The 144,179-nt window shown below is 32.5% G+C and overlaps 2 protein-coding genes and 2 long non-coding RNA genes across 4 annotated transcripts in view; 3 read left to right on the forward strand and 1 right to left on the reverse strand.

Moving 5' to 3' along the window:
- The window catches only part of LOC127728147 (uncharacterized), a 6,402-nt gene extending 1,885 nt beyond the window's left edge, over positions 1-4,517 (reverse strand). Inside the window, exons 1-3 of the mRNA XM_052235391.1 lie at positions 4,381-4,517; positions 3,837-4,040; positions 920-984 (exon numbers count right to left, since the gene is read on the reverse strand). Of these exons, the coding sequence (XP_052091351.1) occupies positions 920-984; positions 3,837-4,040; positions 4,381-4,435 (324 nt within the window). The 5' untranslated portion in view covers positions 4,436-4,517. The remainder of the gene's footprint in view (positions 1-919; positions 985-3,836; positions 4,041-4,380) is intronic.
- Positions 4,518-24,353: 19,836 nt separating this feature from the next.
- Positions 24,354-85,769, forward strand: LOC127728026 (GTPase-activating protein and VPS9 domain-containing protein 1-like). The gene is made up of 20 exons (XM_052235175.1): positions 24,354-24,495; positions 39,220-40,374; positions 47,128-47,262; positions 51,645-51,849; positions 52,482-52,718; positions 57,285-57,602; positions 59,664-59,809; positions 62,028-62,132; positions 63,033-63,123; positions 63,891-64,978; positions 70,731-70,827; positions 71,571-71,612; positions 72,761-72,826; positions 74,518-74,941; positions 76,318-76,452; positions 77,432-77,555; positions 78,158-78,224; positions 79,057-79,171; positions 80,248-80,386; positions 81,650-85,769. Exons 2-20 carry the CDS (start codon positions 39,262-39,264, stop codon positions 81,920-81,922), a joined length of 4,920 nt encoding a protein of 1,639 aa, XP_052091135.1. The 5' UTR covers positions 24,354-24,495; positions 39,220-39,261; the 3' UTR covers positions 81,923-85,769.
- Positions 85,770-105,215: 19,446 nt separating this feature from the next.
- LOC127728194 (uncharacterized) lies at positions 105,216-106,151 on the forward strand. The gene is made up of 2 exons (XR_007994033.1): positions 105,216-105,359; positions 105,987-106,151. It is a non-coding gene; the product is annotated as an uncharacterized LOC127728194 (long non-coding RNA).
- An 11,502-nt stretch (positions 106,152-117,653) lies between these two features.
- LOC127728197 (uncharacterized) lies at positions 117,654-119,671 on the forward strand. Its single transcript, XR_007994038.1, has 3 exons — positions 117,654-117,725; positions 118,129-118,282; positions 118,920-119,671. It is a non-coding gene; the product is annotated as an uncharacterized LOC127728197 (long non-coding RNA).
- The last annotated feature ends 24,508 nt before the right edge of the window (positions 119,672-144,179 follow it).

Here is a 144,179-nt window from a genome sequence, read left to right on the forward strand (position 1 = left end):
ATATGTATTCGATTTGGACAAAATTGTTTCTTGAGGGGGGGGGGGGGGAGACTAGCTATTTTATTCCTTTGCTGTGTGGAGCAAAAAATGCAAATTTCATTTGTTTTCTTTAAAAATGAAAACAACACGTTCGTTACCAATTTCAGGCGTCAGAAGCGCTTTTCTGGATTTAACTTCATCAGGCCTGCCGAAAGCTGAATATTTGAAAGCCAAGGATGTATAACAACCGAAATGATTGAGCTATATGACCAAAAAGGACCTAACATGATAGCTATCTAACTTCTTTCGTATGACAGTATATCAAAATTTCTAGGAGGGAAATGTGATATAAGTGTGTCAACTGTGATAGTTGTTTACATCCTCATTATTTTGTCTCTGGGGGATTGCTGTCTCATTTGTAATTATACAACATCTACTTCTTTTTGTTATGATATGAATGCTTTATTGGTAAAAAGTGTATATAAAATTATGTTTTACTATTTATATGTACTATCAATTACATAAACTTTGTAGCCCTGTTTGAATTTTTAAGTCAGTCGTGTTTTTAATTTTTAAGTATGTCTGTGATGTATGTTTACACAGCTTTGGTTGCTGGGTCCCAAATATTGTCGTGTTAACCAGTTATGTCTATTTGGTTTGCTCATCCAATTTTGTTAATATAACGGAACTATAAACAACTGGCATACAAGTTGGAGGTTAAGCTAGTTATAAAACCAGGTTTAACAGACCATTCTCTTCAGAAAATGCCTATACAAAGTCCGAAATATTACAGTTGTTTTCCATTCTTTTCTTTGGTTGATGTAGTTGAGCGTAAAATTTTGCCAGGTTTTATGGACCTCCTTCGTTTTAAATGTAACATGGAGGTCGGTATTTTTGTTTATTCTTTTTGCAATGTATCTGCCTATTGCCAATACGTTACCTTAAAAGATATAACTATCCATGTAGGTTCTTCCGTTTGGTGAATGTGCGCCATAGAGGAAGGACCTGCAAACAATTAACGTTGTCAATCACTCAATAATACTTATTTCTCAAATTGCACGATAACATTTAAAACCTGAAACCAGAGGCTCTTGGGAACCTGTATTGCTAACCTTTCAAAACTTTAGCCCACGATAACAACAGTGATGTCACGATATCAAACGTAAATAATTTAATGCGCCTTGTTCGGATTTTGAAATTTTAATAATAAAAGTTCATTAGCAATAAACCGAAGATAAAATACAAAAGCCACACAAAACAAGGTCAGGAAAACACGTTGTACGAAAATGAATTTCCGCATTTTTTTAGAATCAGATAAAACACGTTTTCTTGTCGTTGTCCTGGTTTAAAATTTAAGTCATTTTGCTGTCTAATTTATTGGAAATATCTTTAACTAGTAATAACGACTTCGCTTTGAACCGTCAAAAGTAAAGTGGAGAGTTTGGAAAAATACCATGAAGTTTAGACGGGAATTGCCACGAAGTTTAAGGAGAAGAGGTCTGAAAGCATCTTTCTTAATGATAATTTGATTGCCCAAAATGAATGAAAATCAACATAAAGAGAAGTTTACCAGAAAAGTATGATATAACCATAACATAAAATAAAACTATCCTTTTAACTTGATCCTGTTCAAATTTCTATTTATTCTGCTTATTCAAAGAAAAAAAATACTGAGTTTTTTTCAAATATTTTTTGTTAATACATGTAGTTAAACAACTGCAATTTATGAAGTAAGTTTGGTCGTCAATAAATAGTTTTTTTGAAATAATGTGCTGCCATAGCTTTATAAATTAAGTATACAGGATTTGTTTTACCTAACAATCATTGTTTCTTGATACAGCATTAAACAATACCTTATACTTGTTGCTTTTTTATGTTGTGTTTTGTGTAACGTTGTTTGTCTTTTCGTCGTTATTCGTTGTTTTTTTGCCATGACATTGTCAGTTTGTTTTCGATTTTTATGAGTTTGAATATCTCTTTGGTATTTTTGCCTCTCTCTTATAATAATAGGAATATTGGTGAGCAAGTTCTTGTATTCAGATCTATTGTTAAACTTGCTTGTGATGTAAACGTATCGGATCACCGATGTTTCATTAGGTTTTACTTAAGGTGACTATATAAGAGTTTCACTTGCTATCCAAGGAGGACTTTCACTAGACTCTATGGGAACTGAAAAGTTGACAATTATTTACATGAATAAAAGCCATATTAACATATATTGATCTTCTGAAACTTAACTCTAAATGGAAATAAATGTATTGAAGTATCTTGATATTACGTTTTCAAGTGACCTGTTATTATTGGCAAGAGAAACAATATTTAATTTGATAACTTATGGGCACATAAAAAAAGTTAACTCTGCTAGCCTTTGCTGTCAAAGGTTATTCACATACGTTAAGCTTAGTTTTATTATTGCTTGAACTTTAGACTCCAGCTTTGCTGCCTGCATTTGAACAATGCTGTGTGAGACTTGTGAGTAGGCGAATTGTGTGAGACTTGTGAGTAGGCGAAATGTGTGATCCTATCCACATTTGCGATGGTAGTTATTAGTAACTGTGTTTGGCTTGAAATTAAAACATGTCGCGTAATTTTTATCGAGCCTGCGACTTTTGTCGCAGAAAGCTCGACATAGGGATAGTGATCCGGCGGCGGCGGCAGCTACGGCGGCGGTGGCGGCGTTAGCTAACTTCTTAAAAGCTTTATATTTTAGAAGCTAGAAGACCTGGATGCTTCATACTTTGTATATAGATGCCTTATGTTACGAAGTTTCCGTCTGTCATATGTCCATTGTCCTTGACCTCATTTTCATGGTTCAGTGACTACTTGAAAAAAAGTCAACATTTTTTGTAATGTTAATTTCTTTCTTATTATGAGTAATAGGATAACTATATTTGGTATGTGCGTACCTTGAAAGGTCCTCATGCCCGTCAGACAGTTTTCATTTGACCTCGACCTCATTTCATGGATCAGTGAACAAGGTTAAGTTTTCGTGGTCAAGTCCATATATCAGATACTATAAGCAGTAGGTCTACTATATTTGGTATATGGAATGATTGTAAGGTGTACATGTCCAACTGGTAGGTGTCATCTGACCTTGACCTCATTTTCATGGTTCAGTGGTCAAAGTTAAGTTTTTGAGTTTTGGTCTTTTTTTCTTATACTATATGCAATAGGTCAACTATAAATGGTGTATGGAAATATTTTATGATGTACATGCCAGTCTCACAGGTTTTATTTGACCTTGACGTCATTTTCACGGTTCATTTCTCAGTGTTAAGTATTTGTGTTTTGGTCTGTTTTTCTTCAACTATAAGCAATAGATCAACTATATTTGATGTATGGAAGGATTGTAAGGTGTATATGTCTGTCTGGCAGGTATCGTCTGACCTTGACCTCATTTTCATGGTTCATTGGTCAATGTTAAGTTTTCATGGTTAAGTTTGTTTCTTAGATACTATAAGCAATAGGTCAACTATATTTAATGCCTAAATTGATTGTTAGGTGTACATGTCTGTCTGGCATGGTTCATCTGACCTTGACCTCATTTTCATGGTTCAATGGTCAATGTTAAGTTTTTTTGTTTAAGACTGTTTCTTAGAAACAATAAGCAATAGGTCAACAATGTTTGGTTTATTGAATGATTGTAAGGTGTACATGTATTTCTCGTTTGGTTTATCTGACATTGACCTCATTTTCTTGGATCATGTTAAGTTTATGTGTTACTTGTAGTAAAGCTTTGTATTTAGGACTATCAACATAAAATCAATGGTTAGTAAAGAAGGCGAGACATTTCAGCGTGTGCACTCTTGTTTCATGATGACACTGCAGTCGAAGGATACTGGCAGTTTAAAGCTTACCAACAGCATTCTGTTTAAAGTCTTGCTTCTTTGCTTCTTTGCTTGTCAGGGCTTGTTTGTTCTGTATCTGTGAATTCTCGTCACTTTCATTCCTGTTTTCATCTGGTTCATTCCCGGTTTCATTTAGGTCATTACTGGATTCATCAAATAGTTGATTACCGATGTCATCTTGTCCGTTACTGGTTTCATCTTCCTTGACTTCATCTTAAATATGTGAAAAATTGATGAATAGAAATTATATTTATTTGCATAGGAAATATTAGCAGAAATCTGTATGCGTTGTTTTGAAATTTTTACATTATATTGTTAGATAAAATGAGTTTTCTAAATAAAAAAAAAATAATGGCTAAAGCAAAACACGGAGTTAACAAATGTGTTTACCAAGAGTGTCGTAACATCTAGTAGAGGTTTTGGACTGAACAGTGATCCTGATTACATGAGTTAAGTTTCAACTGTGTTTTATGGTTTCATTGACTATTGATCTCTTCTTTTTTAAAGTGAAATGCAATCCTTATTCACTTTCATACATATGATAGGCACAAACCTATATCTTCACGGAGAAAACATTCTTCCTCTGGATAGTGGTATTCTCCTCTCATATGTTCGATATCTTCCCAAAAATTTAACTCTGAAACTGACTTGGCCTCCTTTTTGAATTCGTCAAACAACTTCCTGGTTGCAGCCTCTATAATAAAACAGGCAGTTATATCATCAATTACTCAAAACGAACAAAAATCAATTATACTATTCAATACATCCCTATTAGTTACTTTATGAGTTAAGGGCATACGATACAGTAGCAGGGGCAGATAATAACGTTTTCAAAACTTTTCGTGTTGTTTTCGCGACGTTGTTAATCAGAACGTTGTAATTTCGCGATGTTTCTAATAAGAACGAATACATTTCGCGACGTCGCTTTAGATGTAGTCATATTTGCGGAAATCCACTGACGTCATAATCCCGATTGCGCGAATTTGAAAAAAAAATACCTGCAATGAAAATCGGCCAATTCACGAGAATTGTTATATTTATTCATTAATACAACAATATTAACTTCGAATGGGAAAAAAATCAAATCCACATGCTTAATTTTGTATGTCTGTTATTTCATATGGGAAATGAATAAGAGATATGAAAAACATAAGACGTCGATGAGAGAGAAACCCAACTACACAAAAAAAACATAAGTAATTAATATAGTAACTTCACCATTTGGATAACTCTAAATCGTAATGAGAATTGTACGGATAAATTTAACAGAGACTATCAACAAAATGACAAAAAAACGTAATAAATAATGACAGCGCATCTTATTGTTCCTGACTTTAAAAAGGAACATTAAAGAGATTAACGGCATTTTTAGAATTTAACCCGTGGAATATATAAGTGTACGAAGAAGAATTGTCAGTTAAAATTACTCAGTTATAAGCCCCGTATTATAGACCAAAAACAAAAACGCACCCGTTGATGTGCTAAGCATATCCCTATTTACATATTTAGAGAGAAAAATCGGCACACAGGAATTAGGTATTTGACAGACCAGAGTTGCAACTCATTGATGTTAAGTTACTGACCAAATACGAAGTCTTTTTGTAAAGTAGTTTCTCAGATAAGAAACAAAATATTTGTTGGACCGGACAAACAATGTGGTTGCACTCACTCCTAGATTGAAGGTATAATACAGACAAGTAATTCAATGATTATATGTACCGTAATAAAAAAAAATACTCTGAAGACAAGCTTAGGTAACTTATCTATTGATACAGAATCATTAAATTTCATGCTCTAATATCGACTGCTGTATGAAATGATATACTACACTGTAATTGACTAAGCTGACCCGATTTAATGTGGGTATGATTTTGTGTTCATGTTATGCCTATAGAGTAGGTCGTTAGTTTTCTTGTTTGAATTATTTCACATTTTCATGTTGGGGATTTTTAAAGCTTGACTATACGGTGTGGCTTTTTCTTTTTCTTATTTTTTTTTGTGTTGAAGGCCGTAGGGTGACCTTTAATAGCGTTTATCTTCGTCATTTGAACTATGGTTGACAGTTGTCTCTTTTGCAATCATACCAAATGTCCTTATTTTTATATCATCCCCCTTACTTTATAATTGTTGCACATTTTGTCATGTCGGGGCCTATTAATAATTAAAACTATGTTCAAGCTGTGTTGTCTACATGAATTGTATGACTAATGTCGGACAGAGATGCAAATTAATTTTTTTATTATATATCTGTTTTGTTTCCGAACATTTCTTTTCTAAAAGTAATTTACTAGAATACATTTTCTATCCAAGATTCGTAACAATTCATAAAGGTTTGGCAAATATGATGCTATTTTACGAGGAGCCAGCTTTATTAATTTTCATGATTAATATCATTGGTTTAAAAAAAAACACCTTGGCTCTACCACTGAAATTGACAACGTAGTATAGTGAACGGCGGGAAAGATTTCACGACGTTGTTGCGAATAAAACTTATTCCAACGTAGTTTGGCGCCTTATTGGCAAACGTCCCGTTTTCCAATAAAAATTAGGGTTTTTGCTTTTATTGAAAAAACAAGCACATGGACCCCCAGTTTTTTCTTTTGCAGTCGATCAAGTTCTGTTTTAAGAACGCTCCGCCAAAATTTTAAGAAAAAATCAACGATAGAATTTTTTCTGCACTTCTGTATAGACGCAAAAATATTTTCAACTTCTTTATTTCACTTGTATTAAAAGAATTGAGAATATAATTACTTATTTCAACCGTTAACTTGTTACAACATGCTGATGCCATGGATCAAGGGAACATTTTACAAAAACCCCGGTTAAATTATGACTGTTCCTTCAAAAGTATTGGTACTTTCCTTAAAAGTCCTTATTTATTAAATTTCAGGGTTTTTCCTTCAAATATGTAAATTTCGAACCAAATTATCTCAAAAAGTAAGTCATGAAGGTATATTTTTCTTTGCATATTTCAAAAGTACACATCAAAATTGACCTTTTACCAATATTTCAAGAAAAAATCAACGAGGGATCTCTACTGTATCGTATGCCCTTAAGTGTATAAAAAAGTTAAGTTTTTCACTAAAACATTGCTGCATAATCGGTATATATATGTAAGACTCAGATCGACGTTCGTTCCTCAAATCGACGTCCAAATCTGACGTCACAATAAAATAACATTCCAAAACGACGGCCAATTTTATGTTTCTCTTATTTTTGTGCTATTTTCACATTTCTTGACCGGTGTGAGAAAAATATTTCTCCTCACTAGTGAAAAATATGTTCTCGGCAAATGATTGGTCGAAATTTAATTATGACGTCAAATTTTCTTGGTTTCTTCTGAATTTTCCTATTGTGACGTCATGAAAAAAGGCGACCATGCCTGATGACGTCACATATAAAGAACACAACTTTCTACAAATCTTTGAAAAGGAAGGATAAGAATCATTAGAGAAACAGATTCCACCACTATAACTCGTGTATTACGATATTTCTCCACTCTCAACAGTTAAATTTAAAGTATTTAAAAAGCTCGGCAAGCCTCGCACTTTAAATATTAAAATTTAACTGTCTCGAGTGGAGAAATATCGTAACACACTTGTTGCAGTGGTGAAATCTATATTTCTCTAATCGACGTCCATTTTTTGGCTTCTCTAATCGACGTTCGTTTTATGGACTTGTCACAGTGAAATCACATCTTTATTAAAAAGTGGGTTGAACCTAAAACTCAAAAAGTTGTTGAAAATTATAAGACCAAATCATAATACTTATCAACAATTGGCCGTACGTTTTTATTCTTTCTATTCGGTTTGAGTCTGTATCCTGCCCTCTAGATGTCTTTCGATTAACTTTGTCTTTGGGTTGTTGTCTCATTGTCGTTCGAATGTATACCCACATTTATTTATTTCGAGAGCAACCATTTAACTTCAAGGGGGGTTTATGGTTTTTTGTCTGAGTCATTTTTATTTAGTTCTTCGACACTATCAATCAAATTATTTTTTTCAAAATTTAACACTATGAGGTATGGGGAAAATCTGGATTCAGAATATTTTTTTTGTCATCTGCTTGACCACAATTTTTTTTCATCAAATCAATGGGATCAGAATATTTTTTTTTAGGAAAAGAACATACCCCCCCCCCCCCCCCCCTTTTCCCCCCTTGAAGTTATATGGTCGTTCCCTTATATAAAAAAGGAAAACGACAGGTCGAGCATATGCACGTCTTTCACCAAAATATTAATATGCATGTACATGTAATAGCTATATGATGTAGGTGATTGTCTTATTGTCATATTCTAATGTTTGTCCTTTTTTTTTTAAACAATATAAGAAAACAGTTATAGTTTCTGTTAGCTACTTCACAAACAAGACAAAACGATACAGATAATATAAACAAATATCAATTGATAAATAACTGATTCAATGAAAATAGACATCGCGATGAAAGAAGATCGATCTATCGATCGGACGTCTATTTTGTGATTCATAACGTCATATTGGACGTCGATTAAAAAATATTGGACACTGATTTGAGAACGTGACGTCAGATTTGGACGTCGATTTGAGGAACGGACGTCGATTAGAGACCGGACGTCGATCTGAGTCTAACATATATAAAAGGAAATAAATTACACGTCAATGAACATATTTAGATCCATACACCATAAGTCAAAAAGTCAGCTTTGCTACAAGTACATGAATAAATGTACTCGCAAGTTTACCCTTATGAAAATTGTTCAAATTGCGTCAGTTTGGACATTTTTCATACAGCTTTACAAAATTCAGGATAGTTTCGGATTCAGTATTCTTATCCATGACAAGCAAAGTCAGAAGTCTATTTTTTGAAATTCTTTTGCAACGCTCTTTTTAGAGTAGCCGGCTATTATTAGTAATTAGGAATACTAACTTTTGTTTTCCCTCTTTTAACAAACCTGTTTATCTTAAATTACAAACCTGATCTCCTGTACAAATCTTCGTAATTTTGTTTGTAAAAGTCTTCATGGATTTTTTCTGTTTTCGTCCAGAATTCTATTTCGTCCTTAGTGATCGAATCCTTTTTAAGCTGAGAAATAAGCCTTTTCTTTTCGGATTCTAATATCTCATTAACATCATGAAAGTCAGCCATCTGAAATGAAAAATAAATTTCCTTCAAAAATATTAATCCTTGCATCATTTTCTCGTATTGTTTAAAAATATGAAAAATATCTGATGTAATTTTAAAACGTTTTAAGTTGCTAACCATCTCCGTGGTCAGTTCTGCGTAAAAGAAACCCTATTTTAATTACGATTAAAGATATCTACTTTCCTATTGACTGTCTATATAATGGAAAGGAATGAGTATGGTAGTCTGAACAAGTTCACTTTATGTATCTGGTCGTCTTTTGCAGCTTTTTTTTATTATTGTTACGTGTTTCTAGTCTGCTTATGTAGACTACAAAAAGCGGTTTTTATTTAGCAAATGCAATCTTGCTTTAACCACTGTCCTAGAAAGAGGATAATGATTAATATAAGTGGAATTTAAAGATTCCTTTCCTAGAAGATAATAGCTACAGTTTCGGTGGAGATCGTCCTAAACTGAATTAATGGATTGCTACAGAAATTATCACAATACTACAGGAATTTTCCTTGAATTGGTAATTCATGCATTGTTTCTGTATTTTTCAATTCTAAACAGTTTTAGCACTATTTTGACTTTTATCTAATTAAGCTTTTTGATTTTGGGTAAACATAAGGAACACATATCTGTTATGATGTTGATTCTAGTTGCATCGTCCTACAAGAAGCATGAAAAAAATACCTACTGAAAATCATGTTAAGTTGAGTAACCTACCTTCTTTACAATTATCTGTCCTATTCCCAATAAAGACGTCAGTAAAAAATTGTAAAACTGTTAAAGAAATATGCAACGATCCGTGTGTCGGATTCTTTACAACGACGTTTAAAGACGTTGCCATCGGTGTAACTGTGACGTTCTTTATATTGTTCTATATGTACTTCCGGTGAGCAGCTGAAACTGAGCAAAACAGGCTATATTCTTTATTATCATTGTCAGGTACTTCAATAAAAAACATGGACAATGAGAGGCAACAAACACAAACGCTGAGTTGAGTTGTAATATTATTGAATTCATAACAGCGTGGACGAGGCCATTTCTTGGCGCGGTGAGACACCACATTCACTTGGTCATATCAGGTATACGTTCGTCTGTAAAACCCACTTATCATATCGTATTTATAATAGACGTTTAAACTGTGGGGGTCGCCAAATGTTTATCAACGCATAAAACAAATAATTCGAAAAACTAGTACAGGAATAACCCATGTGTTTTGATTAACATTGAATACTTAGGCATTCTTTACTGGCGTATTTGTTAAGTTTCGATAAACATGTTTTATATATTCTTTATACCTATAAATAAATTTAACTAGCTTTAAAAGTAGCAATGCATGTGTTATTTGTTACCTTTTTTTGGACTCTAAAGAAATTTAATAAAAGCGTTTGTCTGATTTTTTTACTTATTTTAGTTTACAACGAGTGCCTGATAAAATTTTAATCGTTGTGCAGTTACAAAAAATATAATAAATATACTTTCGTACGCAAGATATAAGACAGTAAAATGCTATTTGAACCAAGCCTTATGCAATTTGCATTTACTTTATGAAATAGGTAAAATTCAATTCAACATTTAAAAATAATTATTTGTCACAGAAATTTATTTACAAATGAACAGGTCTTAACCGGATAGCTAGAAAAAAAGAATTATAGTATTGCCGACGTTCATCTGACTGACTTGGCAATCGGACTAGGTATTGAGAAAAATTATCTAAGATAGTACATTATAATAGTTTGATGTATGTAGGAAACTGGAACTTTTCTGATAACTACTATACCAGTGAAAAATCATTGGCATCAGAAACGTATTCATGAATTCATAATTATGCACCGACTATTCTTCCTTTTCGAAGCGTGTGTCGGATTTTTTTCTCATGCACAAACATGAACAATATGTTTTAATCTCAGTATTGTAATTTTAATCGTCCCTAATTTTAAATGTAAATTAATTAGCTTATTTGTCACTTTTTCTTAAGCAAAGTATTTTTTTTTTCCCTTTCCAAATCTTTTTGGAATCAAACAATTTATTTAAAAAAAAACGGCACCACTTACACACACACAATAATGGAAGGCGGCTAATATATAAACTTCGTTCATTTTAATAGCACAATTAAAAAATATACATATCTTTATAGGGATACTCGTCATTGTAAGATAAACTAATAAGGTTGAGGATTATTTTCGATTTCTGCTACTGTAATTATGATGATGCACTATCACTGGTAAACACTCATCAACGGATTAAAAACCGGAGTAACGCGAACGGAGTCACAAGTGGAGAAGGAACTGCTTGCCTTCTGAAGCACAGGAGTTTATCAATGGTTTACGTACATGTACATATAAGGTTCGTTTTGCTCACCTATCGGTTTTTTTCTGCGTAGTGGATTGGCACTAGTTCTTATATTCATTTTTTTCTTTTGTCAATGGGGTTGCCTATCTTTCTTTTAGTGATTGTTTTTTGTTTACCTCTTTAGCTTACTCGACAATAATTTGAAACCAAGACTTGCATTAGAAAAATTTCCAAATAAACCTTGATTTTGTATTTTCAAATATACATCTAAGCCAAAGATAAGGACCTAAATTCACCAGGTCATTAATTTCAATTTTAAAACGAAAAGTGTTTTGACCAAAGTTAAAGTACAGATCATTTGCCTGTTTCCATGCGGGTTCTGTGTTTTTTCTTTCGCTTTGTTCTTTATCCTCTCAGCTTTTAATACATTGCTGTATATCATATTTATTTTGTGTTTATTGTTTTGTACAGAAACGAGGCCGTTAAGTTTCTCGTGTTTGTCATGTCGAGACCTTTTATAACTTGCTATGGGGTATGGGTTTTGCTTTTTGTTGAAGGTCGTACGGTGACCTATGTTGCTAACTTTTACGTCTGTTGGTTCTTGGTGGGGAGTTGACTGATTGGCAATCATACCACATATTTTATATGCAGATATGTCTATATGACTAAAAGGCTTTACTACAAAATGCTTGTTTGGACTAATAGGAGTGACCGTTTGGTTGAATAATGAGCTGTCGGAATAGATCGAAGACCCCTTGGGCACGCGTACAAAATTTATTAATAAAATTGAGAATGGAAATGGGGAATGTGTCAAAGAGACAACAACCCGACCATAGAGCAGACAACAGCCGAAGGCCACCAATGGGTCTTCAATGCAGAGAGAAACTCCCGCACCTGGAGGCGTCCTTCAGCTGGCCCCTAAACAAATATGTATACTAGTTCAGTGATAATGGACGTCATATTAAACTCCAAATTATACACAAGAAACTAAAATTAAAAATGATACAAGACTAACAAAGGCCAGAGGCTCCTGACTTGGGACAGGCGCAAAAATGCGGCGGGGTTAAACTGTTTTTTGAGATCTCAACCCTCCCCCTATACCTCTAGCAAATGTAGAAAAAACAAACGCACAACAGTACGCACAGTAAAACTCAGTTTAAGAGAAGTCCGAGTCCGATGTCAGAATAGGAAACAAAAGAAAATAAACAAAATAACAATAATACATAAATAACAACATACTACTAGCAGTTACTGACATGCCAGCTCCAGACCTCAATTAAACTGATTGAAAGATTATGTCTTCATCATATGAATATCAGGCACAATCCCTCCTGTTAGGGGTTTAGTATTATACCATCATAAAATATATGAGAAGAACATAACCCGTGTCATGCCAACAACTGGTTTTAGAATAAATATGTTTAATTCCGATGCAAAGACCCTATAAGTGAATCAATATTAAAGCCAAAATATGCACTCTTTAATGACCTGACAACAGTATCGTAACTATATCCCTTCTTAATAAGTCTGTTTAAAGGTTTTGTTAGCTTTTGAGGTAAATACTGACATTTTTTGTGCTTTGTAAAGAATATTACCATAAAAGATTGGATGTGAAATACCCGAACGTATAAGATGTCTTATTATTGTTGAGTTATATTTACGAATGATGTCCTTATACCGATGATAAAATTTAGTAAATGTTTTGACTAGTTTATGATATCGAAAACCCTGGTGTAATAATTTTTCAGTAATACATAAATTTCTCTCGCTAAAATCTAATACTTTGTTACATACCCTAGCGAATCGTACAAGTTGAGATATATAAACACCATAAGATGCTGACAAGGGAACGTCACCATCTAAAAATGGATAATTAACGATAGGAAATGAAAAATCATCTCTTTTATCATAAATTTTTGTATTAAGCTTCCCGTTAATGATATAGATATCAAGATCGAGGAAAGGACAGTGGTCATTGTTAGTATTAGCTTTATTTAAAGTAAGTTCGACAGGATAAATTTCTTTAGTATACATACTGAAGTCGTCATTATTGAGAGCCAATATATCATCCAAATATCTAAAAGTATTGTTAAATTTTTGTATCAGATGTTGTTTCGATGGGTCTTTGCTGATTTTAGTCATAAATTGTAACTCATAACAATACAAAAACAGGTCCGCAATAAGTTGTGCACAGTTAGTCCCCATTGGAATTCCGATAAATTGACGATATACGGAATCTCCAAAGCGAACAAAAATGTTATCAAGTAAAAATTCAAGGGCAGATATAGTATCAAAGCATGTCCAATTGACATAGTTCTTTTGTTTGTTGCTACTGAAAAATGACCTAAAAGAGTTTGAACATATGTATTCGCATTCCGACTTTTTAAATGCCCATTTAATTAGGTGTGTGAATTTTTTCTTAATAAGAATATTAGGCGAAGTGGTAGATCTATGCATTTCTAACTGGTAAACCATAAGTGATAGAGACCTAGGGTCTTTTGTTTTGAGGTCCTTGGTCCAAAAAAACTAAAAAAATTGGTCAAGGTCAAAGGTCAAGGTCATATTATAAATTTTGATTTTGGCTTATTTTCACTTCTTTTTAAAAACCATATAAGATATCGACTACATATTTTTACTAAAATGTTAGTTGCGACATGTCGTTACACATACATTTTGGTTGAAAGGGTATGCTGACCTTAAATGGGAGTTTTCTTCCCTATTATATTTTAAATTACGCGTGTGATGATATAACTCATTAACCATATACAATAAAGACCTAGTGTCTTTTGATTTGAGGTCCTTGGTTTATGACCTTGAAATTGAGGTCAAGGTCATAGGTAAATTTGACGTTCTAGATTTTGACCTTTGCTTCAAATTCATATCAAGTTATACATCATAAAGCCATAGGACTTTGTGCATTAGGTTACAAGCCATATGACTTTAAAAAAGCAAACATAAGTGACCTTGTGTAAACCGGAAGTGGCTATTTTTTGTACTTATTTCATGTAAAAGTATATAGAACAATATATTTTTGAAAGCAGTTTCAAATAAACTATCAAATAATACCGAAAATGCCATTTTTCAGACCGGAAGTATCAAATTACCTCCGTTATTTCAAACAAAATAGTATAGAAACCATATATTTTTGGTATCAGCAAACAATAGGCTATTATTTGACACTGGTAATGACATTTTAAACCGAATTTTAATATTTTCATATCAAAATAAATCTTTAGAAGTGGAAAGACCTTAAATTGTTCTCTGAACAATTGGTTTTTATTAAGATTGATCACCTCTTAGTCTACCGTTTGCTTCAATTAGACCTGTATCGTAACATAATTGGAAAGTTAACAATATCACAAGAACAAACAATAAACAGGTAATTCAAAAAGTGTTTGGCTCATTAAATCGGTATTTAGCTCATAACTAAGAGACCAAAGAAATAAAGAGGACTCCCAATTACTGAAAACTAGTTTTAAGCCAAATTTCAACTAATGAATAATCGAAATTCTCCCAGTCTAAAACTTTTATTGTTACGTTTTACAGTGAGATATTCTGACGGACTCCCGAGTGGTTAGTATAGCTGTATATATGTATGGGCATCGGTTTCTACCATTTCTTCTTTTAATGTTTCCAAGGAATACTCAATCGGTGATTTGTATTGAAAAAGATCCAAATCAGCCATCGTTTCACTGGCGGTTTCACTATCATTACGGCTACTTTTTGTCGGGCAACGTTTCGTTTCTTCAGAAGAAAGTTGTTTTTGCAGAAATGGCGAAGACACGGATGTTAACAACTGGAAAATCACTAAATACAGGTAGCTCTTATTTTTTGCAAGAACCTTGTAGAATTAGTTGGCGTCAGATCGACAAAATCTCCTTCGTCATCTCTGTAATCAAATCTCATAACTGTCATCCTGTTAATATATTTTATTTTTTCGGATTACATCCTCCACACCTTGATATCCTCCTGCGGTGCGTTGCATAAATTCAGTGGATATGGCAATGCAACGCTCTTTCCCATAATATCCATATTTTATTTTTAGATCAATGTCACCAATGTTAGGGATGGTTTTCGAAAACGCCATAACGTATTCTCTTTATTTAAAAATAAGAAGATGTAAAATTCATGCAGCGGCCAAATAATGCAGGGAAATTTGGACCTTTTCGTTTGCTGTAAACAGGGGAAGGATAATTTATAAATGATTTGATATAAATATTTAACTGGTTCCTTAACTGCTATCAAAGAACATATCATTATTTTTTTGTAATAAAACATATAAAAATAGTGGAATCAACTATTTTTGGAGTGTAAAAAAATCTTTGGATGTTTAAGATTAATTAAGTGCTTTTGGTGGTCCTTTTGATTCTGTTGACAGTTTTCACTTTTCAACTCTCTACACTGCACTTCCACACAATCTTAGCAAACAAAAGTTTTATTAAATTAAATGGTCTTTTGAAATATCTGATTACAAATATATTTGCTGCAACTCATTTAAAGCCTTCTTCTCTAATGAAAAAGGTAAATATTCTGGATATACAAACTGAATGTGTGATGGGATGGTTGAGGCCAATAATTTTCTCCTTGGCAGCATTTATGTACATTTCGGCAATACAGTTTATCGACATGTTGTAGGTATTCCTATGGTCACCAATTGCGCCCTTTAATAGCAGACTTTCATCACAAATCTTCCTATTTTTATAATGAAAAGATGGACTGTGATACAAGTCTGATGATTGATCATGATTAACCGTGACAAAACAAATGATTGATTGATTGTTGCTTGCTTCATGTCCAGCTGGAATTATTAATTTCATGTATATTCAGGACGAGAACAAACAAATAATTAATACAATAAGTAGATTGTAGGTTCTGCAAGGTAGGGCGAACGGGTTGAAGGCAGCTGGATATCAGTTTGGGCCTAGTGCCACGGGAAAATGAGGTATGATGGTATGAATGAAAGGATTTTGCCTTGCAACAGACCACTGTGCGACCCGTCAGAGATATGTTAAACTGGTTGTCTAACGTGGACAGCGTGGCACTCTCTTTACACGAGGCATCGGATTTTAACATCCCCAGTTCGAGGGACGTGGCTGCGTATTTATACATCCCTCACAACCATACGGGTATTTATTTCTATTCCCAAGTCAGTCCTTGGAGTACACCAAATTATATATCTATACAATAGATAAAAGAGAAGGCAGATTATAAACATTTTAGAGAATCTATTTTGTTCAAGAATGTAATTTTCCCCATAAACATTGGCATAAATTATGCCAAATAAAAAATGAACGAACAAATATTTTTTTCTTTCTCGTGAATTGAATACAAGTTTACCTTCTACTTTCAGCATGCCTCCTCTTTAATGTTATTTACCATGTGTTATCTGCAGTAAACTTACAAAACCTGCTGAAAGGAGATATTTAAGTGGTAAAAAAATAATTAAGAAATCCGCAAAAATTATTCATTCGTCCACATGAAGTTATTGAAGGTGTAACATGTAATACATGTAGATTATTTTGTGGAAAAGAAATACAAAAGAAACAAGTTCAAAAAAGAAAAGCTGAGTATTAAGACAACGATCCAGATATTGCTCCAGTTGTAAGAACCTCTCGTATAAATGATGTTGAGTGTTGTTCACCCCCAAGTCTTCAGCTTTAATTACTATCTACAACCACCAGCCATGCATAATGTGTAGTCTGTAAACGGCAAGGGCAAAAACTTGTAACAGTACCAAATTCTGCTAGATATGACTTATTTTTACAAAGATTTTTTTTCCCACAAGTTACAAGGTGTTACCCTGGACATCTATCAGATGAATTGTTTTCAAGCTCTACATGTACAAAATGTTGAGAAAAAAATCATCCAGCGATTTAAATCGTATAGAAATTACCAATTTACTCAAACAAAGAAGGGATATATCGCTAAATATGGCAAAAAGCGTATCGACTTCTTCCATGAAGGATTCACACTGCCGTACAATTTGACAATGCATTGACATTTTTCTGACTAAACTTAAGTGTGGAATGTCCAATAGATTACTATCCACGTTATTCAACTTGGATCGTGCTGCTACTAGACGTGTTATTTCATCTGCCAGAAAATGTTTAGTTGAAACCTTTGTCCCTGAAAATCCTGACTTACAGCACATAACACGAAATGACGTTATAAATAATCACACTCGTCCTTTAGCGCAATCCCTATTCGGTGATACTACAAATCCCGCTATTCTTGTTGTAGATGGAACATATATCTATATACAAAAATGTAGCAATTTTAAAATTCCAACGTGGATCGTTTAGCATGCATAAACACAGGCAAAGCCAATGGTCTTTGTAACTACGTCTGGATATATAGTTAGTATGATTGGACCATACATGGGTGATGTAAAGTATAATGCAAACATTTTAAACCATATCATTTAAATAAATATAGAGAAAATAGCCGATTGGCTTTATGAAGATGACATATTAATTGTAGATCGTGGTTTTCGAGACTCTCTTGATTCATTAAACGATTTAGGTATCAAATCTGAAATGCCGTCTTTTCTTGGAAGAGGAGAAAAACAACTCTGTAGAAGAGAGAAATACAACACGCCTCGTAACCAAACTTCGTCGGATTGTTGAATCAATAAATGGTAGGATAGTTAGATGTTATTGCAGTTTAAAGCTTAACAACAGCATTATCTGCGAAGTCTTGCTTCTGCGTCTCTGTCACAGCTTCATTGTTCTTTATCTGTGGATTCTCGTCACTTTCATTCCTGTTTTCATCTAGTTCATTCCCGGTTTCATTTAGGTCATCAATGGATTCATCAAATAGTTGATTACCGATGTCATCTTGTCCGTAACTGTTTTATCTTCCTTGACTTCATCTTAAATATGTGAAAAATTGTTGAAAAGAAATTATGTTTATTTTCATAGTGTTTGTATTATGCACAGGAAATATAAGCAGAACTCTGAATGCGTTGTTTTTAAATTTTGACATCATAATGTTAGTTAAAATGAGTGCTGAATAAAAAAAATAATAGACAAAGATAAAACATAAAGTTAACAAATGTGTTTACCAAGAGTTTTGTAACTTCTAGCAGAGGTTCTGGGCTTAAACAATGATCCTGATTACCTGAGTTAAGTTTCGATTGCAAATTAGGGTTTCAATGTCTATCGATTTCTTTTTTTTTTTTTTTTTGTAAGCGTTGTGTTTTTTTGGGGATAAAACGTTTATGCATAATCAGTATGTATAAAAAAGGAATTACACGTCAATGAACATATTAAGATCCAGACACCGTAGTAAAAAGGTCAGCGTTGCTACAAGTACATGATAAAATGTACTCGCAAGTGTCTGAAAATTGTTTAAATTGTGTCATTTTGGACATATTTTCATACAGCTTCACAAAATTCAGTATTCTTATCCATGACAAGCAAAGTCGGAAGTCTTTTTTTTTAAAATTCTTTCATAATGCTCATTTTAGAGATGCCGCCTATTATTAGTAACTGGAAATACTATTTTTTGTTCTCCCCTTTTGATCAAACCTGTTTAACTTAAATTACAAACCTGATCTCCTGTACAAATCTTCGTAATTTTGTCTGTAAAAGTTATCTTGGATTTTTCCGTTTTCGTCCAGAATTCAAGTTCTTCTTTAGTGATTGAGTCCTTTTTAACCTGGGAAATAAGCCTTTTCTTTTCGGATTCTAAATTCTCATTAACATAGTGGAAGTCAGCCATCTAAAATGGAACCGGGAAAATAAGACCAAATTTCTTCAAAAATATTAATTTTGACATCATTTTCTCATATTGTATTACCAAAATTTAAAAAAATGTCTGAGGTAATTTTAAATCTTTTTAAGTTACTTTCCATCTCCGTGGTCAGTTCTGCGTAAAACAAAACCTTTTTTCATTTGATAACTATTAAAAAATATAAACTTTTCTTTTGTCTGTCTTTGTAATGGAAATGAATGATTATGGTAGTCTGAACAAGTTCACTGAAGGCCAAGTTGGGGTAAATTGGCTATGCCATTGATTTTTGTAAAATTTGGCATACAACTTTGGTTCGTTGAACTCTAACTGAAAATCGAAAAAATAATGCATTTATCTCTTTTATTATCTGAAATTTTACTGATTAAATTCTTTCAAAATAGGTGAACATTTGTATAGAAAGCACGTACATGTAAAATCGGCGAAAAACCTTCTTACATTAAATTTCTAATTTCTCTAATACATAGATTTTTCTTTAAGAACTATATGTTGTTGAACATGGGTGGAATTTAAAGACTCCGTTCCTTGAAGATAACAACAGTGTCGGTGGAGATTGTCCTAAACTTAATTAAAGTATTGCTACAGAAATTATTATAATACTGCAGGAATTTTCCTTTAATTATTAATTTATGTTATGTTTTTGTATTTTCTTATCTAAACAGTTTAAGCACTATTTTGACTTTTAACTAATCATAAGCTTTAATTTTGTGTAAACACGAGGAACACATGTCTGCTATGTTGTTGCTTCTGGTTGCATCGTTCTACATAAGCATGCAAAAAGTACCTGATAAAAATCGTCATAAGTTGATTAACCTAACTTCGTTGCAATTATCTCTCTGTCCTTTTTCACAATAAAGACGTCAGTAAAAATTTGTAAAAGTGTTAAAGAAATATGTACAACGATCCGTGTGTCAATCTGTGTCGATCCTTTACAATGACGTTAAAGACGTTGCCAGCGGTTTTACTGTGATTTTCTTTATATTATTGTATGCCTACTTCAGGAGAGTAACTGAAACTGCGCAAAACGCAATACATATAAAACAAATGATACGTCACATTTCAAATACCATTGAAAATCTTCATTATCATTGCCTGGTACTTCTATTAAGCCATTTGATATATAAATCAAGGACACTATGATGAGAGGCGAAAAGTACAAACACAAGCGCTGATCTGTAATATTATAATGAACTTTCAATTGTATATTTACGCAATTTGTTTTAGCTTGGTACCGTGTGTCCAATTTAATTAAATATGGAAAATACTTTGCCTTGATCGTTTGTGTTATTCGCCGTTTACCTTTCCAGTAAACATAAATATTGCAAATAAATACAGAAGTGACCACAGTGGATACCATATACATATAAAAAAAAAATTAACAATGAACAACGTATCTGCTATTGTCAATTGAGACCTGAATATCTCAAGACTTTGTTATTGCGATATCCGGAGGCAGTTTGTTCCAGTCCTTGGCACTGCCTGTTAACGAAGAAGGAACACTGTTTACAGTCCTTTGTAGCTGGTTGTAATAGGTATGTATGATTTCCTATGCGACTGGTTTTTGTAAGTATTTATTCTTGTCTATGGCTAGCACGTCATTTGTTATTTTTTTTAAATATATGATACTGAAGATGGATGATTATAGGGTAGTCGGAGCTACTGTTCGTTTCCTGTCTTAGTCCTAGATATCTATAAAAATAAAACAAATTTTTTTTCGAAGAATTCAAGTTAATGATTTTTTTTTAAAATGGGGTATCATTCTTTATTTGAATCGTACATTTCCTGTATCTTGATATAAAATACCATGTATTTTTAAATATACAATGGTGTGTTCATTCTATTGCATGCAAACAGTCAAAGGAACTGGATGTTTTAGATAAACTACGTGCTTTTGATGGTCCTTTTGATTCTGTTGACAGTTTTTAATTTTCAACTCCTTACACTACACTTCAACACAATCTTATCAAACAAAAGTTTTCCTATTTAATTAAATGGTCGTTTGGTAAATCTGAATGCAAATGTATTTGCTGCAACTCATTTAAAGCCTTCTTCTCTAATGAGAAAGGTAAATATGCTAGATATACTTACTGGAGGTGTGATGAGATGATTGAAGCTGTTAATTTTCTCCTCGATAACATTTATGAACGTTTCGGCAATAAAGTTTATCGACAGGTTGTAGGTATTCCTTTTGGCACCAATTGCGCACCATTAATAGCAGATTTGTTCTTGTACTGTTATGAATCACAGTTTATGACCAAACTCAGTAAAGTCCACTCTGCCTTCTTGAAGTGTTACTTTTAACCACGATAACTCAACTCCCACGTGACATATCAGTAAGAGGGAAGGATGAGAGATAGTTTTTTTAATTAGATTGATAGAAAAGGCACACATGTCCTTTTTGAAAAGCGCAAATGTCATAAAAATTAAAGCGCAAATGTCTATTCATAAAAGGAAAACGTCCCCCGCCGAATGGATCACTGATACCTGAAATCAACTTATTGATTAACTAGAGATCACTGCACTGCGGATTTTACAAGTAAAATAGACTTTTATTTAGACAGATTCTACTATAAATACATTGTATTAATCCATAAAAAATCTTCTTTGAGACATAGTTTACAAATTAATGTTATGTTCTGTAGACTGTTACAAGTAAAAAAGAAACTCCCGGACACTGAACAATAAATTTATTGTTTAAACCTTTACTGTAGTAGTCCCACAATATCCCTGTCAAAATATTATGTCAAAGCATAGACGATTTATTTAGTGAAGGCAGTTGCGTAGCTTGACCCTTATTTTCATTGACAGAGGTCAACGATTTGATATTGGGATTCAAAGTCTGACACAGTTCAAAGACCGCAATGTGGATTGGAAATGGACGGTTACGGCAAATCGACGTCACAAAACATGTGTAAAGTCGATTTTTATACAGGTTTGATTGTTATTTGCCTTACATCAAACGACAAATGTTTCATGCATATCCAAGACAAGAAAAAAATAACCATATTCAATAATATAGGTTCTGCAGAGGGTGTCGACCAGTATAGGAGCACGAATTTCGACTGCAACCGGAAAAAAAGGAGATCATGTTAGACAAATAGAGAAATTTTGTCTTCCAAAAGGCCCCCTATGGACCCCGGACAGATTTGTTTCATGGGTTCTTTAACGCGTAGATTTATATATCGATTTTCAGCAACTTAAGTTAGCGAGATGCGTGGGTTGATATAACTGATTGAACTATGAAGCCTGGCTCATACATGTGTTAATCAAGGAACATGTCGGTGGAAGGATAGAACAGTTGGTTCCCATGGGAATGCCAAGTGTCTGTTGAAAACCACATCTATTGAACGTAAATAAAAATCATCATATCAGTTTCACAGTTCTGACCTCTTGTTTGGACCACTTTTGTTACAAAGTTTACATTGTCCGTTTCTAAAACAAGAATTCTGTATCAACCTTGATCATTTCAGGAGATCTAATTAATTATTAGTTTTAAGTTGATTGAGGAATGCTCGTTTAAAGGATAGAGAAGTCAAATGTTTTGAACCATCTTCACTCTCAACTCTATACTTTTGAGTACACGTTACATATTTTATCTATCTCCATCTTCTCTATTTTTATTGATAAAGAATTTGGTGAGGCAGTTAACTCATTTCCTTAAGTGAAGCTACGCCTCTGTAATGTTTCATGCTCCAGAGTATGACCGTGAAGCTAGTATTTTTGAAATGCCCAATTTATTTTGGAGGGAAAGAGCTTGAACGTGCAAAGTTCTATAAATATCTTGGAATTAAATTTACATCTAGGGGTAAATTTAAGCTATGTTAAGATGAATTATATAAAAAAATCACTTAAAGCATGTTTTAAGTTACAGAGGTGTTTGTCTTCCTCTAATCCTAGTATTACAACTTTTATACATCTGTATGATCATATAATAAAACCAATTCTTTTATATGGTTGTGAAATTTGGGGAATGTTTATTACTGATTCAGCTACATGTAAGAAAAGAAATGAATATATGTTAGAAAAGGTTTTTTTCTCAGGATTCTACCGAAAGGTCACATAATAAATTTATGAAATACATTCTTGGTGTTAATAGAAAAGCAAGTAATATAACTGTGATGTCAGAACTTGGTAAATTTCCTATTTATTTTACAGTTATCTTATCAATGTTAAAATATTGTCATAGACTAGAAGGTTTGAAAGATGAATTATTATATGGTGCCTGTATGTGTATTAATAAACAGTTACAATGTAAGTTTGTTAAAAATAAATTGTGTGACAGCTTTCTTAAATATTGGAATCATCTTAAGTATCAAACAATGAACACTGAAAAAGGCAAACTTGACACTTATTTTTCATTTAAAGATTGTTTTCAAAAAAAAAATATTTAGATATCATTGATTTAAAAAAAAGGCAGTCTATATGTAAATTAAGAATGAGTGCTCACCCATTAAGAATTGAAACTGCCAGATATTCTATTCTATTCTATTCTATTCTATTCTATTCTATTCTATTCTATTCTATTCTATTCTATTCTATTCTATTCTATTCTATTCTATTCTATTCTATTCTATTCTATTCTATTCTATTCTATTCTATTCTATTCTATTCTATTCTATTCTATTCTATTCTATTCTATTCTATTCTATTCTATTCTATTCTATTCTATTCTATTCTATTCTATTCTATTCTATTCTATTCTATTCTATTCTATTCTATTCTATTCTATTCTATTCTATTCTATTCTATTCTATTCTATTCATTGCATTGCATTGCATTGCATTGCATTGCATTGCATTGCATTGTATTGTATTGTATTATTGTATTGTATTCCTTTTCAACATAAACATTTAATTGTAGCATTGTCCTCAGCTCTGAGGTTAGAAAGGCCAGGTGGCTAACATCAATTATACGGCCGTGACATAAACTTGATAATGCATTCATAACACAATTTTAAAGCACTTGTCAATGGAAACAAAATCCTATATACTTTAACATATAATAACACAAGGTACTTAACTCGCATTTTTTAAAAATGTCACCCGGTCGCTAACTTCCGTTATGTTTCGATTTCTCGGTTGTCTACCCCACTAAAACTTGTTATGCCGTAAATCTAAATTGCTTTTTTTTTCAGATACAAGTAAGTTTGCGACCGGGTGACATTTTTAAAAAATGCGAGTTAAGTACCTTATGTTATATTAAGGTATATAGGAGTTTTTCCGAGACAAGTGCCTGTGATTCATAAGGGTAACAAGACACTTCGGCACCAAGCCATTTCGGACTGGTTCATCTTTTTGTAGAAGCTAATGTTTTTCAAATTTGAAGCATGCAGTTATCTCCCCCCAATATCCTGTCATGCGTAATGAACTGTAAATAAGGTAAGGGTGACTTTTTCGGGGGAGGACTAAATCATATTTTGCTGCGTTATCGTGAGTGCAGATAAGTGACACAAGGTTGCTTCAGTACTTTAAATATTTATGTAGGATAGCAGATCTGAGAATATTGGTCTCATTACGTAGGTATCCTGGTTTGTCATGTACAACTCATCCGATTTTCAGTGGGAGGTGATTTTGCAGACTACACAACGAGTTGTTTCTAAACACAACACGGAAAACACTACTGAACTCTTTGGAAAAAGTAACACCGAACATTTCGCAGTCCTTACTCAGAAAAGATTTTGGTGTCCGGTGTTCGTAGATGGAAATGTTGTTGGTAATTTCATCCTTATCCTTCGGTCTTTTTTGAATAGTTGTCTTACTGGTCCTTATACCACATCTCCTTTAATTTAATATGATTTGTACATGTAATTTTATCGCATGCCTAATTTTATGCAGCAATTATACAGAAGTCCATTACAGAAAAGTGTGCAAAATCATCTCAGTGTTCAGGAGATCACAATGTCCCCAGTTAAGGTAGAGTTTATCTGTGTTTAACCGAATTATGAGGTCTTGAAAAGCTATTTTTTTTTATTGCGATGTCTTCCTTTGACAACATAACAGATACTATGAATTGAAAGTTCCATAAATTTTCATCTGTCATCTTTAGTGAGTTCAGATTTATTTCATACTCTGAACTTGCAAAGCGAAGGATCCTGGGCAAAATGTAGAAAAAATTGGGCCAACGTCATTACGGCTGGAATTGTAACTTATATCATCATTACCATGATTACCAGGGTTCTCACTAAGGATTTTTGAAGGCGAGTCCAGGGACTCATCATTTTTTTACCATGGCTAGTCCAACATTGGCATGACTGAGAAGAAGAAATTTATTGTTTTATAATTTATTATTTCAGTCTACATGAAAAATTAAAGCCTTATAATGACTTCAAATTTGATTATTTTAAAACTTTTGCTTTAAAATGCTGGTGTGTATGCTTAGTTGATACATTATTTTACAATCTTGATGCATCTTTGGACTTGCCAGTTTTTGAAAATGATTAGTCTAGACAGATTTTCATGAGTCATGGACTCACCTTAGTGAGAACCTGGATTAACTGAGCACAGAAAAGGTATAAAATACTATATGCAAATATTTCTACATGTAGCTGTCAGTGAAAATTTCATGGTAAGATTTGCTCTCAAAATTCAGCCTGAAAAATTTGCTTCAGCATTTGAAATATATATAGCTAAGTATGCTAAAAAGAGGCATCTACCAATACACTGTATCGCTATTTGGACACCATTACAGGACTTCACAGACATTCTCATAAACTTTTACATCATAAGTGAAAATGTTTGATGTCACAAAGCAAAAGTGGTTGTTGTACATGTAGTTAAAGTGTCCCAAAATCTCAGGGTCAAGTGTCACAGATTCTCAAATACTAAGCAGCAATAAGGTCTACATGTATGTGACACAGTAGGTATATTTGATCCTAGTTCAAGATTGCTCTAATATCTGACCTTTTTACAACTTTTAGGGTCTGTGGAACATCACAGCACTATCAATATAGAAAACATTGAAATTGTCGACCCAGACTTGGGGCAGCAAGTTTCTATCTCAAATCATAAAATTAAAAGATCCATTTTCCATTCAGACTTTGCTCTGAATGCCCCCACAACCCCAACAAGTCCTACAAAAAAGATCAGGGTTCTCGGTCATAAAGCTTTACTCAGTACTCGAAACACCAAATCCACCAATTTGATTGGTTGAGGTATGAGTCTGAGTATGATAATTGTACTCGAAATTTTTATAACCGCAAGGCCAAACATCAGAGCATTGATCTCAAATGAAATTTTTGGCATGGAACGTTCATTTTAGTGAAAGTGAAGTGGAAGCAGCTGTAATTGCTGTTTCTAGTGACAGAAATTTGTTTGATCTTTAAAATAGAAATTTCATTTAAGACCTGGGTTCTCACTAGGAAATTTGTAGGGTGAGTCCTAGGACTCTTCATTTTTTGTAATGGTGAGTCTCAGCTGATTTTGAAGAGTCTATAGTATACTGTAATACAATATACTGCAGCTGTGCTATTTGCACAGTCAAATTGCATTGACTGTGTATCACCTTGTTTATGAAGTTGACTATGCGTTTCCATAGAGGTTTATTTATGACGTCATTAAAAGTACAGGTTCCATAATTTTTACGTCGTTCTCTCCAAATTCAAAAATGATGGTTTTTACCCTAAATATTTCATTTGAAACCGTTGTAGGAGTTACAGTATATAAAGAATAACCATACATTGTCTCGAAACATAAATTTTATTTGTACTCGGCTCAAAACAGGATAGAAATGCTCGGAAAAGTCTCGCTTTCTACCTGTTCCTGAGCCTTGTTCAAATAAAGTTTATATTTTGCGACAATGTATTCTATATTTGTAACTCAAATATAAATGTAGTTCTTATCTTACATGTCTAATTTGGCTACCTAGATTTTTTTTTTTAAGTATGGGTTTTCTCATTGTCGAAGACCAAACTTGACCTGTGCTTGTTTAAATCCTTTTCCTTCGGTCATATCTCCTTATATTTATACAGCTGTATTTAGTATTTTTTCGATTCTGCAAAATTTATGTCGCGAAAGCAAGACATAGCGATCCTAGATTCTGTCATTGGTGACCCGTCAGCAGTGTCAACATTTAGGTTCAGTCTGTGGTTCAAGTTTTTTAGACATTAATAACTTTGTCAAACCTTCATGGAATTTAATTAAATTTGGACAGAAGCTTGTTTCTGACCAAATGACAGTATCCAGAGCAAAATTTGAAAATATTTTTTTTCCTTTTTCCGTATTTTACTGATATACATGTATGGACTTATTTTGTTTACAGTTGTCATTTAGATTTAGTCTAAGGTTAAAGTTTTTCAGTCATCAATATCTTTGTCAAACCTTCATGGAATTTTATGAAACTTGGGCAGAGGCTTGTTTATGACTAAAAGACAGTATCCAGACAAAATTTTGATAATATTCATTTTCATTTTTCCATATTTTACTGATATATGGACTTTGTTTTTTTTACAGTTAACATTCAGGCTCAGTCTAAGGTTAAAGTTTTTCAGTCGTCCATAACTTTGTCAAACCTTCATGGAATTTTATTTATTTTACAATACTGATAAATGGACTCACTTTTTAAATCAACATTACAATTATACACTGACAGCAGCAATCGTAGGCTAGACACAGGGTTCTGCGAAACCCTTTATGAATTTTTGTTCTTAAGTGCAAATGTTGAAAAACATATTGAGTTTTATCACAAATAAATTTTCTAAGAATGCAAGCAATGGAAATGTACAAGTAATCAAGTTTTGAATAAATTCATAATAGAAGCATAAATTTCATATATATTTTATTCCAAGTTTCACTTTGTTTTCAACATTTTTTTTTTTTTTTTGAAATTTCTTTTAACATGTGTAATATCTTTAGGGTTTTCTTCACTCCTAATGTAAAATAACATTTACAATGTTTGTTGGCATTTAAATTTACATAAGAATTTGTAATGTTGAAATGCAAAGTACAATCTACATTCAGTACATGTACATTGTACATGTAGAACAAAGGTTAACATGTACAGGAGATGCAATTTTTAGCTTACCTGGCCCAAAGGGCCAAGTGAGCTTTTCTCATCTGATACTTGGTGTCCGTCGTCCTTCGTCGTCCGTTAACTTTTACAAAAATCTTCTACTCTGAAACCACTGGACCAAATTTTACCAAACTTAGCCACAATCATCATTGGGGTATCTAGTTTAAAAAATGTGTCCGGTGAACCGGCCAACCAACCAAGATGGCCACCATGGCTAAAAATAGAACATAGGGGTAAAATGTAGATTTTGGCTTATACCTCTGAAACCAAAGCATTTAGAGCATATCTGACATAGGATAATATTGATTTCTTTTGATCAAGATCTATCTGCCCTGAAATTTTCAGATGAATGGGACAACTTGTTATTGGGTTGCTGCCCCTGAATTGGTAATTTTAAGGAAATTTTGCCGTCTTTGGTTATTATCTGGTTATTATTATAGATAGAGATAAACTGTAAACAGCAATAATGTTCAGCAAAGTAAGATCTACAAATAAGTCATCATGACCAAAATTGTCAGTCGACCCCTTTAGGAGTTATTGCCCTTTATAGTCAATTTTTAACAATTTTTCGTAAATTTTTGTAATCTTTTACAAAAATCTTCTTCTCTCAAACTACTGAGACAAATTTAACCATACTTGGCCATAATCATTATTAGGGTATCTAGTTTAAAAAATTTGTCCGATGACCCCGCCTTCCAACCATCATGGCCTACATGGTTAAAAATAGAACATAGGGGTAAAATGCAGTTTTTGGTTTATATCTCTGAAACTAAAGCATTCAGAGCAAATCTGACAGGTGGCAAAAATGTTCATCAGATTTAGATTTATCTGCCTTGAAATTTTCAGACGATTGTGAAAACCCGTTGTTGGGTTGCTGCCCCTGAGTTAGTAATTTTACAGAAATTTTGCAGTTTTTATACGACCGCAAAAAAATTTTGTGGTCGTATATTGGTATGACGTTGGCGTCGTCGTCGTCCGGCGTCGTCGTCCGAAGACACATTGGTTTTCGCACTCTAACTTTAGTTTAAGTGAATGGATCTTTTTGAAATTTGACCATAAGGTTAAATACCACAAAAGGAAGGTTGGGATTGATTTTGGGGGTTATGGTACCAACAGTTAAGGAATTAGGGGCCAAAAAGGGGCCAAAAATAAGCATTTTCTAGTTTCCAGACAATAACTGTGGAACGGTGTATGGATCTCTCTGAAATTATACTACAAGTTTCCATACCACAAAGGGATGGTTAGGATTTGCTTTGGGGGTTATGGCTCAAACCGTTTAGGAATTAGGGGCAAAAAAGGGGGAAAAACAAGGTTGTCCTGGTTAATGGACAAATACTTTAGTACAAAACATAATTTAAAGCAGTGTAAGGGAGATAAATCAAATACATCATTGAAATTATCTCCCTTACACTGCTTTTAAATTATGTATAAAGTAATGGTTAATGAACAATAAAGATAATTTAAAACAGTGTAAGGGAGTTAATCCAAATACAACGTTTTGGTTACTTCCCTTACACTGCTTTTAAATTATGTTTAAAGAAATGCATATTTATAAAGGAAGACCAGTAAAAATATCTGCAAATGTTGCATCTTTTTTTTTTACAAAAAAATCCATATGAAAGATTTGACACTATATTTTTAATTCTATTATAAAATAGATTAAGTTAGCACTATGGTAAATTTAAATGGGTAATTATGGTTGCCAACTCCATTGGAAATTTGAATTGAGATTATGACCATATCTTGAGGGAAAGAATTTTTTGGGAGGAAAAAGGAGGGGGGGATAAAAAGAAATTGTGGGGGGTCAATTTTTTCTCAATTCAGATTTCAGAAATTAAAAAGAATTATTCTTCAAATATTTTTTTTTTTTCAAATTTCAAATATTGAAAAATTTCAAGAAGTAATCTTTAATTGCACAGTATGGCGCATTAGATTTGTAAAATCTTTGATCACATTTATTTATTTGTTATGAATCCAACAGTGTATTTAGATTTTTAATTTTGGGTCCAGTTTTCAAATTGGTCTACATTAAGGTCCAAAGGGTCCAAAATTAAACTTTGTTTGATTTTAGCAAAAATTGAATATATGAGGTTCTTTGATATGCTGAATCTAAACATGTATTTAGATTTTTGATTTTTGGCCCAGTTTTCAAGTTGGTCCAAATTGGGGTCCAAAATTTAACTTTGTTTGATTTCAACAAAAATTGAGTATATGGGGTTCTTTGATATGCTGAATCTAACCATGTATTTAGATTTTTTATTTGTGGACCCCGTTATCAAATTGGTTCATATTGAGGTCAAAAGGGTCCAAAATTAAACTTTGTTTGATTTCATCAAAAATTGAATTATTGGGGTTCTTTGATATTCCAAATCTAACTGTGTATTTAGATTTTTAATTTTGGGTCCTGTTTTTTAAATTGGTCTACATTAAGGTCCAAAGGGTCCAAAATTAAACTTAGTTTGATTTTAACAAAAATTGAATTCTTGGGGTTCTTTGATATGCTGAATCTAAACATGTGTTTAGATTTTTGATTATGGGCCCAGTTTTCAAGTTGGTCCAAGTTGGGGTCCAAAATTAAACTTTGTTTGATTTCAACAAAAATTGAATATATGGGGTTCTTTGATATGCTGAATCTAAACATGTATTTAGATTTTTGATTATGGGCCCAGTTTTCAAGTTGGTCCAAATTGGGGTCCAAAATTAAACTTTGTTTGATTTCAACAAAAATTGAATATATGAGGTTCTTTGATATGCTGAATCTAACCATGTATTTAGATTTTTTATTTGTGGGCCCGGCTATCAAATTGGTTCATATTGAGGTCAAAAGGGTCCAAAATTAAACTTTGTTTGATTTCATCAAAAATTGAATTATTGGGGTTCTTTGATATGCCAAATCTAACCATGTTTTTGTCGAGCCTGCGACTTTTGTCGCAGAAAGCTCGACATAGGGATAGTGATCCGGCGGCGGCGGCGGCGTTAGCTAACTTCTTTAAAGCTTTATATTTTAGAAGGTGGAAGGTCTGGATACTTCATACTTTGTATATGGATGCCTCATGATACGAAGTTTCCGTCAGTCACATGTCCAATGTCCTTGACCTCATTTTCATGATTCAGTGACTACTTGAAAAAAAAGTTAAGATTTTTTGTAATGTTAGATTCTCTCTTATTATAAGTATTAGGATAACTATATTTGGTATGTGCGTACCTTGCAAGGTCCTCATGCCCGTCAGACAGTTTTCACTTGACCTCGACCTCATTTCATGGATCAGTGAACAAGGTTAAGTTTTGGTGGTCAAGTCCATATCTCAGATACTATAAGCAATAGGTCTAGTATATTCGGTGTATGGAAGGACTGTAAGGTGTACATGTCCAACTGGCAGGTGTCATCTGACTTTGACCTCATTTTCATGGTTCAGTGGTTATAGTTAAGTTTTTGCGTTTTGGTCTGTTTTTCTTATACTGTATGCCATAGGTCTACTATATTTGGTGTATGCAATGATTGTAAGGTGTACATGTTTAGCGGGCAGGTGTCATCTGACCTTGACCTCATTTTCATGGTTCAGTGGTCAAAGTTAAGTTTTTGAGTTTTGGTCTTTTTTTCTAATACTATATGCAATAGTTCAACTATATTTGGTATGTGCGTACCTTGCAAGGTCCTCATGCCCGTCAGACAGTTTTCACTTGACCTCGACTTCATTTCATGGATCAGTGAACAAGGTTAAGTTTTGGTGGTCAAGTCCATATATCAGATACTATAAGCAATAGGTCTAGTATATTCGGTGTATGGAAGGACTGTAAGGTGTACATGTCCAACTGGCAGGTGTCATCTGACCTTGACCTCATTTTCATGGTTCAGTGGTTATAGTTAAGTTTTTGTGTTTTGGTCTGTTTTTCCTATACTGTATGCCATAGGTCTACTTTATTTGGTGTATGGAATGATTGTAAGGTGTACATGTCTAGCTGGCAGGTGTCATCTGACCTTGACCTCATTTTCATGGTTCAGTGGTCAAAGTTTAGTTTTTTTGAGTTTTGGTCTTTTTTTCTAATACTATATATGCAATAGTTCAACTATATTTGGTGTATGGAAATATTTTATGATTTATTTGGCAGTCACGCAGGTTTTATTTGACCTTGACCTCATTTTTCAAGGTTCATTGCTCAGTGTTAAGTTTTTGTGTTTTGGTCTGTTTTTCTTAAACTATAAGCAATAGGTCAACTATATTTGTTGTATGGAAGAATTTTTAGCTGTACATGCCTGCCTAGCATGGTTCATCTGACCTTGACCTCATTTTCATGGTTCATTGGTCAATGTTTAGTTTACTTGGTTAATGTTAAGTTTATGTGACAGTTGTAATAAAGCTTTATATTTAGGACAATCAACATAATATCAATGATTAGTAAAGAAGGCGAGACATTTCAGCGTGTGCACTCTTGTTAGATTTTTAATTTGGGTCCCGTTTTTTAAATTGGTCTTCATTGAGGTCCAAAGGGTCCAAAATTAAACTTAGTTTGATTTTAACAAAAATTGAATTCTTGGGGTTCTTTGATATGCTGAATCTAAACATGTGTTTAGATTTTTTATTATGGGCCCAGTTTTCAAGTTGGTCAAAGTTGGGGTCCAAAATTAAACTTTTTTTGATTTCAACAAAAATTGAATATATGGGGTTCTTTGATATGCTGAATCTAACCATGAATTTAGATTTTTTATTTGTGGGCCCCGCTATCAAATTGGTTCATATTGAGGTCAAAAGGGTCCAAAATTAAACTTTGTTTGATTTCATCAAAAATTGAATTATTGGGGTTCTTTGATATTCCAAATCTAACCGTGTATTTAGATTTTTAATTTTAAGTCCTGTTTTTTAAATTGGTCTACATTAAGGTCCAAAGGGTCCAAAATTAAACTTAGTTTGATTTTAGCAAAAATTGAATTATTGGGGTTCTTTGATATGCTGAATCTAAACATGTGTTTAGATTTTTGATTATGGGCCCAGTTTTCAAGTTTGTCCAAGTTGGGGTCCAAAATTAAACTTTGTTTGATTTTAACAAAAATTGAATATATGGGGTTCTTTGATATGCTGAATCTAACCATGTATTTTGATTTTGGACATTGGACCATAATAGGTAAATTAAAAAAATTCAAGTTCTTAGACCACATTCTTTCTGTGTCAGAAACCTATGCTGTGTCAAATATTTAATAACAATCCAAATTCAGAGCTGTATCAAGCTTGAATGTTGTGTCCATACTTGCCCCAACTGTTCAGGGTTCGACCTCTGCGGTCGTATCAAGCTGCGCCCCAGCGAAGCATTTTATTCGTTATTATCTTAGATATCATTACAATATCTAATATCTAATACTACAAAAATCTTCTTCTCTGAAACTACTGAAACAAATTTAACCATACTTGGCCATAATCATTATTAGGGTATCTTGTTTAAAAAGTTTGTCTGATGACCCCGCCTTCCAACCATCATGGCCTACATGGTTAAAAATAGAACATAGGGGTAAAATGCAGTTTTTGGTTTATATCTCTGAAACTAAAGCATTCAGAGCAAATCTGACAGGTGGCAAAAATGTTCATCAGATTTAGATTTATCTGCCTTGAAATTTTCAGACGATTGTGAAAACCCGTTGTTGGGTTGCTGCCCCTGAGTTAGTAATTTTACAGAAATTTTGCAGTTTTTTGCTATTATCTTAGATATCATTATAATATCTAATATCTACATGTAATACTATTAATTATGATTTTAACCTTATTTTACATGATTTCCAAAGCATCAGTAAATACAGGTGAGCGACACAGGCTCTTGAGAGCCTCTCGTTATTTTCTCCATACGATGACAGAGAATTTAGTGAAGCCTCAAGGTTACTGCTCCCATGGGAAACACAATTGTGGTCTACTTACCGAATTATGCTATTAGAATTAGGAAAACAACACTTGCAAACTTTATGTGCTGGTTTCAGTAACATGGATTAAACTTATGTTTGCATCAAAACCTTTAGCTTTTTCTTTCAAAATCTTAGAAAAATATCCAGAAAGGCGCTGCAGATAAATGAAATTTATTCAGTTTTTTTTTTAATATTTTTTAAATTCTTAAGTGTCAGTGATGAGCATACTTTTATCTAGAAGACTAGATGTTTTATCTAAAAATGATTTGTTTATAAATTCACAGTAAAACTTCACAAGGTGAAAAAGGTTTGTACAATGTTGTATGTGATCTGGGTTTTGCTCATTGTTGAAGGTTGTTCAGTGAACTATAGTTGTTAACTTCTATGTCATTTGGTCTCAGGTGGAGAGTTGTCTCATTGGCAATCATACCACATCTGATTTTTATAGTACATGTAAGTTTGTGTGGGATGTTCAGTAACAATTAATTGTTAAAAACATATACATGTACATGACAAAAACAGCATTTCATTTCTTGTCCATAGATGAACAAAACTGACTAAGATCCAAGGGGCCAAGGTTTTTTGGTGAAAGGCTGAGTATACAAATCATTAACCACCATACAAATAACCTTCAATTTATTAATATATAATATACATAAAATTATCTCTAGTTTAAAAAAAATCATCAACACTTGCAAATATGGGACAGATTAATCTACATGTAATTAAAAGACTGCACAGTTTAATATGTTAAAAAGTATTTTATTTCTGAAGAGCCAGAAGATGTACATATACAGATTACATCAGGAAGTACCTGAAATTATATTGACATGTACAGGATTGAAAAGATGTTTGTTTGCTTGTATCATGAATATGAATATATATATAAAAAAGAACACATGTTCTGAATTTCTGACTGTTGACCACAACTTGGACTAAAAATTTCTGCCCAATCTGCAACATGACATGAATTTAAGAATCTTCTGAAATGAGGAAAAAATCTTTTTGAAACTTCAATTTTTTTAAGAAATGGGAGACATAGATGTAGTCTTATGCAAGTCTGAATTTCCATGTCTTATTTTTAAAGGAAAAAACTATTTTTTGTCTCGCCTTGACTGGGTTAAAAAGCAAGACATAGTCATAGGTATGCTGTTTCCGGTGGCGGCGTCAACAGTGTATTAGTTTGTGATTAGGTCTAGTTTATGGCGAACCACTAGTGGGACATGTAGGTCAATGATATTTGGTATGCAGTTGTATAAGCATTGGCACATCTCTTTAACATGGAGATTATTTGACCCTGCCCCCTCAGTCATGGTCTATTGACTTTGAGTTTGAAACTTTGCTTTGTTTACATGTATTAGTTTGTGATTAGGTCAGTTTATGGGGAACCACTAGTGGTAGCTAGGTCAATGATATTTGGAATGCAGTCTAAAGCATTGGCATATCTCATTTCCATGGAGATTATTTGGCCCCACCCCTCATTCATGGTCTATTGACTTTGTAACTTTTGCTTAGTTTTCATGTATTAGTTTGTGATTAGGTCAGTTTAAGGGGAACTGTTAGTGGCAGGTCAATGATAATTGGTATGCAGTTGTATAAGCATTAGCACATCTCATTTCCATGGAGAATATTTGATCCTTGCCCCTCAGTCATAGTCTGTGATTAGGTCAGTTTAAGATGAACCACTGATGTTAAGTCAATGTTATTTGGTATGCAAATGTATTGGCAATTGCAAGTTTCATTTCCATGGAGATTATATAACCCCACCCCTCATTATGGTTCATTGACTTTGAAACTTTAACATAATTTACAAGTTAATGTTTGTGTTTAGGTTTGTTTAAAGGGAACGACTTATGAAAAGTTCATGGTATTTCGTATGCAGTTGTATTAGCATTGGCATATCTCAATTCCATGGAGATTGTTTAGCCCTGTACCTTCAGTCATGGTTCATTGACTTTAGATATTTGCATAACTTACATGTTAACAGTCAGGGGACTTATTCAAATAATTGATTTTTAAATCACTTATTTAAGTAGCAAATTCGAAGTTTTGTCACAAATTGTGATTTTGTAGTTTTACCAAAATTTTAAACACATAGGTTTAGATAATATCTTTTCATTAGTAAAATTGAAAAAAATGAACTTTCTGCTTCTTTTAAGCAGCAAGGTTTATGCCTTTGATGCAATCATTTAGCTGCAAATTCTATTTTAGTTGAAAAAATGCTATAAAAATGGCGTTACATAATGAACTGATACTTTCTTAACAGATTTTTCCCAGCAGTGGGAGTATTTTTCCTGTAAAATTCAAGGTTTCATCTTATAGATTATGTAATAAAATTCTACTGTTCGCCATCACAATTTCACTGTTCAGGGGTGTTGAAATTAGTGGGGGTTATTAAAATAATGATACTTAAAGAAGTGATTTTTTTTAAGAAAATTGAGGTATGATACTTAAACAAGTGATTTTTATGTCATTATCCTAGATTTAGTACAAGGTCATCACCTGACATGACCCGGTCATCCTATCAACACAGATGTTGGTTCTGATAATTTTAGCAAAATAATTAGTCCCTGGATCATTAGTATTCTATATTTAAAGCTACAATAAAATTAAATCACTTAGTCTAGTGATTAATTTGTACTACTTAAATAGGTAAATATTAAAGAAAGACAACTCTTACTTCTAACTTTAATGGACATAATGTTACTTGAATCAGTGATTTAGAAAATTACTGATTTAAGTAAGTCCCTGACTGGTTAAAGTATTGCTATTTTAATTTCAACATTTGCAATATCAAATTTAAAATAACAAATAAGCGAGACATATCTCTGTGTTAAGTTTATTTTATGTTCTCTGTACTTTTAAGTAAAGGAAATGAAACAAAATGTCTTGTCATTATATCTCATTATACCCCCACTCTAGGAATATATTGCTTTCACCTTGTCCATACATCTATTAGTCCATCCGTGACAGAAGTGACATTTTGGCCTTAAATTTACACCATCTACTGTAACATTGTTATTGTACATGCAAAAAAGCTCAAAGATATCCAATTTTGTTTATTGGCCTATCATGCCTATTGTTAGCTTACCCTGGTTATCCAAGTTCTTCTATTAGCCTGATATTAGATTACCATGGTTATTCAATTTCTTCTAATTGGCCCATTGTTAGATAACCCTGGTTGTCTAAGGTTCTTCTATTGGCCTAATACAAGATTACCCTGGTTATCCAAGACCAAGTTTTTCTGTTGGCCTATCTATTTTTAGATTACCCTGTCCCTGGTTATCCAAGTTCTTATATTGCCCTATTGTTTATTTATCCTGGTTATCCAAGGGTCTCCTATGGGCCTAGTGTTAGATTACCCTGGTTATCAAAGTTCTATTGGCCTATAATAAGATAAATAAAGGCAACAGTAGTATACCGCTGTTCGAAACTCATAAATCGATAGAGATAAAAACAAATCCGGGTTACAAACTAAAACTGAGGGAAACGCATCAAATATAAGAGGAGAACAACGACACAACAAAAACACAACATTAAAATGTAACACACACAGAAACGAACTATAATATAACCCTGGTTATCCAATGTTCTTCTATGGACCTATTGTTAGAATAGCCTTGTTATCCAATGTTCTTCTATGGTCATATATTGTTAGAATACTCTGGTTATCCAATGTTCTATGGGCCTAGTGTTAGAATACCCTTGTTATCCAATGTTCTTCTATGGGCCTAGTGTTAGATTAACCTTGTTATCAAAGTTCTATTGGCCTATTGTTAGAATACGCTGGTTATCCAATGTTCTTCTATTGGCCTATTTTTAGATTACCCTGGTTATCCAATGTTCTATGGGCCTAGTGTTAGAATACCCTTGTTATCCAATGTTCTTCTATGGGCCTAGTGTTAGAATACCCTGGTTATCCAATGTTCTTCTATGGGCATAATGCTAAATTATCCTGGTTATCCAAGGGTCTTCTATGGGCCTAGTGTAAGTTTAACCTTGTCATCAAAGTTCTATTGGCCTATTGTTAGAATACCCTGGTTATCCAATGTTCTTCTATTGACCTATTGTTAAATTATCCTGGCTATCCAAGGGTCTTCTTTGGGTCTAGTGTTAGATTATCCTGGTTATCAAAGTTCTATTGGCCTATAATAAGATAACCCTGGTTATCCAATGTTCTTCTAGTGTTAGATTACCCTGGTTATCCAATGATGTTCTATGGGCCTAGTGTTAAACTATCCTGGCTATCCAAGGGTCTTCTATGGATCTAGTGCTAGATTATCCTGGTTATCAAAGTTCTATCGGACTATTGGAAGAATACCCTGGATATCCAATGTTCTTCTATGGGCATATATATTGTTAGAAAACCCCATGGGTAATCTAAGTTCTATTGACCTTAGTATTCAATTTCAAAACTTCAATTGGAATTGTGTTTATATCAAACATTAGACTAAGCATGCTAAGTATGTTATTTTAATAATAGAAACAATAGATCAATAAGTTCACATAATTTTAAGTGGATTGAAATTTTATGCATAGAATATAAATGCATCAAGTAAAAAACACTTCAGGGTTTTATTATTGATTATCATATGACTGTAAGATCAAAACAAGCAATTTTCAAATGTAAGTTAGGTTTTTGGGTCAAGAGTGTTTAACAGTTCAAAATAAATTCAGATAGTTCAGTGGCTTTAACAAAAATAAATAAACGAATTGATCATTTTCTAATCAAAATGTTCCATTACTTTCAAAGAGAGACCATGAACTTGATCTGTAAGAATAAAGATGCTTGGTTAAAAATTTTAGCACAAAGATTTCTTAAAATGCATAGACAATCCATTTTATGAATAAATTGCAAAACAGACATTTTCAAAATTTGTCATGAGTTACATGTATTTATTTTTTTTTCAATTTGACATTCATAAGCAGGTGGGTTGTAAAAGACATTAACCTTTAATTAAGAATAATATAACTGCTATCAACATATTCATAAAAACATTGAACATGTTGAATTAAACAAAAGAATGATTTCCTTAAGTTGTTTACTTCCCAATATATTTTTCATTTAATTTGATATTTTTCGTTTTGAATATATCAATGAATATTGATTAGAACAATACAAGATACAGGAAATAAATTTTACATTTTGCAATAAGTACTTTTAAAGTCAAAATGTTTCCCAAATAAATTTAAGGTAAACATGGTAAAAAAAATCTCTACCTAGTACCCACTTGCACTATTTTTTTCTCATGTGACAGTAAGCAGATGTATATTGTACAAAAAAGATAGAGGTATGCAATTTGAAAACAATGGGTAATTCATTAATGATCTCCTGTTCTTTTTCAGGACTCCATGATGTGATATGTGATAGATGAAAACACAAAGAAAATGACTCTGCCATCAGATCTCGTTGAACTAGCCCATCATCTCAAACAGGAGAGTCTGTTTGTACATGCCCAACGAACCAATATACATAAAACATTTGAAGATGTCAGAAAATACTCAGATGATTTGTTTCACCAGTCCTGGATTGCAAGACAACAGCGATCATGTATGTACAAGCTGTTGTTTGCTGCCAACATATCAGCTAAGGAAGTCTGTAGCAATAACAACCAATTAGAATGGACCAATTTTGTAGACGGGTATAAATATTTGGGATACCAAGACTCCAAATATGGAGAATTTTTGAAAATTTTAAGAGACAGCCCAATTTATACGGCACATTGTATAGATAGTGGGGAAAAATCTGCTGTTGAAAATACTCAAGATGTTCTAAGAACTATTGTGTCAGCTGTTTATGGCAATGTCATTCTTCATGAAGATGAACATTTAGCAATGCAAATGATGAAAACATTAGCCGAATTACAATTGGCTAACGCTGAGGACCCTCGACGTTTGATACGTAAGGGTACTTGTGGATTTAGGTTAATGTTTTTACAACTTTTTGACTGTCTTTTCTCAGCAAGGTTGTTTCTTACAGCAGCTCTGCATGAAGCAGTTATGAAGCTTATGATGGAGGATGAGTGGTTTTACGATATTGACCCTGGGAAAGCGTTAGTCAGATTCCCTGCTGCAGAACGGCAGAAACGATTTGGAGCTGAAGGCACTCCTCAGTATGCTGAAAAATTGCAAGACTATAGAAAATTCATTGTAGATAAACTTGTTATTTTAACAAATAGGTTTGTGTCGGCATTAAAAAATAATATGCACTGTTTTCCGCCAGCTCTAGGATGGCTGATATCCCAGGTCTATCATATCCTGCTGAAAACTGGTAAACATGACATTGATAAAATCCGTGTAATTTGTGTAGACTTAGTATTTACATTATTTGTGTGTCCAGCTATCTGTGATCCTGAGCCTTATGGTATTACATCAGATATACATATCAGTCACATTGCCCGCCATAATCTGATGCAGATTGCCCAGATTATACAAGTGCTAGCTGTATCTCAGTGGGAAGAAGATTCTAAAGAGAAAGACTTGTATGACAGATTTGAAAAGGTAAATATTACAGCTACAAGTTTACCCTTCTCATTTGGTATACTATATTATAAAAATTGTTCACTTCAGTTAAGCCCTGCAGGTGTATAATTATTAGTTTATATACAAATTTGTTTGCATACATGTAGGATTAATTTGACGGCGTTGGATTATCATTTTTCTTTCACTATTACTATATTTAGCTGTGTATAATACACAGTTGTGTATAATATGCACCCCTTTTCATCCCTCTAAAATCGTGAAAAAATGTCGATTTAAAAAAAAAAGCTTGGGAAAAAAACTAGAAAAATATTAAACAAAAGAAAATGGTTAAAATTACTAGAAGTCAACACATATTTTTCAAAAAAGGTAAAACAATTATAACCCAGATTCTAGACAATGTAGGATTGATTCAATATGAAAAAAAGATCACAGGTTCTGCTAGCAAAGCTTACAAAATCATTCCACTGCCCTTGCAAACTCCTAGATTGCTAAGGGAAACCCCCAAAATATTTTAGATGAAGAAATGAAATAGGAGGTCAACAAGTATATTATGTAAGTATGATTCTGTATCAGTTTTTGATCCCTTGTGAAATCAATGTTTGTTTAAGCTTGTCCAAGCTGATGCACTGATCAAATATTACAAAAAAAAATAATTGGAATGATATGGAACAAAAGATATAAGAGCTCAAACATTTTTATACGACCACAAAAATTAAAATTTTTTTGGTCGTATATTGGTATCACGTTGTCGTCAGCGTCGTCCGAAGACAGATGGTTTCCGGATAATAACTTTAGTATAAGTAAATAGAAATCAATAAAATTTTAACACAAGGTTTATAAACACTAAAGGAAGGTTGGGATTGATTTTTGGGGTTATGGTCTCAACTGTTTAGGAATAAGGGGCCAAAACGGGGCCAAAAAAGGGGCCCAAATAAGCATTTTTTTAGTTTCCAGACAATAACTTGTGTTAAAGTGTATGAATCTCTCTGATTTATACCACAAGTTTCCATACTACAAAGGGATGGTTAGGATTGACTTTGGGGGTTATGGCTCAAACCATTTAGGAATTAAGGGGCAAAAAAAGGGTAAAAACAAGGGTTTTTCTGGTTAAAGGACAATTGAGACAATTTAAAAGTAGTGTAAGGGAGGTAATCAAAATCATAATCAATTTAAATAACAATGTTTGATTACCCCCCTACACTGCTTGTAAATTATGTATTAAGAAATGATGATTGTCTGAGATACTGACCATAACTTGAGGGAAATAATTATTTTTTTGGAATAAGGGAAAGGGGGGAGGTGAAAAAAATTGGAGGGGGACAATTTTTCTCATTTCAGATTTCAGAAATTAAAAGAAAATTTCTTCAAATATTTTTTCACAAAAGCAAAAAAACAGCGTAAAATTTATTTTTTTGGGGGGGGGGGGGTCAATTCGCAAAGTGTTTTGCACAAAAGCAAAAAATTGAATATAAATTCAAATCATATAACCAATTTGAAGTTCTTTGACTACAGTTATTCTGTGTCAGAAACTTATTATGTGTCAAAAATTTAATTACAATCCAAAATCATAAGATATGAAAAAAAAATCTGGAATATGAACTGGTTCTCCAGATTAAGCCACTGAGACGGGAACAGAAATGTTTACAGGATTATTTCTGAAAGTAAAAAACGATTTGATAAGATAATAAAGGATTTTCTTGATAAAAGTTATTCAGGACTGTCAGATATTTAACTTTTGCTGGACCCAGGCTATCAAAACACCTTGACGGTCACTCGGTTTTGCACAAAAGCCCCATTTGCGGGACCTGCTCAAATTCTGCCCCCTCGGGCCGACAGGTCCGACGATTAGCTGCATCTCTGCATGTTGAATTAGAGCACTGCTTGAGGTTATTATATCATGTATATTGAACACCAATCAAACGTTGACATGATTATTCAATTTGTACAGATGGATACTTAATCCTTAATTACCCTTTAAGCTTTTAATGCAGAATGTCACACCTGTACTTTGAAAAGTCACAATAATTTAGGTAAAAAAGGTTATTTAAAAAAATTACAAATAAAATAAATAAAATGAAAAATGTCTTGAATGTAATCAATAAAGAATAAAAAATCAAAAAAAAATAATCAAAAAACGTTCTGTAGTTGTGTATAATATGCATCCCCTCTACCAACTACATTTTTGGGGCTAAAAGTGTGTATTATACACGCCGAAATATGTTAATATGATAAACTTATCATTTCATAAACATAATAAATAACTTTTCAATGAATCACATTATTTAAGAAATAATTCTTTCATGCCATGCTCTATGCTCATTTTTAACATATCTGTATACCTATAGCTAGCGAAAGCGAGGTGTTAAATGTTGACAAATATAATGCCTACCCATGTTAAAATTAACATTGAATTATTTCAGTACTAACAGGAAAGTTCATAAATTTTGTACTTCAAGGTGGACCTGTAAAACACCAAGGAGGCAGCTATTTTGATTTGAAGAAGCACAAATGTTCTAGAAAACTAAAGTGTTTCATGATTAAAAACATTTTGTTGAAACATTTTCAAACTTTCTTATAGTATGATTTTTTTTTAATTTCCTAGTAAGCATCATCAACAAAAATGTCTATTTTGATTTTTGGCATTGTTCAAAATACATTTGAGGTTGCAATTTCAACTGTGATGTCACTCATGTGCACGCCATGTTCTATTGGAATTGGAAAATGGCTTGTTTGCAAAGCAAAAGGAGAGCATCATATTAGAATGAACATTTCTATTGGCTTTATTTTGAAATGTTAATATTTTTTGTTAATTACATCTGATATTTTTCGCTGACAATTGGGCTATTCAATTAAAGGACTCCATTGTGTTCTTGAGTTTAAGATGGAAATTTTTGTAACTTCATAAGCATGCATGCATGGTAATTACCTTATACAAATGTACAATGAATTTACACAAAAATGAATGAAAATGATATTCCCATTAAACCAATAAATATATATACACTGGCCGGCATGGTCATAAAAGAGTTGGATACATGTAGAGGTGAATCCTATATCCTTGCTCATTAAAAAGGATGTATAGAGGATTTTTGTGTTCATTCCTTTGTTTCCTATCCTAAAAGTATTATCGCCATATGCATTGTCCCAAAAAAACATAGAAATAACTAAACGCAATTGTTATAAATAAATGTTCTTAATTCATACAGTCATGACAGTTAGCATGGTCAGAAGCGTCTACATTTAGGATAACAGTCACATTTTCTGTCCATATTTTTATGCCTCCGCCGTAGCAGAGGGGGCATTAAGTTTTACCTTTGTCCGTCTGTACATACTTACGTACGTCCGTCAGTACGTCCAAAAATTGGTTTCCATTATCTTACTTTAGTTTGCCTCAACCAATTGTTATGAAACTTATACACAATGCTTATTACCACAAAACACAGATCAAGTTTGAATTTTGGTGGCGTCACTTTTACCATTCTAGAGTTATGCCCCTTTACAAATGGAAAAATTGCTGAATTTTACGTATCTGTTCTCTAACTTTAGTTTGCCTCAACCAAATGTTATGAAACTTATACACAATGCTTATTACCACAAAACACAGATCAAGTTTAAATTTTGGTTGGTGTGACACTTTTACTATTCTAGAGTTATGCCCCTTTACATATGGAAAAAATGTTGATATTTTAGTTTCCGTTCTCTAACTTAAGTTTGCCTTAACCAAATGTTATGAAACTTATAGGCAATGCTTATTACCACAAAACACAGATCAAGTTTGAATTTTGGTGGTGTCACTTTTACCATTCTAGAGTTATGCCCCTTTACAAATGGAAAAATTGCTGAATTTTTCGTTTCTGTTCTCTCACTTAAGTTTGCCTCAACTAAACGTTATGAATCTTATACACAATGTTTATTACCTCTAAACACAGATCAAGTTTGAATTTTGGTGGTGTCACTTTTACCATTCTAGAGTTATGCCCCTTTACAAATGGAAAAATTGCTGAATTTTTATATAACCGCAAACAAATTTTGCGGTCGTATATTGGTATGGCGTCGTCGTCCTCCAAAGACACATTGGTTTTCGCACTCTAACTTTAGTTTAAGTGAATAGATCTCTTTGAAATTTTACCATAAGGTTAAATACCACAAAAGGAAGGTTGGGGTTGATTTTGGGGGTTATGGTACCAACAGTTAAGGAATTAGGGGCCAAAAATAAGCATTTTCTAGTTTCCAGACAATAACTGTGGAAAGGTGTATGGATCTCTCTGAAATTATACTACAAGTTTCCATACCACGAAGGGATGGTTAGGATTTGCTTTGGAGGGTTATGGCTCAAACCGTTTAGGAATTAGGGGAAAAAAAGGGGGAAAAACAAGGTTGTCCTGGTTAATGGACAAATACTTTAGTACAAAACATAATTTAAAGCAGTGTAAGGGAGATAAATCAAATACATCATTGAAATTACCTCCCTTACACTGCTTTTAAATTATGTATAAAGTAATGGTTTATGAACAATTAAGATAATTTAAAACAGTGTAAGGGAGGTAATCCAAATACAACGTTTTAGTTACTTCCCTTACACTGCTTTTAAATTATGTTTAAAGAAATGCATATTTATAAAGGAAGACCAGTAAAAATATCTGCAAATGTTGCATCTTTTTTTTTTTCAAAAAAATCCATATGAAAGATTTGACACTATATTTTAAATTCTATTATAAAATAGATTAAGTTAGCACTATGGTAAATTTAAATGGGTAATTATGGTTGCCAACTCCATTGGAAATTTGAATTGAGATTATGACCATATCTTGAGGGAAAGAATTTTTTGGGAGGAAAAAGGGGGGGGGGATAAAAAGAAATTGTGGGGGGTCAAAAATTGAATATATGGGGTTCTTTGACATGCTGAATCTAAACATGTATTTAGATTTTAGATTTTTGGCCCAGTTTTCAAGTTGGTCCAAATTGGGGTCCAAAATTAAACTTTGTTTGATTTCAACAAAAATTGAATATATGGGGTTCTTTGATATGCTGAATCTAACCATGTATTTAGATTTTTTATTTGTGGGCCCGCTATCAAATTGGTTCATATTGAGGTCAAAAGGGTCCAAAATTAAACTTTGTTTGATTTCATCAAAAATTGAATTATTGGGGTTCTTTGAGATGCCAAATCTAACCGTGTTTTTAGATTTTTAATTTTGGGTCCCATTTTTTAAATTGGTCTACATTAAGGTCCAAAGGGTCCAAAATTAAACTTAGTTTGATTTTAACAAAAATTGAATTCTTGGGGTTCTTTGATATGCTGAATCTAAACATGTGTTTAGATTTTTTATTATGGGCCCAGTTTTCAAGTTGGTCCAAGTTGGGGTCCAAAATTAAACTTTGTATGATTTCAACAAAAATTGAATATATGGGGTTCTTTGACATGCTGAATCAAAACATGTATTTAGATTTTAGATTTTTGGCCCAGTTTTCAAGTTGGTCCAAATTGGGGTCCAAAATTAAACTTTGTTTGCTTTCAACAAAAATTGAATATATGGGGTTCTTTGATATGCTGAATCTAACCATGTATTTAGATTTTTTATTTGTGGGCCCGCTATCAAATTGGTTCATATTGAGGTCAAAAGGGTCCAAAATTAAACTTTGTTTGATTTCATCAAAAATTGAATTATTGGGGTTCTTTGAGATGCCAAATCTAACCGTGTTTTTAGATTTTTAATTTTGGGTCCCATTTTTTAAATTGGTCTACATTAAGGTCCAAAGGGTCCAAAATTAAACTTAGTTTGATTTTAACAAAAATTGAATTCTTGGGGTTCTTTGATATGCTGAATCTAAACATGTATTTAGATTTTAGATTATGGGCCCAGTTTTCAAGTTTGTCCAAGTTGGGGTCCAAAATTAAACTTTGTTTGATTTCAACAAAAATTGAATATATGGGGTTCTTTGATATGCTGAATCTTACCATGTATTTTGATTTTGGACATTGGACCATAATAGGTAAATTAAAAAAATTCAAGTTCTTAGACCACATTCTTTCTGTGTCAGAAACCTATGCTGTGTCAAATATTCAATCACAATCCAAATTCAGAGCTGTATCAAGCTTGAATGTTGTGTCCATACTTGCCCCAACTGTTCAGGGTTCGACCTCTGCGGTCGTATCAAGCTGCGCCCAGCGAAGCATTTTATTCGTTTCTGTTCTCTAACCTTAGTTTGCCTCAACTTAACGTTATGAATCTTATACACAATGTTTATTACCTCAAAACACAGATCAAGTTAGAATTTTGGTAGTGTCACTTTTACCGTTCTGGAGTTATTAGATATAAGAAGATGTGGTATGAGTGCCAATGAGACAACTCTCCTTCCAAGTCACAATTTGTAAAATTAAACCATTAAAGGTCAAAGTACAGCCTACAACATGGAGCCTTGGCTCACACCGAACAGTTAGCTATAAAGGGCCCTTTATAATGTTGTATGCAAGTGGGGGCATCATCTGTATCCCATGGACACATTCCCTATTTATTATACGCCCGTTTACGGGACGTATTATGGTATACCGTTGACCGTCTGTCCTAACTCAAAAAAGCTTTAACCAATATGCATGAAAATTTGGTGAATTGTTTATATCTATTGACCTGAGCTCCCTTTCGTTTTTTATAAATTTTAGATTTATTTTTAATTCAACATACACAAAGAATTAACATTTGGAAAAAAAGCATGCACAGTGTGATGCAAATACACATGGACAGAATTTTGATATTGGTCTTTTCATTGCAGGGTTGTGTATCCTCGCTGTTAGACTCCATTTTGGAGACATGTGGAACAGAACTACCTAACTATAACCATGGTAACAGATTACAGGTTTTGTCTAGGTCATCAACATTGATCACAGTCACTCAGCTTAATAATCTGGTTTGTACATACATGTATATATGTATTTTAATAAATTGCAGGGTACAGAATATCACAGTTTGACGCTTTATGTACATTTTTGTGTATTATCTATGTAACCAACCTTGAAATGGTCATTTAATATTAACAAAATCATCAGTTTATTTTTATAATAAATCCTTCTACTTAATAATGCTTTTATTTATACCTTATGTTCAGATAATTTTATTCATCAGTTTACAAAATAGAAACTTAATCTTCTTTGTATGACTATTACATGATGAGAGGGTGGTTATCCTTTCAATAGAGTAAAATTATCATGTAGCGTTTAGATAACTTTGTTATTGTTGTATACCCACTATACATACAGGTTATTTGTTTTAGTTATAATCCAGGATTATTCAGTTGATTAAATGTACATGTATCCTGTTGTAGGAATACGTCTTGAATGTTAAAAAACGGTATATAGATCTAGATGTCTCTTCTGTTTTTTTTGTTGGATTCTTGTCTCATTGATGTATATCCCACATCTCCATTTACTGTAAATTCCAAAATTTATTTAAGGCATTTTTATACAACCGCCAAAAAACTTTGTGGTCGTATATTGGTATGACGTGCGCGGCGTCGGCGTCGTCCGAAGACACATTGGTTTTCGCACTCTAACTTTAGTTTAAGTGAATGGATCTCTATGAAATTTTACCATAAGGTTCAATACCACAAAAGGAAGGTTGGGATTGATTTTGGGGGTTATGGTACCAACAGTTTAGTAATTAGGGGCCAAAAAGGGCCAAAAATAAGCATTTTTGTAACTTCCAGACATAACTTGTGTGTTAGTGTATGGATCTCTCTGAAATTGTACCATAAGGTTCCGTATCACAAAGGGAATGCTGGGATTGATTTTGGGGGAAGTGCCTCAAAATTTTAGGAATTAGGGGCAAAAAAAGGGGCAAAAAAACAGCATTTTTCTAGTTTCATGACAATAACTTGTGTGTAAGTGTATGGATCTTTCTGAAATTGTACTACAAGGTTCCATATCACAAAGGAAAAGCTGGAATTGAGTTTGGGGGTAATTGCCCAAAACGTTTAGGAAAAAGGGGCCATAAATAAGCATTTTTCTAGTTTCCAGACAATAACTTGTGTTCAAGTGTATGGATCTCTCTGAAATTGTACTGCAAGGTACCATACCACAAAGGGAAGGCTGGGATTGATTTTGGGGGTAATTGCCTCAAAATTTTAGGAATTAGGGGCCAAAAAGGGGCAAAAAACAAGCATTTTTCTAGTTTCAGAACAATAACTTGTGTGTAAGTGTATGGATCTTTATGAAATTGTACTACAAGGTTCCATATCACAAAGGAAAAGGTGGGTTTGAGTTTGGGTGTAATTGCCCTAAATGTTAAGGAATTTGGGGCCAAAAAGGGGCCAAAAAAACAAGCATTTTTCTAGTTTCCAGACAATAACTTGTGTTCAAGTGTATGGATCTCTCTGAAATTGTACTGCAGGGTACCATACCACAAAGGGAAGTCTGGGATTGAGTTTGGGGGTGATGAATCATAAGGGGGTTCAAAAAATTGGGGGGGGATTTTTTTTCCTTTTTTTTTCTTTAAAATTTTCCATTTTAATAAATTGGTTATTTCTGATTTATATATAAAAGCAAATAATAATGATATGGTTTGAATAGGTGAATTAAAAATTTTTAAGTTCTTAGACCACATTCATTCTGTGTCAGAAACCTATGCTGTGTCAAATATTTAATCACAATCCAAATTCAGTGCTGTATCAAGCTTGAATGTTGTGTCCATACTTGCCCCAACTGTTGAGGGTTTGACCTCTGTGGTCGTATCAAGCTGCGCCCAGCGGAGCATTTTATTTTTTTTGTGATTGTTAGTCATTGAACAGACATAAAATTGTGATTAATTGGAGAAATTTAGAAAAATGTTTCATACAAATATTGTTTTAATTAATAGGATAACCTAATCCAAGTGCATTTTTTTTGCAATTAGAAAAGCATCACAAAAAATATGAATTTAAAGTTTTCTCGTGTTTTGATTTAAGAAAATAAAATACTTGTTTAAATTTGGAAAACGGAAAATTTATAGTTTTATTTCAAGCTCTGTTATTATGCCATAATGGGTCTTTTTGTATTTTCTTTTGACTAGTAAGAAAGCAATCATGAAATTTTACAACATTTTAGTATTAAAAAAATAAACACATTAGATGTAAATAAAACAATGTACATACAAACTGACAGTGATTTAAGCAGCCAGAGTATGATTAATCAACAAGACAATAGATTAACTAAAACAAGTGCTAAACTTCCCTCTTTAATGACAAAACATTAATAAAATTCTTCATGCAATCATAAATCACCCAAAATTTGCTGAGGTTACTTTAAATCTAAAAAGAGAAAAAAAACTTCATCCAGAAGTGGAAAGATATAAAGAAAATCAGAACGAGGAAGACTGCAGCAAAAAAGTGGGCATATCTGCATTTTTTATTTTGACTTTCCATCCATTAGAGTTATTTTGTATTTACAACTCTTCCGAGATTTAGAGATGTTTAGGTAAATAAACCTTGAAGAAGATCCATAATAAGCCTTTTGTTTTTGTGGTCGTTTGAAAATTGCTGTGAACATACTGATACTTTAACATTTGTCTTATGTATGTCACATTGTAACATTTGGTTAATGTAATAAATAAAACTAACATGCTAGAAATACAAATAAATTGTTTATATATTTGGTAAGCATATTTTGACCTCAAGTTATCTATAACAACTTCTTAAAATTATTTTTTTAGAAGTATGAACTCAAGGTTAGCTACTTTTGAGCCCTAAATAGTATCTTATATTTGTTGATCATGTTCATAGTAAATTTATAAAAATTTATTTCCATTGTAAATCTTCATAACATTTATAGATTTAATGGGTACAATAAAGCTAAAAATATTGATGTCAAATTACAAAATATTTTAACTGAAGTGTAGGAAATAGTTGTATTTCATATCTAACAATAGGAAAAGTTAATTGATTTTAAAGAGCCAAGCCAGAAACACTTTTGTCACTTATGAAGTCATCTAGTCAGAATAAATAAAAAAAAAACAGAAATATTTTTATCAATATATATAATATATAAGTCTGTTGCAGAAAATAATATAAAGTATGTTACATGTACTACTAAGAGAGAAGAAAATCCCATTATTGCAATTGTACTATTGGCTTAGGTAAGATGCTGGAATGCTAATATGATTTTGACATACTTGTACATGTAAACTTAGAACAGGATATGCAATAAGTGTGTCACTATAGACAGTGGAATACTTTTTCAAGTGATTATTTCCTAATTTTTCGATACTTCAGGATATTGCTCATAAACAAGTCATGCACGTTGATCTGTTTGTCAATAAATAAAGATATAAATAAACATGCTGTGACCTATAAAAAAAAGATTATATTATCCTTCAAAGATGACTAGAATTATTCATATTTTTTTACATATAATTTTCACATTACACTTCTACTATTTTTAGTGTGTCGTGACTGTTTAAATTGAACTCACAGCTAATATTCCTTTTCTCTCACCTGAACATACTAGTAGGGTATAAAGCATTATTTTGAAGTCAGGGTAAAAAGTTTCTTAAAGCCATTGATTCTTGTTCACAAAATTGTTATGATTGAATTGATTGCAAGTTAAACTCTCATGTGAATACAATGTAATTTAAAGTATTTTAGTTAAAAAAAAATTGTCAACAGACCAACAGATAAATTCAATATATGCAGTATTTCCTATATTTACAGGAGATGCTAGGTACTATTTTGTGGGTGAATGATGCATTTAGATTTAAAGGTTGATATCATGAATACTTCCTTACTTACAATGCAATATATATGCTTTACAATATTTATTTTTAAAAAAACTTTGTTTTTCAAAAGTGCAAAAATCCAATAATTGATCTTAATTTAACTATGAAATAAAAATGAAAATTGTGATCCGGTAACATACAAAATGAGTTCACAATTTATCTAGAAAGTAAGGCCAAACTATAAAAAATGTGTATTAAGGATTTCCTTATTTAAAAAAATTGGGGTAAATTAATTTTTAAAGTGAACGGCTGTGAAACAGACATAAAGATCTTGCAGAAGATCATAATAATTCATATATGTATATTTCTACCTGTTTCTGAAACTTATATGTACTATCATGACTTAATTTTTTTTTTCTCGTTGGAACCAATTTCCTTTGGGTAACAAACCTGAATTATTTTGTTGAACATTTGATTTGTGGTTTATATGAAAAAGAGTAAATGTATTCCACAAATAAGATTGGATCCACAGTAAGGAATATTTAAATTTCCTGACAATGTGCATATATATAAAAGTTACTTATTGTTCTTTTTCTACATTGATAGGTAATTTTTTTCCGCAACATGGTACAAAATGGTGAAGACGATTCACCAGAAAGGAAACAGATTGAGGAAGCTATGAATGGATTACCACCCTTGTTAAATAATTCCTCACAGACCAATCAATCAGGTACCCCTGCTGGAACCCCTCCAGGTACACCATCAGGCCAAAGGAAGGGAGAGAAAAAGAAGGAAAAGGAGACAGTAAAAAGTACATATAGGAATGGTTACAATCTTAAGACATCAGACATTTTTGAGGCACCTGTCAAGTAATGCCTGGATGTTTAGGTGTTTTATAAATATTTGTTTCAATTGTAATTTAGCCAAAAAGAAATGTACCTGTTTTGTATTTTACAGTGCACATTTTGGATTTTTTTCCCTTCAACAAGAATGCTAAGATCTAGAGTCAAAGCTGTAAATATCAATCAGGTCAAAGCTTTGTATGCAGACTTAAACAAATTAAAACAACATAATCCAATATAGAGGAAAATACATTTTTTTCCTCAATTCACAAAAGTTGGTATCCACAAAGATTGATGAGTCCATAGTAGCTAACCATGCTAGCATATATAGCTAAAACGTTCATGAATTTTCCTGTTGTATGTGAACATGATATTTTGATAGTGGCAAGTGGTTTAAAATGGTATCCAGTTTTCAAAGTTAAACATGTATGAAAGTTACTAATAATAAACAGCAGTTATAGATTATAGAAAAACAAATTGTTTAAATATATAGTAAGTGAATTTATATGGCAATTATAAAAAATAAAAGATAATGACAATAACACGACAAGTTTCTGGTGGGTTAAAAATGAAATAGAAAACATTTGAAATATATTTTTAGCTAAAAAGAATAAAGATGAGAGCAGTATAACACAGGTTGAAGATGTTATTGTCATATCACTTGGGAATGATGTAGAATGTCCAGGCATGCTCTCTGAACAAAAAGTGTTGTCATGGGAACAAGAAAATAAACGCAGGAAAGTGACGTACCATGAAGGGATATCTAATTATGTGGCTAGTGCAGAACCAGGTGAAAAAAGAACAAGGTTTTCATTGTCTCAGGACCAAGAATCCATAGGTAATAACAGATAGGTAATAACAGAAATCCGTAGGTAATAACAGAAATCCATAGGTAATAACAGATAGGTAATAACAGAAATCTATAGGTAATAACAGAAATCCATAGTAATAACAGAAATCTATAGGTAATAACAGAAATCCATAGGTAATAACAGATAGGTAATAACAGAAATCCATAGGTAATAATAAAAATCCATAGGTAATAACAGAAATCCTTAAGTAATAACACATAGGTAATAACAGAAATCCGTAGGTAATAACAGAAATCGATAGGTAATAACACATAGGTAATAACAGAAATCCGTAGGTAATAACAAAAATCCAAAGGTAATAACAGAAATCCATAGGTAATAACAGATAGGTAATAACAGAAATCCTTAGGTAATAACAGGAATCCATAGGTAATAACAGGTAGGTAATAACAGAAATCCTTAGGTAATAACAGGAATCCATAGGTAATAACAGAAATCTATTGGTAATAACAGAAATCTATAGGTAATAACAGAAATCCATAGGTAATAACAGAAATCCTTAGTTAATAACAGAAATCCATAGGTAATAACAGATAGGTAATAACAGAAATCCATAGGTAATAACAGAAATCCATAGGTAATAACAGAAATCCGTAGGTAATAACAGAATAGATATGTTCATCAAAGTTAATGCACCTCTTCTACAGTGTATGTTGAGTTTCTTGTTTTATTTGAAAAATTCATTACAATCTTATCCTTGTAGCATGGCTATCCCTGTAGTGATTAAATGTTCTAATTCACCCTCTTTTTCTCTTAAAATTTATTTTTTAACCTGTAAATTTGTACAAAATCAAAATATTAAACAATCTGCATTTGTAACTTAAGTTATAATTTGGTGATTAACCTAGTTGATAGCTAGTCATACTCGTTCTTTGATTTCAATGTGAGATATGTTGAAATCTATAAAAAAAAAAAAAATGATTTTCAGCAATGTTCAGGTGCCTTCATCATTTCTTTCAAAATAGCTGTTATATTTTGAAATGAGCAAGAGGTGAGGCCTATTTCACCAGAATTTATTTCACACTATAGAGCCATGTTTGAAAAGTCTTTCAATCTCTACTAAAATATCACTGATTCCTGTGTGTACTTTGAGGTTGTAACAGTATTATTTAGTATTTCTAAATAGTTAACAAAATTATAAACATGATGCATGCCTAAAGATTGCTCAATACTGAAGTATGGAACATTTTTGAAAAGTTTGAATATTTATCAAAAAGGTGAATACAGACTTTATTAACTAGAACTGAGTAGCTGTATTGTCTTAAGATAAATTTATTTATTTGAAAATGGATGTCCATTGATGCAAAATCTTACACAGACATGTAAAAACTGGAAATCTTCAACATCAAAATACAGCGCTTTAGTTACATATTAATTTTTATATGAATATATGTATAATTATTTAATAGATAATATTTCAAGTAATATTATTAATGGTTTTTGAAATTCAAATTCTACAAGGTTTCTTTTGTTCTAATATGATGACTTTGTAAGTCAAATAGATATTGGTTATATTGGCCATATCTTTTGTAAGCCCAATGAGTTTTATGGAATTTGGGATCATAGTAACAATAAAAAATAAGGAAAAAACAGATTGACCTTTTTTAGATACATGTGTATGAAATCACCCAATTGTTTGCATTAAACATATTTGTAAAAGTATCAGTGAAAATGTAAAAGAAGAAACACATTTTATAGTTTAGTTAATTATGATATATTTGATATATCAGGTTTTATGAATTAAGCACCAAAAGCATCTTTTTAGTGGCTTTGGATAGTTTTTAATCTATGAAAAACACAAAACAAACCATTTAAAAAAAGACAACTCAGGATCATCTAAAAGATTTCATTTTCATCATCTGCCTGAAAATGCAAGAAATATTTCCAACTGGTTGTTAAATAACCAACAATCAATACATCATTTTCATCATATATAAATATAATTATCTAAGATAATGGAATGGAAAATGCTTTTATTGTACCCCGCTCAACACGTTGAGGGAGATTTAGAAATACCGGGCATCAGTCCGAACATCCAGTCTTGTTAGTGCTATCACGTGTACAATTCTTTTCTTGCCAGATTTTTATAAAACTTATATCATAGGTTAATATCAGCAATTTCTTGGACAAATTCGAAAATCAGTGCCGATCACTTATTTTTAAAAGAGTTATGCCCCTTGGTAATATGAATTATAATGGAAATCACACGGCATTTGCTCTGAAGCCTTCATTTCTCTAAGATATTAATAAAAAGTTTTAAAGAACGAAAAAAAAGTGTTTTTTTTAGTTATTGCCCTTGTACCTTAAATAGATAAAATATGTGCAGTGCGGGGGACATTGGAACTCTATTCTTTCATTTGTTCTCAAACTAAAGATGGATATTTAATGTCCAGTGGCAAATATTGAAGGTATATTCAGAATTTGACCATATTAATAGGATATCAATATGAATCCTGCTTTGTACTAGACTGAACCCACAAGTGCAAATTTTTAACATGCTAGATTACATAGTAACAGTCACTTTTAAGACATGTAACCCCACCCTTATCTATAATTTTGTTTACAAGCCTACCATTCTTCTCTTATTCATGAAAGCTGTGTGCTAATACAGCAACTACTAATTTGAAGTCTTTTGATTGGCCTGGTCAGGAATTGAACCCATTTCCTTTAGCATCAGAAAGATGATTCTATGAATTCATATCCATCAGCATTGTATACTGTAAACCAACTTATTTTCGTGGATACTTTTTTTCGCGTTTTAAGCTTTCTAGTCCACTTCGTGGCTATTTAATTTTGCGATTTTCTAATTAACTTGATGTAGTTTAAAAAAGAAAACAAGTTTTACATATTCTCGACGATTTATATTGGTTTACAGTATTGTCCATCTGACAACAATTATTCTACCACTGAAGATTAGACTTTCTAATAATCACCTCTTTATCTACTGTGGATTCATTTTTATTAGTGGTATACCAATTTTCGTGGGTTTCGCGGGTCACAGCGAACCACGAATTTAAGAATTCAATGAAGAATAATCCTGAGAAATGTGTATAGAGTCAGATGTTTATTTCCAGTTATGTTATGCAATTCTAGTATAGTGTTGACTAGCGATAAACATTGTAACATAACACATGTTTTTATTGAATGAAGATACAAGTATTTTGATTAAATCAATAATAAATATATCGAATATCAGTGATAATTTTCTTTTTAAAATTGATTAAAATTGTTCATGGAAAATAACTGCAAGTTGTTAATTACCGTGTCATAGTTTGGTTTACTGGTGATTAAAAATCAATAGGATTAAGTACGGGGATATTGCCCTTAGGTAATATTGTTTTTGACAGGAACATTTATTTTCACATCTTTTACTTATATGACTGTTTATTATATCGTGATTAGGGAAATGAGCTTTTAATCATAGAGTTTTGAATGCCTTATAAAATTCCGACAAGAATTTATAAATTGTAAAACAAACAAATAATTAGTTGTCTCTATCCATTATTGTCATAGACACTTTAACCTAGAATGACCAAGCGAGGATGTTGACAATTCAAAACTTTTTCAATGAATTCCTTCTTTTTTGTTTGTTTTATTATTGATCAAACCAAGGAGGTTATATGATCTAAATCAAAAAGAAATCCACGAATTACGTATCTGAATTTGTTTTTTTTTTGTAATCAGCGTTCCACGAATTTACGTATACCACGAAACGTCTTTTTTTCTCTATCCACGAAAATTGATACCCACGAAAATAAATGAATCCACAGTAATTGTCATTATGCCCCCGCTGTATCAGAGGGGGCATTAAGTTTTACCCTTGTCCTTCTGTACATCCGTAAAGTTGGTTTCTTTTCTCTAACTTTAGATTGCCTCGACCAAATGTGATGAAACTTATACACAATGCTTATTACCACAAAATACAGATCAAGTTTGAATTTTGGTGGCGTCACTGCTGAATTTTTCGTTTTCGTTCTCTAACTTTAGTTTGCCTCAACCAAATGGTATGAAACTTATACACAATGCTTATTACCACAAAATACAGATCAAGTTTGAATTTTGGTGGCGTCACTTTAACTGTTCTAGAGTTATGCCCCTTTACAAATGGAAAATTTGCTTAATTTTTCGTTTCCTTTCTCTAACTTTAGGTTGCCTCGACCAAATGGTATGAAACTTATACTCAATGCTTATTACCACAAAATACAGATCAAGTTTGAATTTTGGGGGTGTCACTTTTATTGTTCTAAAGTTATGCCCCTTTACAAATGGAAAAATTGCTGAATATTTCGTTTCCTTTCTCTAACTTTAGTTTGCCTCAACCAAATGCTATGAAACTTATACAAAATGCTTATTACAACAAAATACTGATCAAGTTTGGATTTAAGTGGTGTCGCTTTAACCGTTCTAGAGTTATGCCCCTTTACAAATGGAAAAATTGCTGATTTTTTCGTTTCCGTTCTCTAACTTAAGTTTGCCTCAACCAAATGTTATGAGACTTGTACACAATAGTTATTATTTCTTTTATGTTCTAGGTAACACCAGTGACCTACAGGAGGCAATATCAGAGGGAGCATCTAGTCACTCTGTAGGCTCTGTAGACTTAGAAAATGATGATGACCCAGATGACAACTTCTCTGACATGATCTCAGCAAATGTCAGTGGGCGTGGCACACCTAATATCAGTGGAAGAGACACACCCCCTTCTCCAGCTGGCAGTGTAGAGGCACCTGCCCATCAGTTACAGCAGGAAACTATACAACCAATTCAGTTACCTGTAACTGTACCAAAGACTAACAGGGAAGATGTTACTGAGAGATTTGGAAAATTTGAAATTAAAAATGAATTTCCCGGTAAGAAACATGTTTGTGTCAAAGTACAAGGCTTTCTAAAAATTATGTTTAAGATCAGGCTTTTTTAAGAATTATGCAGGAAATGAATCATTATTAGACACAATTAAAACACTACTTTAAAGAGTTTTTGTTTCAAATGAACAAAAAATAAGGATAAATTTGGTTGATATTCCAGTCTGAAAGAATTAAATTAGAAAAGATATGTTTATTATGACGACTTTGCTGTCTTTGATCTCCGAAGTATAGTTTTCTATTTGCAATCATCTTATTATATCCATGGCTAGTGAAAGAGGGTGTATAGTGGTATTTTGTGTCTATTTGTTTGGTTGCCTGCTAATTCATCATCTGCATGTTATACCTGTTACACTTTCACAGAATCTCTCTTACATAATGTGTCCTGTTATAATTCTCATTCAAATTATTTTTAGGGTTTCCCATTGTAAATGAAATATACAGGAAATTGAACTGATTGAAGTATAGAAGTTGACACTTTTATTGTGCCTTCAAAATTACAGAAACAATGTAAAATGTACAACCATATTCATTTAGATACAGATAATAATATTGTAAGATAGAATTTCACATTGCTTAACTCATGAGTATAATTCATATCAATCATATGGCCTTATAGGATTTTTAAGATTTTTACCACTTACTTGTATATTCTTTCACCATGTGTACAGTCTAGATAACTTAGCATTAATAAAACTTTACATACAACTTTCTTATTTGAATCAGGATGGATATCAAAGTATTGTATTTTACAATAGGCATACCAATAAATTAAGTTTGTTACTATTAAATAGAAGATTAATGCAAAGCAAATACTGCTAATTTAGAAATTTTTGTATGCATTTGTTATTGCGATTGATGAATGAGGGACAAACATCAAAAATGTGAGATTAATTATAAACAATAATGCAAAATTAAAAATCCAAGTCTCTCTTTTTTTAGGGCACAATCTATCCCGTAAATTATACAAGTGTCTTTTTTTAGGGCACAATCTATCCCATAAATTATACAAGTCTCTTTTTTAGGGCACAATCTATCCCGTAAATTATACAAGTCTCTTTTTTTTAGGGCACAATTTATCCCGTAAATTATACAAGTCTCTTTTTTTTTAGGGCACAATCTATCCCGTAAATTATACAAGTGTCTTTTTTTTCATGGCACAATCTATCTTGTAAATTATACAAGTCTCTTTTTTTAGGGCACAATCTATCCCATAAATTATACAAGTCTCTTTTTTTTAGGGCACAATCTATCCCGTAAATTATACAAGTCTCTTTTTTTTAGGGCACAATCTATCCTGTAAATTATACAAGTCTCTTTTTTTTAGGGCACAATCTATCCTATAAATTATACAAGTCTCTTTTTTTTAGGACACAATCTATCCCGTAAATTATACAAGTCTCTTTTTTTCATGGCAAAATCTATCTTGTAAATTATACAAGTCTCCTTTTTTTAGGGCACAATCTATCCCGTAAATTATACAAGTCTCTTTTTTTAGGGCACAATCTATCCCGTAAATTATACAAGTCTCTTTTTTTCATGGCAAAATCTATCTTGTAAATTATGCAAGTCTCTTTTTTTAGGGCACAATCTATCCCATAAATTATACAAGTCTCTTTTTTGGGGGGCACAATCTATCCCGTAAATTATACAAGTCTCTTTTTTTTAGGGAACAATCTATCCCGTAAATTATACAAGTCTCTTTTTTTTAGGGCACAATCTATCCCGTAAATTATGCAAGTCTCTTTTTAGGGCACAATCTATCCCGTAAATTATACAAGTCTTTTTTTTTTAGGGCACAATCTATCCCGTAAATTATACAAGTCTCTTTTTTTTAGGGCACAATTTATCCTGTAAATTATACAAGTCTCTTTTTTTTAGGGCACAACCTATCCCGTAAATTATACAAGTCTCTTTTTTTCATGGCAAAATCTATCTTGTAAATTTCACAAATTTAATAAAAACATTGCAAAATTTTATGAATATATACAATATTAGAATCCATTATCTCATAATTTTAGATAAGAATAGAATTCTTTGCTATTGCAGTAGATGAGACTAAATCTACAGTTAGTGATACCTGGAGTACAGATGTACTAGCTAGTGACTCAGAACCTCCAGAACAAAACCAGTATGATAGACTAGAGGAGATAGGAGAAGAAATTGTAAGACAGAGTTTACTGGCCAGAAATGAGGCAAGTAGTATTAAAGGCTGGAGGAAATTTAGGGAAAAGTATCACAGATTAAGAGCCCTGATGGTTGGGTATTTTGTCATTATCTTACTGTAAGATTGATTTAGTCATTTCCTAAAGGAAGATGTGCACCATAGATACAAGGAAAATATGTTTTCTATAAGAGTATCAAATTTAGTTGATATGACACATTCATCTTATGTGAAATGTGTATTTTGTTGAAAGGGTGATGTAAGTCTTGGAAAATTGCTTAATGATACAGAAGGATAGTTTCAGATCTATCAGAACATTGAAGTCAAAAACAGCCTGCATTCAGTTTTAAGGAAGAAGTTCTTAAGGGTTTAAATTTTTAAGAAATGGTCAACTATCAGCTTAAACAATCTTTGCTGTTTTTCAATTTTTGTTGAGCCTGCGACTTTTGTCGCAGAAAGCTTGACATAGGGATAGTGATCCGGCGGCGTCGGCGGCGTTAGCTAACTTCTTAAAAGCCTTATATTTTAGAAGGTGGAAGACCTGGATGCTTCATACTTTGTATATAGATGCCTTATGTTACGAAGTTTCCGTCTGTCACATGTCCATTGTCCTTGACCTCATTTTCATGGTTCAGTGACTACTTGAAAAAAAAGTTGTGATTTTTTGTAATGTTAATTTCTCTCTTATTATGAGTAATAGGATAACTATATTTGGTATGTGCGTACCTATCAAGGTCCTCATGCCCATCAGACAGTTTTCACTTGACCTCAACCTCATTTCATGGATCAGTGAACAAGGTTAAGTTTTGGTGGTCAAGTCCATATCTCAGATACTATAAGCAATAGGTCTAGTATATTTGGTGTATGGAAGGATTGTAAGGTGTACATGTCCAACTGGCAGGTGTCATTTGACCTTGACCTCATTTTCATGGTTCAGTGGTTATAGTTAAGTTTTTGTGTTTTGGTCCATTTTTCTTATACTTTATGCAATAGGTCTACTATATTTGGTGTAAGGAATGATTGTAAGGTGTACATGTCCAACTGGCAGGTGTCATCTGACTTTGACCTCATTTTCATGGTTCAGTGGTCAAAGTTAAGTTTTTGAGTTTTGGTCTTTTTTCTTATACTATATGCAATAAGTCAACTATATTTGGTGTATGGAAATATTCTATGATGTACATGTCAGTCTCGCAGGTTTTATTTGACCTTGACCTCATTTTCACGGTTCATTGCTCAGTGTTAAGTTTATGTGTTTCAGTCTGTTTTTCTTAAACTATAAGCAATAGGTCAGCTATATTTGTTGTATGGAAGGATTGTAAGCTGTTCATGTCTGCCTGGCATGGTTCATCTGACCTTGACCTCATTTTCACAATTCATTGGTCAATGTTTAGTTTTCTTGGTTAAGTCTGTTTCTTAGAAACTATAAGCAATAGGTCAACTATATTTAGTGTATTGAATGATTGTAAGGTGTACATGTATTTCTCGTTTGGTTTATATGACCTTGACCTCATTTTCTTGGATCATGTTAAGTTTATGTAATAGTTGTAGTAAAGCTTTCATTTAGGACTATCAACATAATATCAATGGTTAGTAAAGAAGGCGAGACATTTCAGCGCGTGCACTCTTGTATATCCTTGTTATGATTGAATATTTTAAGTGTTCAGTGTTCAACATCAAAAACTTTTGATCTCCTGCAATTCTGATGAAGAATTTTCCAGAATCATGTGTCATTTGCATTGAAATCATTGTATCAAGCACTTATATTAAAAGACAATAGATTATTGACAATTGTAATGTTTAAAGAAAGTCATTAATAACTACAGTTAACTCTCATTGTCTCGTACTCGGTTGACTCGAAATTTCCGATGAGTCCAAATTTTCCTGATGTCCCGAACTTTGTTCTATATGAATATATGTATATCGACGAAATTTCAGTTGACTTGAACAAAATTTTCGGTCACAAGGTTAACAAAAGCATTTAAATTGCATTTTTTTTCTCATACGATACACATATGTCAAAACATGACCTCAGGGATTTAAATGGATTGATGAATTAACCTGATTATTATTGCACCTGTACTTAAATTTCCCGTCATTGATCACTGTATTTATTTATGACACTCTTTTCCGGCTGACTTCGTGATAACAAGAGTCCACTGTCATTACATTTTCTGTAGAAAATTAAGACTGTTTTAAAATTTATAAATTACTGTAATGTTAAATATTTAAAACACTTTTTTATATTCCAGCCATTATCAGAACTATCAGAAACAGCAAGTGATGCCTGGAGTACAGATGTACTTGCTAGTGATAATGAAGATAAACAAGCAGAAGAATTATCAGAATTTGATCAGGTTTATATTTTTACCAAAATCTTTTTAATGATGAGAATAAGAAAAAATGTGGGGTATATATCAAATGAGAAATCGACCCAATGACATACAAAATTAGAACAAAATTAGAGATGAACATAGCATCTTTAACAAATGTGTTCATGTGGAATTTGTCAGGCTCTAAATTGCCCAGAGTCTAGAAAAGTTTTGAATATAGCATTTACAATAAAATTTCTGCCATCAACTGCAAATTCCCTAAAGGACAAAAACATTAAGATATGACAACCACTGACAGTATTTCTGACTTGTGACAGGTACATGAACATGTGGCAGGGTTAAACCAGATTTTTTTTTTCTAAAAGACTATATGACTGGCTGTTTGGACATTTTCCATGATTTTTTACATAACATTGCATCATATTAGCAAAGTTCCTCTTTATTTAAAAAAATAAGATGAAAATAAATGTGTCAAACAATGTTTTATAGGCTATTAGAGAAACTTGTATGTTCAAGTCCCAAAGTACTTTCTTTAACAAATGTCCCAGTTTGTTGTACAAATAATAACCAGGTAAAATGTTGTCAGAGGGGATGCTGTTTGTCCCTCAAAGTACAGAGGGATTAGAATAAGTTGCTATTTTTTACTTTCAATGCACTATAAACACTAAATTAAAATGCTGCGGCTGATTTCACAAGAAATCTTACGAGTAAAAACACTTGTAAGTCATGAACATTTCAGTATAACTTCAGATCAATTTTAATCGTAAGATTTTTTGTGAAAAGAGCCCCAGGTGACCATTAAAGTGGAAAACAGCTTACAAAGACACTATTCTTGTCATATTTGTGTAAAAGTTTTTTTTTTTAAAGAAAATCTTTTAACTGAGAAATGATGTTTTCATTTAACGGAATATATTTGTTATACAGGATGACATTGGCAGTGTAATGACCGATGTTTCTTCAGTCTCTGGTGAACATGGTAATATAGAAATACAAGAAGATACTCCCCTAGCTTCAGGTAATTCTTTTCCTGATACAAGAAGATACTCCCCTAGCTTCAGGTAATTCTTTTCCTAATACAAGAAGATACTCCCCTAGCTTCAGGTAATTCTTTTCCTACTGTTAGATTTAAAAGGATAATGATTATTGAGATGGCATCAGTAACACATATCCCCCCAAAAATTGTGAGGTAACCAAATAAGCAGGATTTTAAACTAATTCTGTAAATGTCCAATGAATTTTTGACCGAATACCGTTCTTTGTTAAAAAAAAACAATTGTAAGATCAAAAGTGTTGTGAAATTTGTAAGCTTTTTCAGGTAATATCTTTTGTAGAAAATCCTGTATTGTTCAGCAGTTTTGTATGCCATCAATCAAGATTTGTGCATTCACTTCTAAATCAGTTTTTTCTTAATCACAGATTAACAACGTCTCTGAAAATAGTTTATTTAGATCTGAATTGACTGCATGGATTGTCTGCATAGTACTGAATTTTCAACAGTGGAAATGTCTGATAGTTGTTAGAAAGATTGAGCATAACTCAAAAAGGTGTAGCTTTTAAAATTGCATTCGATATCAGCATGACAACCACAACGTCTTTGATTCCTTTAGGAAAAAGAATAGAACTAAACCAAATTATGAAGGTAGCGAAAATAAACCCATCACAAAAAATTTCCGATTTTACTGTATTCTATAAGAGTTTGTTCCATATACAACATTATAATTGTTATTTACATAGATTAATGAAATATTCAGATCTTTCTTTTTTTCTTTTTTTTTTTAATAGGTCAAGAAACTCCAGAAAATCAGTTGGAAAAGTTTGATACAGCTGCTAATGGTGCCACTTCAGTGCTAAATAAACAAAACAAAAGTAGTAATGAGGCCAATTTACCATCAGCAGAAGCAAGTGTTTCATTTGCAGATTTCCCAAATTATTTCCATGATAATGATAGCTATAGACATGGACCCAGTGACAGCAAGCTGACAAATGCTGGAAGTTTCACAAGTAGATTTTTGAAAAAGAAGAGACCGAAAACTGTACAAATGAATGTAGATAATGTGTTTGATGGGGATGATAAAACCAATGACAGTGCCAATTCCAATAAATTGAGTCTTCCATCGACATCAAAACATACTAGATTCCAACAAAAACTAAAAAATTCTCCAGGAAATTTATCATTTGCCGTCCCTGAAACCAGTGTTAGAAATGTACAATCGGAAAATTTTGGGTCATCTAATGGCGACTTGGTCAAAACATCGATCAGCCAAGGTGCTCGTCCAAAAGTTCAACAAAGAGCCACATATCCATTGTTTGACAATCAGAGTGGTTCTGGTGAGGTTCTTCCAGTAGAGAGACGAGGAAAAATATCCAATTTAGAGGCTAATTCTGTGGATTCAGGAATCGGTACACCTCGGTCAGACTCTGGTATAGATGGCAATTCTAGGTCAGAGGTTGCCTCATTAAGTGAGCAAACTGGCAATTTAAAGATCAGTGAACAACAAAACACAAAGTTTGATGCCAATAGGCTTTCGTTAGCCCTCAGTATGTTTGATCCAGTTTCTAATGAAAATGCAGAGGAAGATCAGACGCTGATTAGTCTTGATGATTCTGAAACCAACAACACAGACATCATGAGATCAGTACTGAACAAGAGGAGTAGTTCCAATAAAGATAAAAGAGAAACAGTTATTATTGATGATACAATGTTTCCTATTCCAAGTAAGAGTGATAACTCTGTGGACCTTCTAGCAGCCAACGATTTTAATGACGATAGTAGTAGTGCTGGGTCGGGGAATTCGGGAGATGATGTACCATTTGCTAAGTCATCACGATCAGCAAGCTTTGATAACATTTCACAGAAATCAGAAGAAAAGGTTTGATTAATTTTCTAAATGAAATGCTAAAGAGGTCTGTTCAATGAGGTAGCCATCAAGAATTTCATGAAGCCATGCTGAAAATCATCATGCAAACAAATAGTAACTTAGTTGAGACAAATAATTTTCATTTAAATTGTGTGCTGCTAAAATTCAAAATAACATTTTTACAATAAAAGTCTTATTCAGGTAGGAATGTTTAGTACATCAAATTTCTGGAAATATAAGGAAAGGTTTGTGTACATGTTTTTGAGATATAAGCATTTGAAAACCTACAATCTGACAATTTTTGCTTCTAGATTTTTCATCGATAAAAATAAGAGATCTATATTAAAATATTAATATTAAATATTATAATTTCAGAGAAGACTGCATACAAATGATGCGATCAAAATTTAAAATGCAGGTTTTTATTTTTTTCTAACCATAACCTGTGACAAATTTTATACGCCCGTTTACGGGACGTATTATGGTATACCTCTGTCCGTCTGTCCGTCCGTCCGTCGTCAACATGTCGGACATTAACTCAAAAACGCTTTAACCAATTTGCATAAAACTTTGGTGAATTGTTTATATCTATTGACGTGAGCTCCTTTTCGTTTTTTATAAATTTTAGATTTTACATTTCCGAGTTATGGGGTTTTATTCATTAAAAAAAGGGGGATTTTCCAGTTTTCGGACAATAACTCAAGAATGCTTTCACCAACTTGCAAGAAATTGTGGTGAATTGTTTATATCTATTGACATGAGCTCCCTTTCGATTTTTATATATTTTAGATTTTACATTTCCGAGTTACAGGGTTTTATTCATAAAAAAAGGGGGATTTTCCAGTTTTCTGACAAAAAATCAAAAATGCTTTCAGCAGTTCGTATGAAACTTTGGTGAATTGTTTATATCTATTGATGTAAGCTCCGTTTAGAATTTTATAAATTTTACATTTTACATTTCTAAGTTATGGGGTTTTATTCATTAAAAAAAAGGGGGGATTTCCCAGTTTTCGGACAATAACTCAAAAATGCTGTCAGCAATTCTCATGAAACTTTGGTGAATTGTTTATATCTATTGATGTAAGCTCCCTTTACATTTTCATAAATTTCTAATATGACATTGAGAATTAATTGAACTTTATTTGTTTATAGTCTGACAACAGATTTACTAAGTATTGCGCAACAGCACAGTGTATTGCACAACAGCAAGAAATCTTTACCGTAATCGGGTTGTATAGTTCGCACTGGTACATAGTCCGCACCCCCTTCTCCCCACGAAATTTTTGGTAAAAAAACTTTTTGTAACTGTTAGAAAAGGTCTGATGATCAAACTCCGGTTATTTCAAATCGTGTGTGGGTGTATGCGGTATTTTCTTGGAAAAACTATTTTCCATCAACAAACAGAAACTGAAACTGCTTGTAAATGATTCTAAAAGCCTTCACGATTGTTAAAATAAGTCTAAATCACACAAAAAACAATTAAGAAACTTGTTATGTTTAAACCGGAAGTTTGAAAAGCACACGTAAAAGAAGAGAAAAAACGGTGAGAGTCGAAATCTGTACATACTAGATATCAATATAATACGACTTTGAAAGTAAAACAATTCCATCCTGATGTAAAATAGTGTTAAATATACATGTATCTATCACATTAATGTTTGAAGGGTTTTAAACTAATAAATAACATATAAGTCACTATGAAACACCAAAACGGAACGTATAATAACCGATTACGTTTTGTAATTTACACATCGTAAGCTGGTTTACGGTTGTCTTTTTTACTTTTTTTGTACAGTTTCATTCAAGCAGATACCAGTTTATTTTATAAGCAATTCATTGAAAAGAAACAAGAAATTTGTTATGAAGCGTTTAATTTTTAAATTTATCAATATTAATTTGATATGGAATAATAATAACTTATCAATATGGATTAGGTAAAATTATAAGTTTGAAAAATGATAATAGCGCCCTCTACAATATCAAGAACAAACATGGCGGAACGAAAATAAACCACCTCGCGAAATTGATTTTTTTCTCTTATTTCTTGCTTATTGTACTCTATAGTCGCACCCTGCTGGCAGGTTCAATTTTGGAGAATAAAACCGCGGACTATACAAGCCTTTTAACGGTAATTGAATATAAATTCAATTCATATAACCAATTTCAAGTTCTTTGACTACATTTATTCAGAAACCTATAATATGTCAAATATTTAATACAATCCAAATTCAGACCTGTATCAAGCTTGAATATTGTGTCCATTTTTGCCCCAACTGTTCAGGGTTGGACCTCTGCAGCGTATCCAGCTGCGCTCAGCGAAGCAGTTTATTGTAATAATAAAATCATCACAATAATTTCTGGATTTACATTATTAACTAGAAATATAACTTTTTATACATTTGCGGTCGTATATTGGTATGACGTTGGCGTCGTCGTCGTTGTCGTCGTCCAAAGACACATTGGTTTTCGCACTCTAACTTTAGTTTAAGTAAATAGATCTCTACGAAATTTTACCATAAGGTTCAATACCACAAAAGGATGGTTGGGATTGATTTGGGGGGTTATGGTACCAACAGTTAAGGAATTAGGGGCCAAAAATAAGCATTTTTGTAACTTTCCGACATAACTTGTGTGTTTGTGTATGGATCTCTCTGACATTGTACCACAAGGTTCCATATCACACAGGGAATGCTGGGGTTGATTTTGGGGGTAATTGCCTCAAAATATTAGGAATAAGGGGCCAAAAAAGGGGCAAAAAACAAACATTTTTCTAGTTTCATGACAAGAACTTGTGTGTAAGTGTATGGATCTTTCTGAAATTGTACTAGTACTACAAGGTTCCATATCACAAAGGGAAAGCTGGAATTGAGTTTGGGGGTAATTGCCCAAAACGTTTAGGAATAAGGGGCCAAAAAGGGGCCAAAAATAAGCATTTTTGTAACTTTCAGACATAACTTGTGTGTTTGTGTATGGATCTCTCTGACAATGTACCACAAGGTTCCATATCACACAGCGAATGCTGAGGTTAATTTTGGGGGTAATTGCTTCAAAATTTTAGGAATTAAGGGCGAAAAAGGGGCAAAAAACAAGCATTTTTCTAGTTTCAGGACAATAACTTGTGTGTAAGTGTATGGATCTTTATGAAATTGTACTACAAGGTTCTATATCACAAAGGGAAAGCTGGGTTTGAGTTTGGGGGTAATTGCCCTAAACGTTTAGAAATTTGGGGCCAAAAAGGGGCCAAAAAACAAGCATTTTTCTAGTTTCCAGACAATAACTTGTGTTCAAGTGTATGGATCTTTATGAAATTGTACTGCAGGTACCATACCACAAAGGGAAGGCTGGGATTGAGTTTGGGGGTGATGAATCATAAGGGGGTTCAAAAAATTGGGGGGGGGGAATTTTTTTTCTTTAAAATTTTCCGTTTTAAATTGGTTATTTCTGATTTATATATAAAAGCAAATAATAATGATATGGTTTGAATAGGTAAATTAAAAATTTTAAGTACTTAGACCACATTCATTCTGTGTCAGAAACCTGTGCTGTGTCAAATATTTAATCACAATCCAAATTCAGTGCTGTATCAAGCTTGAATGTTGTGTCCATACTTGCCCCAACTGTTGAGGGTTTGACCTCTGCGGTCGTATCAAGCTGCGCCCAGCAGAGCATTTTATTTGCATATAAATCATCAAAAAGTTTTTTTTAATTAAAGAATTTGTCTATATTTTGCCAGGAGTGTATTTTAGATATATATATATATAATATATATTGTCAAAACATTTAATAGGTTTTATAGGTTTCAAAATTGCACATTTATTATATCCCTTTGAAATCCCTTTATGATGTCTAAATGATTAAGTGGTCAATGTTAGAAACAAAATTATATGATATTAATTTATTTTTCAAGTATTTGAAGTCTATGTCACTAACATGTACACTGTATTATTAGTTACATAGTGTGCTAGTGACCTAATACGGTATATATGGGGTCAGTAAATTTCATATGGGGTGAGAGCGAAGCTCGAATCCCCATATGGAATTTACTGACCCCATATATACCGTATTACGTCACTAGCACACTATGTAACGAATTTATCTTACCGACTATCTTAACGTGTGAAATTTAGACTAGTGACCTATCAAAATGAGCAAGTCTTCAATACTGTTAGCATTAAGAAACTACTTCCATTGATCCTACAAAAACAGATGCCAACAATAACAATTTGTTAGGTTTAAATGTGTTGCATGAATTTATTTCAATCTTCATCATCAATTTCTTCGTCTGTTGAAACCTTTAAGATTTTTCTCAGTACCATTTTGTTTTTATAAAGGGACGTAACACCACTACTAACCATGTATGAAATAAGCCCCACCTCCCTACTAACCTAAAATGGAATATACACGGTCTCCACGCGGACGCTTTTAACCAATCATATTCCTAGAAATGTATAGGAGGTAAGATAAATATATGTACATATACCCCGGTAATATTTATCAATTTCTTATAAAAATCTGTTTTTTAAATGTTTTTAGTTTTTATATTGAAAAAGTAATGTGTAATGTAATGCATTACACAGGCAAAGTAATTGCAATGTAATGCATTACATGTGAGAAAAAATGTAATTGTAATTGTAATGTAATGCATTACATTGCAATGTAATGGCCCCAGGCCTGTAGGTTTGAAATTAGAAATATAGGGTTTGCCTGTCAAACATTTTCAATGTATCTTGTGCATGTTATATATATTAAAGGAAAAAGGCGGAGGGATTGAAAATTTTTTCAAATATTAAAAATGTTAGTTATGACATCCTTTCATTTACTTGGTACAATGTAAGTATGTAAAATGAATTTCTTTATAAATTTCAGCAAAATTATAACAATCCATTATTTTTTCCCATTATCAACATATTACATTGTCACAATGTTTACATACCAAAAACAAAAAGCGCCATTTAATGTAGAGCTGGATTTCAAACCTATAAAACCTATTAAATCTTTATTTTAAAACTTTTGAGATTGTGTTGCATAGCCTTTATTTTTGACACAATAAGCCGGGGCAGATCAAAGAAACGAGGTTGGATGAGGGCACCATCCTTATAAAAACTTTTTGACGATTTATATGTCAAAAAGTTATATTTTTACTGATTAAAGGGGACACACCCTTGAATTTGCCACTAAATCATAAATATTAATAGTTTAATTGCATATCTTATCAAAAATGAATTTACAACCTTTTGTATTAGCCTACAGACAGCAAACTTATAAAAACCAAGAATGAACATTAGAATATGGGAGTAAGGGCTATTCCATTTAAAATATATTGTACCCATGCGAGGCACTTTCAAAATGAGGTTACCATCCATTTAGATAATTTAGAATTTCACTTACATTTTCACTGTACTTGACAATTATAGTGGAGGTTTCAAAATACCTTTCCTGGGAACAGCCTATTACAAATCATAAGAAATGTATTACTGTAAATTCAGAAATTATTGCGTGCATTTATTATTGCGATTTTTGAGGAATGGACAAAAATGCGAGATTAATTATTGCGATTTCAAAAACATCTGCATACAGATATGTGTATCAGATTTCAGAATGCGAGTTCTTATTTTTGCGATACTGATGGAGTCGCATTATTCGCATTAATAAAAACCTCGCAATAATTTCTGAATTTACAGTACTTAGAAGTTCGTATTGATGATCAATAGGAAACAAAATGTGAATATGAAATGCATAACAGGGTGACATTTTCATTTTTTAGGGCACTGCTGATACTGCTGACCCAGAAGATGCAGGTAGAACTCCAACCAAAAGTAGAAGTTTGTTTAAATCGTTTAAAGAAAAAGTAACTAGAAGTGGTAAGAATAGATATATAAAGGAGATGTTTGGAATTGTCCATGAAAATATTTCTAAAAAAAGTAATACAGAAAAAAAATGGTTTTAAAATTTTGAAAATCAAGTTTTAAGTTTTATTATGAAGAAATTTTTTTCAAAATTAATAGAACTTGATGACAGTGTTGGTTAAAAGAAAACTCATGCTGGTTGTGATGGGAGAAACTTTATCAAAAAGTAATTACTACCATATATATACTTTTGCAAACAATAATTCATGTTTAGGAATAATGTTTGCATACTCTTTGGAAACTTCTCCTTTTCCTACAAAAAAAAAGAAAGTAGAAAAACTAAAGTTATCAAAACAAAAAGAGTCCAAGTCTAATAAGAGCATAGAACAACCAAAAGTATTTGATTTAGTTCAATTTTGCTCTTTCACACTCAAGATACATACCAATGTGACTGTTTTACAAGGCAAATCAAAAAAGATCTTAAAAGACTACTTGGTTGACACAACTATTCTCTCTTCCTAAAAAAGGACAAACTATTACAAAAGATAAGTGTACGGAAAGTAAAGGTAAACTTTATTAAATAATGCTTTAATATATGATTTATTTTTATAGGAATATTCTATTTTGACATGTGGTTCAAAAGTTATTTTAATGGGAAATAACACACATAGTATCTTTTTCAGATGAATGTTCTGTGTGCAAAGTTTGTTTACATCAATCTTGAAAAGTTTAAAACATTCATGTTATTTTGATTTCAGGAAAGAAGAACAAAGATAAGATTGGGAGAAATGAATCATTTGGTAAGTTACATAATACATTATTACACTCAAACTTTTGATATGTTACACTAAATATTAACTAATTATATTATGTACTAATTATAGCATTTGAAATTGAGGTGTCACTCTTAAATGGTCATTATTTTTTTGAAGCAAAAAGACACATAATTGCACTTTAAATTCACTATTCAAAGTTATTTCATTTGACATGTTAAAAATGTACAGAATTCTTGTTGTGTTTGTGGATACCAGTTCCTATGATAAATAAAAGCAGGTTCATACATGAGTTGTAGATTTGGCCTAAAATAGTACACTGGACAACGTTTGCAGTTAAAAAGTATAAATTTAATTTTCCCTGAATCACTTTTACTAAATACTGGAAAAATTCATAAAAAGTAAACTTAAATATTCAGTGAGTTTTCCTAAGTTCCTGATACTGTCAACTTGATCATGAAGAGTCATTGTAGTGCTATTATCTTATTTCATGGGGGAACTGAAAAACTGGGAGAAATCCGTTTGCACCAAAAATGTGTCCTTCTGCGTCACAACTCATTTGTGCCAATGCTACGTTTGCGCCTTTAGTTTTCAAAAATACATTGTATCATTTGCGCAGAAAAATAAAGTTTATGATTGCGCCATTTAAGAACAAAACACATTTCCCTCCTCCTACTTTATCCATGTTAACTGTCAACGGCAGTTTACTCTGGAGAAGTTAGTCATTTAATATAGCACATTTTAAAACATGAAGCTATTTACAGTCAAAACAAAATAATAATATTTACGTCTGGAATTTATCTTTTCATAATTTGTATTCATTCTATGTACATATTTTTAGTAAGTGCAAATCGATAAATTATTTATCCGTGTTCTATGTGATTTTATACTCACCTTTCATTTCATTTATTACATTGATTATACTCTTATAGGTACTTAAAATTTATTTACGGTTGTTATGCATGATGTAAATTGGCACAAATGAATTCCGTATATTGGGGCAGTTGGTACCTTTTAAAAAAAATGATATTTGGTGCAAATAATACATCTCAAAAATAACAATTGGTGCAAAAGGACTGATGCTGAAAAAAAAAAGTGTGAAAGTTTCCCTGTATTCTGTAGATACATGTAATGAGATACATAGAGTTGATTGAATTTATATTAAAATGTTTCAGATTCCTTAGCCAGTAGTAGTTTACCTGTCAATGACACTCCCCAGAAACCTGAAAGTTCAAAAGAAGGTAAGAATTACCATCAACACACAGGTATAAATAGAAATTAGAACTTTTCATATTATATTTTTCTCCAGAATAAATTAGATGTCTCTTTTTAACACTCGAAGAAGTACATATTGCAATCGGAAAATCTGTAATATAATTGAGTAAAACTGGTCAAATAAATTGTGATAAATCTTTCTTTCTCTCCACACAATAATGGAGCAGTGGTAACTGGTAAAAAAAAAGTGGTAAATCGTTCTTTCTCTCCACACGATAAAGGAGCAGAGGTACCATGTTTTTGTCCATCCTTTAGCCAATAGGTCTGTCAATCCTTATGTATTTGCACAGTTTGTCAGATCGCCTTCAAGTATAAAGTACCTTTTAATGTAAAAAAAACTGCAGATTAGATTTACCATCAGAAGACTAAGAAATGGCTTACCATTTTTGGGGAGGGTAAATTTATCTAACAGTTGATTTAAAGTCGATGGAGTAAATTAGCTTAATACATTTCACTAAGATTCTTAAATTTTATTTTGTCATGAATATTCAAAGCTGAAGGCATTTTGAAAACCATGAGTGCATTCCAAATATTTTTGTGGAATAACCATCATCTTATAATCTTAAGACGATGAAATGCCAAGCCAATTAATACGTAACATGTTCGGAATTACCAAACATAAAAGGGCCGGTTCGGAATTACCAAACATAAAAGGGCCGAAAACAAAACACAAATTTTTTCAACTTCACCTGAGGGAGTTCAATGTTAAATTTTAGCAAAATTAATAGCAAAGTTTTTTAATGGTAAAATTTTCTCAGAATATTTTTTATAACACTACAACTTTCCTTGTCTTTGACTTGCTCTATAATTTCTTGTATAAAAACAACCCAAAAATATAGAGGTATATGTTCCATGTACCTAATGAATCAAGACAATCTTTTCGCATTGTTCATGTAATTTGTTCACAGGATTATGCCTATAGAAAAATTGCAAATAAAATACATTTGAAAAAAATAATTGACAAGATATCCTGAAATATGGATAATTACTGTAATTATATAACAATAAATAATTATCCTTTGATATACATGTACAATAATAATTGAAATTTGATATATTATTTATGAGCTATCTTCTTTGAAATGAACATCTTCATATGCCAGTTTCAGCTATATGACGTATTATAATAGATTTCACATGGCATGATACTGCTTTCATCTCACTAGAAAATTACAGCTGAAGTTTTGTGTTTATAGTTTTAACATATATTTTTCTATCTTGAAAATCTGTAAATAATTTAAAAGTTGAATACTGTGTTTTAGAAAATTTATATGAAATGAAAGCAAGACACCATTCCGCAATTTATGCAAAATGTGATGATCCTTGCTTTCATTTTGAATAAATTAGAATTCAATTGAATTCTAAAGTAAAACTGACCAATATATATAATCCATTCATGCAATGGCAATCTTTTAACTGCCAAAATTTCTTGGACATGAACAAATATGGGAACTAAAATTGAAACATAAAAATTATAATGCATGCATAATGCATTGCATTTTAGTGATAAAAATACAAGTACATGTAGTAGATTTGCTTTTATTAAAGGCATAAGGGCTTCTGTCTATGAAAGTCCCTTGATTGAAAGGTGTGACAGTATTAAATTCATTGTTTGTTGATTTGATTTTTATACTAAGATGGCATCTTGTCCTTTCAGAAACATCAGATGACATATTAGAAAAGTATAGACCAAAGCCAGCCAGTAACATTTCAAATTCAGGCGAAGCTAGCCAAGTGGAGGCACCACAACCAACAAAACGTCCATCAATTAAAGAAGAAACAAGTAGTCAACCGTACTATGATCCAAATAACCTAGAAAACTGTGTTTTATTTTTAGATGCTAAACGTAAACTACGTTTAGTGTTGAGTAACTGTGACTGTGATATAGGACAAAATGTTTTAGATTTTGGTTTTTCGTATGTTCCTTCTAGTCCTAAAGAAATTGATACTCATAGAGACAATAATGAGCTGTTATTATTACTACGGAGTCAGTTAGCAGAGGCTATTAATTTACAGAACAAAGAGTCAATAGCCCAGCTACATGAAGCCATTAGATGTATTAAAATGTTTGATTCAAAAGGGTATGTAGGATAAGATTAAGGATGTTTGCTCCTCTTGTTTTTGACTTTTTTCAGATTTTCAGAATCCTCTGATTTTATCCATGTATTGCTATTAAAAAAAATGCCCGCTAACCCCTACTTTTCTTTTTATAATTTTATTACATATAGTTTAAAAAGCCATATTTGAAAATCTTTTAAAATCCTTGTTATTTTTTCATAGTTTTTGAAACAAAAAGCGACCAATGTTAAAAGTATGAAAAATCTAGAGAGAATCATTTCCCGCCAAATTTTCGATGGCTGTTATCTCGAAAACAAGCACACGGACCCTTAATTTTTTTCTGCTTTTTTAGGTCCTTTATTTATATACTATCATTTTGGAACAGTCTTTTAAAAAGCTTGTTATTTTAAAACAGAGTAGCAAACATCCTTAAGGAATAGTTTGTGGTAAAACTAAATGTGAACAGCAACCTTACCCCCAAAATATCAGAATTATATTAAATCAATTGGAAAAGACATCTCGGAGCAGAGTATTTTGATGGGTAATATTGTTATAATAGAATATTGATATAAGATGTCACACCAAGGCAGTCTTGGGGGGGGGGTTCTGTAGATTTCCCCTAGAATGCATCAGGTTGAAAAGTCTTTACCAAATATTTAAGATATAATAACTATTTAAGAAATAATTCATTCATGTCATGCTCTATGGTCATTTTAACAAGGGTACTATTGGATATATATGTGGGTATAATATACTTATAAATATCTTTATATTGCACTTCAGCAAGGTATTTAATATTGACATATATAATGCCTACCCATATTAAAAAGTCAGCCATTTTGATTCGATTAAGCTAAAATGTTTTAGAAAATTAATCATTTACAATTAAAAATGTATACATTCAGACCTACTTTTTAAGCTTAAAAGATTTGTTTGAATTCCTATAGAGAAACATCTACAGAAAATTGCCTGTGTTGTTCAAAATACAACTGACATTGTAGATTCAATTGTGACATCAAGCATGTGTACCCCATGTTTAGTTCGAATCAGAACATGGCTTGTTTTACAAAGTGTTTGAAGAGCGTCATATTAGAATATCGGACAGATTTATATTTTTCCAAAGGATATACAATAAAGGCATTAGATGGGATCCTGGTTCCAGGAGTTTTGTCCATTGAGAAAATATATTTGTTTTTCTCATGATGTATTTATAGAAGGGAAGACCCAAATTTTACATATTCTCTTCTACTTATATCCACATTATTTTTTTACTCAAGAAAATAAATTGCTTGTAAAATTAGTTGGTTTGGCGTATTTAATGATAGAACTTGTCCATTTGAAAACTTGTTAAACCTGAATGATATTTAGTGTAACATGCAATATTATGTCTACATTTCAGGTGTAAGAAGTTGGTAAATGCTTTGAAAGATGAATACCAGACAAGAACAGCATATATATCTTATTTAATAAGATGTCAGCAAGGCCTCTTGGCTACTCAGTCTTATGTACAACGCTTGTTAAGTCGCGTACAAAGGTAAATATAGTTAGAAATATACTTGAGAGGGCTATATAGTACTGTTTAGAAGCCTATAAATATATTCTTAATATGTCAAAATTGAAAAAGCTAGGAAAAAAAACAAACAAAAATCAAATAAACTAGAGTTGTCAGAAAAATAGATATTAAGGTCAAGTTACAGTAAATGGGCAATTTCACAGATTTTGCTAAAATTTTGCATACAACTTTGGCTCATTGAGCTATAACTGAAAATTGAAAAAATAATGTATTTATCTCTTTTATCATCTGAAATATTACTGATTGAATTCTTTCAAAATAGGTGAACATTTGTATAGAAAGCACATAAAATCGGTGAAAAAAATTCTTAAATTTGTCATAAAATTATCAATCTCTAATTTCTAATACATAGATTTTTCTTGAAAAACTATATGTTGTTGATACAAAAGTTTCTGTTTTTATGATGTAAAATAACGATAGGGTCACTTAGCTACTTATTTTTATAGTATACATCATTCAAAATGGTGTTCTATGTGAAAAAATACCACAAAACGTCATAATAATCATAGCATCATCGCGTTGAAGGCCGTAAAACATTAATTGTTGACGTTTTTCACTACCATCTAGGTAACAGATTAATTATTAGACAAAAAACGAAGTCGGTGACCATATGATTACTTTATATCATTAAAATGGTTTATTTATGTATCAACAACATATAGTTTTTTAATAAACAATTATTTTAGTAAGTGATTCAAGTATTTCCTGATTAATGATGATCTTAATTTATACACGACCTTGATCCAGCAGGGTTATGTAAGGGTCTGAGTGTTCATCCATTTTTCCATCAAACTTATATGGTTTTGGAATTAAAAAAGAAATTATGATTGAATCATGAATATGTTACCTGTTTGTATATACAGTGATAAAGTCATTGGAACAATGTTCTTGTTTATTGCAAGTAAATTATTAATCTCACTATCGTTTGAATTTATTTCAGAGACAAAACTGTGTGCAATAAGCATCTAGTGAATGTATGTGTAAGACTGTTTATTGAAACAAAGGAAGGTTATGTCGTCAATTTTATACAAGATTTCCAGAAATTAACAGTCTCAGATGAAAAGGTATGATTGCTTCACTAAAATGTTTTACATCAATAACTACTTATCTATTATCAATGTTTTCTTGCAAGTGGTCAGTTCTATTTAAATTATTATTTTATAATGGCTTTTCCAGGAATATATATAGTTAGGAAAGATATCATTCTTTACATTAAGCATAGATGGCATGTGAGCATTTTCAGTTAGGAAACAAAAAATAATTTAGGAATAAGCCATACAAACTGATAGTGTCCATGTACAATAAGTGAAGCAAATATTGACATTGAAGGAGTAGAATATTGGATACATTGGACTTTAGAAGCTGGAAATTTCTAGAAAAAATGAGAAATGCTTAAATGTTCATCACTATTGGCTAGCATAAAAAATGACTGAAAATTTACAGAAAAATGACATATATGATCTGTAGAGTAATCAGCACAATTAAGAATGTATAGCAATTTGATAAAAGAGCATCATTAACCTTGAAAACATTTGATTTCATAAGAACCTTTACACATTTGAAAGATTTAGTCAATATTAGAAAGTGGATAACCTTTTAATTGACTTAACAGGCTAATATATATATATTCACTTGCTGTAGTTGTGTTTTTGTTTAACTATTACAGACTGATTTGGTAGAAAGATTCTTACAATTTCTGTATCAACAAATGACCAATAATCCTATATGGCAAGGTCAGTACATAAATATCATGTATATATTTATGTTTTCAAAATTTCAGTTACCATTTGAGTAAGCTTGTTAATTTATTTGCTGTCTATTGAGTTTAAGACAAAAGCATATAATGTTAAGAATCATCATTTTCTGAATGCAATGCATAGAGGGATAACAGGAACTACCAAAAATATTGGACAGCAAAGACAACACCAACCAATAACACCTGACTCCTCTGAAAAAATAGACGACCTAGACCAATAACAACAAACAAGAAATGTTCCATATAGCCTGCCTTGTACATACATAATTTGTTGGGATTAAACCAGTTTAACGTATTCACGACCCCCCCCCCCCCCCCCCCCCCCCCAAAAAAAAATAAAAAATACGCTGGCAAGCTTCCAGCAGATGACCACTAACTGGAACAAGGAAATAAAAGACTGATCATAATATGGAAAGCAAAGTCAAAACGTACTGGCTAAGGAAGCTAGCTGTTGATTGTTAATGAATACTGCCACTCAAGAAAGCGAATTCAGAAACAACTTTCCTAACAGGTTTCATAAAGTCTCATAAAAAAAAAGTCTAGAAAATCAGTTGGTATAAAATAGCACACTCTACTTAAATGATACTTATATTATGGAAAAGAAAACACTCCTCTTGAACTGTGCTCATTGCCTGAAGCTATGATATACAGGCACCGAATTATGGCATTTAAAATTGAAAAAAAGATAATCATATATACAATACAAATTAAAATTTCTTTTGTGCTAAGTACCACACATTTAGTTACTTGTATTAAAAATATTTTTGGATTTATTTTGTTTCTGATAAATGACTGACAATTTATTCCAGCATCAACAGAAAACCAAATGGACGATGCCAGGTTATCTATAGAAAGATATATTATGAGTAGGATATACACACATGCTATGTTCCCTAATGGTGATGGTGATATATTGAGAGATCAGTGAGTCAATCTTATATTATTATCATTGACTTTTTTTTATTAAATCTGTTAGTATTAAGTGAACAATGATTTACAATATTTTTGATGTATCAACACATTTTTGTTCAATTTTTTATACCAACACTCTAGGAGTGGGGGCTGTATTGCAATCACTTTGTCCCTCCTTCCTTTCTTCTGTCTGTTAGTACAACAAATATTATTGTCACGTTTTTCTCATTAACCACTAAACAGAATTACTTTAAATTTGTTTAGCAGCTTGACAGGGATAAGTTGGAATGTATGAGCTTTTTTTTTTTTTGCAATCTGTCGGATACCTTTTTCCCGTTTGCTGATTTTATCAGTATGTTGAATGAACAAGAATTATTCATCACACATTTCTTCTATACTTCTGAACAGAATATCTCCATATTTGGTTAGCATCTCAACAGTGATGAGTTGTAGCTTATTTATGGTTTTGGGGTTTGTCATGCACCTACTTCCTATTTCCCTATACTTTAAACTACGAGTGGGGATGTGATTAGCAGGTCAGTGCATGCATTCTTGTTAAACCTGTGTTTTTATCTTTTTCTTGTCTGTTTTAAAGTACTTTGACCATTGGGATGACTAAATCTATTGTTATCATGTTTTAAAACATCAATTTAAAGCTGAATATAATGGTTCATTTGTTTAGCAATTTTGGATAGTTTACACAAAACCTTTACTTTCAGATTATATATATGAATTTGCTTTAAAATGAGTTAGAATAAAACAAAATATTAATTAATGTGATTAAAGGAGACATTTAAACCTTTAAACTTTGAAATATGAGGTTTACCAAGCATTTTTAAATTTTGGTATTAGTAAATACTGTAGTAAAGTGGTAGAATCTGTTTTTTCAATGATTAAAAAAATATGCTGATAAGTTTTGAATAGATATGACAGAAATTACACACATTAAATTTAATCAGCCTGTGGCATATCAAAATTTATCAGAACTGGTTTAAATGCATATAGAACCAAGAAATCATATATAAAAGCAGCACAAGCAAAATTCCTAAAACATGTGTATTAAAATTGGTAAACCATTTATTTTTCAGGATTCTCCACCAGCACATAAAGAAGTTAGCCCAAATTATAACACCAAATCACAAACATTTACAGATTCCAAAAATGTATCAGTTTGAATGTCCATGGACAGCAGCACAAAGAGAAATCTATATGATAAATGCTTACAAGGTTTGTTTATGACAATAGGTTGTTTTTGATAGACGTAATTTGAGTTAGAGTTATTTACCTTTTCCACCATGTTGGAGGTTGACAGGATCAAATTCTTTCTGAAATCAACAAAATTCAACTTATTATACTGGTTTGTAGACTAAAGTTGTTTTCCTAACAATTTAATATGATTAAGCCTTGTAAAGTTGTATAATTCATCAAATAAATCAACCAGTTTGCCCTCCAACATAGATGCCAAGGCAAATAACTCCAATTGAAATTACTCTATATTGAAAATTATCTACAGGAGTAATTTTTTGTTATTATGCCCCCGCCGTAGCGGTAGGGGCATTAAGTTTTAGCCTTGTTTAAAATAATTTTAAATAATTACACTTAATTATACCTTTTCCTAGCTGATCTTTCACATTTTTTGTTGTGCTGTGATCAGTTCCATGATGTATTTCTGTCTCCCATTGTTTTGTGGTACCACACTGTTACACAACATGGAGCAGATATTATTTTAATGAAGATACAACATGATTAGACCATGCAATGATTAATAAACCCAGTTTATATTGACAAATGATTATGTAGCTGTAATTAGAAAGACAGTATATCTTTGATGTACATGTATTTAGCTCTCATAAAGCATTTTACTCCATTTACTCCAAACTAATCATAAAGCGTTTTACTCCATTTACTCATCACAAAACCAGAAACTATGCATTTCATAACGTTTTGTTTGCTGGAGAACAGCAGTTAAAGGCTGTTCAATTGATCTTGGTTATATCTTAGTATTTCATGTGATTTTTGTCACATTTAAATCAACCCTATTTTCCTATTTTTATATTGAACCATGCAAATATATCATTCATTTGTGATATATTTTTGGTCAGCAGCTTGATAGTGATGAGTTGTAAAGTTCAAGCACTTTTAGGATCTGTCAGATAACTATTTCCTCTTTGCCATTATTTTGAATGTATCAATATTTTTAATATTTATCCAATACTATATATAGCCACTGAACAGAATTAATTCATATTTGGTCAGCATCTCATCAATGGGGAGTTGAAACCTGTGTGCACTTTTCAGATATGTCAGACACTTATTTTCTGTTTTCTGATACTTTGAATTACTAGGGGGTATGCATAGCACAACAACGTGTGCATTCTTGTGTATTTGTTAAAATTTAGTTTCTTTCTCTAACCCTGTCTGTCTCTCTTTCTCTTCCAGTGCTATAAAAAGTGATTTTCAAATTAAGAAATAAATTTTATTTTTTATTAGACACCAAAAGACAAGCTGAAATGTGTCCATAGATGTTCCACAACTATAATGAACTTATTGAGTATGGCAAATGATAAAAGTGTTCCAGCAGCTGATGAATTCATGCCCGTCTTAATTTTCGTTATTATCAAAGCTAATCCACCATGCCTCTTATCCACGGTTCAATATGTCAACAGTTTCTACGGTAACAGATTACAAGGAGAAGAACAGTACTGGTGGATGCAGTTTTCGTCTGTTGTAGAATACATCAAAACCATGGATTATTCAGATTAACCAAATGTTTATATTTTTATTAATAAATGTATTATTTATTTATTCATTGTGAGCATGTGTCAGATTTATGTTTTGCTATAGAATTTTATTTTATTGGTTAAAATGGGTGTTATAGAAGAGGGCATGTAAAAGTTCTCATGTTTTATGTTTGACTGTTGCTTAATTGTATAAGAAATGTTATTATGTTTTTGACTTGTTTAATTATTTATTTGTCAACAAGAATTTGTTTTTCATCCCATATTTCATATCAACAGATTTCTGACCTTGGGGAAGCTTACAGGCTGTAATGGCATGAATGGATAGCACTAGTTGATAATTATTTATATCAAATAGAGATTAGTTATTATACAATTCTGCATTCTTTAATTCTAGGGCTGTTCCAGAATTAAACGCATGGGGGCACTTTTTTTCTTAGACCCCAACCACCCATAAAATAAAGTTATCATTTAACTTATATAATTCTTACAAACTCTTACACAAAATGCAACCACCCACAAATTGTTGGTTTGAATGCCTCCCATCCCCTTAAATGTACAATTTATATGTAGATTTTGGCAAAATTAGATGAGCTAAGGCCTTACCCAAAAAGATATGTTACCCACGTTAACCTCTTTGTAAAAGACATCTTGTAGAAAAAAAATATTTGGTTAAGGCCTTTGCTCATATCTAAATATTGATTTCAAGATTCAAAATGAGGATATTTTTTGGCAGTTTTCGCCGTGTTCCTTTAAGATACATTACATAAATGCTTGAAGTTTGAAGCCCTAATGCAAATTTATTGGACAGAATTCAGATATATAAAAACTGATAACTGGCAGATAAATGTCTTATGATTTGAAGGAAGTTTTTTGACAGATTGATAATAATCTGTTAAAATGCAGAGCATGTGTTGTATCATATGATTTGAAACTAAGGATCTGCACAACAGTTTCAACAAGCTCCTGTTTTCACACTTCATGCTTACCTTGGGGTAAAAAAAATCATAAAATTTTGCAAGGATGGGCAGCATGAAAAAATTGTTTCAAGGTGTATCAAGATTGTTTTTTCTCAGATTGTTAGAATCATACAGTATTAATCTCTTTGTTTATTATAAATTTATTTTTTAGTTTTTATGGTGTAACCTCAGGTTATATACCAAGACTGCAAATTACAAATAAAACTATTTGAAATTTATCTTTTCTTTTGAATTCAATCTAGGGTTTTGCTTACGTATTTTAACAGTTAACAGTTTTATATATTGAATTCACTTGATATATATTGATACAGTAACTTTGTCATGGAATAAAATTTCCTTTATAACATTAGTTTTAAACTGAAGAAATGTTCTGGAATATTATTCCCACTGGAAGAAATATTGCAGTATTTGTTCCTAACGGAATAAAGGCTATAGCATATTTATTCCAACAGGAATAGATATTATATTATTGTTTATAACAAAATTTCCAGAGGAATCTGTAAGTAGGAACAAATGTAAGTTGACAACTACACACAAATATATCATAACAAGCAGGACTATTTTTTGTTGCTGGTATATATTTTTCATATAATTAGTACAGTTCTAGAATTCTGTCTTCTTGTTTTAAGACTAAAACTGTTATATAAATTGAAATTAGAATTTATCTGTAGAAATCATTTTAAACAATAGTTTGAATTGTTACCAGAAATTTACATTTTCTTCATAATCTATTAAAATGTACTAGAGGACCAAAGATGTGATAAAAGCTAATAAAATGTTTTTTAACATATTTTTGGTTGCTGGTATATATTTTTCATACAATTAGTACAGTTCTAGAATTCTGTCTTCTTGTTTTAAGACTAAAACTGTTATATAAATTGAAATTAGAATTTATCTGTAGAAATCATTTTAAACAACAGTTTGAATTGTTACCAAAAATTTGTATTTTCTTCATAATCTATTAAAATGTACAAGAGGACCAAAGATGTGATAAAAGCTAATAAAATCCATATTTTCATTGTTCAGTTAGCTTTAAAGTAGTTAGGTTTATCTTCTTTTTTGTTTGTTAAAATGTATATTTTTTTAAATATAGAAATTTAAATGTTTTTGTGTTGCCACAGTTAAGGAAAAAATGGCCAACATTATTCAATTTTAGCATGATTGTTTAGAGATTGAAATAAGAAGGTTTGCACATGGTACAGTTGAGTAAAACAAGTCTATATTATTAACTATAAGCATAATTTTGATAAGTATTCCACAGATGGAAATGACAGGGTTTGCATAGACCTTATTGCTATTTGTTTGCCATTACTGGAAGTCACAGTCATTCCCATAAGAATTTGACGTCACAAGCGGGAATGTCTGATGCCACAAAATAAAAGTGAATGTTGTATGACGTCAATAGATCAAGTGTTGCAAATTCTTGGGTCAAGTGACGAAAGTGTCCAAATAATGATCAGGTGTATTGTGTCACAGCGAAAATAAGCTAAATTTTGTGAATTAAAACAAGCTTCAAGGATTGACAGGGTTTGAAATGTTTTACAATTCAGTAAAATAATCCAACATTTTTCGATTAAAACAAGGTTTTTTTCAGGATTGAAATAACTTTGTTTGTTGTTATATTCAGCAAAATAAGTCAGCAGGATTGATATGTAAATCTTTTTTTTTTATCAGCATTGAAGACAATAGTTAAATCAACTAGCCTAACTACTTGTTGTTTCCCATTCATTTCAAACAAACTTTTCTAAAAAAGGGGTAGGAAAAACTTCCCCATCAGTTATTTCACAAAAATGGTAATATTTGAAAGTGAACAATGTTAAAATTCAAGGTGTTACAGCCTCACATGTTTACTTTAAGATTAAGAACAACATTTTGTCATGTTTATGAGTATGCGTATTTAATCAAATAAAAAATTCATACAGATGGCATTCAGCTGTTACAAATTTTTAGCATTAAACTATCTAAAAAAGCAAATTTAAAGGTTTTTTACAAAATAAAACAGAAAATCTGTGTATTGATGTGTTGTCTCTCTTGTACAAATAAATTCATTATGGTTCAAAATGGCCTTCAATGCTAAATTTTACATACCTGCAAAATATTTGCTATTTTCATCAAAATTGTCTTCAGCAGTAAAGGATTTTATAAATATTTTGAATAAAATTACAAAATCTTTTCAGTATAAAATATTTACTTCAAAATCTTGTTCCACTTTGTTTCATAAAATTTCCAGTTTTAATCTAATGAATAAAACAAATGCAGGTAAATGCTGCCATATGTCTGTGTTGCAGAGGTTAAATTCTGTAGTCTAAATTTGAGCATTTTAAAAAATAACAAAACTGTAAGGATTTCTTTTTTTTTCTATTTCTAGTTCTTTGGTAACTAGTTTGCCGAAAAATCCTTGAATTTGCATTCATTATTTCATAGAATACCCAAGAGTTTTTGGGTGGAACTCAAAACAAACTTTTATTTGAAATACATTGTGTTGAATGCAGATGTGTTTATGCAGAAAAGTAGAAAAAAAACTTAAAATACCCCCAAAAAATGCAATTAAGAAACTTTCTCTTAATTTTCTTAATATTTTCAACCTATTAAAGTAGTCATTTATACTAAAATAAAAACCTCCATGACTTCTTTTTCCTTCATTGAACTGACCGTCTTGTTTGTGGATTCATCATGTATTTTCCATCATATTACACAATTGTACTGCATCTATTTTCTTATGAAAAAAAGAATTTAGGAATTTTACATTAAACATCTACTTTACGGCCTTTGTTGAATTATATCTAGATGTTGATAATTATAAAAAAAAGATTATTGTTTTTTGCATCTACTTTAATTAATGATATATGAAGGTGCTGTGATTTAATTATAAATAAAAAGTATGTGCTTGTACATGCAGGTTGTTTGTTTTTCTGTGCTTGTACACACAGGTTGTTTGTTTTTCTGAGCTTGTACACTTAGGTTGTTTGTTTTTCTGTTCTTGTACACGCAGGTTGTTTGTTTTTCTGTGCTTGTACACGCAGGTTGTTTGTTTTTCTGTGCTTGTACACACAGGTTGTTTGTTTTTCTGAGCTTGTACACTTAGGTTGTTTGTTTTTCTTTGGCCATATTATAATAAGTGTCTGTCATTTAGTAGGTATTTGAAGAGTCAGTCAGTTGCAGCTATGTTTCTGTTGCTTCCTTATGGCTGTTATTATTATACTCCTGTCCATTCGTCCAACAAGTATTTCCTTTGCACTTATCTCAAGTTCTACTGAACAGAATTACTTCATATTTCATAGCAGATTGATAGAGAAAATTTGTCACTTTTAAGCCCTTTCTGATCTGTCAGACACCTTCTTTCTGTTTGCAGATACCTTGAATTTTCCATATGTTGAATGAACTTTTAATTTTTCTTCACACTAATCTCAAGGAACTACCTAAAAGAGTCACTTCATATTAATTCAGTGATGAATTGTAATGTTTGTGTGATTTTTATATCATCCAAGACCAGAGTTTTATGGTATATTTTTGTCTGTCCGTCCGTCAGCACCTTGTACAATAACTCAAATTTGCTTAATCCAATTTTCATGTAATTTTAATACAACATTAGGATTGATGGGAGAAAGCTTCCTTTCAATTGAAATTTTTTTTATGCCCTCGCCGTAGCGGAGGGGGCATTAAGTTTTACCCTTGTCCGTCTGTACGTCCGTCTGTACATCCCAAAATTGGTTTCCGTTCTCTAACTTTAGTTTGCCTCAACCAAATGTTATGAAACTTATACACAATGCTTATTACTACAAAACACAGATCAAGTTTCAATTTTGGTGGCATCACTTTTACCGTTCTAGAGTTATGCCCCTTTACAAATGGAAAAAATTGCTGAACTATTCGTTTCTGTTCTCTAACTTAAGTTTGCCTCAACTAAATGTTATGAAACTTATACACAATGCTAATTACCACAAAACTCAGATCAAGTACAAATTTGGGTATTGTCACTTTTACAGTTCTTGAGTTATGTCCCTTTATGACGTTATATGCAAGCTGGGGCATCATCTGTGTCCCATGGACACATTCCCCATTTATTTGCTTTGTCATTCAAGAGTTAAGGGACTTTAACCGTTAGAATTGAGGCAATTTTTATGCCTTGATTGATTTCCTCAAAACTGCATTATTGTTGGGATTGATAAAAGGAAACTCCCTTTGTTTTTTTTTAATTTTCTGGTTTGTTGTTCAAGAGTTACAGGACTTTAATTGTCAGAATCATTCAGATAAATTCTCATGTTGTACCATACCTTGAGTTTGCTTGCATTGATTTACCTGAAACTTAACATAATTGTTGGAAATGGTGAACAAATCACCTTTTGATTTTAAAAGAAATCTGATATTTCATTCCAGAGGACTTTGACAGTCAAATAAATAAAAAAATTTTTTTTTAATTTCATGCACTAGGTTTAGTATGCTTGGATCTAATTACTACAAACTTAACACGGTTGTTGGGATTGGTAATTGTAGACTCGCTTTGATTTTGAAAATTTTATGGTTTGTTATTCCAGAGATTTGGGACTTTTAACAGTCATACTTGACACAATATTTATACACCTAAGGGCATCTCATGCATGTTTTTCTACATAGCCATTTCATTTGCTTCTGATTAAGTGCCTTCTAAATATCCCATCTTATTCTTGCAACAATTTAAAAATGCACAATAAGGATGTATCATGCGCTCTTGGCACAGCTACATATTGGACCTGTCCGACACCTACTTCCTGTTTCTAATACATAGAATAATCAGTGGGGGAATGCTTAGAATGACACTGCATGCATTCTTGTTTTAATTCAGGTTAGAAAACAGACTCTACTGGTATAATATATATTATTTTTAGCCTTAGGTATGTCAAGTCAATTGTAGGTTTAGATAACCCTCTTCATAGTCTCAGATATGACTAATATAAATATACATAGCTCAAGAGAGGAGGCCCAACAGTTTCGTTACTGCATGCTTAACTTTTTCATATCAAGTGATATGATTTCAGCATCTCTCATCCGTTGAAATATGGTAAGGGAGCTACTATTTTATGGAGATGGTAGGATGAAGAATTTTGTCTTGCATTTTATTTTAGTTGTAATCTCTGTCCTGCCTTTTTATTTTTCACTCTATTCGGTCCTGCCTTTTTTTTATTAGTTTATCATGACTTTTTTTTACATAAATTGTCATCTTGCCTTTTTTTTTTTTTTTGCCAAGTTGCTCATCCTGCCTTTTTTTTTACCTCAAAACTCCTGTCCTGCCTTTTTTCAAATTTCATCCTGGATACCTTAAACCTTGTATACAAATGTCTTATGTTCTGGATACTTCATACCTTGTATACAGATGTCTTATGTTCTGGTACCTCATACCTTGTATACAAATGTCTTATGTTCTGGATACCTCATACCTTGTATACAAATGTCTTATGTTCTGGATACCTCATACCTTGTATACAAATGTCTTATGTTCTGGTACCTCATACCTTGTATACAAATGTCTGATGTTCTGGATACCTTAAACCTTGTATACAGATGCCTTATGTTCTGGATACCTCATACCTTGTATACAGATGCCTTATGTTCTCGATACCTCGTACCTTGTATACAGATGCCTTATGTTCTGGTACCTCATACCTTGTATACAAATGTCTTATGTTCTGGATACCTCATACCTTGTATACAAATGTCTTATGTTCTGGATACCTCATACCTTGTATACAAATGTCTTATGTTCTGGTACCTCATACCTTGTATACAAATGTCTTATGTTCTGGATACCTCATACCTTGTATACAAATGTCTTATGTTCTGGATACTCATACCTTGTATACAGATGCCTTATGTTCTGGTACCTCATACCTTGTATACAAATGTCTTATGTTCTGGATACCTCATACCTTGTGTACAGATGCATTATGTTCTGGTACCTCATACCTTGTATACAAATGTCTTATGTTCTGGATACCTTAAACCTTGTATACAGATGCTTTATGTTCTGGATACCTCATACCTTGTATATAAATGTCTTATGTTCTGGATACCTCATACCTTGTATACAGATGCCTTATGTTCTGGTACCTCATACCTTGTATACAAATGTCTTATGTTCTGGATACCTTAAACCTTGTATACAGATGCCTTATGTTCTGGATACCTCATACCTTGTATACAAATGTCTTATGTTCTGGATACCTCATACCTTATATACTGATGCCTTATGTTCTGGATACCTCATACCTTGTATACAAAAGTCTTATGTTCTGGATACCTCATACCTTGTATACAAATGTCTTATGTTCTGGATACCTCATACCTTGTATACAAATGTCTTATGTTCTGGATACCTCATACCTTGTATACAAATGTCTTATGTTCTGGATACTCATACCTTGTGTACAGATGTCTTATGTTCTGGATACCTCATACCTTGTATACAAATGTCTTATGTTCTGGAGACTTCATACCTTGTATACAGATGCCTTATGTTCTGGATACCTCGTACCTTGTATACAGATGACTAATGTTCTGGATAACTCAAACCTTGTATACAAATGTCTTATGTTCTGGATACCTCATACCTTGTATACAAATGTCTTATGTTCTGGATACCTCATACCTTGTATACAGATGTCTTATGTTCTGGATACCTAAAACCTTGTATACAGATGCCTTATGTTCTGTATACCTTAAACTTTGTATACAAATGTCTTATGTTCTGGATACCTCATGCCTTGTATACAGATGCCTAATGGTCTGGATACCTCATACCTTGTATACAGATGCCTTATGTTCTGGATATCCATATCTTGTATACAAATAACTTATGTTCTGGATACCGCGTACCTTATATACAGATGTCTTATGTTCTGATTATCTCGTAGATTGTATACAAATAACCTATGTTCTGAGTGCCTCATACCTTGTATACAGATGACTTATGTTCTGGATACCTTAAACCTTGTGTACAGATGCCTAATGTTCTGGATACCTTAAACCTTGTATACAGATGCCTAATGTTCTGGATACTTCATACCTTGTATAGATGCCATATGTTCTGGAAACTTCATACCTTATATACAGATGCCTTATGTTCTGGATACCTCGTACCTTGTATACAGATGCCTTATGTTGTGGATACCTCATACCTTGTATACAGATGCCTTATGTTGTGGATACCTCATACCTTGTATACAGATGCCTTATGTTGTGGATACCTCGTACCTTGTATACAGATGCCTTATGTTGTGGATACCTCATACCTTGTGTACAGATGCCTTATGTTGTGGATACCTCATACCTTGTGTACAGATGCCTTATGTTGTGGATACCTCATACCTTGTATACAGATGCCTTATGTTGTGGATACCTCGTACCTTGTATACAGATGCCTTATGTTGTGGATACCTCATACCTTGTATACAGATGCCTTATGTTCTTGATACCTCATACCTTGTATACAGATGCCTAATGTTCGGGATACCCCATACCTAGTATAGAGATGCCTTATTTTTTGGATACTTGATACCTTGTATACAAATGTCTTATGTTCTGGATACCTCATACATTGTATACAGATGTCTTATGTTCTGGTACCGTATTGCTTGTATACAGATACATAATGTTCTGGATACCTCATACCTTGTATACAGATGCATTATGTTCTGGATACCTCATACCTTGTATACAGATGCCTTATGTTCTGGATACCTCATGCCTTGTATACAGATGTATTATGTTGTAAAGATTCTGTCTATCATATGTCTATTGTCCTTGACCACATTTTTATTGTTGACAACGAAATTTGTTATCACATAAAATTTTTCACTAATTATGAATAATAGAAAAACTATATGTTGTTTTATTTTATTTATTTGCGTTAGACAGGGTTCGCATGACTTTGACTTCACTTCATGGATAAGTGATTAAGGTTTCTTTTTCAGGTCAATCCTTATCTCATATACTATAAGCAATACGTTAACTATATTTGATAGTAATGTCCAGCTGCAGTCAGGTTCATCAAATTTTAATCTTGACTCCATTCTGATCAATTATTTAGAATGTTAAGTAAACCTGTAGTAAAAACCTAATCTTAAAGGCTTTCAAAACAAACTACATAGAAGTCGAGACATTTAAGTGTGTGTTCTCATGTCAAAACAATTGCTAAAAACGCAAAAATGAATTAAAGTTGTCACGCAAGGGCAATAACTCCAGTAAAGGAGGTCGATTGTGAATTTCGGTCATGTCAACTGATTTGCAGATCTTATTTTGCTGCCGAATGTTTCTCTCTTACTACTATGTTTTTCGGGGAAAACACCAACATGGGTAAAAATCATCACTGAGGGGCAATAACTCTTAAGAAAATCATTTGTATACAAATGTCTTATGTTCTGGACACCTCATACCTTGTATACAGATGCCTTATGTTCTGGATACCTCATACCTTATATACAGATGCCTTATGTTCTGGATACCTCGTACCTTGTATACAGATGCCTTATGTTCTGGATACCTCGTACCTTGTATACAGATGCCTTATGTTCTGGATACCTCATACCTTATATACAGATGTCTTATGTTCTGGATACCTCATACCTTGTATACAGATGCCTTGTGTTCTGGATACCTCGTACCTTGTATACAGATGCCTTATGTTCTGGATACCTCGTACCTTATATACAGATGCCTTCTTATCTGGATACCTCGTACCTTGTATACAGATGCCTTATGTTCTGGATACCTCGTACCTTATATACAGATGCCTTATGTTCTGGATACCTCGTACCTTGTATACAGATGCCTTATGTTCTGGATACCTCGTACCTTATATACAGATGCCTTCTTATCTGGATACCTCGTACCTTGTATACAAATAACCTATGTTCTAGATGCTCATACCTTGTATACAGATGACTTATGTTCTGGTTACCTCATACCTTGTATACAGATGTCTTATGTTCTGGATACCTTATACCTTGTATACAGATGCCTTATGTTCTTGATACCTCATACCTTGTATACAGATGCCTAATGTTCGGGATACCCCATACCTAGTATACAGATGCCTTATTTTTTGGATACTTGATACCTTGTATACAAATGTCTTATGTTCTGGATACCTCATACATTGTATACAGATGTCTTATGTTCTGGTACCGTATTGCTTGTATACAGATACATAATGTTCTGGATACCTCATACCTTGTATACAGATGCAGTATGTTCTGGAGAACTCATACCATGTATACTAATGTCTTTTGTTCTGGATACCTCATACCTTGTATACAGATGCATTATGTTCTGGATACCTCATACTTTGTATACAGATGCCTAATGTTCTGGATACCTCATATCTTGTATACAGATGCCTTATGTTCTGGATACCTCATACCTTGTATACAGATGCCTAATGTTCTGGATACCTCATACCTTGTATACAGATGCCTTATTTTCAGGATACTTGATACCTTGTATACAGATGCCTAATGTTCTTGATACCTCATACCTTGTATACAAATGTCTAATGTTCTGGATACCTCATACCATGTATACTAATGTCTTTTGTTCTGGATACCTCATACCTTGTATACAGATGCATTATGTTCTGGATACTTCATACCATGTATACTAATGTCTTATGTTCTGGATACCTCATACCTTGTATACAAATACCTTATGTTCTGGACACCTCATACCTTGCATACTAATGTCTTTTGTTCTGGATACCTCATACCTTGTATACAAATACCTTATGTTCTGGACACCTCATACCTTGTAGTATGCAGACGTCTTTTGTTCTGGATACCTCATACCTTGTATACGAATACCTTATGTTCTGGATACCTCATACCTTGTATACAAATACCTTATGTTCTGGATACCTCATACCTTGTATACTAATGTCTTTTGTTCTGGATACCTCATACCTTGTATACAGATGCATTATGTTCTGGATACCCCATACCTTGTATACTAATGTCTTTTGTTCTGGATACCTCATACCTTGTATACAGATGCCTAATGTTCTGGATACCTCATACCTTGTATACAGATGCCTTATTTTCAGGATACTTGATACCTTGTATACAGATGCCTAATGTTCTTGATACCTCATACCTTGTATACAAATGTCTAATGTTCTGGATACCTCATACCATGTATACTAATGTCTTTTGTTCTGGATACCTCATACCTTGAATACAGATGCATTATGTTCTGGATACTTCATACCATGTATACTAATGTCTTATGTTCTGGATACCTCATACCTTGTATACAAATACCTTATGTTCTGGACACCTCATACCTTGCATACTAATGTCTTTTGTTCTGGATACCTCATACCTTGTATACAAATACCTTATGTTCTGGACACCTCATACCTTGTAGTATGCAGACGTCTTTTGTTCTGGATACCTCATACCTTCTATACAAATACCTTATGTTCTGGATACCTCATACCTTGTATACAAATACCTTATGTTCTGGATACCTCATACCTTGTATACTAATGTCTTTTGTTCTGGATACCTCATACCTTGTATACAAATACCTTATGTTCTGGACACCTCATACCTTGTAGTATGCAGACGTCTTTTGTTCTGGATACCTCATACCTTCTATATAATACCTTATGTTCTGGATACCTCATACCTTGTATACAAATACCTTATGTTCTGGATACCTCATACCTTGTATACTTATGTCTTTTGTTCTGGATACCTCATACCTTGTATACAGATGCATTATGTTCTGGATACCCCATACCTTGTATACTAATGTCTTTTGTTCTGGATACCTCATACCTTGTATACAGATGCCTAATGTTCTGGATACCTCATACCTTGTATACAGATGCCTTATTTTCAGGATACTTGATACCTTGTATACAGATGCCTAATGTTCTTGATACCTCATACCTTGTATACAAATGTCTAATGTTCTGGATACCTCATACCATGTACTAGTATACTAATGTCTTTTGTTCTGGATACCTCATACCTTGTATACAGATGCATTATGTTCTGGATACTTCATACCATGTATACTAATGTCTTATGTTCTGGATACCTCATACCTTGTATACAAATACCTTATGTTCTGGACACCTCATACCTTGCATACTAATGTCTTTTGTTCTGGATACCTCATACCTTGTATACAAATACCTTATGTTCTGGACACCTCATACCTTGTAGTATGCAGACGTCTTTTGTTCTGGATACCTCATACCTTCTATACAAATACCTTATGTTCTGGATACCTCATACCTTGTATACAAATACCTTATGTTCTGGATACCTCATACCTTGTATACTAATGTCTTTTGTTCTGGATACCTCATACCTTGTATACAGATGCATAATGTTCTGGATACCCCATACCTTGTATACTAATGTCTTTTGTTCTGGATACCTCATACCTTGTATACAAATACCTTATGTTCTGGACACCTCATACCTTGTAGTATGCAGACGTCTTTTGTTCTGGATACCTCATACCTTCTATATAATACCTTATGTTCTGGATACCTCATACCTTGTATACAAATACCTTATGTTCTGGATACCTCATACCTTGTATACTTATGTCTTTTGTTCTGGATACCTCATACCTTGTATACAGATGCATTATGTTCTGGATACCCCATACCTTGTATACTAATGTCTTTTGTTCTGGATACCTCATACCTTGTATACAGATGCCTAATGTTCTGGATACCTCATACCTTGTATACAGATGCCTTATTTTCAGGATACTTGATACCTTGTATACAGATGCCTAATGTTCTTGATACCTCATACCTTGTATACAAATGTCTAATGTTCTGGATACCTCATACCATGTACTAGTATACTAATGTCTTTTGTTCTGGATACCTCATACCTTGTATACAGATGCATTATGTTCTGGATACTTCATACCATGTATACTAATGTCTTATGTTCTGGATACCTCATACCTTGTATACAAATACCTTATGTTCTGGACACCTCATACCTTGCATACTAATGTCTTTTGTTCTGGATACCTCATACCTTGTATACAAATACCTTATGTTCTGGACACCTCATACCTTGTAGTATGCAGACGTCTTTTGTTCTGGATACCTCATACCTTCTATACAAATACCTTATGTTCTGGATACCTCATACCTTGTATACAAATACCTTATGTTCTGGATACCTCATACCTTGTATACTAATGTCTTTTGTTCTGGATACCTCATACCTTGTATACAGATGCATAATGTTCTGGATACCCCATACCTTGTATACTAATGTCTTTTGTTCTGGATACCTCATACCTTGTATACAAATACCTTATGTTCTAGACACCTTATACCTTGAATGCAGATGTCTTTTGTTCTGGATATCTGATACCTTGTATACATATGCCTTATGTTCTGGATACCTCATGCCTTGTATACAGATGTATTATGTTCTAAAGATTTTGTCTATCATATGTCTATTGTCCTTGACCACATTTTTATTGTTGACAACGAAATTTGTTATCACATAAAATTTTTCACTAATTATGAATAATAGAAAAACTATATGTTGTTTTTTTTCTTTATTTGCGTTAGACAGGGTTCGCATGACTTTGACTTCACTTCATGGATAAGTGATTAAGGTTTCTTTTTTAGGTCAATCCTTATCTCATATACTATAAGCAATAGGTTAACTATATTTGATAGTAATGTCCATCTGCAGTCAGGTTCATCAAATTTTAATCTTGACTCCATTCTGATCAATTATTTAGAATGTTAAGTAAACCTGTAGTAAAAACCTAATCTTAAAGGTTTTCAAAACAAACTACATAGAAGTCGAGACATTTAAGTGCGTGTTCTCATGTCAAAACAATTGCTAAAAACGCAAAAATGAATTTAAAGTTGTCACGCAAGGGCAATAACTCCATTAAAGGAGGTCGATTGTGAATTTCGGTCATGTCAATTGATTTGCAGATCTTATTTTGCTGCCGAATGTTTCTCTCTTACTACTATGTTTTTCGGGGAAAACACCAACATGGGTAAAAATCATCACTGAGGGGCAATAACTCTTAAGAAAATCATTTAAAGGCAAACAATCTTATTAAGAGTCAACTGATAAATTCAGCCATTTTAACTTGTTTTTAGACATTGTCGACATTGTCTTGCTGATTATTTTTAAGTTTAAATTTATTAATGGTTATAGATTACAACCAAAAAGGCAAAATTGGGTAAAATCGTCATTTAAGAACAATATCTCCAGTAAGGAGTTAACTGACAGTTTCGGTCATGTTGCCTTATTTGTAGTTCCTGTCGTCTTTTTGCATTATAAATTTCTCTCTCTAATTGCCAAGATTACAGCCTTTTTCTAAATTAAAAAAAATGGATACGAATTGGCATTTGAGGGGAATAAATCCAATACTAGTCAACTGACGATTTCGACCCTGTTTCTTATTTGTAAATCTTGCAATTCTAGTCATTTTTGCAATTTAAAGTTTCTGTCTACTATTGTTTTCAATATGATAACCAAAACCTGCTAAAATAACCATTTCAGAGGCAATAATTTCAAAATAGGTTTACCCAATTTCTATGACAATTTCAAGGTCGACAGATCTTTACCTGCTGAAAATTTTGGCCCGGTAAGGAAACTGCTTTAATGTTTTTTTTACATGTATGTTAATACTGCGGTATTACATGTACCTCCAAAGTCTATTTTTATCTGTGGCGACATATTTTTCGTCACTTAGGAATAAAATGAGGACTTTTTGTAGTGGACATTTCATACACCATTACTGTAAAGTTTAAAATTATTTCAGGTTTCAAAGAAGATTAAAAAGAAAATTACGACGGACGACAAATAATGGCATAGGCTCACATGGCCCTACGGCCAAAATTTATTATCATATTTTTCTTTTGATAATAGAATTTGTATGGAGGTTGCTTATGATGAGATCTTTTACTTTGCAAAATGACAGTTTTTTTATGAATAGTCGTGATCCATTCCACCAAACTATTCACAAATTTAACTACCTCTTTTTTACCAATTGTAGGCTCCGAAAAGCTTCTTTATTACTCCCCAATCGACAAGCAAGACTCTCTAGTGAAACTCATTGATCTTATTGTCAATTTGTTAGAAAGTGATTTTTATCTCTTTTCTATTCAAAATTAAAAAGTTTAGATTTGCAATCTTATTTGTTTTAATGATGTTTGATGCTAAAATTCAAGATAATGTCTTAATTAAAGTCTTTATCAACAGACACCGTTTAAAACATAAAATAAAATGCTCCGCTGGGGCGCAGCTTGATACGACCGCAGAGGTCGAACCCTGAACAGTTGGGGCAAGTATGGACACAACATTCAAGCTTGATACAGCACTGAATTTGGATTGTAATTAAATATTTGACACAGCATAGGTTTCTGACACAGAATGAATGTGGTCTAAAAACTTAAAATTTTTTAATTTACCTATTCAAACCATATCATTATTATTTGCTTTTATATATAAATCAGAAATAACCAATTTAAAATGGAAAATTTTAAAGAAAAAAAATGAAAAAAAAATCCCTCCCCCAAATTTTTTGAACCCCCTTATGATTCATCACCCCAAACTCAATCACAGCCTTCCCTTTGTGGTATGGTACCTTGCAGTACAATTTCAGAGAGATCCATACACTTGAAAACAAGTTATTGTCTGGAAACTAGAAACATGCTTCTTTTTTGGCCCCAAATTCCTAAACGTTTAGGGCAATTACCCCCAAACTCAAACCCAGCTTTCCCTTTGTGATATGGAACCTTGCAGTACAATTTCACCAAGATCCATACATTTACACACAAGTTATTGTCCTGAAACTAGAAAAATGCTTGTTTTTTTTTGCCCTTTTATGGCCCCTAATTCCTTAAATTTTGAGGGAATTACCCCCAAAATCAATCCCAGCCTTCCCTTTGTGGTATGGTACCTTGCAGTACAATTTCAGAGAGATCCATACACTTGAACACAAGTTATTGTCTGGAAACTAGAAACATGCTTCTTTTTTGGCCCCAAATTCCTAAACGTTTAGGGCAATTACCCCCAAACTCAAACCCAGCTTTCCCTTTGTGATATGGAACCTTGCAGTACAATTTCACCAAGATCCATACATTTACACACAAGTTATTGTCCTGAAACTAGAAAAATGCTTGTTTTTTTTTGCCCTTTTATGGCCCCTAATTCCTTAAATTTTGAGGGAATTACCCCCAAAATCAATCCCAGCCTTCCCTTTGTGGTATGGTACCTTGCAGTACAATTTCAGAGAGATCCATACACTTGAATACAAGTTATTGTCTGGAAACTAGAAAAATGCTTATTTTTGGCCCCTTATTCCTAAACGTTTTAGACAATTACCCCCAAACTCAATTCCAGTTTTCCCTTTGTGATATGGAACCTTGTAGTACAATTTCATAAAGATCCATACACTTACACACAAGTTATGTCTGGAAGTTACAAAAATGCTTATTTTTGGCCCCTAATTCCTGAACTGTTTGTACCATAACCCCCAAAATCAATCCACACCTTCCGTTTGTGGTATTGAAACTTATGGTAAAATTTCATAGAGATCCATTCACATAAACTAAAGTTAGAGTGTGAACACCAATGTGTCTTCGGACGACGACGACGACGCCGGACGACGACGACGACGACGACGCAAACGTCATACCAATATACGACCGCAAAAATTTTTTGCGGTCGTATAATAATGAAAAATATAGATACTAGTCCCGTTTATTGATTTCGTGATACTATCATTTGAAAACAAGTTTTTTTTGCGGGAAAATGATGTTTCTTGATTTATATATAAAATGTGTGGGAAGGAATAAACTTTAAGCGTTGAAAAAACAATAAAAAACAAGAATTTGAAATTTCTAACAATAAGTTGAGGAATCCATGAGGCTGACCAGCAAAAATTCAATACAATTAGCATCGGAAACTTCATAAGCCTACACATATTCATGAAAAGTTTACCATGTGGAATTGTGAGTGGCGAACGCCCTTTGAATTACTCCTACTAAGCCTAAATCTCAATATCCCAATTGAAGTGGATGCATTGAATTTTGGGAATGAGGTCGTGGAGGTTTTTGTCCCGAGTCATCAATGCACGTGATGCACGTGGTCATCAGTATCTAAATAACTATAAATTAAACCTATCATAGTAAAGGGCTCAATAAAATCGAGGGAAAACAAACATAAAACCGATTCGTATACGTCTTTAACAGAGACAAGTAGTGCTAACAGAAGATTACATCATCGAATCCGCATTATTTGCTCATTATTCTGAAGAAATTATTTTTTAAATTGATCCAAGATGAAATAAAAGAGATTTGACGATTAATTAAAGAGTGTGATTGTTAGTGTCTGCATCTTCCCCAAAAATTTCTACCAAATTAAACATATGATATCGATTTTCCTGCTACAACACGTGTTTCTAGAAAAATCCTCATCAAGTTCGCTTGCGCTCAAATGTTTGAAAATATATAAGTTAACTTTAAACGTACGAGAACATAAAAACCGAAAGGAACTTAACTGATCAGCAAAAGTTCGTCAACCTTGCTTGAGACAGTTGCATCCTAAGTTTTGGGGAAATTATATAATTAACAAACAGAAAATTTACAGTCAACATGTATCATTTTAATTATGTTAATTCCAAATCAATGCTCCTGTGTGAATGGTACAGTCGGGAACTAAAGGTCCAGCACCAGCGTTATACCGACCCGCTGATAGTAAAATAAACCTCCGGTAGCGGAACTTTCTCGCTGTGTTGAAGACCTATTGATGGCCTTGTGCTGTTTCTGCTCTTTGGTCGGGTTGTTGTCTCTTTGACACACTCCCCATTTCCATTCTCAATTGCATAGTATGATCAAGCATCTAAAACGGTCGTGATGATATAAGTATTCCACAGTATCTCCGAGAAAACACGTAAACCCATTTACAATCATAAATTAAACCCAGCAACAACCACAATGATTATGCATGTAACAAAAAACCGACATTTTCCTTTTAACTTTTCTGGGTTTTTTAAATGTAATACATATAACTGCAGCAATTTATTAACATCATACGGCATCTATTGCCATTTATTATTAAATGAAAGGATAACACTCATGGATTACCGGTAATTGCCACACCGCGTCTAAATATACAATTGAAGGTTTATTATCTTATTACAGATCAGTGCGTATGTGTGTACTGTTTGTTTCTGGTTGTCCGTGATTCATATGGACAACAGAAACTCTACTATCTTACAATAAGAAAAGTGAATTTGAGTTTTGTTGATTTTAATTCAGATAATTAACTTTCAAAGGTTAATTTGGAATGCTGTCTGTCATTTTTTTCATATGTTGCGTTGTGCAATTTTGTTTTCACTTTCCGGAAGTACGCATAGAATAATCCAAAGAACGTCACAGTAACACCGCTGGCAACGTCTTTAACGTCATTGTAAAGGATCGACACAAATTGACACACGGATCGTTGTATATTGTAATCAATATTTAACAGACTTACAGATTTTGACTGAATATTACAGATAATTGTAATGAAGGTAGGTAACTGAACTAAACTAAACTCTATTTTAAGCAGGTATTGTCAAGCTTATGAAGTATGGTGCAAGGAGAGGCAAAAACTTAACATCATAAGCAACCCTGACATGCGTTAGCTAAAATATCAAAATCTATATTCATATTTATATTTATTGCGAAAGACTCAAATGGAGATATGTGAATATAAATATTTAAACAGACATCTCTGGTCAATAAAATTGTAGATAAACTGTAAAAATTATTAAAATATGTTACATGTAGCATAGAAGTATAAAATATCAACTACTTGATGTAATGTTTTGCAAAATAAAGCTTGCCCACAACTGAACTCTTCACCGTCCGTGACCTTTACATGTTTAAAGTAATATGGTTTACTATGAGGTTCCTTTATGAAAATATCTTTCATTCAGTTTTCTCTATCCTAGAAAAATGCATTATTATGCATGGATACTTGCTAGTGGACATAAGTGTAAGCATCAATTATAAAATAAAAATTTTGAAGGTCAACATACGGTCTACCTATAAATCCCAAATTTCCTTAATGCCAAAAAAAAGATCTACAAAAGTAAAACAATGAGATCTGCATGCATGCAACTGGCGATATCCTGGATTGGGACAGGCGCAAAGATATGATACGGGGTTAAACTAGGTTTTTGGGATCTAACCGCTTTAATTTCTATCAGTTTTATAGCAAATGGTATACAAAAAAAGTATACATGTACATATTAGTACGAGTAATGCACTTTATAACATCTCTTTTTTTTTCTGGGTGTTATCAAATGCAAAACTTGAATTTTGCACTGTCCTGAGGTTTTTGACATATGAATATTTAAAAGTTACTAATAAGGGATATAAATTATTGTTCAGCAGTTACTTAATTTCATATATCCTTTTCATCATGGGTTTTTGTTACAAAAGTTTACTATATCTGAAATGCAAATTCTAAAATATACAAATGTCATTCTGTAGAAAAATACCACATTAACATCATATAGAATACTTTGTAAAAAGTTCATAGCAGCACTATAGGGAAAAGAGGTTCCAACCAAAACCCTTGTTAAATTCATTGAAAGGAAACTTCAAATTTCAGCCAATTTTAACCGCATCTTCTTCTTTAGACAGTCTTCAGAGGGATTTAAAATCGTAATAAAAGAAAAGAAAAAAAAAACACACAATCTGGTCGGATAGTTTGCATTATGGGTACGTACTAAAACAATGCTATTGTATATATATAGTACGATATAAAAAAAAACTACCAGCATAAGACGACGAGATACATAACTGTGTGTGTTTACATTTACACACACGTGGCTATCATAATCCTTCCATTGTCATTACACAGACAGGGATTATTGTTAATTCTAATTACAGATGGTTTTGTATCCCATGGAACTGTCCATGGAGATTGTAATCATCTTAAACATCATCTAAAACAATGACAGATTTTAATAATAAATCGTAAGACATAAAAGCAAGGCCATGATTAATTTTTTAGAAGAATCTTCGTCTATTTTTCCTCGTCTTTTTAGATGAGTAACTTTCTCCACGAGGTCTTAGAATCAGAGAAGAAAAAGCTCATTGCTCAGCTTAAAAAGGAGTCTATTACAAAAGATGAAAGAGAATTTTGGGCAAAGGCTGAAAAAATCCAAGAAGAATATTACTCGCAAAAATACGAAGATTTGTATAGGAGATTAGGTTTGTAATTTTGAATACTTAGAATTGACCAGGTGAGACACACACATTCGGTGTAACCTCCAATTACAGAAAGAGCATTGAGAAAGAATTTCCAATGTTTGACTTGTTTGACATTTTTGGCAATTTTGGGAACAGAACATGCAGTCAAACTATCCTGAATTTTGTGTGGCTTGTGTAGCTGTATGCAAATATGTGCAATTTTCATAAACAGAAATTGTGTATCTTGAATACATATATTTAACAATGTACTTGTGACTTCTTCTGTTTGTTTTTGAATATCTTTATTGTTTAAAGCTTTTTTTATGTATACTTCTATACTGTTAATGCAGGAAATTGCATTGAATTTTCACCTTAATTGATAAAAATTTAGACACTGTCGAAAAATCAAATATGATTTTTTATTTGTTGAATACAGATGTATCAAAATGCAATAATTATCATTTTGTCGTGTTTGAGTAATGGATGATATGCATTGTTCCTGTCCGTCTTCTTACAGAATCTTCAACAAGGAAGTTATTTACTGAATTTAAAAAAGAGGCACAGACAAATGCCGAGTTTGAATTCTGGACACAAATTGAACAGATGCGAGGAGAATACAAGTATACAGAGGAAGAAGGCTTCATATGTGAAGATATAGGTTTGTTGAAATAATTACTATAATATGGATGAAAGTGAGTAAGGAAATGCATTACACTGAAAAAAAAGAGATCTCTAGACAAAGAAACACGAAAATTCAGTTGAAATGAACACATTGATCAGGAACATTGATCAAAACCAAAACATCTGCTTAATGTCACGAAGTTCTTGGTTAATGCATCTGTTATCTTTATGTTTTGTCTTGGCAATTATTTTTTTTTATTTAGCAAACCCATTTCAATTAGCTTTGTAAACGTTAATATTTTAAAAACAAGGCACTCATAGTTCTGCATATTTTTCCTGTGCGTGAGACAAAAAAAAATGTGCAAATAAATATTAATTTCTTTTCAAGTATTCTGCATATATTTAAGATGAAGTAAAGACAGATGACAAAAGTGACGAACAGAATCAAAATGCTGAGATAGCAACTACGAAACAGGACTTTTCACAGAAAACTGTTGGTAAGTTTTGAATAGCACCATCATCTGACCCCATGAAAATTACGCGATATGTTTTGCAAGTCAAACTTACTTTTATTCATTCCAGGTGAAACAATTATTATTCTGTTACATTAATCCAACAGAAAAGAGCAAATCTGATAGGATCACATTAAGTCACACATTGCACTATATAATCCAGGCATCAAAATTCTCGACAATGATATAAGGTCACTTAATGATTTCATTTTCAAAGCACAATATCAATAATATCAATATTCTTTAATAAATTTATTTCCATTTATAGTTAAGTTTTAGAAGATCAATATTAATATGGCCTTTTTATTCATGTATATAATTGTCGAATTTTCAGTTCCCATAGAGTCTAGCGACAGTCCTTGGAACGCAAGTGAAACTGTTATATATTTACCTGAAGTAAAAGCTGACGAAACATCGGTAATCCGATACATTTTCACCACACGTAAGTTTTACAGTAGACCTGAATACGAGCACTTGTATACCAATATTTCAAGTTATTGTTTGATGGTGTATCAAGAAACAAGTATGGTTGGGTAAAAAAAGTCCCGTTTGTTTGATTGATAAAACTGGCGTCACACTATTTCAAAAAGACTGATTATTGACAACCAAACCGACTTCATGAATGGCAGTTGCTTAACCTCGGTAAAATTCTTTAAAATAATCAAAATAAACAGATATTTGAACAGGAACAGTCAAGTTGAAATGGACAGTTGTATTGTAAAACTTCTCTTGTGTTGATTTTTGCTCATTTTGGTCAATTAGATTATTATTAAGAAATATGTTTTAAGATCTCCTCTCCGTAAACCTCCTGGCAATTCCCGTCCTAACTTCATGGTCTTCCAAAATGTCCTACTTACCGTTTAAGGCGACTGATATTACTACAAATAGATCTGTCCAATAAACTTTACAGCAAAATGACATTGAATTTCAAACTAGAAAAACTTTTGTCTGATACCATAAAAAAAGGCGGAAAATCTATTTTTCTACGGTCGTGATTTCCTTACCTTGTTTTGGCGGCCTTTGTGGTGATATTTGGGTTCATGGCTATTGAACTTTTGATAATATCTGACGTCCAATATTTCATTTTGACAAAATATTTTTTTTTTAAATCCGCTTACGGCGCATCGAATTGATTTTGTATCGTAATTTTACTTTTGTTATCGAGGGCTACAGTTTTGAAAGGTGAGCGATACAGATTCCCTAGAGCCTCTAGTTTATTTTTCTTAAATTTTATGGTGCAATTTGAAAAATAACATTAACAACGTTAATTGTTTGCAGGGCCTTCCTCTCTAATTCACATCCACCAAAAGGAAGATCCTACATGGATAGACATATCTTTTAAGGTAACGTTTTCACTAAAGACATATACACTGCGGAAGAATCGGAAAATACATAAACTCATACCTTCATAATAAAAATAAGGAGATAAAACTATCTACCAGAGAAAAAAGAACGAGGATGTAAACAAATACAGGTCACTGTACGGTCTTCAACTATGAAAAGAATCCTAAATCGTATAGTAAGCTAAAAGTTTAAAAAAAAAGGGCCGGCATGGCCAAATGGGAAACAACTTAAAAGAGAAAACCGACGGCTGTTTTATACTACAATTATAGCAGGCAGCAACCACCGATAAACACTTGATAGTAATCTCTGGTTATTTTTCATACAGTGTGAAATTCAAACGTCTAGCCTTCTCCCCCCAAGAAACAACTAAGACTATGGCTATCATTTTAGATAAAACACATGATAAATGAATATAATGTTTATAGTTGTATAATAGATACATATATATCTATATACGAATTTAAATTTAACAGGTGGACATTCAATACAAAATGTATTTTGAAAAATAAAATTAATATATGACATATATGATAAAATGCATAAAAAGTAGGCTAGATTACATCCATCGGTCACCTGAAATTTTCTTATTATAAATGCGAGTTATATATTTCCGACAGAAAGACATTGAACTGGATATCCCCGACAAAAACGAGATAAAAATTATGGAAAAGGAGGAAAAGAAGAAGGGAACAGGAACAAACAACTTATTTAAAGATGCTAAAAAAAGAAGGCAGATGGAGGACAACCAATCTAAAAAGAAACAAACAACAGGTATAACAAAAGTATAAACAAATGTCAATAATATAAGTGAAATGATTTATATATATATACGCCTGTTCATTGTTTTATGTGAAAATAAGGAGATATGGTATAATTAACAATGAGACAACTATATATTTAAGATCAAAGTATAATTTTGTGAACAATTACAGGTCACCGTTTGACCTTCAACATTGAGCAAAATCCCATACTCAAAGAAATCTATAAAAGGCCCCGGGATGACAAAATGTGAGATAAATTGAAGGAGAAAACTGACGGCCTGATTTACACTACAACATGAAGTAAAACGAAAAACAATTAAAGTAGACAGCAACAAACGACAACCACTGGATCATAGGCTCATGGTTTGTGATAGACACAAAGCGGTGTTAAACATATACGTGAATGCTCAACCCTCCCCTACATAACAACATTCCTCTTGTGCACTAATTACAAGGGTCCATTGTAAAATTTAAGTGAATAGAAACTTATTCCTAAAATGAAAATGGAATAACTTAATCTTTCGTAAAATAAGTATGAAAACACCTGTGTCTACACCAGACAGCGTGAATATGAATTTCACGTAATACAGTTGTTTTGGCCTAAACAGTTTTTATAGTGCATTGTGTTTTTTTTCAGATGGACTGAAAAAGGCGAAGAAATCAACCTTCCGACATTTCATCAGTTCGCTGTTGATATGTTTCAGGAAACCAAAAATAGGAGAAGAAATATAGAATACTTATTTATTTTATGGTCGTTTAAATTATGTATTATATTTTCTTATAAAATTATTATTTTATTATATTATATCTTTTTGGTTTTTATAGAATAATAAATTATAATGACAAACCAAACAAAGTAGATGTACTTTGAAATTGTAGAGGACCTTTTTTTTTATTATTTAACTGTATCGTATCTTAACCTTATTAACTCCCCTCCGAGTTGGTTACATTTGAGGAGGAGGTGGTTTGATCATGAACGAAAAACGAATGATATACAAATGGACTCAAATCATATATATATATAACTTTTATTTTAATATAATATAAACAACAACTCAGTGTATACTGATTTGTATCACTACAATATAATAGTTATTACGGTGAAGTTGAATTTCCTGTCATTTATTCATCATCCACGCACGAACTTGTCTCAGAAAAAAATATATCTCTGTACATTAACCTCAGTTTTAGGTAAAGAGATAGTTGTTTTATTTCTGAGACAAGTGCTTTTGACCATCCTCAAGAACTTGTGGTCATCCGATGTTCAGTACTTCAGTACTTTGATTATCTGGTCGTAGACTCAAAAATACGGTGTAGAATCTTTGAGTTGTCACTTTTTAACATATTTCCAGGAATTGCACTTTGGGAAAATTCTACGACCGGGCAAAAAAAAAAATGAATACGAAGCTATTTACTTTGCAAAATTATTATTTCCAGCCTGCAGTCCATTTATATCGAAACTAAGCGGCTATTTCTTAATTTGTCACTTCACTATTAGTAGCTGGATGGGTGCCATAAATGTTGGACAGGAACTTGGTATCCGAGCCAATTAACATTTTGTTCCAGTTTAGGAAGCTCGCAATTACTGAAAGCAAGTTCAATGTACTTACCATGCTATTATGAAATCATACCGTCCTACGCTCTAATAATGATCAATAATGGTTGCTGTACTTTATAGCAGATATTTTACAGCCACGTCATGAAAAATACAGGAAGAAACCCCCTTGTGCCCAAATAATCTACAAGGATACAGACATAGAAAAAAAAACATATTTGAAACATTTTTGTATTGCCTCAAACTACAGCACTATAATTAAATTAGCAAATTGATGTTTATTACAAACACAAAAAATACCAGATGCAGTGATTAAATAGTAACCGTATAATTATGAAATTAGAAGATGTGGTATGGTTGACAATTAGACAACTATCCATCAGAGTTCAAATGGCTTAGATTTAAGCAATTTGAACGATTTTGCGTTTTCTGCTTATGTCCTTTTGATTTTTATGCTCTCAAAAGTTCAAAGATATAGTTTGGTTTTCCAAACTGTTAGTGATCTTTAGTCTAGAGCGAACCACATGAAGATAAGAATTAGAAGATGTGGTATGATTGCCAATGAAACAAATTTCCTCAAGACACCAAACGACATAGAAATAAGCAACTATAGGTCACCGTACAGGTTCTTCAGTAAACATGTATCGTGCACATGGAAATCGGTATGATATCTGTTTTACTGCATTATTAAATCTTTATTTTCACATTATCCTTGAAAATGATCAAAAGTCTAAGCTTCTAATGATATACACCGTTTTGCTCACCACCCAGGTAACAATTCTAATATTATAGAAATCCGCAGTGAAACCTCGATTATCATTATTTTTCCCATGAGAAATACATGGCCAAAAAATAATTGTTGACATGAGAATTGCCGCTCCCGCAAATTGTTTAATAGAAATATTCGCTTTCTTCAAAATAATAATCTTTGGCCTTGTGTTGAAAATCTGCGGCCCGCCACAGATTTTTTATTTATAGTATTCCTCCTGCCGATTTTTGGTTAGATAAAAAAAAATTCTTCGACCTTGTGTTGAAACTCTGCATGGTTATGGTCGCAGTTTATTATTTCTAGGAAAGCAGAACATTTACTTAGATAAAATAAAACTCTGCGTGAGCGGGAATTTTAAGGCCGACAATGTATTTTTTTTCCACGTATTCCTAATAGGAAAAATAATAATAATGGTTCACAGCTTTTCGTAGTATATACTAGTAGTTCTTTGTTATCATAATAAAAAAAAATCAAAAGTAATTAAACTATCCTTTTTTAAGGCAGAGAAAAATATGTTTCTTTGATTGCTTTGTTCTTTTCATACAATATATTATAGTTTGAAGGCGCCAACCCTCCCCTAACCTGGGACATTGGTGAAACAGTACAACATAAGAACAAACTATAAAATCAGTTGAAAAGGGCTTAACTCATCAGAGAGATACAAATCAGACATACATCTAACAAAAACACAGAATGGATGTGGCAGTGTACTTATACACCCCTACAACAAAAGACACTAAGTACAGATCTGAGAGTATTCGCAGTTACTGACAGGTAGTTCAAAGCCAATAACAATTAATAAAAAAAATCATGCATCTAAGACTAATATATCAATCAGTACACATCCAACATCCAATGGATTTAGTGTAAAGATGTCATTAACAATCAGAGAAAAACATGACCTTGTACAATGCCGATATACAGGTATCGACATATTATAGAGCCATGAATGTACTCAAGTTATGTATATAAAAATAATATTTAACATTTTCCCCCTATGTTCTATTTCTAGCCATGTCAGCTATTTTGGTTGTCAGGCGGGATGATCGGACACAATTTAAAACTAGATGCCTCAATAATGATTGTGGCAAAGTTTGGTTTAATTTGGCCTTGTAGTTTCAGAGGAAAGATCTTTGTAAAAGTTAACAGACAAACGACGGACGCCAATGTTGGCAAAAGCTCAACCCCTTTACCCCCCCTTCCCACAAAGGGTGACCGGGGAATAGAAATATTGTCACCATTGGCCTTCCTCCGACCGGCAGTAAAACCCTCGCCAAAGTGGGGCGTCCGTTTGGCTGTGCGGGATGTACACATACGCAGCCACGTCCGGTCAGAATGAGGACGTTAAATGCGATCCCTCGTGTAAAGAGAGTGTCACGCTCTTTGCACGTTAAAAACCCCTGGAACAGCTCTTTGAGGGGCCCGTAGGTGGCCTGTTGGAAGGATAAATTTCTGTCTCTATCAAATATACCCTCATTTTCCCGTGGCAGTCCAAATTTTCCCGACCTTCATCCCGGAAGGCATCTTTTACAGGACCTACCTACTAGTATCGTATTTATTGTTAATTTGTTCTCGTTATGAACATGCATGAAATATTTGCCACTGGACGTTAAGCAACCAACAGTCAATCAATCAATCTGTACACACCACACGTGTTTCTAGAAAAAATACTTTATTGAACGAGGACATAAAATCTATGACCTAAATTGAACTTCTAATGTCCGTCAACTTTGCCTGAGAACCTTAGTTAAATTTCTTTATCTACAAACATCAAATTTACAGTTAACTTGTTGCCAGTACCGAACTAGTTGCTGTTGTGAAGATGGTACCGACACAAACTGAACGTTCATCACCAGCGGTACCGACCCACTAGTAGTAAAATAAGGATAGTGTATGATTTAGAATTTGAAACAGTCATGGTAATATAAGTATACTGTATTTTTGGTTTTGTTTTAATTCCGAATTTTAACTTAAAGAAATTAAAATAGTCGGTAAAAAAAACCAGGACAGAATTGCACATAACCAATTAACAACCATGAAATAAACATGCATTTTCCTCTTCATTTCTTAATATAAAACATATAACTGGAGCATCATTTTTATAAAAATCATACGGCATTTATGGCCATTTATTATTAATATATAGGGTAACAATCATGGATTTCCGGTCATAGTCACACCGCGTCTAAAAATAAAACTGAAGGCTTATTGTCTTGTTACAGATCAGTGCGTACGTTTGTATTTTGTTTGTTTCTGGCTGTCCGCGATTTATATTTCTAGATGGCTTTATAGAAATACTGGACAGCAGAAACTCGACTACCTTACAACAGGAACAGCGATTTTAAGTTATGTTGATTTTAATTCAAATAATGAACTTTCAGTGCTTTATTTGGAATGTTGTCTGCATGTCATTTAATGTATATGTTGCGTTGCGCAATTGTGTTTTTACTTTCCGGAAGTAGGCATGAAATAATATAAAGAACGTCACAGTAACACCGCTGGCAACGTCTTTAACGTCGTTGTAAAGGATCGACACAAATTGACACACGAATCGTTGTATTTTGTGAACAACATTTAACAGATTTACAGAATTTTACTGACTTATTGTGAATATTACAGATAATTGTAGCGAAGGTAACTCTATTTTTAGCATGTTTCAATTTTCAAGCTTATGAAGAATGGTGGTTGCAAGTAGAGGCAAAAACTTAACATCATAGGCAACCCTGATATGTGTTCATTAAAATTTGGCCTTTGACCTTTGTTAGCCAAAAATCAAAATTTTCATATTTATTTTTTATTGCAAAAGAGTCAAATGTAGCTATGCATGTGAATATGGATATTTAATCTAACCAATGGGCAATACAATTGTAAATGAACAATATAAATTATAAATCAAATTATATGTAGCATGGAAGTATAAAAAATCAACTACTTGGTGTAATGTTTCATCATCCGTAAACAGCTACATGTTTAAGGTAATATGGTTTACTAAACAGGTTACTTTATGTAGATATCTTTCATTCAGTTCTCTAGAACCTACCCAAATGCAATTATTATGCATGTATACATGCTAGTGGACATAAGTGTAAGAATCAATTATGGAATATAATTTTTCGATTTGCAATGATAAATTTCATAATTTAGATGACGACATAAAATCATAAGGGTTGCCATTGCTGCCATTTCTGTTTCTGAGATACTATTCTATTTATTTAATCAAGGCCATTGATTGGTTGTAAAAATTACCATAAATAGGAATAAAGGGAGGTATGGGGTATAGACAGCAACCAAACATCAAAACAAAAACAAAAATATTTTGAAAGTTATCATACGGTCTGCCTATAAATATCAAATTTCCTAAATGCAAAAAAAAAAAAAAAAATGGGATTTGCAACGGGCGACGTTCCTGGATTGGTACAGGAACAATTATATGGGACGGGGTTAAACTAGGATTTTAAGATTTAACTCCTTTCTGTTATCTCTATCAGTTTTATAGCAAACGATATACAAAAAAAAGTATACATATTAGTACGGGTAAAGCACTTAATATAATCTCTTTTTTTAGTGTTGATAAATGCAAACAAGAGGCTCTCAAGAGCCTTAATCGCTCACCTGTAATTTTTTGCTTAAATCTTTCATCAATGATTATTTTTGCTTTTTAATATATATTAATGAGTGGCTTAAAAATTCCATTGAGATGTTCTTTGTATCAGTCATATTTTCTTCAAAAGCAAAGAAATACATTTTATCCCTATGTTCCATTTTAGCCATAGTGGCTATGTTTCTTGACGTACAAGAAAATAAAATACAAAATTTATACTAGATACTCTGAAACTCATTCAGCCCAAGATTGGCTGAAATTGATTCATCAGTTTCAAAGGAGAAGATTTTTTAAAGTAAGCAAACTAGATGAACAAATTGTGAAAAATTGTCTTTAAAGGGCAATAACTCCTTAAGGACACATTTGACAATTTTGGTCATATTAACTTATTTGTAGATCTTACTTTGCTGAACATTTTTGCTGTACACAGTTTATCTTTATCATTAATATTATTCAAGATAATAACCAAAAACTGCAAAATTCCTTAAAATTACCAATTTAGTGGCAGCAACTCAACAATGGACTGTTAGATTCGTCTGAAAATTTCATGGCTGATAGAACTTGGCCTAATGAACATGTTAACCTCTCATCAGATTTGCTCTAATTGCTTAAGTGTTTGAGATATATTAGCCAAAAACTGCATTTTACCCCTATGTTCTAATTTTAGCCATGGCGGCCATGTTTTTTGACGAAACAGAAAATAAAACACATTCTTTATTCTAGATACCCTAAGGATTATTCAGCTGAAGTTTGGTTGGAATTGGTTTAGTAGTTTCAGATGAGAAGATTTTTTAAAGTTAGAAAACATGATAAACAAATTGTGTAAAATTGTCCTCAAAGGGCAATACTCCTAAAGGGGTCAATTGACAATTTTGGTCATATAAACTTATTTGTAGATCTTACTTTGCTGAACATATTTGCTGCTTACAGTTTATCTTTATCATTAATACTATTCAAGATAATAACCAAAAACTGCAAAATATCCTTAAAATTACCAATTTAGTGGCAGCAACCCAACAATGGGTTATTAGATTCATCTGAAAATGTCAGGGCTGATAGAACTTCACCTAATGAACACTTTTACCCCTTGTCAGATTTGTTCTTACTCCTTTGGTTTTTTAGATATAAGCCAAAAACTGCATTTTTACCCCTATGTTCTATTTTTAGCCATGGTGGCCATGTTTTTTGACGAAACTAAAAAATAAAACACAGACTTTATTCTAGATACCCTAAGGATCATTCAGCTTAAGTTTGGTTGGAATTGGTTCAGTAGTTTCAGAGGAGAAGATTTTTTAAAGTTAGAAAACATGATAAACAAATTGTGTAAAATTGTCCTTAAAGGGCAATAACTCTTTAAGGGGTCAATTGACAATTTTGGTCATATAAAACTTATTTGTAGATCTTACTTTGATGAACATATTTGCTGTTTACAGTTTATCTTTATCATTAATACTATTCAAAATAATAACCAAAAACTGCAAAATTTCCTTAAATTACCAATTTAGTGGCAGCAACCCAACAATGGGTTATTTGATTCATCTGAAAATTTCAGGGCTGATAGAACTTCACCTAATGAACACTTTTACCCCTGTCAGATTTGTTCTTACTCCTTTGGTTTTTTAGATATAAGCCAAAAACTGCATTTTTACCCCTATGTTCTATTTTTAGCCATGGTGGCCATGTTTTTTTGACGAAACTAAAAAATAAAACACAGACTTTATTTTAGATACCCTAAGGATCATTCAGCTTAAGTTTGGTTGGAATTGGTTCAGTAGTTTCAGAGGAGAAGATTTTTTAAAGTTAGAAAACATGATAAACAAATTGTGTAAAATTGTCCTTAAAGGGCAATAACTCTTTAAGGGGTCAATTGACAATTTTGGTCATATAAAACTTATTTGTAGATCTTACTTTGATGAACATATTTGCTGTTTACAGTTTATCTTTATCATTAATACTATTCAAAATAATAACCAAAAACTGCAAAATTTCCTTAAAATTACCAATTTAGTGGCAGCAACCCAACAATGGGTTATTTGATTCATCTGAAAATTTCAGGGCTGATAGAACTTCACCTAATGAACACTTTTACCCCTGTCAGATTTGTTCTTACTCCTTTTGTTTTTTAGATATAAGCCAAAAACTGCATTTTTACCCCTATGTTCTATTTTTAGCCATGGTGGCCATGTTTTTTGACGAAACTAAAAAAATAAAACACAAACTTTATTCTAGATACCCTAAGGATCATTCAGCTTAAGTTTGGTTGGAATTGGTTCAGTAGTTTTAGAGGAGAAGATTTTTTAAAGTTAGAAAACATGATAAACAAATTGTGTAAAATTGTCCTTAAAGGGCAATAACTCTTTAAGGGGTCAATTGACAATTTTGGTCATATAAAACTTATTTGTAGATCTTACTTTGCTGAACATATTTGCTGTTTACAGTTTATCTTTATCATTAATACTATTCAAAATAATAACCAAAAACTGCAAAATTTCCTTAAAATTACCAATTTAGTGGCAGCAACCCAACAATGGGTTATTTGATTCATCTGAAAATTTCAGGGCTGATAGAACTTTACCTTATGAACACTTTTACCGCTATCAGATTTGCTCTAACGGCTTTGGTTTTTGAGATATAAGCAAAAAACTGCATTTTACCCCTATGTTCTATTTTTAGCCATGGCGGCCATTCAGCTAAAGTTTGGTTGGAATTGGTTCAGTAGTTTCAGAGGAGAAGATGTTTGAAATAGTTTACACCAGACAGACGACGACGACGGACGACGACGGACGACGACGGACGCCAAGTGATGGCTAAAGCTCACAGTTTCTTCGGAACGGTGAGATAAAAATGAATTTTGCCCTATCCTGAGGTTTGTTGAATGAAAAGTGGAAAGTAGCTAAAAAGGGTGAAATTTATTGATCAGCTGTTTATATTTTATATATCATTTTCATCATAGTTTCTGCTTACAAAAGATTACTAAATTTGAAATGCAAAACTTGTCACTCTGTAAAAAATACTACATTTACATCATATAGAATACCAGTTCAAAGAAAAGTATTGTATTGCCTTTGCCCAAAAGGTCCCTTTCATCTTTTGTTATTGAGTACTAATTAACATTTTCTTTTCTGACTCTAAAAGCTCGTGTAAGACAGTCATCTAAAACGACGAAGACAAATAGACTAACATTCTTTTAAAACATTAATCCTGGCCTCTTTTTTGTCATTGTTTTAGATGTTCAAGATAATTGCAATCTTCGTCGACAGTTCCAGGAGATACAAACCCATTTGTACTTTGAATTAACAAATATTAACTTCTTGATAAGACTTCTACAGGCAAGATGATGAAGATTTGTATAGAAAATCATGTTTGTTATATTGAATACTTAGAATTGACCAGATGGGGGAAAATCATTTGGTGTATTTCCAATTACAGAAAGAGCGAGAGAATTTCCAATGTTTGACTTTTTTTTAACTTTTTTGGTGATTAGGGAACAGAACATGCAGTCAAACTATCGTGAATTTTGTATAGTTTGTGTAGCTGTATGAAAATATGTACAAGACGCAATTTGAACAATTTTCATAAACTGAAATTGTGTATCTTGAGTTTATATATTTAATCATGTTCTTGTGAAAGGCTTAATTCTTGACTTCTTCTGTCTGTTTTTGAATATCTTTATTGTTTATTGGTATTTTTAATACATCTATACTGTTTATACAGAAAATTGCACCGATTTTTTCACCGAAATTGATATATAATAATTTTATACAGTGTCGAAAAATAAAATATGATTTTATACATTTAATTCTTTAATTGATGAATAAAGATGTATCAAAATGCAATAGTTATCATTATGTCGTGTTTGAGTAATGGATGATATGCATTGTTCCTGTCCGTCTTTTTACAGAATCTTCAAGTTTCAACAAGGAATTTATTCACTGAATTTAAAAAAGAGGCACAGACAAATGCCGAGTTGGAATTCTGGACACAAATTGAACAGATGAGAGGAGAATACAACTATCCAGAGGAAGAAGTTTTTATCTGTGATATAGATGAAAGTGAGTAAGGGAATGCATTACACTGAAAAAAGGACATCTCCCAAATAAAGAAACACGAAAATGCAGTTGAAATGAACACATTGAATTAGGAACATCGGTCAAAATCAAAACATCTGCTTAAAGTTACGAAATTCTTGGTAAATGCATCTGTTATCTTCATTTTTTGTCTTTTTTTTTAATTTTATTTAGCAAACTCATTAAATTAGCATTACATTGTAAAAGTTAAAATTTAAGAACCCACAGTTCTGCATATTTTTCCTGTGCATGGAACAAAAAAATATGCAAATGAATATCAGTTTTTTCAAGTATTTTTCCATATATTTAAGATGAAGTAAAGACAGATGAAGCCGGTAACGTTCAAACTGGAACCGATTCTGAACAACTGGATGAATCCAGCAACGAACAAGATGAAACCGGTAACCAACAAGATAATTTCTATAAGGAAACAAGATGAAACGGGAAAAGAAAAAAGTGACGAACACAACAAAAAAAGCTGAGACAGCAACTAAGAAACAGGACATCACACAGAAAACTGTTGGTAAGTTTTCAATAGCAACATCATCTGAATCCATGAAAATTACGCGATATGTTTTTCAGGTCAAATTATTACTTTCATACATTCCGGGTGAAACAATTGATATTCAGTTACTTTAATCAAACGGTAAAAAGCAAATCTGATAGATTCACTACAAGTAGCACCCTGCACTGTTCTAATCCACGGATTAAAATCTTAGTGCAAATCCCATACAGCAATGACTAAAGGTTAACGCATGTGTATAACCTTTGACAGCAGTAGCTATCTGAGTTAACAATTTTAGTGCCTGTACAATGTATGATTTTAAAAATTTAAAAGGTTACTTAATGATTTCATTTTCAAAGCACAATATTAAGATTCTTTAATAGATATATTTCCATTCATAGTTAGTTTTTAAATTTTTCAATATATGAGCTGCGTCGGATAGAAATTGACCTTATGCAAGTGCACGTATACATGTACATGTAGAAGACTTTGATTGATTATGGATCATTCAAATACGAAATAAAAGATGAATGTTCATCTGTTTTGTAGGGTTCAATTTTCAAACAGTTACAGACTTTACATAGAGATTTTTCAACTCGAAATAATGTTTTATTCATGTATATAATTGTCGACTGTTTAGTTCCCATAGAGTCTAGCGACAGTCCTCCTTGGATAGCAAGTGAAACTGTTATATATTTACATAAGTAAACGCTGACGAAACATCAGTAATCCGATACATTTTCACCACACGTAAGTTTTACAGTAGACCTAAATACGAGCACTTGTATACCAATGTTTCTATTAAATATTATTACAAGGTATTGTTTGGTGGTGTATCAGGAAACAAGAATTATAGTTGGATAAAAAAATCCCGTTTGTTTAATTGATAAAACTGTGGCGTCACACTATTTCAAAAAGACTAATTATTGACAACCAAACCGACTTCATGAATGGCAATTGCTTAATCTGAGTTTAATTCTTTAAAATAATCAGAATAAACAGATATTTGAACAGGAACAGTCAAGCTGAAATGGGCAATGTTATGAACATAGTCCGTTTATATGTATGTTGGCGTTTGTTTTTGTAGCAGTTCGATGTTTCTGTTGTTCCGTTTTGTTTCCTCTTATAGTTGATGTGTTTCCCTCAGTTTTGGTTTGTGACCCGGATTTGTTTCAGTTAAATCGGTTTATGACTATTGAACAGCGGTATACTACTATTGCCTTTATTTATGGTAAAACTTCTCTTGTGTTGAATTTTACTCATTTTTGTCTACTAGATTATTATTAAGAAATATGTTTTAAGATCTCCTCTCCGTAAACCTCGTGAAAATTCCCATCCAAACTTCATGATAATCCAAAATTTCCTTTTAACTTTTTAAGGCGACTGATATTACTACAAATAGATCTGACGATAAATTTTACTGCAAAATGACATTGAATTTCAAACTAGAAAAACTTGTCTGATACTATAAAAAAAAAGAGGCGGAAAATCAATTGTTCTACGGCCATGAGTTCCTTACCTTGTTTTGGCGGCCTTTGTGGTGATATTTGGGTTTATGGCTATTGAACTTTTGATAATATCTGACGTCCAATATTTCATTTAAAGCAGTACTGACGAATAATAAAATTTGAAATTTGCTTACGGCATATCAAATTTATTTTGGTATGTATCGTGATTTTACTGTTGTTATCGAGGGCCACATTTTTGAAAGGTGAGCGATACAGGTTTCCAATAGAGCCTCTAGTTTCTATTTCTTAAATGATATCGCGCAATTTGATAAATAAGATTTAAAACGTTTACTTAATTGTTTACAAGGCCCTCCACTCTATTTCACATCCACCAAAAGGAAGATCCTACATGGATAGATATATCTTTAAAGGTAACGTTTTCCCTTAATACATTTACATTTTTTTTATATTGCGGAAGAATGGGGAAATACATAAACTCATTCATATCATAATAAAAATACGGAGATGTGGTATGATTGAAATGAAAAAAGCTATCTCCAGAGACAAAAGAACGAAGATATTTACAAATACAGGTCACTGTACGGTCTTCAACCATGAGCAGAATCCCAAACCGTATAATAAGCTATAAAAAGGGGCCGGCATGGCCAAACGGGAAACAACTCAAAAGAGAAAACCGACGGCTGGTGTATACTACAATAATTGCAAAAAACAATTACAGCAGGCAGCAACCAACGATAAACACTTGATAATACGCTCTGTTATTTTTCATACAGTGTGAGATTAAAACATCGAGTTGTTATATATTTCCGACAGAAAGACATTGAACTGGATATCCCTGATAAAAACGAAAGGAAAATTATGAAAGGGGAAGAAAAGAACAATGGATCAGGAACAAATAACTTATCCAAAGATTCTAAAAATAGAAGGCAGACGGAGGATAATCAAACTAAAAAGAAACAAACAACAGGTAAAACAAAAGTATGAATAGAAACAAATAACAGGTAAAACAAAAGTATGAATAATCGTTACGTCAATAATATCAGTTAAATAATTTATGTATACGCTTGAAAATGGGGAGGTGTGATATGATTCCCAATGAGATAACTATCTACTGGATACCAAAAGACAACGATGTGAACAATTACAGATCACAGCTCGGCCTTCAACAATGTGCAAACCCCCATACCCTAAGTAAACCATAAAGAGCCTTGAGATGACAAAATGTGAGACAATTCAAAAGAGAAAACCAACGGCCTTATTTATACTACAAAATAAAGTAAAGCGAAAAAAAATACAACAGACAGCAACCAACGACAACCACTGAATCATAGGCTCATAGTTTGTGATAGACACAAAGCGGTGTTAAACATGAACATGAGCGCTCAACCCTCCCCTACATAACAACATTCCTCTTGTGTACTAATTACAAGGGTCCATTGTAAAATTTAAGTGAATAGAAACTTATTCCTAAAAAGAAAATCGAATAACTTAATCTTTCGTAAATACCATGAAGAATGAAAACACTTATGTCTAAACAAGACAGCGTGGATTTGAAATTCACGTAATGCAGTTGTTTTGGCCTAAAAAGTTTTGTTTCTTTTCAGATGGACTGAAAAAGGCAAAAAAACAACCTTCCAAGATTTCATCAGTTTACTGTTGTCATGTTATGCAGGCTAAATCACGCATCAGTGTTTAGAGTAACATTTAAACCTTATTTTTTTATCTGGTCGTAGAGTACAAAATACGGTGTAGAATCTTTGAGTTGTCACTTTCTTATCATATATTCTCAGGAATTGCACTCTTGGAAAACTCTAATCCGGGCAACAAAAAAAAAAAAAAAAGAATGCGAAGCTATTGACTTTGCAAAATTATTATTTCCAGCCTGCAGTAAATAAATGATGGACAGGAACTTGGTATCCGAGGCATCGGAGTTCATTCCTATTTTAGTAACATTTTTGTTCCAGTTTAGGAAGCTCACAATTACTGAAAGCAAGTTCAATGCACTTATCTTGCTGTTACGAAATCATACCGGCGTACACTCTAATACTGGTTGCTGTACTTTATTGGAGATATTAAAAGCTGCGTCATGAAAAATAGAGGAAGGCACCCCCTTGTGCCTAGAATAAACTATACAGAAATAGAAAAGAAACATTCTAGAAACATTTTTGTATTGCTTCAAAACACTATACTTTAATAAGCGAATGGATGTCTATCACAAAGAATACCAGACGCAGTAATTAAATAGCAACAGTATACTAGTAATCATGAAATAAGAAGATTTGGTACGGTTGACAAAAACTATCCACCAGAGACCAACTGGCTAAGTTTTAAGCAATTTAAACGGTTTTGCTTTTTTTGTTTAGGTCCTTTTAATCTTTATGCTCTCAGAAGTTCAAAGATATAGTTTGGTTTTTCAAACTTTTAGTCTAGAGCGAACGACAAAAATTAGAAGATGTGGTATAATTGCTAATGAACCAACTTTCCTCAAGACACCAAACGACGTATTTATAAATAACTATAGGTCACCGTACAAGTTATTCAAGAAACTTGTATTGTAGAATTGAGAATGGAAATAGGGAATGTGTCAAAGAGACAACAACTCGACTAAAGAGCAGAAAACAGCCAAAGGCCACCAATGTGCCTTCAACACAGCGAGAAAATTCCGCACCCGGGGGCGGGCTTCAGTTGGCCCCTAAGCAAAAATGTGTACTACTTCAGTGAAAATGGACGTCACACTAAACTCCGAAACATATAAATGAACCAAAATTTAAAAAAAACATACAGGACTAACAAAGGCCAGAGGCTCCTGACTTGGGACAGGCGCAAAAATGCGGCGGAGTTAAACATGTTTTGTGAGATCTCAACCCTCCCCTATACCGGTACCACTAGCCAATGTGGAATAAACAAACACACAGCAATACGCACAGTAAAACTCAGTTCAAAAGAAGTCCGAGTCCGATGTCAGAATATGTAACAGAAGAAACAAAGCAAAATGACATTGATACATCAATTAGGAAAGGACTACTAGCAGTAACTGACATGCCAGCTCCAGAACTCAATTAAACTGATTGAAAGATTATGTCTTCATCACATGAAAATCAAGCACAATCCCTCCCGTTAGGGGTTTAGTATAATACCATCATAAAATGTACGAGAAGAATATAACCCGTGTCATGCCATCAACTGGTTTTAGAATAAATGTGTTTATTTCCAATGCAAAGACCCTATGAGTGAAACAATATTAATACAAAAAAATGCCATCTTTAATGACCTGACAACAGTATCGTAACTATATCCCTTCTGAATAAGTCTTTAAAGGTTTGGTTACCTTTTGGGTTGAATGACGACATTGTTGTGCTTTATATAGAATATTACCATAAAAGATTGGATGTGAAATACCTGAACGTATAAGATGTATGCACGTTGATTTATATTTACGAATGATGTCCTTGTACCGATAAAATTTAGTAAAAGTTTGTGATATCGAAAACCCTGGTGTAATAATTTTTCAGTAATAAAGAGATTTATTTTCGTTAAAATCAAATACGTTGTTACATACACGAGCGAATCGAAAAAGTTGAGATATATAAACACCATAAGATGGTGACAAGGGAACGTCACCATCTAAAATTTGATAATTAACAGTCAGAAATGAAAAATCATCTCTATTACCTTAAATTTTGGTATTAAGCTTTCCGTTAAAGATATAGATATCAAGATCAAGGAAAGGACAGTGTTCATTGTAAGTATTAGCTTTATTTAAAGTCAGTTGAGCAGGATAAATCTCTTTAGTGTACAACTGAAGTCGTCATTATTGAGAGCCAATATATTATCAAAATATCTAAGTAGTGTTATTAGATTTTTGTATCAGATGTTGTTTCGATGGGTCTTTGCTGATTTTAGTCGTAAATTGTAACTCGTAACAATACAGAAACATGTCCGCAATAACTGGTGCACAGTTAGTTCCCATTTGAATTCCGATAACTTGACGATATACGGAATCTCCATCACGAACAAAAATGTTTTTTAGTAAAAATTCAAGTGCAGTTATCGTATCAAAGCAGGTCCAATTGACATAGTTCTTTTGTTTGTTGTTACTAAAAAATGACCTAAAAGAGTTTGAACATACATATTCGCATTCTGACTTTTTAAATGCTCAGGTGTGTGAATTTTTCCTTAATGAGATTATTAGGCAAAGTGGTATATAGGGTAGTAAAATCAAAGCTTTGAACAGATTCGAAATCACCAATATAAGCATGCAATTTATCAAGTTCTTCCAACGAATTTTTGACACTCCAAAAGTAATTAATTCCACTAATTTCAAAGGCCTTATTTGAACAATTTATTACCAGGTTTTTGATTGTACCAAGTGTACTAGTAGGTAGAATATACAGTTTAGTAGTGGAACAATGGCTTGAAGACGAAATAAATCTATATTTGTAAGGTATTTTGTGCAGCTTCGGAAGCCAGTACATAGTTGGAACTTTCATTGAATTCGGTTCTGTTATATAGATACAATGGATAAGCGTGGATTCTTGAAAAAGAAACCATGAGCCCGGAGGGCGAATTGTTTATTTTTCATGAATCTACGCTTATCCATTGTATCTATAACTTAAACTATTGTGTTAATTTCTTTTCAAAATTAAAGCCTTTTCTTAATAAGAAGGTTTGTAAGTGAGTTTAAATAACCATGTTATCATGTCCAACGATGCATTGATAAATCTCAGATCACAATTAATTGGTTTACAAAATACAAATATAACTACCTTTAAAGATCTTTATATTACCAGGCATATGAATATTATCTGTTTATACAAAATGAGACATATTCGAAATTATTTCTAATAAAATTGAAAATGGAAATGGGGAACGTGTCAAAGAGACAACAACCCGACCAAAAAGCATATATAAAGTATATATAATAAGTATGTTATCGAAATTTTCTAGCACTCTAGGCACATCACGATTTTCTCGCATAGGAATTTGCGAACAAACCATTGTAAAATTATGTAGTAAAACAGATGAAATCATACTATATTTATGAAACGAAAATTGACAAATAGAATGTAATCATTTTTGTTTGAAACATGTGAAATAGCCAATAATAATTAAAAAAAAAAAACGGTAAAACTCGCAATTATTACAAAAATATCCACTATAACATGCAAAATTAGAAAAAAAACAGGATAACGTAAGAATTGGAACAACAGAGATAATACAGGGATTCGAACCTAAACCGACAAATCCCTATCTTGAACTCATTGATTTTAACCATGCTAACCTCGCGGCTACCAACTCATACTATACGACTGCCTATTGTGTCTATATAAACGTACAAGCCCTGTGTGTCCGATGAACCGATGTATATCAGATGTTCATTTAAATATATAAAATAGACATCTATAGTATAACCCATTGGTAGCCGAGAGGTTTCGTCGATGTGTTGATGTCAGTCACACATAACAGATTTCAATGAAGGGTTCGATTCCCAGTGAAGGCATATAAAAATTACTAAAATTAAAGGTAAGTTTTTAAATTAATTCCATTAGTGAACAGAAATCAGTAAATTAGCCAATTCAAACTTAATGAAATTAGGCACACAAAGGAAACAATTGAATATAATTTGGTGAGTCAATTTCAGCGGCAGATTTAGGAAGCGTTGATTCTAGAAAAAGAATCCACGGTAAATGAATAGGCTGACGTCACCACAATGGTTTAAGCTTGTAGAGACGTAGCAAAAAGTTTATGTTTGTTACATATGTCATTTTCCGAAAATGGAGTCAGTTGGAATGTTGGTGAATTCCTGATTTCCTTTTGCAGAACCTCGATGTAAAATTTACGTCAAACAATAAGGATATTATTGGCAGCCTTATCAGCCGGGACAAAAACAAATTCCTTGGCGAGTTCTTTTAGCTTATGTTTGATACAAGAAATTGGGCTATTATGGTTGTTGTTAGGAGTAAAATGTTCTTTAAAATGTTTAATACGAATATCAACTATGTTCATTACTGAATTAAAAAAAGAGTCTAAGGATTTTTTGTCAGCTTTTTCTCGTTTTATCCATTTCGTGCAGTAAGTACGGAGTGAGTCGACACTCATTCCAATTAATAATTGACGGGGGAAGATATTTAGGTCCTTAAAGTTTGCTGAGGAATTATTTCAACTCTCGGTCATGGACGATGTTAAGGTCTCCTGTTATGACATGGGAACTGGGGTAATAAATGTATTCGGAAATACTGCAATATCATGACGTAGGTGTATTGTCACTGATATTAACATCTTTACACACTTCGCCTTAATCAAGCACATATTCCCTGGTAGATTTTTTTGTAAACATAACAAAGGGAGCTCAGTATTATCAAAATAGCCAGAAATTTGTTCTTTAACGGAATGATCATTAAAAATACCGGCAATATTTACAAAATCAAAACCTTTATTGACATATTTGATCTTAATGAAATGTTTTTATGATCTTCAGGGCGCATAGAAATCAGTATAATTTCTTTTTTTTACTGCATAACCCTTGAAAATGACCAAGAGTCTAAGCTTCTAATGATATACACCGTTACATTATGCTCACCACCCAGGGAAGTTATTAACGATTTAAATTCATATATTATAAATTGACAATTCAATATAGTTTTTGCTAAATACGCCTGTCGTTAGCTTTGTTCACGCACACATACACACATTCTTTCACTTTCACTTTCACTTTCACTTGCATTTGCATAACATACTTTAATTTGTTTTTTGAAAAGAAAATTGTTATCTTGGCAATGATCTGCTCGTCATAAACATATTTTATTCATTGTAAATCATTATTTTATATCAAAGATTGAATCAAAAGTAACTGATGTTAATTAGTAAAAATGCAATCTACTGGGGGCCAACATTTTTCAAAAAGTGTGTGGTATCATTTTCTTTTCTATATAATGGTCATTTGCCTGGTATTTTCTTTAAGATAAGAATTAAACATCTGCCTGTTTTCTGTTCAGATGAACATGATCTCATACATGTATAATGTGGTATACAATATAAAACAAACTAATTCAAGTTGGAGGCGAGAAATGTCAATTTGGAAGGGAGAAATGTCAATTTGGAAGGGAGAAATGTCAATTTGGAAGGAAGAAATGTCAATTTGGAAGGGAGAAATGTCAATTTGGAAGGAAGAAATGTCAATTTGGAAGGGAGAAATGTCACGTTAGAACTGAAAAATGTCAAGTTAGAAGCGAGAAGGGTTAATTTGGAAGTGAGAAATGACAACCTGAAATCGATAAATTAGATTAAAAACAAGGGTAAAACTTAATGCCCTCTCCGCCACTGCGGGGCATAAAAGAAGAATGGCAATTCCAAATAATCCGATTCGGTTTTTTTATATTTAATGTGGTTCTGACAAAGCTTTCCTCGAGAGCAATTTACATCCATTCCTGCTATTCCAACTGTTATTTCTTTTTTGATTAACCTAAGTATAGCATTTAGAATTTGTTTACATGTTCAGGAATAATATTTTCCTACAACCTCAAAGCACATTCCTGAGACTTTACATTTTAGTAATGGTTAAAACTTTTTTTCAAATGTCCCTATGGTGTAAAATAAAATAACGGGACATTGCGCTTTATTATTTTTTATATATTTATTATACTTTCTATCAAATCTACAAATGTAATTGGTTGCTTCGATTGTCTGCCACTAGTCTAAATTATTCCATGATCGAATCACAATATCTTTATGAAATAATAGATTATTTTTCAAATATTATACGATCAAAACCATTCTAGTAAATTAGTGTTGAATACAATATATTTCTGTTTGTTGTTTCAAAAAGTATTTAAATGGTATATTTTCATAAATTAACAGACTAAACCCCAACGTGATTTTAATGCCAAAAGTAACTATTATATATGTTAGCGGCAATAAGTGAAATTAGGCATTAAGCTTAAATCCTAGACAATAGGATAACGCATAGGCAGTAAGTCTATTGCATAAATGATGTTAGGCATTAGTCTTAAATCCTAGGATTTAAACTCAAATCCTGAAAATTATGTCCAGGCATTAATGTTAATGACTAAAATGAAAATTGAGTAAATAAAAAGAAATTTATTCAAAGTTAAAATACATTTGGTACATAATAAAATGTCAATTACCTGAACTAAAATCATTAGTAAAATATTGATAACAAAACTCATTGAACAAACCTCTTAAAAATATGTAAACTTGTTGGATAGTTGTCTCACTGGCAATCATACCACATCTCTTTATTTTAATATTAATAGAACATTGTATTGAAATTTATTTGTTATCACAAGATATGGCATAGACGATTGCAAAGTATTTAAGTTTCTAGCATTTGCATCTGGTGATCGTCCAATACGTTTGTGTAGAGCAGAGTTCTTTTGTATATGGACTAATTTGATTTCAACTGACCACTTAATTAATTCATTATCTCGCTGTGTTGAAGACCAATTGGTGGCCTTGGGCTGTTTTTTTGCTCTTTGGTCGGTTTGTTGTCTCTTTGAAACATTCCCCATTTCCATTCTCAATTTATTGTCCCTCATCCGTGCAGTAATCATGTCATAAATATTTCCTTTTGACCACTCAATCTACCCTGTGATTGGGGATGTATTGGCTTCCCGTAAACAATAACTTGTTCTAGCTAAATTAGCATGAATTCGGATATAAGAAAACTGTAAATACATGATCTTTGTCAATATACTGTTTATGTGGCATACCAAATATTGTGAAAACATCAATTAAATTAGAAGTCACCTTTGAAGCACTTTTTGACATAAGAGCTCTAATAAAATTTGGTTATGTGATATTGGTACACCATAAGACAATAAAGTTTCAATCTGACTTTGATTGAAACTGTAACATGATAAAAAGCCCATAGGGAAGGGGGTAGTAGTGAAACCCATTTTTAATGTTAATGACCAAAATGAAAATTGAGTAAATAAAAAGAAATTTATTCAAAGTTAAAATACATTTGGTACATAATAAAATGTCAATTACCTGAACTAAAATCATTAGTAAAATATTGATAACAAAACTCATTGAACAAACCTCTTAAAAATATGTAAACTTGTTGGATAGTTAAATTAGAAGTCACCCTTGGAGCACTTTTTGACATAAGAGCTGTAATAAAATTTGGTTATGTGATATTGGTACACCATAAGACAATAAAGTTTCAATCTGACTTTGATTGGAAATCCATTAAACCAACCTGTCCTCTTCTGTATAAATCGTTGGGTTTTTCTTCTAAGAAATAGTACAATGGAATCATGGAAATGTTTTGCAAAGCCATTATTAGGTTGTTTTATTATACCGTCTACAATAATGATAGGCCGCTATGACCTATTTTTTTACGTGTTTACCCAAAATACCATACAGTTCCTCTAGAAAAACATAAACTTTGAAATGTGCCTCATCATTCTTGTTTTCTTTAGTAACCAGTCATTCAAACCTCCAATGGTAAAAAATGTCAAACCATTTTTAGTTGTAATAGTCTATAGCTGCCTTCTTTTCGAGTGCCAAACGTTTTGTTTTCCCAGATTCAAATATATATTTCGCAAAAATTCAAGAAATTTGTAGTCGCTTAAAAGCTCATAATCCAGGTTAAGAATTGAAAAAGACTAGATGGGTATTTAAGAAAATTTATATATTCATTAAAACTGATGGAAAGATAAAAGAGGGACGAAAGATACCAGAGGGACAGTCAAACTCATAGATCGAAAACAAACTGACAACGCCATGGCCAAAAATAAAAAGACAAACAGACAAATAATAGTACAGATGACACAACATAGAAAACTAAAGACTAAGCAACACGAACCCCACCAAAAACTGGGGATGATCTCAGGTGCTCCGGAAGGGTAAGCAGATCCTGCTCTACATGTAGCACCCGTCGTGTTGCTTATGTTATTACAAATTTGGTAAATAGTCTAATTCGGTAGGCCACATTCGTGAAAAGGGAAGGGTATTGTAGTTACGACATAAGGAACATATCCGATATCGTCTGTGAAACGGTTATTCCATAACGGTCAACCAACTCGTGATGGCGTCCGTAAAATTTACGAAGGGATGATTTCAACTTCACCATTTGGAACTCTTGGTTTAATAGCTTCCTTGTGAGCAGCAATCCTCTATCAAGGAAATCATGATAGGAAATACAAGCCCGGGAATATCGTATCAATTGGGAGAAATATACTCCGTATGCAGGCGCTGCTGGAATGTTGCTACATAGAAATGGAAAAGTTCACAATTGGGAAGCTGAAATCATCTCTTTTGTCGTAAAGTTTTGTTTTCAACCGACTGGCAAACAATCATATCTACAATTGTCTATTTTTGACCAGCTCAAACTGGCTCGATTAGTGAAGAGAGAATTTGCTTTGCATAACTTTCAGATAGAATCTTCAATTCTCCCTTTTCAATTAGACACAATTACTTGTTTAAAACTCATTATTTTTGCAATACCACAAAGAAAAATGAATTATTTCTGCTTTGAATACGAAAAATTGAAGATCTTTTAAATGAATGTATTTTAAATTTTGGAATATAATTCTCAAAATATTATTCATAATTAAAGAATATTTCACCGAATGTACATGTATTTGGAATATAAAACACAAATCCCAAGTTTAACTTATTGCCTGAAATGATGTTCGGCAATAGGTTAAATAATCTTCATTAGATTTCAGGAAATAAGCTTAACGCCTGAAAGTTTCAGGCAATAAATTAATGCTTATGCGTTAGCCTATTGCCTAAGATTTAAGCTTAATGCCTAATTTCACTTATTGCCAATAACATATACAACTGCAATTTTATTTGAAAATCTCTGACATTTAAAAATGTTTGCCTAGGTGCTATTTACAGCATATTAGATTGTGAAGAAAACCATATCTAAATGTGGTTAAAATATCACACCAACAGCGTAAACTGTTAGTGACGACAGTTATTTTTGTAAAGATGTCAAAATCCTACTGTTTCAGTTTAATCTTGATGGTCAAGAAAAGGAGGTCAAAATACTCATCATAAAAGTTTTCTTATCTTATATACCATAAAGTGAGCCAAACGATATGTAAGCAAACGGACTGAACAATTATTTAAAACAAAGTGTTTATAACAGATCATACAATTGTTTATAGAGGATCATACAATTGTTTATAGAAGATCATACAATTGTTTATAGAGGATCATGCAATTGTTTATAGAGGATCATACAATTGTTTATAGAAGATCATACAATTGTTTATAGAGGATCATACAATTGTTTATAGAAGATCATACAATTGTTTAAAGCGGATCATACAATTGTTTATAGAAGAATTATACTGAACAATTATGGATAATGTAGAAATTATTGGGAATACAGAAAATTCTTCATTACCTTTATCAAACGATACCACCGAAAATGCATACATGTATCAAGGATCAAGTGAAAACTTTTTAACAGTGTCTTTAACATTATTTGAAAGTGTCTATGAGCATAAGATCATGATACTTGCTTTCTGCTATATACCTCTTTTCTTCTTAATTATGATCATTGTAAGACTTATATTTGTTCTGAAAACTCAGGAAACATTACAAACACCTAGAAATATTTTAATCGCTGCATACATAATAAGTGATGGATTTATAATTCTGAATCGGACTGTATTCATTACTTCTATTTTAACAAGTGAAGAAGTAATACTGAGGCAACATTATGTTGTCCTAGAATTGTTTCTGACTTGTTTTTTCTTCCAAAGTAATTTGATTTTCTTAACACTTTTGTCACTTGAAAAACTGCTCTTTATCAACTACGTATATATTCACAATCGTGTGTTCTGTTCTGTTAAAAGGACAATAGCATATATCTTTACTGCTGGTGTTTTTTCACTGCTAATTTTTTTGAGAATGTTCATGACCAATCCAACTGTCAGTGTTCTATCTCCTGGATTTCTACATTTATATCCGGACAATGCTCATTTCATTGATACACTGCCAATAACATCGGCTCTAGTTTCGGTAATCTGTATCGTAGTGTGTATTGGAAGCAGCTTCAAAGTTCTACACTTTGCTTTAAAACAGTCCGTCAGAAACGAAACTACTTACATGGGTATAAGGACTGGTTGTGTTAGGTCTGTTGTTGATAAACAATTTTGTCAGAATTTATTTTCAAAATCCAAATATATCATATTTCCAGTCATGTGCATTCCCTTTGAATACGTATTTCAGATACCTGCAATTATAATGAATTTTTCACACACAACACAAAGAGGTATTTTAACAACTTTAATGATACTACGTATTTTCCATCCATGTTTTCTCTTTGGTAGTAACAGATCATTAAGAAATGCACTTTTGAGCAGAAGAAATCCAGCTCCTTTCTGGCTACAAGATATCCAACGGGAAATTATTTCGCTGCGAGATGGACATAGTTCAGTGATAGAAAATACAGTAAAGATACATCATCGTGGTTTCAAGCTCGATACTATTTATTCAAAAAAATATGGAGATGACAGACCCTTACATAAATTCAAATCAAAATTAAGACTATCGTGACTTTCATCAAATCTCTTGTCATTGATTTTAATCTGATATTTTATTTTCCGTTTTTGCTAGAATTGTATATAAGTTTTAAGTACTATTGATGTAAATCATTCTTATATTTAAATATAAATCCAATAAAGAAGTAAAACAAAAGTGTTATATTGACAAATTTTGGAAAGCAACTCCAACAGACATAATAGGTTAATGTGAGAATAATTGGAATCCAGCAGCCAAAATAAAATTGTGCAAACATACATCACAAACATACAACACAACTGACTAACAAATTCAAACAAACCTACAAATAAATTTGACAAAGACGCCAACAAATTTGTTTTATTGTAGTTCGTATTAGATCTGACAAGGACGCCAATAAAAAAAATGTTTGTAGTTGATAGTACATACAGTAATTAAATTGAGAATGGAAATAGGGAATGTGTCAAAGAGACAACAACCCGACAAAAGAGCAGAAAACAGCCCAAGGCCACCAATGGGTCTTCAACACAGCGAGAAAATCCCGCACCCGGAGGTGGGATTCAGCTGGCTCCTAAACAAAAATATGTAATAGTTCTGTGAAAATGGATGTCATACTAAACTCCAAAACACATAAATGAACTAAAATTCAAAAACATACAAGACTAACAAAGGCCAGAGGCTCCTGACTTGGGACAAGCGCAAAAATGCGGCGGGGTTAAACATGTTTTGTGAGATCTCAACCCTTCCCAATACCTCTAGGCAATGTGGAATAAACAAACACACAAAAATACGTACAGTAAAACTCAGTTTAAAGAAGTCCGAGTCCGATGTCAAAATAGGTAACAAAAGAAACTAAGCAAAATGACAATGATATATAAATTAACAAAGGACTACTAGCAGTTACTGACATGCCAGCTCCAGACCTCAATTAAACTGATTGAACTGATTGAAAGATTATGAAAATCAAGCACAATCCCTCCTGTTAGGGGTTTAGTATCATACCATCATAAAATATATGAGAAGAACATAATCCGTGTCATGCCAACAACTGGTTTTAGAATAAATGTGTTTATTTCTGATGCAAAGACCCTATGAGTGAATCAATATTAATACCAAAATTTGCCATCTTTAATGACCTGACAACAGTATCGTAACTATATCCCTTCTGAATAAGTCTGTTTAAAGGTTTGGTTAGCTTTTGAGGTGAATGACGACATTTTTGTGCTTTGTATAGAATATTACCATAAAAGATTGGATGTGAAATACCTGAACGTATAAGATGTCTGCATGTTGATTTATATTTTTTTGTGCTTTGTATAGAATATTACCATAAAAGATTGGATGTGAAATACCTGAACATGTAAGATGTCTGCATGTTGATTTATATTGAAGTAATGCCGTACTGGTATACACTTTATCCATTCAGAACAAATTACATATAAATACAAGAGCAAACAAAATGAAAACAACCCTGTTAAAGCCTTGCCTTTGAATCGCATCTCTAGACCTATCTGCACCAGGAACGTCAAAAGCCCAAAACACAATAACTGGATGCACAAATACCGTGTCACGCCAAGAGTCATACGACCAAAAGGGAAAAAATAGCACAAAGACAAATGAAAGGAAAAGTGTTAAGTACACAAAAAGACACCGACTTCAGCACATATGATCTATAACTAAAGACCATCTTTTTAATATTTGTGAAGAAGACACCGAATATTTATCTATTATGTCTTGGTACATTCTGATGAATTTTTTGAAAAGTTTCTCCCTTTTCATTGTAGTTTTCGTCAGAATTAAGGAAGAAAACGGAAAAAAATCGTCATTGAAGGACAATAACTCCTATAATGTGTCATCTGATGATTTCTTTTATCTTGACTGATTTGAAGATCTTGTTTTGATGGTTAATTTTCCTATTTAATGTATCTCTCTATCTTCCATAGTTTTCATAAAAAAAAAAATATGGAGGGGAAAAAAACACCATTGAATGGCGATTACTCCTAAAAGGGATCGTCTGATGATATTTTTTTTCATGTTGACTTATTTGTAGATCGTGACTAGATAATCAGTTGTGCTGTTTAAAGTTTCTCTCAATCTATCTAGTTTTAAAGGTTATAACAAATGTATGATCTCTCGGAATTTTATGAAATTTTGCATACACCTAGAACATGAGGAACAGCACATAAACATCGAATAAAATTACATGTATAACTTAAAATAACCAGAAAATAGTAGTACAAATGAATAGAATACACGTAAATATTGTAAAAAAGCTTAGCAAGTTTGGCTTAAAATTAACATTTCTCGAAATCCTGTTCTACGAAGTTTCTTTAAAAAATAATATTTTATTGCTACTCAGATTTCCGTTTTATTGTTATAAACTTTATAGGGGTCACCGAATTTGTTTTTTGGGTATGAATAGTTGAATCTTCTGTATAGTGTGAAAAGTTCGCCAAAAAGGCAAAAATAATCGTGACGTCGTGCACGTGACTAGAAATCTTATTTCCTACGATTTTAAATATTACAGACACGTGAGTGATTCCTACAGCAAAAACGAATTCGGGAGTAGGGGCACTTCATATGCATTTGATATCAATTAAACAATATTTTTTCGATATTTACGAGCATCCTATACCAATGGAATTAGAATATTGATCTGTGATTTCGTTATACTCATAACTTCTCTGGAAGGTCAGTTGTTACGTCACATAAGTTCACAAAAGGGGTACAAGTAAGCATCTGTCTTAGATCTTCGACGCAAGTTACGATAGATCGATATTTTGATTAGATTGATCCTATACATGTTTACTTCTTTCTACAGAATATTCAATTTGCTATATATCCGAACGTATAAAAGTTACTTATATATTTTTTCGATAATCATATGCAGATCCACAGGCTCAAATTGTTGCAAAATTTTATAAAAATCCGAGAGATTGCTAGTTGACGTACCTGTTACCTTAAGGGTAACCTGGCAACTTTGGTCCAAAAAGAGAATGGGTAAAACCTGACATTCAGTTAATTTTGACTCCATTCAGAACTTCTCTTTCGAATAACACTTTTCAAGATATTAATGATTACTGATTTTACCTCTTTGTTCTACTTTAGTATTGGATCTCATGCAAGTTGGATACCTTAAGGATGATTGTTGCCAAAGGTTCAAATTGGCAAAGTAGTTTCAGGGGAGAAGATCTTTGAAAAAGAAAACAAACGACAACTAAAAGGTGGACACAAAGTTATAACAAAAGCTAACACTGGCCCTCCAGGCCAGGTTAGCATGTAAGGAGAAGTTGTAGGATTTCCAATGAGAAAACTATGCAACAAAGACACAGAAAACAAGGTCACCATACGGCCTAACATAATGAGTAAAGTTATACTATATAGTAAGCTATGTGAACCCCAAAAAACTAATGGACTGAATAATATTATCCTAAACGGAAAACTATTAAAACAGTCAACAACCAACGATAACCATTGATATGCAGAATCCTGGTTTGAAACATGTATAAGGAATATGGCGAGGTTTAACATGTTTAACCCCCTCTTACCTGTGTGGGTAGTGAACTTACCTGTGAGGATGGGGTAACAACACAACATTAGAACAAACTGTTGAAACAGGGCTTGGCTCATCATCGACGCACCAAAATGAATAAAGAAATGACAAAAGATTCAAAGTACTCGCATATGCTGAAAGCTAGTTCAAAATTCAATTTCAACAATTAAATAGACAGGTGTTTTTGCTTGGACGCATTAAATTTATAACGTGTTGTTTTCATTTTTTAATATAATATTGTTTATTTCTGCATTGGGTTAAATGAGCTTTTTAAATATTCATTTATCCCCTTTTCTGTGGATCAGTGGAAACATAGTAATCCACTGATGAAGAAGAAATCTGCTGACGAAGAAATGGAAGTGTGCTGATGAAGAAATGGTAATTCGTTGATGAATACATGGTAATCTGGTGATGCAGAAAAATGGTAATCTGGTGATGAACAAATGTTAATCTGGTGATGAACAAATGGTAATCTGTCGAAGAAGAAACGGTAATCCGTTCATGAAGAAATGGTAATCTGGTGATGAAGAAAAGGTAATAAGGTGATGAAGAAATGGTAATCTGGTGATGAAGAAAAGGTAATAAGGTGATGAAGAAATGGTAATCTGGTGATGAAGAAATGGTTATCCGTTGATAAAGAAATATAATCTGCTGTATCTTAGGACAAATCTCAGACCTTGCATCGGAACTGTCTTAGGATGACATTAGCAAAGATATCCTTAACCTGTCGCAAGTTCTTTAAATTTTAAAATATCAACATGGATTTATTGAAAAATTCATGGAAATGTAGTATGTGTTTCCCATAAATTACTAAACGTATTGACTAATATTCCATAATAAGATAATTTGCAAAATTAATATAAAAAATAAGTGTATTTATATAAATAATCTCTTAATAATATATCAATATACCCAGTATGGATATACATATGAAAATTCAAATACAAAATGGAGAGAAAAAAAAGAATAAAATGATGACAATCTTTTGTGTACAAGTGAGTTGAATTCAATTTGTCACTGTATCGGTTATAATAAGGTTAAAGGATCAAATCGTTCATTCTTGCTATAAATACATCAAATGTTCATTGTTGGTAAATCATTTTGATAAAACGTCAACCTAAAAAGATTTAGTTATGAGCAGGAAAAGGATTCCCAATTTCACAGACAACTAATGCTTGTGTATGGGGACATATGGTTGAAACCCCCCTTTTTATATGACTTGCATGTGTTGGAACCCCCTTTTAAAAAGGATGGATCCACCCCTGGAGGGCCAAAGAGACAACTCTCCATCCAATACACAATGTCGTTAATGTAAGCAATTATAGGTTACGGTACGACCTTTAACGCGGAGCTTAGATTCACACTGAACAGCAATCTATAAAAGGGCCACAAAATGACGTGTGACTTGGGTCAGATACATCTAAAAATGCAGCCGGGTTAAACTTGTACACCAGTAACCCCCCCCCCCCCCCCCCCCCCCATTTTATACTCCATTAATGTGCAATACAATTTCCAGTGACTAAATGTTTATTATATACCCCCCTGTCAAACAAAATTTGAGCATAAAGGAACCACTCTGTCCGTCCGTCCGTCCGTCGGTCGTCAACATGTCGAACATTAACTCAAAAACGCTTCAACCAATTTGCATGAAACTTTGGTGAATTGTTTATTTCTATTGACGTGAGCTCCCTTTCAATTTTTATAAATTTTAGATTTGACGTTTCCGAGTCAGGGGTTTTATTCATTAAAAAGGGGGGATTTTCCAGTTTTCGAACAATAACTCAAAAATGCTTTGAGCGGTTTTTGTGAAACTTTGGTGAATTGTTTATATGTATTGACGTAAGCTCTCTTTCGATTTTTATAAATGTTAGGTTTTACGTTTCCGAGTTATGGGATTTTATTCATAAAAAGGGGGGATTTCCAAGTTTGCGGACAATGACTCAAAAGTGCTTTGAACAGTTTTCATTAAACTTTGGTGACTGTTTTATATCTATTAGAATAACCTCCCTTTAGTTTTTTTATAAATTTCTGATATGACATTGAGGAGTTATGGAACTTTATTCTTTGAAAAAGCGACGGGCGTATCATGCGCTCATGGCAGCTCTTTATTCACGTGTGGTACGATAGCTCGTTTGCTTTAACAACATCTTGTTAAACTATAAATGAATCACAAAGTGTCGGGACTAACATTAGGAGGGTTCATAACTATTTTGATGCATTTAGCTTGTGTATCTTTAAGACTCGCATTGCTCTTTATCTGTTATTTTCAATCTGTTACAATGTAAAAACAATGAATATAAATCAGTTCATTCTATTTCAGAACCAAGCTGCTCATTCTTGACAGATACCTCCAAGGATTCATGTATGACAGGAGTGACACCAATCGCCCAATCGACAATGAAATCTCACAAGACGCTTGAGGACAAAACAACACAGAGCTTGATTGCCATCGAAGAGAGACTACTGAAAATAAAAGAAGAAAGCCTTTGTGTCAAAAAAACAGAGATTGACCATGGTGTTGGAAAGACTTGCAATAGAAAGACAGCGATTTTACATTGAACAACAGAAACACCAACTGTATATGGCACAGATGAACATTAATTCCGCAAAATGGGAGTCCAAGTGTTAGACCAACAAACACGGAACACACCTGATGATGCCTAGATTTAAACTTTGTATAACTCGCATAATGTTACATTACAACTTTTTTTGTCTATCTTAATTCATTTCAATTATTATTGAGTCTAGAGGTTTTTTTTTTAAAGGTGTCAACCTAAGCACTGAAGGATTAATAACATTTCTGCACAATGAGTATAGGATTTAATAAATCTCTGGTAGTTAAAATTGTAGAAAACACAACATAAAAAAGTATTTAAAAGATACAATTTATTCTATGTCCAAATCTTCCACTTATCAGCCTCTTTCGAACATTTGCCCCATAATTCAAATGGCCGACATACTGTTGTCTGTCTGTCTATGTGTTCCTGGTCTAGGCGATTCCCGCCAATGTCTGCCGGCATTGGGATTCTATTTGTTATACACATATGTTAAACAGCCAAAGCAATACAAATGTCACAGCGTTTTAATGGTCTGTAAAGCAATGTACCAGCATTTGCATCTATGCAATGGAAAACGTGATTTTAAAACTTCAAAACTTCTTTCGACAACGCTCATTGTCTTCATGTCGGAAGCATTATATTTTTGTTGATTTCTCGTTGTTGGGTTCAGCACAGGAGTGAGAAACCATGGTCTAAGTGGATACCCACTATCTCCTAATAGCCTTCCATGATCAATTGTTCCGTCCTCAAACATTTCACTTAAGCTAAAATTAGCCCAAATGAAGGCATCATGAGTTGCACCTGGCCATTGAGCTACAATGTTAAGAAATTTTCTGTCAGAGTCGCATACTCCTTGAGCATCAATAGAGTGATAGCCTTTTCTGTTCACATATAAATGTTCCTCTTCTAATGAGATTCTTAACTTATGACTATCATAAGACCTTCATAAGACACCTCTCGTGTCGTCCTAACTTTATGACCAACTTTAAGAGATGTCCTAAGTTAAGACCACTTTGTGAAACCCACTTAGGACTAAGTTGTGTCGTAAGACCATCCTAAGAAATGTCTTAGTCATAATACAGCTTTGTGAAACGGGCCCATGGATTTGCAGCCCCCTAATAAAAACGAAACAACCCTGAAATTCAAGAGACTTATTATAACCATTTACTAGTAAATATTTGTATAGAGGAACTACATTAAATAACTCACAACAAAGGATTTTATGTTTCAACCAAAATATAGCACCACATATCCTGTATCTTGGTTTTCCTTCTGCAGGATGAATAGGTGCAGGGGAGTTAAACATAGGATCTGCCTCAGTCTTTTTAAGATGAAATTAAATAAAACATTGTAAAAAGCAACAAACCCTTGAAAAAAAAACTATTTTGCATTGTTATTATTTTATTTTAAATTGTATAAACATGTAAATTCTAGCTAATTTGAAAATGAACCTAACTTTAAAAGGGACTTAAACTGAACAGACAGTCATCTTTAAAATTTACAATTTCTTTTTCAAATTATATGGGATTTTCATTAGCTTACTCCAATATCAACTCTTTTTACAAATTCCAAAGTTTATTTTCATCAAGTTTTTTATGCTTTCAAATGTTATGGCCTTAATAAATATGTGAAAAATAGACTTTTCATTTGTGATTGAATTCAGATAGTCAACTTAAAAAGTTTTTCAAATCAGCTTGTATTTTCATAAAACTTCAGAAAATCTCCATTATACATTGTTCTTACAGATTACAAAGTATTTTGTCATTTGATATCATTGTCAAATTTTATGTGTTTAATGAATAGGTAGAAATTTATATGAGTTTTTCAGATGGAAATAAATGCAAATAATCAACATTAAAAATTTCTATAACTTTTCAAAATACTTGGAATTGTCATGAAATTTTACAGTCATCTCATCTATATACCGGTCTGACAATTCGCATCAATTTCACTTCATTTGTTTTTTGCTTTTTTAGTTTTAAAGATATACTGTTTGTAATTAGATAACCAAGTCAATTAGGTTGATCCCCCATCCACAGCATGAATTCCCCCTACAATAAGTATTTGAAACACCACTATTCTTAGTAAAAAAATATGTTGCCCTGTAAAGACATATACAGTAAAAAAAATATTTGCACTGCCCTAAAATTCACCCACACCCCTTTTCCCTCAGATAAATTTTGAACGGTTCTTAATCTTTGTTACTCTGATTTTGTTATATTTTCTATGCACTCACCAAGATTTTTTTTAAATATGCGCCCCGCCAAATGTCTGTTTAAAAACACTTATCGCCCGCTAATTATTTGCATGATAAAAATAATAAGCCCCGTCCATATTTGCACCGGCCCCACCCTCAGATGAACATTGCATAGTCCCTGACAATTACCCCCCTCACTATGATCAGCTGTAACGTTCCTGATTGATTTTTTGTTTGTAACATTGTTAAGTTAATACCAACGTGGTGTGTTTGTTATAGACACAATTTGTTGCAGTTCAATTTTGACGTCTAATATTTCTTTTTTTCCCTTATAATTAAATGTCACATGCTTTGCACATGTATCAATGCCTTTTGACACAAGATTCATGACGCAAGAGAAAATAATTGTTACAGAATATGAACTGTGAACAAATTATCGTTATTTCATCTTATGCTTATGACGTCTTTATACTATATCTATTAGTTGTGTAATGAAAGATATTTAAGTCTGAAAAAAATATGATTTATTTCTTCGATGTAATTGGCTTTGAACTAGCTTTCAGTAACTGCGACTACTCTTAGATCTGTACTTTGTTTCGTTTTTCTTTTGTGCTTCGTGTCGATTTGATGAGTCAAGACCTTTCCAACTGATTTTTATATCTTGTTCTTATGATGTGCTGTCACACCACTGTCCCAGGTTAGTGGGCTTGAGCGCTCACAAACAAGTTTAAAATTATTTATATGTCTGTCTTAAGTCTGTAATTCAGTTGTTGTCGTTGACAGTTGTCTACCATATTTGTCTTGTTTTTAGCATAAATCAATCCGTTGGTTTTCTCTTTAAAAAGTGTTTCGCACTTTTCATTCCGAGGCCTATTATACTCGTATATTGCTTACAAGAGAAAAACAAGAGACTTAACTTATACTTAATGTATACTTAACGTAAGTATTAGACGTTGATGCATTGATAATGGAACATGCCTCAAATTTGATTATCTCCCGTCTGCCAGAATTATTCCAATTCAAATGTAACTTAACATAACATAAGCGTTTTATGTATAATTGATTGGTTACTTATACATGATATCAATCTCTAAATTGCCCAAAGTCTATATGAGTCTTTAATAATAAAAGTCCATTCATTCAGAAAACTTGGTTAAGCAGCTTCCTGTAAGCAGCAACCTCTTTCAGGGAAATCCTGTTATGAAAAGCAAGCCCTGGAAAAACGTATGAACTGGAAGGTATATACTCAATTTGCATGTGCTGCTAATGTTGCTTAATAAAAAAATGGAAATTTGCAAGGTATGATGTTTAGTTCTACATACTGTCATTGTTTATTTATAGGTATAAATAAAGATATTGTATGACTGACTAATTATAAAACCAGGTTTAATCCACCATTTTCTACATAAGGAAATGCCTGTATCAAGTCAGGAATATGACAGTTGTTTTCCATTCGTTTGATGTGTTTGAACTTTTGATTTTGCCATTTGATAATGGACTTTCCGTTTTAAATTTTCCATGGAGTTCGATATTTTTGTTATTTTACTTTTTTTATTGCTTGATTGCATGTTGCTTGATCAACGTCCGCTGGTAAGCATAGTCAGGACAAAAACAAATTAACAATTATTACATGATGGATGGACATCTCCGAGAGTTGTTTCAAGTGTTCTGTAACTTGGAGAACGTGGCACTCTAGCTAAACCAGTTATTGGATTAAACGTACTATTCCGACCGGACGTTGCTACTTATTATTCAACCCGTAAAACCGAACAAACGTCCAACCTCAGCAACGGTTTTTCTGTCCAACGGGAGAGTCCTGTGATGACCAGAGTTCCATATCCAAGACAATCCTTGAGATAATAATGATATGGAACAGTATAATTTACCTGTGTACTTGACATTGGCATACAAATGATACAACAAAGAGTAATGAAAGAAATCAAATGATGGTAAATAAACTCATCATAGATACCTGGCTTAATTTTTGTTTACGCCAATCGCGTGCTTCGTCTTCAAAAGACTCATCAGTGACGCTTGAACCAGAAAAGTTAAAAAGGAAAAATAAAGTACGAAGTTGAAGAGTATTGAGGATTGAGCATTGATGACCCAAATTCGAAGAGGTTTTGCAAAATGCAGCTAAGGTAATCTATTCCTCGGTTAACAAATCCTTAGTATTTCGAAAAATTCAAATTTTTGTAAATAGTTAATTTGTAATTTTGACCATATCAATGATAATTCATGTCAACACAATTACTGGGCTGGAAATACCCTCGAGGAGGAATTTTTTATTATTGTATTATCATTCTCTTTTTTTGTTGTTGCATTTTTGTCTTTTCTAATCAACTTTTGTAAATAATGTCATTACTAAACCATCAATCAATGTACACTGATGCCTTTCATGAAACAGAGAGAAAAAACCACAAAGAATGACAGTGAGGATAAATTATATTGTAACGGAACATAGTATTTGCGGAATTCCCATAACCCATGATGTCCAGATAATTAAAAGAATACATATCCTTATTAATTCATTTTAGTTTAAGCTTGACACTTTATTTTGACAGGAATACTCAAATTGTTGACGTTCCCTTTCCAAGGATTTATAATACAGGCGAGAAGGACTTCCCTCCTCGACAAAGCCCACGGACAAAAGCTCCGTCGATAAAAGACCCACATGGACATAACCTTCAAGACAAATCCCAATCTTTCCAAAGGTATGTACAAACCAGAAATTTCATGTCGTAAATTAGTACATATTTTTTATAACAATATTTACATTTTTTTGTTTATGGACTTCAACTTCAATTCAAAGGTAAAATGGCGATCCTGCTAAATGGAAATCAAGAAGGAATATTTCGCTCCATAAACTTTTATTTTAGCAGTCCGGCAAGACCAAACAACAAACTCCACACCAAATGTAAAGTAACATACAAACAATAACAATATATATAAGCACAAGCAATTAAAGGATAAGAAGATTAACATATATGTCAAATAGAAATAACAATAGATTAGAAGAGTAATTAATGTCCGACACGTATAAGTAAATTATTGTCTAAACTGTTACAGAGAATAAATAATTAAATGAATAGAGTAAATGAATTTAAGTCCTTTGTCCAAGATTATGACACATAATCCGTGTAAAACACTTATGCCTAAATTTACGACAAAGTTCAGAATAATAAAATAAATGCAAAACAAGAATATACATTAAAACAATTGAATTCATAAAATGTTGTTTAAAAACTAATTTCACACTGCACAGTCCAAATTGTCCGGTCATAATAGTTCTATAATATGTGTAGATGGTTCATAATGAATGCCCCTTGATGACTTCTGCATTATTGTGATGTAAAGACCCCCACTGATGTACACTAGTCAGGAGGAGAACTATTACTCAATATGATAATTGTGCTTCCTTTTAATCAATAAAACTATTTAACTCGATTTATTATTTACTCTTGATATATGTTAAATAAATATTTATACTTTATTTTCATTACTATGGTAGCAAGTAATAATTAATGTAAGGGTTTTCCAATGTATCATTCCCCCTACCCTTGGCACAGATCTAGCCCATATTTATTATCTAGATCTATATCTATAAAAATCGATCTCATTACACCACACATTCAATATTGTAATAAAGTCGTATATTGCTTATATTTTATCTAATTTGACTTTACTATGTGTTTTCTATGAACAATTTTATTGAGCATATGTTTCTTACAATTCTGAAGTGGTTTACATACAACTCTAGATTCTACTGACGAGGAAAGGTAACATTAGGCCACCGAAAGCTGATTTTTTTTTATAATGAATTTTCTTTATTGTAACAAATAGACTAGCACAACATGTATGAACAAAGGTATACAGAATGGCATATTCACACAAAGGAAGTATTAAATAATAAAACAACAAATGAATATATAATGGTGCAACAGTAGGTTGAACATAAATAATTATCTAATAACAATGGAATCTAATTCGTTCTTGCAATATCTATTTGTGGTGTTTAAATCAAAATTCGACATTTATTAATTATTCTATAATAGGGGCCCAAGGACTCCAGTATTTGTTATATTCCTCTACAGAGAGGGTTTTAAATGAAATGTATTTTTCTAAGTTCAAGTGTTCCTTTAAATAGTTTTTTAAAGCATTTAAATTTGGCAATACTTCTTGTAATTTTGTTCGGTAAATATAGTATTTTGTAAGCAGAATAATCTTATTTTTAACAAAGTTCAATTTAACATTTTCGTACTTACCAAATAGAATAATCTTAATATTCAAAGGCAGTTCAATATTTGTCATTTAAAAAATCCAGTTGTTTAGTGCATGCCAGAGACTGGCGACCATCGGACAGCTCCAAAATAAATGTTCTATGGTCTATGGTTCTTCTTTGCAAAATTTACATATGTTGCTACTATTTATTTTCATCTTGTAAAGTAGTGAATTAGTTCCTAAAATTCTATGAATACTTCTATATTGGAACCAGCAAAGCTTAGTGCTTTAAGTATATTTTGTACATATAAAATATATAATTGTTGGAAATTTTGAAATGACATAATTTTGCCATGATAATCTAACAGGTCATGCACTGTCCAAATTCCAGCTTTAGCCCAGTTTTATAGTAGACACTTGAACCACCAATTTTAATGTTTTCTCCCTCCCATAAAGGATAAGATTGAACTTCATCAATACATCTTGGTTTTCTAATTTGATTAAGAGTTTTCCAAGCATCAAAAACCTTTTGCCAATTTATTCGATGACCTTTTGATAGGCCCAATATAACTTAGTTCAATAACATTTATTTGCTCCACAATAGAGACTAATCTCACCCACTTTGAATTCGAGTTATACAGCCGTCTTACCCATGTAAGTTTCAGTCCCTGTATAAATGCTTTTAAATTTAGCATTTTTAAAAAAGCTGAATTTTTTAGTTCAGTTTAGGTGGCCGAGTGATCTAGAGCGCTGGACACGGTGCAGGCGGTGTTGTCTCGATATCCAAATAGCATGAGTTCGAATCCCGGCGAGGGAAGAACAAAAATTTGCTTCCGCAAATTTTCAGATTGAACATTGTTGTGCTGATATTTAGAGTAATTATGATATAATATGTGTTTTCAGCCGTGTATCACATTCACTGGTGATCTAATGGATGGATCTGTCGTAGAGTTGTCACTTGTTTAGACGTACTTATCAAATAATTATTTCTGTGACTGTATCTAACGATCCTTTACGATAGAATTAGATAATTTAGCTAATCTGCAATCAATTCCATCTTCATGTCTAATATATCATGTACTGTGTTACAACTCTAGATTCTGCTGACGAGGAAAGGTAACATTAGGCCATCGAAAGCTGAATTATTAAGTTCAGTCTAGGTGGCCGAGTGTTCTTAAGTGCTACACACGGTGCAGGCGGTGTTGTCTCGATATCCCAATAGCATGAGTTCGAATCCCGGCGAAGGAAGAACAAAAATTTTCTTCGGCAAATTTGCAGATTTAACATTGTTGTGCTGATATTTAGAGTAATTATGAATATAATATGTGTTTTCAGCCGTGTATCACATTCACTGGTGATCCAATGGATGGATCTGTCGTAGAGTTGTCACTTGTTTAGACGTACTAATCAAATGATTATTTCTTTGACTGTATCTTACGATCCTTTACGATAGAATTAGATAATTTAGCTAATCTGCAATCAATTCCATCTTCATGTCTAATATATCATGTACTGTGTTACAACTCTAGATTCTGCTGACGAGGAAAGGTAACATTAGGCCATCGAAAGCTGAATTATTAAGTTCAGTCTAGGTGGCCGAGTGTTCTTAAGTGCTACACACGGTGCAGGCGGTGTTGTCTCGATATCCCAATAGCATGAGTTCGAATCCCGGCGAAGGAAGAACAAAAATTTTCTTCGGCAAATTTGCAGATTTAACATTGTTGTGCTGATATTTAGAGTAATTATGAATATAATATGTGTTTTCAGCCGTGTATCACATTCACTGGTGATCCAATGGATGGATCTGTCGTAGAGTTGTCACTTGTTTAGA

This window comes from Mytilus californianus, unplaced genomic scaffold (genome assembly GCF_021869535.1).
Source record: "Mytilus californianus isolate M0D057914Y unplaced genomic scaffold, xbMytCali1.0.p SCAF_2, whole genome shotgun sequence".
Taxonomy (NCBI): Eukaryota; Metazoa; Mollusca; class Bivalvia; order Mytilida; family Mytilidae; genus Mytilus; species Mytilus californianus.

Excerpts from the sequence above, each read along its gene's own strand:
- LOC127728026 (XM_052235175.1), top strand. The coding sequence starts at position 39,262 with ATGACTCTGCCATCAGATCTCGTTGAACTAGCCCATCATCTCAAACAG. Across the intron at positions 52,719-57,284 it reads TCAGGACCAAGAATCCATAG|GTAACACCAGTGACCTACAG; the intron begins GTAATAACAGAT and ends TTTATGTTCTAG. Across the intron at positions 63,124-63,890 it reads AGATACTCCCCTAGCTTCAG|GTCAAGAAACTCCAGAAAAT; the intron begins GTAATTCTTTTC and ends TTTTTTTAATAG.